At 39.5% G+C, this 144179-nt stretch overlaps 1 long non-coding RNA gene across 1 annotated transcript; it reads right to left on the reverse strand.

The window, feature by feature from the left end:
• Positions 1–50950: 50950 nt before the first annotated feature.
• Positions 50951–119794, reverse strand: LOC142361069 (uncharacterized). The gene is made up of 3 exons (XR_012763603.1): positions 119388–119794; positions 55981–56041; positions 50951–52819 (listed from the first exon to the last, which is right to left on the reverse strand). It is a non-coding gene; the product is annotated as an uncharacterized LOC142361069 (long non-coding RNA).
• Positions 119795–144179: the final 24385 nt, after the last annotated feature.

Below are 144179 nucleotides of genomic sequence, written 5' to 3' on the forward strand. Positions count from 1 at the left end.
ATTCAACAGATGCAGTGCATTCAAATTAGTTTACTCAAACTGTATGTGATTTCTGTTTTCCTGATTCTTTTGATGTCAGCCATAATAGGGTGTAGAAAAAAATATCATGTGTTTGGTTTTGAACATTCTATTATCAAGTGCATAATGACTTTGGAGGAGGTGAATTATACTAGAGAGTAAGTGACAGAGTTTCTGCTTTATAATTTTTGCTGTGCATATTATGCTGCTTTAAAATGAACTGAATAGCACTTGGGTTTCAGCAGACATAATAACACCTCCAGGCGAGTGAGTTCTTTTTTCTATCAAAAATACTTCCTTCTCAAGTAAAATGTAATTCATTGCCTTCTTTACATTCCCAGAATAACAGTACCTCACATTATATTCAAGTGAAAAATAACATAAAATGGATTTCTGATTCAAGAAGTCTGAATAGTACAGATTCACCAAAGAGATCTGAGCTTTAGTAGGGCAAAAATGGTCGCTATGTTTTAAAATGAAGGTGGAAGTGGCTGTGTTTTGACCAAGCTCTTTGTAAATATAAAAAGTGAATTTTGCCTAATAAAAGATTCATTCACTTCACAATTTGAAGATGTGTAGCATCTGCAACCTGATACACAGGGTAACTAGCAGAAAGATCTGCCTTTATTTTGGATGCTTTCTCTGTAATTTCCACCAGCACTAGTGAGAACCAGCTCATGCACTGTTAGGATTCCCCGTGCAAAGTTAAACTGAGTCTGCAGATTGCCAAAACTGTTTGTGCCACCATACCAGTCCCTTTGGGCAGCTAAGTCAAGAAGTTGTCTATGCTTTTTCTGCAGTTCTGCTACAGGCTCTCAAAAGCAATATCTATAAAGAAAAACAGTGAGAAATTAGTCTCCGGGCATTTCTCTGTGTGTCTGAAACTGCAGGAGGGGTTGGGACAGGTGCTGACCTAGGGAAATCAGTGTCAAATCTGCCATCAATGGAAATTTGTACTGAAATAAGATTTGCCATTGTGCCCTCCTTGGCAAACATGGACTAGATGCCAGGCATTCAGGATGTTCAAAACAGCCAGCACAAGCCTGGTCTCTCTACCTTATTGAAAGCACAGGAAAATCAGTATTCAAATGGCATTTGTTCTATATAAGGTTAAAAACAGAGAAAAAGGTGCAGCAAAAACTTAGTAAATCCACTTCTGTGGGCCTCAAGTCACTGCACAGTAATAGCTATGAGAAAATTTCTGGATCCTTCTAAGTGGAGTTCGAAAAGAAAAAAAATTTAAATGGCACCTTGAATTTCAGAGTTACTTGTATTTCAACAACTATAAGATAAAACAAAATAAACCAAAATAAAATAACAAACAGAGGATCAAAGGCATTGATGCTGGAAAAGCAGTAATTCCTCTGAAAATCCAATACATCAGGAAATGTACTAAGTTTTTTTGAAAGTTCTCTAATCAGAGTGGAAAAACTAGAATGAATAAAAACTAAAGGAAAGCAGAAAAAGTTTGTTTTTTTCTTCCATCAGGTCTTTCTGAGGATGAAAAATAAAATGGATTAATTTTTGTATAGCAATAACAGAGAACTGAATGTTCTTTCATGGTCTCTTTTTTTAAGTAGAAAGGTTTTTATCTTACTGAAAATTTCACCAATCTGCTTTTTCCTCTGATTCTCAGACTGCAATCAAGCAAATTAGAGAGCTGTATGTTGTTACTATAGTAATAAATGTTGCAGTGCACAAAAAGAAATTGGGCAGTCTGAGATACATATCTCCCAGGGAAAATGGAATACAATTTTTCACAATTTTGACCAGTCAGTGCTTTTGTAGCTGTGGGTTCTAAGAAATGAATGTCTCCATGTCAGCGCAAATGTTTTCCTACTCACTTGTCATTTTCAAAAAGAACAGACATTTGAATCAAAGCTAGAAGTATATTCCAAGTTGGTGGTGTAAGCAAGGAGATAGGGCTTACAGTACAGTTTACACCGACATGTTGCTAGGCGTAACTATTACATTTGATGTCTTTTATACCAGCTTAATTTTCAAGCTTTGAATTGAACAAATTGATAGAAATCAGAATTAAATTTATGATTTAGGTGTTAATCTATATTTCTTTACATATACACAAATGGATTTTATCTACATTAATACATAAAAAAGAACTGTGCTTCTGAATCTTCATGCATGGGTGTGTGTATTTAGAAAGGTGTGTGTATGTACAAAGGTGGGTACACATACATAGCAGTTGGATTACAAGAATAAATTGGTCTGGGTTTAATTGATATTAAAAATTATTACCATACCAAATAAAATTAAAACATAATATGGCAATCCTCGTTAAAAAAATGAAACAAATAAGGATTAGTTAAAAAAAAAAAATTACTACACAATTCAAATGACAAGTAACAGATTAATTGCAAGTAAAGCACAAGAGGACCTAGAAGTGACAGTGAACTCCAGTCTGCATATGAACTCAAAACATGATGTTTTTCCTGTTAAAAAAAAATCTCATTTTTGAGATAAATTTTAGGTAAGTAGTAACACACAGGTACCATGAACCCCTTTGGATTAGAGTTTCTGGTTTTGGGAGATGTAGAATATATACTGAGCAGACGTTTAGCTCTGTGGATGGTGAAGGTGGCAGTCAACTAACAGATACACTTGTCTCCATTTTAGCTGGTCTCCTTAAAACATCTAGTCAATAGGAAGATGCAGAATGAATATGATTATTCCCACGCCAGAGCAGATGTCTGAAGCAAGTTAGATGAATCATGCCCTCCAAATCTCTGTTCCTCTCACTGGCTATATAAAGAACCCAGAAGGACTGGCTGAGCTGTGAATGCCTGTGCTATGTATAATGTTATGTGAAATGAGCCTGATCCTTAATGCTTGGGGCAGCTACCTAGAACGATGGATGAATGCCTATTAAGGGAGATTTTTAAGAATATGTCAGACACATATCTGTCAAGAATAATGTCAGAGTGTTTGATCCTATTCAGCATTTGGAGATAAGCTAGATGATCCTCCCAGCTCTACATGTGTCTGATTATAAAACGCTGGTAAAAGTCCTTGTTTGGGGTGTATATAGTGGTAGAGACATTAAAGACAGGCAAAAGACATGAAGCAGATATCATTTTAGTATCCTGAAGCACGGGATAGTGAGCTTCTCTTATACACTCTTCGTTCATCACACTTGTGAAAAGTAGATATCTGTTTCTGCATTTACTTTTGTTATATGGTGCAGATTATGACCTGACTAGTACATTGAAACTGTTTGAGGATCCACTCATTTTAACCAGCTGTCCCTCTCTCTGATCCCCTTCCTGCGTTTTAGAGCAAGGGCACAGTTCTGGCTTCTGCAGCAGAGCCAATGAAGATCAAGGAATAAAAATTCCAGTTCGCTTACAGACTTTTGCAATGCTCATTTCCTAGGTTTGTTCCACAAAGCTGAAGAGACTCATGGTTTAACTCAGACTGATATATGTGCTACCATAAATTCCCCATCCACACCAACATCATGCCTGTTAGACCTCCACCTGTTTTTATTCCAAGGCTTGAGGAGCACCCTGTGGAGTCGATTCTACAACACTTCTCCACACTGTCTCCAACTGGATAGTGTGTCTCGGTCATTGACATCTCCTCTGACAGAAATCTTGCCTTTAAATCCAACGTTGAGTGTTAAAGCAAGGAGGAGATTCATAACACTTTCTTCTGCGGCCTGTTCAAGCAAAGACACAAAAGGCTGTTCTACAATACTTTATCTATGGTGCGTATGGAAAAGAGAATGCAGGATTTGAATGGACTCAGCAGTATAGAATATGGCCTAGAGTATTTATTAGGGAAGGTATTTGCACTTGCCAGAGCTCCCTTGAGAAGAAGACATCTTTATACAGAAATTATATGATCTCACACACCGTTTCTGGCAAAAGAGGCTACGTGTTTGCCAGGTTGCAAGTACAAAGCAGCATATTGCTGACAGAGCAGCTGTCAGTTACATAAAGCTGTTGGCAGAAAAAAGTGCTTGCATGTGTACGAAGCTAGTGAACACATGGCACACTTCTTATGAGTGATTACATCCGTCATGCTGGCTCTCCTAAACAACTGTTCACTTAGAGATACTCAGCTCTGAAGTTGTCTAAAGTGGGGCCTTAGTGTTTTTTCTTTACCTAGTGGTGAAAAATGTTCCTCAAAATTCAGACCCTGTGATATTTAAAAAAAGTCTTTGGTTTTTGGTTGTTTGATTTCTTTTTTTTTCATTTCTCTGATGGGACTTAGCTGGTATTTTCAAAAATGATATTAGCCTAGAAGTCCAGGGACCTTGATTAATTCTCTAATCTGCCACAAACTTCTTGTATAACCTTGGTCATGACATAACTTTTTTTTGCCTTCTAGTATCTTTACAGTATGAAAACTTATATCGAAGTGGAGGTTAAATAGATTAGTGGCTGTAGGGGGTTTAGAAAGTGTCTAGATCAATAACTTAGTGAGACATCTTTTCAGTTTCAGGTCCGGGGTTTTTTCTTTGTTTGTTTTGCATAAAAATGCTGTCTTGCTTATCTTTATTATTACTTGCCAGTGATTTGAGGGAAAGTATCTGTTGTCAGTCCTTCATAAGTTTTCTTTCTTGTTAGTCTGAAGAAATTTCTGAGCTTTGCTGATGACATAGTTTGGCAAAAATTTTTCTTACCCCCCTCTACTTCTTTACATATTCTGTCAGTCTAACTGGCTGTCAAGGCATCTTTATACTAAAAAGATGACTAACGTGAAAGTTTCAGTCAAAGCACAGTCTCAGCAGAAGAACAGAAAAATTATCTAGTAGCTGGTGGACTGGACTGTAAAATCAATGGCCAAACTCCTACTCTTGTGATGGGCTGTTTTACAAGGACTGTGTGAAATCAGTGACTGTGTCACTGAACTTCTTCCATTATGTCAGTCATTGAACATAACTAGGCCTTAGGCAATAAAGTAGTTTCACATTAAAACCACTTTTCATTTAGTGACAAAGCTACCGCCTTTGTACGTTAGCAGTAAAAAATCATGTCAGCTAATATCACCCTACGGACAATAATATCAGTCACGTCTTTTTGCAGAACACTTTAAGATGTGTATATTAAGGAATATGAACCTCTGATGTTTCCCATTTTAAACAGGGCCTGCATTAGTTTCAGCATTGTGTTGAGTCAAAAATGTTAAACATAGCTTTGGCATACACATGCTTGATGGCAGACTTGTAGGGTTTACTAAAATACTTAACCAAGTTAGGTAACAAGGGCTGGCAGAAATAAGATGATCTCTAAGATCAGTTTCCCACAGCTGAAAGGAACCATGGAACTGGTATGGAAAATGGGATTAATCCCACCTGATTTTAGCCATTGAAAATTAGGCCGATGTCACGGAGGATGAACCGGACTCGACACGACGATCAATGTGATCAGGTACAAGCCATTTATTAGCCCCAGATAGCTCACATTTATATTCCCCATTACATATGCGGCGATCTCCCATTGGCAATAATCAAATTAAATCACATAACAACCCGATTATGATTGGTGTACGTTACTTGTTCATGCGCTGTGCTCGTGGCCTTCCTGCAGGTGGCAAGTTTCGCTTCAGTATCGTGCACTGATTTCCTTTGCATTCATTTCCTTGTTTATACCACTGTTTGTCCTCTAGATGCCCTTGTGGCCTTATGCTAAGGCTCTGCGGCCTTATGCTAAGGCTTCATGGCCTCATAGAGAAAATGCTGGATTGCTCACATGTCCCCAGTCCTTTAATGCTTCATCCTCCACAGGCCAGTCATGTAAATTCCCTTTGAAGTCCAAGGGAGAGACAGATTTCTTCAGTCAGTCCATAACAAAATAACAGTCTAAAGGGCAATGAGTCAATTTTTAAAGATGTCTGTGTATTTCCACCTTTTATGAAGGAGCTTGATGACTAGGTTAGGCTACATGACTAACTTTTACATGACTGAAGTTCGATAAATTAAATTCTGACCTGCTAACAGAAAAGTTCACAAAGCATCCACTCCACCCACCCCAAGCTCCAAAACACTTCTCAGGTAAAACTAACATATGCTTCAGAAAAGGAGCTTAAGTATTTAACTGACATTTAACTGGTTTTGAAAATCCTAGGAAGGCATCTGTTTCCATCCATAACTCTGAAATTTTTTTTTGAAAACCCAAACTATAATCCTAAATAGTGGAATTACCATGAACTCTACATGTATTTACCATGTCTTCTTCCTAACTGTGTTGACTCCCTTTCTGCCATGACACTTCCTATAAAAATATGCGTGAACAGAGAAGACAACATGTAATACCATGGAGCAGGCAATGTTCTAGAGCCCACAGAGGAATAAGGATCATAGGCTAGAGGCATTGAAAATGAGCAGAAACTAGGATTTGTTGGGGGAAAAGTTGTGTGTGGCGAGGAACATGTGCATTCGTGGTGTTTGGAAAGGGATTACTGTGAAGAAAAATCATTAATTCCACCATCAGAACAGGGCTGCAGAGCAGAAAACTGCCAATGGCAACGGCACAATGTGTGGATCAAATGCATCCAGATCAGAGTGAAGAAAAATTCATGGGTGATCTTTCATATTAGGAAAAATGACATGGGCAGATTGTCACCGAAACAGAGCAGGAACAGTTGTTGTTTCAGTGAATTACAGGCAGCCAATGAACAAATTAAAAGGATGATCAAAATTGGTTATTCTGAAAGGACGGTTAGCAAAAGGAGTCATGCTACTAGCAGATCAGCCTTGGTGCAATCAGTAATTAACATTTTCACTACATGTTTTGCCACACAAAATAGATGTGCACAAAGGACAGATACAGAAAATGCATTTTTCAGAGGCATGCTCAATAAGGCGTAGAACTGGAGAGTTGCCCTAGATGGTTTGAATACCTTGAAGAAGGGTTAACAGATAGTGGAACAGCAATGAATGGTACCAGAGACGAAGATCATGGACTTGGGGACTAGCACAAAAAATTTTGCTTTAAGTGGAAATTTGTCATATGACAAATTACAAAGGGCCATTACAGAGAACAAACAGTAGAGCTACATCTATATTAGCAAATTAAAGACAGCATGACAAGGATCCAAGCACTTCAACACAGGATGAACACTGGTAAATTGCTGTAACTGCCTTTGGTACCCTTTTGGCCAGGGAAATTATTGACTCCCTGGCACTGTTTCGTCATTAGGCTAGACCAGGGACTCTACCCAACATACAGTTTGAGTACAGTCACTCTACCTGAAGGCCTAGAGAGTTTAATAGTGCAGTCACGGTGAGAGCATGTCATTTACCTTGAGGTCAGGTAATGGTTAATGGCACTGTTTAATGTATTGATATAGATAGCTGTTAACTCCTGGCTAAGTTAATATGAACACAGAATATACAAAATAGGTCCCTCTAGTAAATGTATTTCATATAATAATTTGATGACAATCCTCCCCCATCCTAGGAACGATGTGCGTTTTCCTGGCTTGTCACAGACAACATTTACTGGCCAAGATATGAGTGTGTTCTGAAGAAGGTCCAGTAGTGACAGACAGTTTTATCTCCATGTGCTCAACTTGTTGATGCAGAAGACCCTGTTCTTTCAGAAAGCAGACTGCCTTGGCATAGCTCCATCCCTTACACTTTAAGATCTGTATGCTGACAAAGCTTTTTTCACTATTAAGCAATGCCCAAAAATAGTAAAAAAAGATGGTACTTCCAAACTCTCCGTTAGAAACAAACAGCAAAACAGGAGCATTCTGGCAGTTTTCACTTTTCACTGCAGCACTGGCATGACTGCAAAAACCTGACTGAGCCTCCTTAGAGATTTAATACAAGTAAACTTGAAATTAAACCAGATTTCAGACAAGCTCACCCATCTCACTGCGAGGGAAGGCATACAGTTAAATACACACACACAACCTCTCCAGCTTATTTTCATTTCCATTTTCCTTTCTAGAGATATCGAGACTGTGTTGATTTTATTGCATGAGTGTGTAAGGCTAGATCCAAAGATTAATTCAGTGGAGAAGTTCTCCTTCACTTTAAATGGGTCCTCTGCAGCAAGTGCAGCACTGTTTATGTCACATTCTGCCAGCGTTCGTGGCAATACACCGGTGTCCTGAGCAGTCCCACATCCCATCCTATGGCCATACTTTGATCCGTGCCCCAGCACAACACGGAAGTCTCCCCAAGTCTATTCCCTGCTGAAAACCCAGGAGCAGGTGAAGCCTTCACCATCAAGAGTTGAAAGGCTGCGATGAAACATTGATATAGGGCCTCAGAAATACAGCTGTCCTGTAAAGAAGAGGAAAAAACCTCCTTTCATCACTTTAATAGAAACTGAAGCAACTTTTATTTCTAATAAAACTGTTCTTGTGCATTACAAATATAGTCCATCATTCCACCAAATGTCATCAATTATCCATCCCTATTGCCCATTTTTTCCTTCTTCATTTAATGCCCCCCAGACATTGTCATTTCTCTTTTATTTATTTGAGAGGATTATTTCTGGGTTTTATGAGACAGTTTTATAAGGCATGACCAGAATTATGGAACTGTTCTCAAAACTGTTACATTATCTATCTCTGATGTGCTGTAATTAGATGACAACAAATGAAGCCTTTTATGTGTGTTAGCTAGCTTGTGAAGGAAAAAACAATGCTTATTTATAAAGGTTTTTTATAGCTTTTTCCTAAAGCAAAAGTAATACATAGCTTGAAACTCTTTGATTTATTTCAGAAGGCTTCAACCAACATAAAAATTCTCAAAACAATGGGCATATTTCCATTTCACAGACTATGTCATTGTGTAGTTCCAGTAACTCATTTGCCACGTATTTAAATCTACGCAGTAGATTACAAAAGGTAGATCAACCCTTGCCTAGCTCAGATCTGTGTGACTAAGTCTTTCAAACAGTGCACTACCAGCTCAGGATCTAACCTTCATCTGGGGAAATACATATTTAAAAATCTGGTGGTATACATTTTATGGACCTGAAAACATAGGTTACCTTTAAAAATAAAAAACGACCTACAATGACTGGTTTTCTTTTTGACTTTGGAAAAAAAGAAGTGAGAAAGGGTAGAAGACATCTGTTTACAGTAAGACAAAAGGATATATACAGACTTAGAGCAAAAATGAATAAAAAAATACAAATAAAAGGTTTTTTCTGATTAAATCTTTCTGGCTTGGGAGAATTCTCCCTGGAAAAAAAAAAATTCTTAATTCTTAATCAGTAGTGACTTTTGTCAGTAGTGACATTTGCCTGTGAAGTTAAGCATGAGTGCATTGGTCCCAGGCATGAAGAAATGGTCGGGGTGTTGTGCCCAGGCTGTGCAGCTCCTGGAAAAGGGGTAACAGGGGGAAACTTGACCAAAGATTGGCTGTGCTTTCGACAGTTGTCATAATACAGCCTTGAAGTTCCTTCATTTTCTTTTCCCATGGAAAGACAACTCCAGAGTAATGAGAAAAGCTTAAGAAAAGTGCAGAAGCTGAGGCTTCAGAGGAATAATACTGATTCTGGGGAATAATACTGACACCCCCACCACTCCCCAAATAAAACAAATGCTGCTTGAATGTAGTATGGAACTGCCTGAGTCAGAGCCTTTGTATTTCTCAGTTTGAAGCATGCTATTATTAGTGCTTCTTCTGTTCCAGATAAGAAAATGAAACCTACTGTCTCTACATATTTAAGGAAGTGAGATTTTGTTTTTGATTTTTCTCCAGATAATTTGTCTCATGGAAGAATGAGAAGCAGGAGAAGGGGCAGTGCTTTTTTTGGTTATTAATCCAGGTTTTAATAGCTTAGTGCCTCATATATTAATAAAAAGATAAATTATTTCACATACTTTCAACTTTGTGAGCCTAATTATCTTTTCCCTTTAAGGGCACTTATACTCCAAAGCTTGTGCCAGTTACTCCAGTAACTGCATATATTTATTTTCAAGATATCTTTGCCTTTTTTTGTGCTCTTCATGACACATGAAAACCAATTTGCTTCTTTTCTCCTAGATGTTAACAACATCCTTCCCATCTGCCTCTATAACTGGTGATAAAAAATAGTTAGACCAGCACTCCAGCATTTTATACAGAAATTTTAACTGAGAGTGAATTTGTTGCTTCTGAAAATGGGATGAACAATAGCTGTGACTGTAGCTGAATGACATCTCTGGCAGTGCTGTGCTTTCCTTGTACAGCTCATCCTGTCAGGTGTCTTCCATGTGAATGGTCATTTGAATTCTCTAGGTAGGTATTGAACTTCTGTTATTTCCTTTCATTTTCTTCCATTGGTTTTCCCTCTGTCTAACTGGACGTCTAACAGATAACATGCACCAAACATTGATATTCTCCACAGCATAGTAGTTTCAGGAGTCCTCCTGGAGATTCGGAAGCACTTGCTGGCAATTCAAACAGGCTGGAAAAGTTAGTCCCCTGGGCTCGTTCTGGTGGTTGATGTACGTATATGCCCCCAAATTAGACTTTTTTCATCATTGTAACACGACAAATTACTAAAATCAGAACTTTTAAAATTACATCTAGACTTCTGGAAACCTTAATTCAGTGAAGAAGCTAAAGGTAGATGAGAAGTTCTGTCTACTGAACTACTACCATTTACTGAACTAACTGGAGCAGCAGAAATGTAGGCTCCTGAAAATCACTCTTTGCTGATTTTCTTCAAAGGCAAGGAGAAAATATGCACAAACAGCAGTCCTTAAAGTAATTAAAGCTTAGCTTTTATCTGCTTTTCTCACTTCATCTCACCACTTCAGCAGGCGGTGCCCACTTCCTGGTGAAATTCTGGCAGTCACTGTTTGGATACAATCTTGAATCACTAAAATACTTTCAAAGTTGTCTTGTACACATCAACTTCTTTATGAACCACACAAATGAGAACTGAGGTTTTGGGCAACGGAGAGAATAAACGTGAAAAATTCACCTTCACCTTAATTGAAATTAATTTGGGGTTATACCACTAGAAATAAGTGCTTTCTGCATTCTTCTGCATCAATTTCATGGACTATTTCATTGCCATGTGAATAAGCTCTGCATGTGTAACTATGCATTATATGAGAAATAAAAAAGTACCTTCTTTTTCTATTAGGATCTATCTTTTTAGACTATACTGATGTTTGTATGTCTTGGCCAAATGACAGCCCCATTACGCAAAACATTATCCAACCATGTTTAAAGAAGTTCTTGAGCTTCAGAGATTAAATTTAAGAACACTTTTATACTTGCATAGAGATTAATGAGAAAAAATCCAGTGGAAGTTGGAGCCCTTTTCTTCATTGAACTAAACATATAGAAATGCAAATATTCAGTTACTGAATACTAGTGAATAAAGACAAAGAAGTAAAATCTTATCTGTGGGGTTTTTCTGTGCTGACATAGTTGATTTCTCAATCTTTAAAGATCTAGTGTGAGCTTCTGTTTTCTCATTAAATGATTGCCTGAACAATTTTATATTTAAGTGTTCCTTGTGCAAATCTCTGTTGAAGATATTTCACCAAAGTCAGAGCCACTTCCTTCTATCGAAGTACAGCGATGCCCCACAAGTTTGGCAGCATCAAGGAATGGTTTGGAAGGTGCAAAAAGACTTTATCTTTCCATTGCCTTTCTACTCTGCTGCCCATGACCACTGATACTTTCAGAAGACATCATCAGATGTGTTGTGTCTCACAGGTTTGCCGGTCAGGAAACCTAGATTGGCTGAATGAAATAATTTTGTGGGGCTGTCAACACTGACTAAGGCATTTGGGAGGAGAGTGCAACTTTACTGAAAACTAATCACTTTCCTCTCTCAAATTTCCACATTGTTTGAGGAAAATATACTTTTAGGATCAGAAATATATGTTTTGAGATTAAGGATTTCTTAGGATTTTCTCAGAGACTGCCATTCCTGTGCTTTTTATTGGGACAAGAATCAACAACTCGTGAGTACTCACAAGGGAATCCTCTAAAAGAAAGACTTTGATACTGTTTAACCATTTAAAGGTTTTTGCCCACTTTTCACTATGAGATCTACATCTTCAAGGGTAAACTACCCTCTATTTCCTGACCAGATCTGGTAGTGAGCTGAAAATCAAAGAGGGATTTCAGGTCAGTCCTACTACCTGGTGGGAAGTAGGGAGTAACCCAAAACTCGCTATGTTTCAGAAGAAGACTCTGACTGACACTGTTTTGCAAATAAGTACATTTTGGTTTACATTTGTACATTTCCAAGAATGAAATTAAAACTGCTTTTTGTTATAGTCAGATGTTTTACATTTGTTATATTTCCGACAACATTTAGAAGCTGGCTGATTTATGTCTTTTCTTCTGTTATTGTTACCTTCTCCAAAAGCTTATACTGCCCCTGGGAACAAAGCAAAAAGTTTTCGTGTTTTGCAGATGTGAATAGTGCCAATAAATAAACCTGCTTTTTCTGTTTGGCTTTAAACTCATGCATAGCAATGATATTCAGGATGAGCAGCTTGTAAAAGCTAAGATTAAAATAAACAGCAGCAAAGAGGAATTTCAAGAAAACAAATGGAATTTAGAGAGTAAAACCATACTGCTGAAAACTTCAATATGACAAAAGATAAAATGAACAGCATTTAAAGAGCTTTCTCTGTGAAACCTCTGAAGGATAGGCATTTAACGGCAATGCCACCGTCATTGTGCAGATTGACAAAACTGATAGTTCACCATCTGGTGACCACAAATTAATGGGAAACGAAACTTGTGTGTTCCAGAGCTAATGTTTGCAACACACTGACACAGAGCTTCATCTGGTCCCTTGCTGTTGCTAGCAGAGTGTGCACTACTTGTCTGGAACAGACTTGCATTGAATAATAAAACAGGCAGCTTTGCACAGGCAAGAGGCTCATGTAAACACAGTTTCTATGCCACTGGGGAGAAATAGATAGTAGCAATGCAGCATGACTTCCCGCCAACAGCTGCATTGGACATGATGACCTGCAGGTTTTTTCATGGAGCACTGATACTCTGTAACTGGGTAGATTCCTAATAATTCTTGCTGCTTGGAAGCAACTGAGTAAAGAAAATCATCTTCTATTCCTGCATCGTCTGACTCACAGTACCAGATCTAGTTTTATTCAGCATCTATACATCTTTGTCTCTGCATTTTTAGCACATTTATTATAGAAGAAGTTTGGCCGATAGTGAAATAAGGGTCTGATCCAAATCCCACTATAGTATTTATGCTGATTTCTGTCAGCTTTGGGTCAATATTTTCACAAGGGCTTTAAATCACTTCAGTAGTATTGAGCGGGGAAGAATTTGTGGTGAGCGGTAAATAACCTTTTTATTAAAGGATTCTTAAAAATAATAATAAAAGGAAAAAACAGGGCATGTTTTCAAGCACATTATTCATATTATCTTTATCGTAGAGTCACCAGTGGTCCTTTAGACTTGCGAACTGATCCAGCCAGATTTTCAAACAGTGGCTAACATGTTACTGGTGTACTGATGTCACAAAATTGCAATGGAATGCAATGGTTTCAAATGTCTGACAGTAAGAAAACTTTAAGTTATTGCAATAAAGTGTCACAAATGTTAGAATATTTGATTAGCCCCTGTGATCTAGGGCCTCTACAACCCAGGATTTTCTAACTCAAAAAAGGATCCAGATGATAAAGTTTTTGATAGCTACAATTTAGCAAATATGCCTCTTGGGGGTAGGTGAGGGACGAAAAAAGAAATATCTGTAATATCAGTGCTTGGACAGAGAGGCAAGGAAACAAGTATGCAGATAAAAGGACATTTCAGTGGGCATCTAACCTGTTTTTCGCTATTCAGTAACTGTGAATACTTGAGCAATCATGAGGTATCTAGGAAGCATTACTGATACATCAGTACAGGAGAAACAGACATTTAGTAACTGAGCAATATCTCATTAACAAAGCTGTAGCAAAGAAGAAGCCATGACATTGCTAACAGGCCAAACTAGAAAGTTAAATTTAAAAATTGCAGAGTAATTTTAGGAGAAAACAATGGCTTTGACACTTTCTGGAAGCTCCAGAATCACTGAAGAGCTTCAAAGGTAGAGTTGTTTTTTCCTTCTCTGGCAATCCAGGTGACATGTGAAAAATTAAGGAACAGATTTTCCTCTGAAATACAGATTTTGACAGTGAAATGATAAATGGGTTGACATGGCCTCCCCTATTCATATCCCTAGACGTACCCTCACTCCACAGGAGTGTGGCAAGCATTTCTATATACATTGCTCAGAGTAAGACTGAGAAGTGAAATGAAATGAAAGGAAATAGGTAAAGCTTCATTTCTACAGCACACTGAAAGTACAATCTCATCTTATTCTGGAAGAATGGATGAAGCACCATTATTTTCTACAATCTGCACAAAATTCATTACTCTTTTTTCTGTTTTTTTGTTAGTGGAAAAAGAAAAGCAAAGTTTTTACACACTTCTGTTTGATTCTGTGTTACTAGACAAGCAGCAAAAGGTCAGTTATCCATATGATTTTTGTGATTTTGCTGAATCCTGTGGCATACTGGAGAAATACAGGGAACTCTAAATTAGAAAATAAAGGAGAAAATATCTCTTACTGAAGGAAACTTCAGATGTAAGACATGAAAATAAATCTGGATGTAGATGGACAGAGAGTAGAAGGAATCAATGATGTAAAACTGGTCACTACAACAGTCAGCGTTATGATCATAGAACCCTTAAAAGCAAGCGCAGGGTCCTGTACCTGGGGAGGGACAACCCCATGCACCAGTACAGGCTTGGGGCTGACCTGTTGGAGAGCAGCTCTGCGGAGAGGGACCTGGGAGTGCTGGGGAACAACAAGTTAACCATGAACCAGCAGTGTGCCCTGATTGCCAAGAAGGCAAATGGTGTCCCGGGGTGCATTAAGAAGAGTGTGGCCAGCAGGTCGAGGGAGGTTCTCCTCCCCCTCTACTCTGCCCTAGTGAGGCCCCATCTGGAGTACTCTGTCCAGTTCTGGCTCCCCAGTTCAAGAAAGATGAGAAGCTACTGGAGAGAGTCTAGCGGAGGGCTACGAGGATGATGAGGGGACTGGAGCATCTCTCCTGTGAGGAAAGGCTGAGAGGACTGGGTTTCTTCAGCCTGGAGAAGAGAAGGCTGAGAGGGGACCTTAGAAATGCCTATAAATATCTGCAGGGTGAGTGTCAGGAGGATGGGGCCAGACACATTTCAGTGGTGCCCAGCGACAGGACAAGGGGCAATGGGCACAAACTGAAGCAGAGGATGTTCCATCTGAACATGAGGAAGAACTTCTTCACTCTGAGGGTGACGGAGCACTGGAACAGGATGCCAAGAGAGCTTGTGGATCTTCTCTGGAGATATTCAAGACCCGCCTGGATGCGGTCCTGTGCAGCCTGCTCTAGATGACCCTGCTTTGGCAGGAGGCTTGAACTAGATGATCCCCAGAGGTCCCTTCCAACCCCGACCATTCTGTGATTCTCTGAACCCCCTGTCTGGCTGAGGTGTGTGGTAAAGAGATGTAAAAAAAAATGTGAAGTTAACCAACAAGATAACATTGCTTTTATTAATCGGAAGCCCAGCTCTGTTGAGACAGGAAGAAGAGCCAAAGTAAATAAGCCTTTGGGAATTAAATAGGGTCATTGAGGGTGACCTAGCTAATTTAGGTTAGAGTTAACAGCTTGTGGGTAAATGGAAGAGGATGGGTAAGCTTGATAAATAGCATTAGAAACAAACCTCAAATGCCAGGAAATGGGAGGCAGTGAGGTGATGTAGTGGAGTGAGGGAGAAAGAAGCCTCTGCTGGGGTTTAGAGCAATATCAACAACAGAGAAAAAGATACAGTGGAAATGAGGCTGTGAGCGGTTGAGAACTGGGGTAAGAATTTCTTGTATACATAGAAGAAAGCACCTTCAAAGATGATCAGAAAGATTTAGGTATGAAGTTTCCCTGTGTTAATGTCAACTCCTAGTTCAACAGATTGATATATCAGTGTAATAATTACTTTTATTTAGTGGTTGACAAAGAAAATACTGTGATGAATCAGTGAAAAGACTAAGAACTCTGCTACAACCCTTTTGGGTTTGAAGCACCAGTCAAGATCTCCTTCAAAAACAGGAAACATAGAAAGGATTTGATTAATCTGACTGCATTGACATCTAGAATATAGGTATCCAGACTGCAGAGTTCAGGAACCTACCTTATTGCCCTGAGCGACTTGGTAAAATGATGATATAATCATCATAAAAGGGTAGAGAAAGAATGAATGAAGATACTCTGAAAGATATGAGAAGCAATTATAGAAGTTACAGGAGGATGGGAAAAGAAAAAGTCATGAATCTGAGGGAGGGGAAACTTGAAAAAAAAGCAGCTCTGGAGCAGATGGGTAACAAGCCAAGAGAGAGGCGAGAATATGCATGTTCTGATTTTTGGTCAGGGAGACACGAATGATGGTGGTGAGAGTGGTGTAAGAAGTGAGCATGGAAGAAAAAAAACAGAGTTGAGAGAAGCCAAAATGGAATTGTGGGAGAAGAATTCCAGGGGGTAGCTGCAGACAATGAAAAGGGGATACAATAGTAGTTGGACATGAAACTGGATACTATGTTTGTTTTTTTTTAAATACTTTTAAACAAAAAATCATTTAATAAAGGAGAAAAATCTTGCACTATTGAAGAGAAAACAAGTACAGCTGCAGCTTACACTCAAAGCTTGGGTCATAGATTAAACAGAAAAAGACTAGTAGGAAAAACAAGAATGACTGATTTGCTTTTTGGATGAAGAGAGAAGAAGGAAGGAAAAGTTTTGATGGAGGGAGTTTAGAAAGTGAGAGGTGAAAAATTAAACACTTGTTTCGTAGAAAAGTGCAAAAGCAGGTGAAAGGAGGGGTTGAGGTCCACAGGTAAAACCTATGTGAAATCAATTAAACATGAAAACTAAAAAAATTCTCTACATTTTCTCATTCTTCGGGATTTTTTTACTTGGAATAGGTTCCTCAGTTCTGTAACTATGCTGGTTGTACTGAATGAAATTTCCTGTATCGTAAGTGACAAATTCACTGATGTGAAGGAGACTTTATATCAAGCACTTGATAGCTACTGGAGACTTCATCAGCTATGAAAAGACATAACCACCCATTGTATGTGGTGCAGGAAATAGGCTGGGAAGGGTATTATCTTGAAGATATCAGGTCAGAAATAATATGTATACATCTTAAGGGACAGTCACATAACATATGCTCTGCAGGGAATAAGGGAAGAGGGAAAAGAAGCCAAAAGTGAGTAGTCATTTTTAAAACAACTTGTTCTTCTGCAGCACCTACCATTTAATCTCATTTGCAGATATTAAACCCTGAGATGTAACAGCATTTCTCCAAAACAGACAAATGCAATTCTCAAGCTGTAGATATACAGCCACTCCAATCCAGCACAAGCTGGTGCTCTGCACGGAGTTTTTGTGCTATAGCATCATTCACGTGGTTGCACAAAGAAACAGATTAGAGATTTTAGCAGCTGGAAACAGGTTAACTTTGTATGTTTCTTTCAGCTGAATCAATTCCTCTGTCTGGCTGCAGAAACACCTGTGCTAGTAAAGGGGAGGTGAGGAAGCGGCCATGGATAGCTTTCTCCTGTCAGTCCACTAACATGTCAAAATGATGTCCAAACTTGCGGCAAACATGGGATTTGAGTTTATATTTCTTGAATTTATCTAGTTGCAAGTGAGCTGTAACTTGTGGGGATGGAAGATAGTGGAAGGTTTGGGAGTCAGTTTTCTCTTGAGTACTACAAAAGCCCTTAAATGCTCGTCTGCTTTTTCCTTGGTTGGTGAGAAAAACTTCGCTTTATTCTTGTTTTGCATCAGGTTCTTTTTCAAATCTTTTTAATCTTGTTTCATTTTACTACCCTCTTTAGCATTTGTTTTTCCCTTCAGATTTTTGCTCCCTTTTACTGGTTTAAGCTGCAAATGCAATTGCAAAAGACCAAATTAATAAAAAGTTATAAAGTGAGAACCTATAGGTCTGTTTATTTTGGTTTCAGTCATATTTTAACGAAGAATGAAGCAATAAATATGTCCAGGCTGGAAAGAAAAAAACACCTTCACTGAATTTACACAAATAGGGTCAAATACTGGTACAAAGAATAATTCTGGAAACTGGATTGTGTTTTTTTTCCTTTTCTTCACTCTGAATGATTGTTATTCTAGAATATTTTTGTGTTCATCACTATTATGTTCCAAGAAAATTGGAGCCAAGAGGAGAAACACTGAACTAGTATGGGCTGTTTAGGTCTTTTCCCTCTAACTTCTCCAGGGAGCACGTAATAGTTGTTCTGTAAGTGTGGGGGACATGAACAATAGTGAGTAAAGATAATCAGAATTTCAAAATTACTGTATAAGAGACATTATTTTTTAGTAAATTAACAGCAGGGATTTGTTGCTTAAATGTGATTTCAAGTGGAGCAGATGTATGAAGAGGAGGATTTTGTGTGAATTTCATGTTGCTTTTTTAGTGCATTCAAATCCAAAAAAATCCCAACCTTAATGGAATTAAAGCTGTTTTAAAATGGGAAAGAGGAAAACATCTGTCTGCAGCATACCAAAATTATTGTTATTTTTTCCTTTCACATAGTAAGTAAGGCTAGGAGGACCACAAGAAGTTGCCGTCTTTGTCCCTTCTCATCAGGCAGGAACAGCTACTGAAGCCATTCCCGGCATTGCGTAACCTGCTTTCAAAATCCTAACGTCGCTAGCTGGATTAATTCACTGCCGTGCTGCAAACTGTTGGATGACCCAGGCTCTGAATCCCAAATCATGCTTTGTCAATAAACTACTGTAGCACTATTGACAAAAGCTTAAATGGATGACTGCATGATCCTGCTTATAAAAGCTTGTAGAGCAAAAGGCATTAAATGCTGATGAACTGAAGATTGAGTTCACAGAAGGCCAACAGTTAAACACAGCATTCAGAGGCGGAATGGTCTGTTAGGATGTATCTATCCACATCCCTGACAACACAGTATTTTTATCTTACTTAGTCACAATTTGCTGCAGAATTCGAAAATCTTCAAATATTAGACTGTTTCCTCACATTCCTTTTAATATGTTGTTTAGATAAGCAGGATGTTTTTCCTTGTCAGTCACTCCTTTGTATACCGTATTTGTTTTTTCCTTTCACCTATTCCTTCCTATATTTTCTACATTTTGTCAATATCATTCAATGAAACATTTCAGATGCTTCACAGGTAATGATAAATATGGTTATATCTTTTACTCTTGGCAGTGTAGTACGATCCAATATATATATAACACATACTGCCTGTTCCAGAGAAAATTGTTTTGTCATTTCCATTTTTGTACTTGGCAGGTTCATTCATGTTGTCAAGCTAGGAGAACATTTAGATAGAGGTCTAGACACAGTAATAATCCAGGAATGTTTAAAGGATGTTGGTGACAAGGAAATAAATGAATTAGTGCTATCATTATTTTTGGGTTCTGTATAATCAGATTTAAAAATCTGCTGAGAAGAAGATCTCAAAACACTAGTTCCCACACATACATAGTATAGGAATCTGTTCATGTCCTGAAGAGCTTCTCTGGTATTGTTAATGGATTTACTGTATTAATTGTTAGATCTAATTATCTAGAGTGATGCTCTTTACTTGTCTTTCCCAGGACCTCAAGAGAGGTTCTGAACTCACAAGTCTGGGCCCTGCAAATTTAAAATTTTTAGGGTCCAATTAGTTAAGTTGACTAAATCTCCTTTGAATAAATCTCCTTTGAATAGGCACCTAATGCACAGAGAGGCACCTGCATTCAGGTTCATTAATCTTCAGTCTTCAATATAGCTATCTTGAACATCAAGGGGAGTCATACCCTGAATTGCCAGTTGTTTCTCTGCTTAAAAAAACATGTTTTAACACTTTAAGCTAAGTTACAGAGGCAGTCTCTTTCTGGTCTTTTTTATACACTACTATGAAGTTCCCAGCCATGAACAGGAGAGGTGCACTGTTCGATTTTAAAGGTACCTTGGAAGTTAGAGGCTGTAGCTGCTTACTGGAAGTTCACCTGTACCTGAATACACTGAGAAATTCCCTTGCCCTTCTTTCTTCTAGATGGGATCCTGGGCTGACTCACAACTATCAAGTGTTGATGCTGTCAACTATAAAGGTGATTGTAGTGCTTCAAGATCAATCAAAAGTAGAAACTCACATTAATATGTGTTCTTAGTGGAACCGCAATGCCTTCTTTCAGCACTGCTTTCTACCTTCAAGAATCATTTACATCTATGCCAACCAGTACTGGGGTATTTTGCTCCAACTCTGGATTCAACTATCACAGAATTTCTGTGATAAGCCCAAAAGGTTAAATTCACGGGAGAATTAGCTCCTTCTTTTTTTTTTTTTCTCGTCAATTGTGGGCCAAAATATGCCTCTGTGAAATAAATTTTTAATAAGTCTACATAAGAGGATAAAGCTTTGCTAAATATTCAGCCTTCCGTATTTACATATAGGAGCAAGGGCAAAAGGATCTGCAGATATATAAAGGTCTCAGCAACTTTGGCAGCTTTTCTTAAAAGGAAATTTCAGAGGGTGGCAGAAAGAAACAATACACTGACTTCTCCATTTGCACCTTTCTCCCTGTGGATTTCGATCCCCAGGGCTGAGGTTTAGTGGGAAAAGGAGAAACAACACAGCTAACGCTTCATAATGTTTTGTTGGATAGCTGGCCTTGTGGTAGATTTTACCCAGGTGAAAGATGGATCAGTTTCTTTTCTGTGGACCTTGCCTGTTTTCAGTGGAAGCTGCAAGCATTCAGCTCCTCACAATATTTCTTCATATTTGCCTCTGACACTTGTACATTTACTGATGAAATTCAGACTGGTATTTCTGGTGAATCACCTAGAAATTATTTCTCATTTACTAGAGAGATGAAGTGCCTAATGTTGTGAGATACACCAAGCTGGCAGAATGTGGGGGACTTTTTGACCCAGTGTGTATTGCCTGAAAGTCTTAAGCTTTTGACAGACATCTTGCTTTTTGTACATTCAACTAGGAGGAGTTTGCTGAAAGCACAGCTGGAGAGATAATCTTTTATAGCTGTTTACTTCTAGAGTAGGAGATTAAAACAGCCCCACAACTGCATAAATATGAGTATTAATCTGTCTCCTGTTCTGCAAGAAAGGTCTTGTTCCACAGGAGGATTTTTACTGAATAAGATTAAATTCCATCAGAAATGAAGTCTTACAGCTTACAGTGCATGTTGCAATTTCAAGAGTGTACCTCATCACTGCAAATCTCAAGGTCCATTTCCAAAATTATTTCAACTGATTGGAGTTATGCAATGACTCCTCTTACATTTACAGTTTGTGTCATCTTTTAAATTTCCTGAGGTCTTTAGGGTGCTCAAAGAGTGAGTAGGCAATTTTCTGCGTGTATATTTTCAGTCCTGTATTACTCCATTCTGACCACGTTCAAAGCTGCTTCCATAGCAACACCTAAAAATATTATTCATTTCTAAAAATAAGGAAGTCCTTTAGTTGCTTAACACGTGTAATTCTCTGTTTGTGACACACAATGTAGTCACCTCTGTTATAAGAGCTAAGCTTTGGAAATGTGGTCTTTAGTTTTAAAAAGATTCAAGTAACTTCCCAGGTAGTTTCACCGACAAACCTGTCCTTGAGCAATGACAAGAATCTTTTATTTTTGGCAAAATATTCTCCCTCTAGTAACATGAGAAACCCTGGAAAACTTTGCAAAGATGAGTTCATGTAAATTGAGATGAATTGTCTTCCTATTGAAGTTAGTGATCGGTCTCCACACCCAAAACCAAATGGAGCAGGAAGAGGTGGGGCATGAAACACATGTAAATAACAGTCCACTTGTTTGCGGTGGAAGGTTTATATGGACCAGACCAATTGGATTAAAAGTTTTAACTGTTTTACGAAACCCACAGAGGACTAGAAGACCTATGGGTTGGAAGCAGAGAGAAGCATAGTCCATGCAAGTATCAGTTATAGGATCTCAACTCAGGGATTCCTGTCAATTTTCTGCATTCTAATTATTAACTACATTGTTTTTTCTTTAGCAAATTTAATTTGGAGTTGACATGCAGTCCTACAACAGGTCACTGGGAGAAGACCATTGCTTTTTAACTTATGCTCTCACTTCAAAACTTCGATGCCCTTGGAGTGGGAGGTAGGACCAATTGACTTCCAGAGGGACATTTCAATCTAAACTATTCCTTTTTTCAGAATTTATCACACGTCCAAAGCCCAGAGGTGAATGGCATTGTGGAAATAAGCGTCATAGTTTGGAGGTTTTCAGGAAGGAGCTCCTGAAATGGAATCCAGTAGAGTCCTGTTTTGCTTAAACCTGATGGATCCTCCAAAGGTTTTGGAAGGGAAAAGAATATGGGCATGCTCTGGGGAATACAATCATAGCTCAGAAGGACCAGCCTTTGAATGCATGCAAGTTAGCTGAAAACAGTCATGTTATAAATGTTCTTCAGATCTGCAGTCCAGAGATATCTAACTCACCTTTTTCTGAAGAGACATTACAGCTGGTCTTGCACACCTCTGTGGAGCTATCTGTAGATTTGTTCTATTCTGCTCACAAAGCATTTTGGTTTAATGGTCTTGATTTGGGAGGGTGGTGGTGGATCTGGTGATCTCTTAAAATTCCTAATTCTCTTAAGCAGAAAATTTCTTAAAGGGTACTAAGCACATTAATGACAACCAAATATTTCACAGCTGCCTTCTCTCCTGACTGTTAGGACAATTCACTCATTTAGAAGGACAAGCTGTTAGAATGAATATAAAAATATAATGTAAGGTGAAGAAATGCTTCCTGAAAGAAAGATCTGCTATACTACTGAACAGTCTTTAACAGGAAATTTATGAGTCTAACAGTTTTGAGAAGCTGAAGCCTAGCTGAAGCCTCCTAACCTTGGAAAATTGCTCTTGGAACTTGTGATGTTGACACCATGCCTTGGCAATATTTCCTGTAGAGATCTCCATTTTATGCTGTGGCAGACTAATAGGAATGCTTTTTCTGAACATGAGATGCTGATGTATAGTGGCACTTAGTGACCAAGAAATGTGTGACTTTGGAATAAAGTGGACTTAGGACAGGAACAATGTGTTTGATTATTCCCTCTCTTCAATCAAAGGAAGAAGTTTTTAAGGCAACTCAGATTTGAAACACAGATGGATCCATTTTCTGTTAGGAATTTTAGAAAGGTAAAAAAATTCATGTTATCATTGAAACTGTGAAGCAGTGTGAGACATTTTGTCTCCCATGGTAGTGCATGTTGAAATGTAGCACTCAGGTTCCCCGAAATTCACTCTAAATCGATCACTATAGTATTACTAAATTCCTCTTAAGAGTCCTCTCTACCTTTTCACATGTACTAAAATACCCTGTTTCTCTTGTCCCTCGTCTCTAGAGCAACACTCTTCCATGTCTTCTGCCTTCCCAAGCTCCCTTGCTCGGTTCATCAATGTTCAATGACATCATTGTCTCTCAAACGTCACCTACCAACATATTTGAGCAGAAGGGTGAGAGAGGACAGTGCAAATTGGCCAGCTGGCCAGGGACCCACAGAGTTTGTCTCAACTCTTCACCACTGACATGAAAGAAATGACACTGAGGCTATCTGCAATTCTGGCACGGCGTGCATGCTGATCTTTTTCATGTCAGCATGTAATGTCTTTGAGATTCTGGTACTTTGCTAAATTTGTCTGAAATTGGCCATTATTAGGTGAAAATGAATTAAAATATGCACAGATGAACAACGTGATTGCATATCCCATATTTCGTCATAAAACTAAGCCATCCCCTGCCCTCACACAAATACGCACACAGAGATTTCTTTTTCAGTAAGATTTCTCCTTCACACAGCTGTCTAGTAATAAGTAGGTTAATGGTAAGTTGTGATTACCTTTTCAAGCTGGTTTTAAAAACGTTTGTCTTCCTCTTCTGGGCTCAAATATCCCATTAATTTTGTAATCTTACTCTCTCTACTCTTTTCTCCCAGTGCCTTCTCCAGCTTCCCTTTATTTCACCATCTGTTACATCTTAAAATGTCTTTATGGTAAGGGCAGTTATTCTTTACATCTCTATACAGCATCTGTCACAGCTGGTCTCCGAAGTGGAAAATGCCTCAGGCTGCTATCTCAGTATTACAAGAAGATCCTGAGTATGATTTCTAATAGTACAAAATTTCTTTAAGTACATATCAGAACCCTGACCTCTCAGAATTTGTCAGGGGTGGTTCATGCAGCAGTTAATATAAAGGCAGTGTGATGGTTGTTTTTCTTTCAATCTTCCTTCTTTTTTTTTCTTTTTTTTCCCACCAGAGCCAAGTAAACCTATCCTGGCACCTCTGAGTGTAAAGCAGTTTTACTTTACAGCACGGAGCACAGTGCTACTGTGCTCAATAGGTGCTCTCTTACATTGATCACGAGCCAGGCTAGGAAGCAGGGAGTAAACATTTCCATGATGCCTGGAGACATGATGTTCAGAAAGCTTTGTTTGGCCTGTTTTTTATAGATTTGTGGAACAGTCAGTCCTACTGCAGTGCTGTTGTCAGTTATTGATATTACCATTTAATACACTTCACTAATGAGTGGAACTGCAACCTTAATCACCACTAGACAAACAAGCGACCGAAAATGTAGAGAGGAAAACAGCTGACTGGAATGTGATTTCTCTTAAATGGGCTCACCATTCATCTCATGGGGTAGCTAATATTCAAAGGTGTATAGCAGTGTGTGAATAAAATTATCATATTAGAAAGGTGAGCCGATGAATCAAAGTTAGGTAGATAAACCTGCAGGGTAATATATACATACTACATGTAGAAGTATTATGCAGATTTTTAAATAGTAGATTTGATAGGTTAACCATTAGCCGTGCTGCATGGAAAGAAAGCAGGGTTATCAGTTTATTAGACTGAGAATTTAAACACATTTGCATTTGCAATGTATTTTTTATGTGCTGTTGCACTCATGTAAAGTGATGTTCAACTGTGTGTGGCTGCATTTCATCACAGGATGCAGCGGTGCTCATTTGTAAGAAGGATTACTCTGTCATGTGTTACCAATGGTGCAGTGGTGAATGGGGCTTGCCAGACAATTTCAGCTGGAACCACTCTTGATAAAGACTGCTTTCAGTGGACAATGGGGATTTTTTTAACCAACCATCCAAGTAGGTGTCAATCAAAGTAATTTATCTAAATAGTTTGTTTCATTCCAGATGTGTATATTTCAACTTTACTCACATCTCCATTTTCTCTATAGAAAATTCTTGTGTGACAAACTGCATAGACCAAGCTATAAATTACAGGAGACTCCTATGAATCATATTCCGTCTTATCATGTGTCTGAAAGCAAATTTTGGCCAATGAAGATTTATGATTCTTTAAGTTCCAGGTTTAGTGAGAACTCCTCTGGTTTTCAAATAACATAGTCTCAAAAAAGATGCCAGTGCATATTTTATGGGAGTTAGAGTGCAGTGGATGAGTTGTTTCACCCATTGGGTGGGACTTCACATCAATTTTCTTAACATGGGGAAGGCTGAATCTTAGTCTATGCAGGGAAATTGAGAGAAATGAAAGCTCAGGGCATCAAGTCCAGACAAATTCTTAACAAATACCTTAAACACGGCCACATATTTCAGTGTATGAAAGTGAAATGCTGGCTAGTTCATGACAGAAGGGATGGTCCTAGGTTGGGTGGCTGATAACACCAGCATGATCTGAGGACCAGTTCTAATTGCTTCCACAGACTCCCTCTACAATCTTTAGAATGCGAATTGACCTAGGAGGAATGACTGACTTTTGGAAGACCCTTGTCTTATCTCCTAAAGTCCATTTGATGCTTCTGGGTAGGGGTCACAACCACGACACTACTGTTTTTCTCAAATGGATCTTTTCCTTTTGCTTTTAATGAAAAACTTTTGAAAAGTCTTGATTTTACCCAGCTGCAAACTGGAAACTCTTTCATAATCCTGAAATGTTTCCTGGGATGTTGACTGTCATTATTTTCCATCATGTAGTCAAGGCTTCTTGGTGATTTATGCGCTTATAAAAGGTGATCAGTTGGATAAACAACAATGATTCTGAAGGAATTGCACCAGTTTTACATGAGAATAATTGTAAATAGGACTTGTTGCCTGTAAGTTTCCAAGTTATTTAATTTTTTCATTTGTAAACATAAACTAAGTAGTTCTCTGTAACCATGTTGTGCTTCGACTAGTGGCCCTCCAAATGAAGGACTCCTCCTCCAAGAGGGATCACAAAGCTCGGAAATACAGTGAAAATCTTGTCAGTCATTTATATTGACTTCAAACCACCAGGCTGGTATTCTGAGCTGCCAGCTCAACAGTAATGGAGGTTTAGAATGACAAACGGGCTCACGTCTGCGAAGGATGGAAACTGCTAGGATGCTTACTTCTGATAATAACTTTGCTTTCATAAATGGTTCACTCTAAAGGTACCTGCCTTTTATTTGGGGTAAATAGCTGGATCTGTATTTGAAAATTTCTTTTGAAATGAAACCAAAAGAGGTGGTGCTAAGGTACAGATATACAAAACTGTTTGGTATTCGTACTACAAATCTGCTACTTTTTCCTTTCCGTCTGAAAGACATGACAAATTCATAAGAATCCTGACCAATACATTCAAAAGTAGTATAGACATTTCAGTCTTTGGCTGTAGAATTTGCACTCACTTATAAAGACCAGATTTTAAAAGGTTGAATGCTTTTAAACACTTGAAAGCATCTCCAGATATGCATAGTACAAGGCAGGTTTCCAAAACCAGTGTCTACTTTTTAAAACCCTGTCCAATAAGAAGACGGTGGGAGTCAAGAAAGCACCTCAAGGTACAGCTTCCTACCATCTCTCGTTTCTCTCTTTTATGTGTTTAACCCTAATCACATGAAAATATTTTATGGAAACATTATTAATGGATCATTGTTCAAATATGACAAAGTGCAAGTATTTGTGAGTGGGCTTTTTCTGGCACATTTAACAAGTCACTACAACAATTCTACAAAACCTTGCAGTAATTTTACAGCATATCATTTCCCAAATCATTCATGTCTGACACTTAAAACACTCTGGTACTGTACAATATCATAATCTGTTTAATGCAGTGCACTGGGAAATATCTTTTATATTTAGCAGCATTACAATGTTCAGTTTGAAAAAAAAAAGAACCTTGCCTTTCCTTCCTGCAAATGAGCTTTTAAAGAAAACAAAAAAGATACTTACAAATTCAGGAAATAAACAGTGATTGTATTTATTGTCATAGTATTACTAATATAATTTTTGACGCTATGATGCATTCTCATTTGCCAGAAAATTTTCATATTTTTGGATAGAGAAAGGTTGATGGAATCATTTTCACTCCAAATGAGAGAAATGGATTAGTATTTCTTTTGGTTCAGAAGACCTACAGGGTAATGCTCAAAAAAAGATGAAGCTAGAATTTCATTTCTGGAAGTAATCACTTACGCCTTACAGAGAAAATCCTGTCTATGCTTGTAAATCAACTAGCATTGTCATAGAGTTGTTTCTGTCCATAAACAACACTGCTACCAATCAAAAGTTTTCCTCTGCATTGTTAGAACCAATTTACAGATAGCTTTATCAAGACATGGAATGTGTCAGATTGAAACATAGCAGCTGTGAGGACAACCTTATAGTTAAAAATGGGTTGTGCATCCTTCTAATCTTCTCGCTCCTAGAGCACATCATTTTGATGCCTTAATAATTTTATGAATATACCTGCTGGCCTTCTGTGGCTCCAGATTTATCTTTATTAAACAGAGCAGAATCACAGCATAGTTGAGGTTGGAAAACATCTCTGGAGGTCTGTATTCCAACCACATCAATCAAAGCAGAATCAACTAGGTCAGGTTGCCCAGGGTCGCTCCTAACATGGTTTTGCATATCTCTAAGGATGAAAACTCCACAATCTCCCTGGGCAACCTGTTCCAGCATTTGATCACCCTCACAGTACAAAAGGGGTTTCTATACCTACATTGAGTTTTCTGTAATTCAATTTGTGCCCATTGCCTTCTAGCCTGAAGTACATCCTGCCCACTTTAGTTGTTGAACGTTCACATTGTTGAACGTGACAGTTCTCTCAGTCTTACTGTTCTTACTTGCAGTTCATCTGCCTTGCTGCTGAAGGCACGCTTGCCTGCAAGCAGAATTGAAGCATACCTTTCCAGTTCGTTCACCGCCTTTCAGAAGAGAGAATTTTTCATCCATGCCAGAGGGTAGCACTGCATTTATCAGACTGTGTTCACTATCTGCTCACTAGTGAGTCTCCGATGCTGCCACCCACATTCCTGCTCACAGTCACTAAATCTTCCCCTCAAAGAAAAAGAAGGCATCCTGTTTGCAATTTCACCAAAATCTGGGAGCAATTTATGTTCATGCACTGAGGGAAAAATAACATATTATCCCTATTTTCATGGAGATGACAATTTTCTGGGATTTTTCCATTCTTTTGTTGTTGTTTGTTTCCCACAAAACAGCTGAAAAAGATCACAGCAAGCACAGACTGGAGTGTTTATATTGACCAGTTGGCCAAGCCTTATTACAGCAAAAGAGATGAAATGATAATTTCAAAGCCAAGTTTTCCATGGGTCTGAAACAGGAAACAACAATTGAAGGAAAGAATCAAGGACTCTGAAGCATGAGAAAAAAAGGAGAAGACCAGAAAAATGGCTGGGACCTTGGAGCCACAGCTCCTGGGGATAATGGAGAGGAAGGAGGTAAATGTCTGGGCAAAGACAGTGTCAAAGGGCTGCTGCACTACCTGAGTACTGAGAAGTTCCTCTGAGTAAATATATCCATTTTCATTTCAAAAACACTTGAATTCCTGCTGTCCTTTGCCTAAACCTGCCGGGCAGATTCCTTCTTGGACAATGGTCTATCTCTGGGAAAGAAAACCAATTCAGATGAAAGGATTATTTGGTTAAAATCAGTGCTTGCCTGGTATTCTGGGATATAGCCTTCACCACAACAGCTCCATTGCAGGTTTCTCTCTTTCAACAAAACATGGACTTTTTTTTCCATTCCTTTGCTTTGTCATGTTGACTTGGAGAAGGGGTGGGTGGGTGAATGCTCACAGTTCCCTTGAATTTAACCCACTATTAAGTTCACTGAAATGTTTTTAGGTTCATGGTTTTCTGACTTAAACCATTTGAATGTATTCCCACCCTGTTGTAAAATCAAAATCTAAATGAAAGTTATTTATAAAGTCTTGCTTAAACTGCACACAGAAATTCTTGCAAAAAATACTAAAATCTCTGCATGAAACACAACGGAATTATTGACTCACTATCATATATACTTTATGGTAGGTTCTGTAATCACGATCCAGGCTTAGCACATGTTCAATCACCCTGTTCACAAATGGAATCCACTTCATTACAGGAGCATAGTACGTTTCTGGGTAGTTGCAGGCTTTTTGCAGAGGCCATTTTTATACCTTCTCACAATTTTCAACAAGTCTGCCCACATGCACCTCTAGCATCCACCTCCTTCCCATCTGTAAGGCTCTCTCCATTTCTCCCAAGATGTTCATATAAAGTAACAGCAATGGAAAACACTGGAATAAAATACTTCTGAGCAGCCTCCACCGCTGACATCAAAGTCCTCAGTCTGCTCTTCAGCCTTCTGCAGTCTTGAGTTTCTGTAATTGTTTGGCAACTCAGGGTACAGCCAAGCAACTAATGTCATCTCTCCAAAAGCAGTACTGACTAAATGTAGACATTTACATTCCCCAGTCAACCTACACTCTTACAGTTGATGCACATCAAGTCCACAGAGTTAATATTCATGGCATGATTCATTTTCTTCTAAAGTAAACCTGCTGTAACTGCTATGTGCCACAGAAAACAATGTGCCTAGCTGAAATGAGAAGCAGGAACTTGACATATGGCTGTGAAGGGAGCTTACCTCTAATGCAACAACATGGCTGGTGCACGCTCCTCAAGCAGCAAGCATTATGGTTGACTCCATGAGAGCAAAAGGAACACAAACATTTAAAATGCAGGCCTTTCCAAGAAACCTGCTTTTTCTACTTAATTATTCTTTGTCTTGGTATTTCCTTCACTGGCTGAGATTAGGGTAGGGCAGATATAAAACATTTCCCTTATGGAACAGCTGCTTTATATTTTCAGGGAATTTCAACCTGCTGGTAGGCTGATTTCTGCCAAGATGTGTTTGTAGGTTGTTGTCATTTCATCAGCTTGCTGGAATGAAATCAGACATAACACACTGATGTGGTATATCTGAGGATGATCTTTCAAACAGGTCCAACTGCAATCTTTCTAATCACTGCTGTGTATTTCTCTGTTTAACATAGGAAAAAAGCCAAAGACAGAAATTTTTGGACTCTAACACTGGCTTTTACAAAGGCGTCCTCTATACTTAAGGTAATCTGATGACCGTTTGCTTTTTCTTCCTTGAGGAACAAAGAAGAATCTGGGGAAGTCTGTTACTGACTTACTCAAAAATCTAAAAAAACCTAACCACAGATAAACAGCATTTGCAAGAACTAGTATTCTTTTCTGCTAAGAACTTATTTACAATACAATGACTTAAGTTTATTGCTATTGATCATCTGGTTTAAATTTATCATTAAAAAAGCCCTGAGTATGTTTCTCTAAGATCAAAAAATGAACTGAGACCCAGAGTTCTTCCAACAAACTTCAGATGATGTCAGTGACCTGATACGAGCAGCTGATTTGGCAGCCAAGTTGACTCATGAGCTCTCACAACTTTTATTCTGTATTTGACCATTTTCTATTTATGACTATAAAAGTGCGGTCAAGCTTGCAGGGAAGGGTCTTGTTTTTTTGTGATATCAATTAATATAGCAGTGGATGTTGTCTACCTCGATTTCAATAAGGCTTTTGACAGGGTCTCCCATAACATCCTCCTAGGGAAGCTCAGGAAGTGTGGGATGGATGAGTGGTCAGTGAGGTGGACGGAGAACTGGCTGAATGGCAGAGCTCAGAGGATTGGCTTCAGCAGCACTGAGTCTAGCTGGAGGCCTGTAATTGGTGGTGTCCGCTGGGGTCAGTACTTGGCCCAGTCTTGTTCAACTTCTTCATCAATGACCTGGATGAAGAGTTAGAATGTACCCTCAGCAAGTTTGCTGATGACACAAAACTGGGAGGAGTGGTGGGTACACCAGCAGGCTGTGCTGCCATTCAGCGAGACCTGGACAGGCTGGAGAGTTGGGCACAGGGGAACCTGATGAAGTTCAACAAGGGCAAGGGCAGGGTCCTATACCTGGGGAGGGACAACCCAATGCACCAGTATAGACTCAGGGCTCACCTGCTGGAGATCGGGTCTTTGGAGAGGAACCTGGGAGGGCTAGGGAACAACAAGTTGACAGTGAGCCAGCAGTGTGCCCTTGTTACCAAGAAGGCAAATGGTGTCCTGGGGTGCATTAGGAGGAGTGTGGCCAGCAGGTCGAGGGAGGTTCTCCTTCCCCTCTACTGTGCCCTAGTGAGGCCCCATCTGGAGTACTGCATCCAGTTCAGGGCTCCCCAGTTCAAGAAAGATGAGGAGCTACTGGAGAGAGTCCAGCAGAGGGCTACAAAGATGATGAGGAGACTGGAGCATCTCTCCTGTGAGGAAAGGCTGAGAGGACTGGGCTTCTTTAGCCTGGAGAAGAGAAGGCTGAGAGGGGACCTTAGAAATGCCTATAAATATCTGCAGGGTGGGGGTCAGGAGGATGGGGCCAAACTCTTTTCAGTGGTGCCCAGCGACAGGACAAGGGGCAACGGGCACAAACTGAAGCAGAGGAAGTTCCATCTGAACATGAGGAAGAACTTCTTCCCTCTGAGGGTGATGGAGCCCTGGAATAGGTTGCCCAGGGAGGTTGTGGAGTCTCCTTCTCTGGAGATATTCAAGACCTGCCTGGACAAGGTCCTGTGCAGCCTGCTGTAGGTGACCCTGCTTTGGCAGGGGGGTTGGACCAGATGATCCCCAGAGGTCCCTTCCAACCCCTACCATTCTGTGATTCCGTGATAAGAAACAGGTATGCTTTAAGAATTAAATGTGTATTTTGATTTCTCCTGAACCTGTGTGGAGGTGCGAGCAGTAAGAATCTATGAGAAGAAAAGTTTTTGTCAACTATAAATCACAGAAAATTATTCTTACCTGCCTCAGACGACAGAGCCAGGTTAAGCAGCTAATTGCTAGTTTATAGTTAGAGCACTGGACTTGAGCTTGCTAGAGCCATGTAGTCTTGGACGGTGGATCGCATCTCAGAGAAGAGCACTTTGAAACACTCAATTTTAGAACACACATCTTTGTTTCAGCAGCCTGTGGAGGATGTAACCACCGTGGTCCACATCATATTCTCTTTCCCGAACTTTGGGCTGCCAATGAGGATCTGTGCTTCAATTTGAGCCATCTTGGGTTTCTTTCCTTCCCTTTCAGACAAGTGAGGGGAAGATGCATAACAGAACAACAATGGGGCCGTTATGTTTGTACATGGAGGTGACAAGCTTGGAAGGTGCTTGCATGAATCCTCTCCCTACACATGCACAGAATCACAGAATGGTTTGGGTTGGAAGGGACCTTATAGATCATCTAGTTCCAACCCCCCTGCCATGGGCAGGGACACCTTCCACTAGACCAGGTTGCTCAAAGCCCCATCCAGCCTGGCTTTGAACATCTCCAGGGAGCAGCCAGCCACAACTTCTCTGGGCAACTTGTGCCAGTGCCTCACCACCCTCACAGTGAAGGATTTCTTCCTTAGATCTAAATCTACCCTCTTTCAGCCTGAAGCCATTACCCTTGTCATCTCACTACATGCCCTCGACAAAAGACCCTCTCCAGCTTTCTTGTAGGGCCCTTCAGGTACTGGCAGGCTGAAACATCTACACACATTCTGAAAAACTATGATATCAGCAACACTGTGACTTGAATTTCTACCCTGGAGATGTTTTTAGTAATAGACAAAATCATTCCAGTTATTCTGCATTTTTGTTTGTTTATTTGTTTCTTGCTTGTTTATTTTCTGTCTCACAGGCACATTTGCTAAGCAGTGGCATTTCCCAGTGCTCGGTTGTGAATCTTATATTTCAAAATTAGAAATTTTCTAAAGAATTTAGAAGTGCGGGGATAGGAAAGCCTAATAAATGGAAATGGAAGAGCAAAACAAAATGAATCAAAAAACCTTTACAGTAGTAATGTCAGAAAAATAGACTTCTTGATCCCACTCCTCAGCAGAAATAAATCTGGCAAATGCCATTGAATGCAGATGAAATCTGTGGGGCTATTTGCATCACCCGTGAATCTCACCCACAGACTCGACCAGCAAATTTTAATCCCTTTAGGTTTAAAATAATCTCCTCTTTTCTGAACAGTATAAAAAATTGTATCATATGTTTCAGTATAAGTTACTCTGGGTTTGACATTATTAGCAAAGAAATGTCCATGCCAAGTAATTCTGAGGATATGAGTAAGTATATGTGTCAAAATAGCACTAAAAATAAAAAGTGATTATACCATATAAATATTCCAAGACATCACCTCGCAGGGACAAGAGGAAAGACTAAATATATTTTTGTTATTGATCAGTCATCTATAACATTAGTAACAATTACTATTTTTGTCTATAATCTACTAAATCTGACAGCTACCTGATCTTAATATTTGGAAAAAACTATAAACCTGGATCTTGTGGCTGCACAGAACCACTGTGACTAACTGATCAGTACAGGAATGCTGACTCTAGTACTTACAACGAGTTTGGAATCCATCTTTTAGATGTCCAGAGTGAGTTTCAGTTGCTAAATGATGTGCCTGGTACCACAGCCCACACATCTGTACTGAGCTTGTAGATGTGTCACAGGACCTACAGCTGGCCTGCTCCTTGCTGGTGGGGCAACCGGAAGTCCAAGTGAGATCGCTCAAGACATTTCATATGGCATTGGCACCTCTGTTTAGATAAAGGAGTTCCCACTCCTGGTCGTGTTTTAAGTATTCTACAGGTGGACAATTTCACTGTCTCACTGTAATCTCCTCCTCTGTTTTATTAGCGCTTAAAAATATTTCTTCTGTTAATGTTGATAGGGATAATAACAAATTATGAAGTGGTTTGTTGTTGGTTTTTTTTACTGTGACTAAGGTCAGTCTTAAATATTATATATACAGCAGAGAAGAGAGAAAGGAAATTATGTGTCTGTGTCCTGGGGCTGGGATTTTCTTGTTTAAGCTGGACTCTAATATGATCTTTCTAGATAAATAATCTACAGTGAACTCCCAAATATCAAGGTTAGCTGTTTGCTAGCTCGTTATTAGATAATGGGGGCAAGAAGAGACATGACTTGATATTACAACAAAGGCATCAATAGCAAACCTGATACTCTGACAGCATGGATAATGAAGTTAGAGGGAGAAGTATTTACTAGTGCAGGAAACAAAGCAGTGAACTGTGTTTCAGTCTATTCTTAATCCTCATTTTGTCGCTTACTGTGAGCGAAGCAAAGACTATGCAAAAAGGAAGCTCTCTGAATATGAGGTACCGCAGCAGCTCCAGAACCAGTGAGGACTCAGCAATAGCTGGGATTGCTGTTGTTCTGTGTGTTAGGTCTCCCTCCAAACTGCCTCTGTTAAACATTATTTTTAAGTGCTATGTCTTGTAAAATAGAAAGGCATTTAATGGCAGCTCACATCCTTTTTTTGTTTATATTTATCGCTCTCTTCCCTTCTCCCTCCCCCATATCCCTCTGCCCCATCTGTAAAAACAACTATACTAGGGATCAATTATCTTAAACCGTTAAAGCATCAGCAACTCTCACAGCTGTAGAAACATCTGCAATATAGGCTCTGTTTCTTCCTATGAGACAGAGGTGCAATTTGTTCTCTCATTCTGGCATGATTGTACAGCTTCTGGTCTGTGTTATGTTGGGGAAATGGGCGGGGAGGTAGGAGGGAGGCATCTTGCCGTGCTTTAAGCTGCTTCATGTTCATCTAGTCATGAAACACATGCCTAGACTGAGAAACAGATCACAGATCGTACTGCAGCAAGTAGTTTCACCTCCTTTACATCCCACAGCCCTTGTTTTCTCTCTTAATATTGCAGGGGTAAATGACATACAATTTCACATACACATTTCACATGCAATAAACCAGGCATTCGTGTGCCCCAGGGAAAGGAAGGATTTGTGTGTTAGAGAATTTGCTGCATAGCTGCCATAAGAGGGTTGCTCTGTAAAACCCGTTCTTTCTCCATCCCTGCCAGCAGTTGCCTTAATGACAAAACTAATAGCCACTGGTGCCCCTGCTCCAGTGCATAGGAGAAAAACAAAGCCATTTGTATTGTCATTCAAGCAGTCTTCTGCAAGACTACCTGCAAGATTAAATGTGCTGATTAAAAAGGTATGTTACAGGTCTTCGAGTATCACAATGAAAAGATGGACTGAGGTACATGATTATCCTCTCTCGGCTAAGTATTTTGAACAGCTTCTTGAAGTCAGTGGTTAAATCTGTTACAAGCCCACACAGATGGAAAATTATCCATCTCTTTCACAGCAAACATAGAAAGACTGCGAAGTTTCATCAACTACATCAACAGCAAAAGGAAGGCTAGGGATAATGTGGGGCCGCTGCTGAATGAGACGGGTGTCCTGGTGACAGAGGATGCAGAAAAGGCAGAGCTACTGAATGCCTTCTTTGCTTCAGTCTTCAGTGCCAAGGCAGGGCCTCAGAAATCCCAGGCCCTGGAGGTAAGAGAAGAAGCCTACAGAGAGGATGACTTTCCCTTGGTCGAGGAGGACTGTGTGAGGGATCACTTAAGCGATCTGGATGTCCACAAATCCATGGGCCCCGATGGAATGCACCCACGAGTGCTGAGGGAGCTGGTGGATGTCATTGCTGAGCCACTCTCCATCATCTTTGAGAGGTCCTGGAGGACAGGAGAGGTGCCCGAGGACTGGAGAAAGGCCAATGTCACTCCAATCTTCAAAAATGGCAAGAAAGAGGGCCCAGGGAACAACAGGCCGGTCAGCCTCACCTCCTTCTCTGGAGATATTCAAGACCTGCCTGGACAAGGTTCTGTGCAGCCTGCTGTAGGTGACCCTGCTTCGGCAGGAGGGATGGACTAGATGACCCACAGAGGTCCCTTCCAACCCCTACCATTCTGTGATTCTGTGTGATTCTGTTTGATGTCTACAAGTTTTGCTGTCATCTTCACTTACATCGAAAGGGTAGTTTCTGCACATAAATTACCAACCCTTTTTTTTTTTTCCTTTGCAACATCTATGAACTGTAGACTGCTTGGTAAGAGCAAATATGATCAGAATTGTTTCCTTTTGTGGTGGACTTCACTGTAAAACTTGGTAGTGCACAATTACTTGCCTATTTTCTCTCCCACTTTTGAGATTCCTCGTTTGAAGAAGCAATTTCCAGGAAAAGGAAAGGTTCCTCAAGCTGGTTTAACTTACCTGGGGAAATAATGCCTGTGAAGACACACAGTGGTATCATGTAGAACAGATATCTGATTTGGAAAGTAATTTTTAATGGATTTTCTCGTTAAGGACCAAATTCAGTCCTACAGAGTCACAGATATCAGAATAACACCTGACCTTAGTTCAGTAAGAGGGTGTAGAACCATCGCACATATGTATACTCTACAGATGTTCAGTGGGAGACTCAGAAGACAAAACACCTGGGGAAGCTTAAATATAAATATGGAACATGTTTCTGTACTAATTAAGAGTACCTTACCTGAAGATGCACTCATAAAAGTGCTTTTCCAAAGGTGTCTAATTTTAAAGAATATTCTTACAGACTAGGTTGTTTCATGGATTTAGAGTGCAGCTACAGAAGCAACAAAGTAAGACATCATGTATCTGCTCCAGTAGGAGGAAAGAATTTTAAAGTCATTATTTTAAAAAGCTCTGTTTTCTGTGTCAAGAATGCTGACATCTGTGTTCTCTCCTGAAGTGAAGTTATGAAACAAAAGATAATGTAATGTAATCAGTAAGAATTTTCACAAAAGTCAAGCCAAAGCTTGGTAAAGATTTGACTGCATTGGATTTACCTCACAAAACAAGCAAAATACTGTTATGGATCTTTTTTAATAAGGCAGAAAAAAAAGTTAAAAAGTGAAATATGCATATTTTATTAACAAAGGTGAATCCAAGACTCTTTGGGAATCTACGCCCCATGGACATGGACCAGTTAATTTGGAGTTCCAGTTCCAAAATAGAGCTTTATTTGAACAGCACAGGGCTCAGCCCAAAAGAAATATTTCTTTATGTTTTAAAATCTTGGCAGGAATAGTTTAAAATGTCAAAATTGTGGAAGTTAAGAGGTTGCATTACTAAGAGCTGTTTTTTTCATCTGCCCTAAGAGGCAATACTGCATGCAGAAGCAAGATTTTTTTTCACCCTAATATCTAACCATTTTTTGAAACATCATTCTCCTGGAAAATAGCTTATATCCATTGATTTTTTTCTGCTTTGTTTAGTTCCCCTCAGATGACAGTTCTCCTTCCTGCTAGCAATGTCTGGATGTGCTTTTCATGCTCCATCAACATTAACAGCTTCCTGTCCCAGGCTAACATCTTTATTCATCCTTGATCTTCCTGGCTGGGATATTCAGACATTAAACTGTGTCCAAACATAGTTTAGGGGGAGGCAGGGAATCACCAAAAGAACAGGTAAGTTATGTTACTGTGGTGAAAAACCAAAGCAAATCAATGACATTTTAAATCCAGTGGAAATTACTTTGAGAGATTTTGCAAGCCTCTCTCTTAAAATTATTTGCTATTTATTCCATGCTTCCCACCTGACACATTGTTGAATTCATGCCTGAATGAACTAGAGGGCAGTAGGAAGTCATCCAGTGAGTTTTTCACCTGGGATCAAGGCTCCACTGCTCAGACAGTAGGTTGGTTCCACCATGATCAAGGGACTACACTATCTACAAAGGCTCTGGATCCTAATGTACACATTGAACACTGGTCTCTAGGGTGGAAAAGCTAATGCACTAATTGCTCTGTGTCAGCCACTTCTTCTAGAAGACAGTGAAACACCTTACACTGTCGATTGTCGTCCAGTCAAGACTCACATCTAGCCATACGGACACGAGTGATTCAGCCGAGACAAAACAAAACCATTTCAGAGTTATAATTCATGCTGCGGCTACGTTCTTGTTTCCCTCTGGCAAGCAGTACAAAAGTCCTATTTAATATTTCCTAGAATTATAGAACCAGAGAATCATTTATGTTGGAAAAGACCCTTAAGATCTTTGGGACCAACAGTAAACCTAACATTGCCAAGTTCACCACTAAACCATGTCCCTGAGCACCACGTTTACACATGTTAATATCTGCAGGAATGGTGACTCAACCACTTCCCTGGGCAGCCTATTCCAAAGTTTGACAAACCTTTCGGAGAAGAAATTGTTCCTAACATCCAACTTAAACCTCCCCTGGGACAAACTGAGGGTGTTTCCTCTCATGCTATCACTTGTTATTCCGGAAAGAGACTGACAGCCATCTTGCTAGAGCCTCCTTTCAGGTAGTTGTAAGGAGCAACAAGGTCCCCCCTCATCCTCCTTTTCTCCAAACCAAACAAAAACAGTTCCCTCTGTCGCTCCTCGTCAGACTTCTTCTCTGGACCCTTCTTGAGCTTCACTGTCATTCTCTGGACATGGTCCAGCACCTCAATGTCGTTCTTCTAGTGAGCATCCCAAAACTGAACACAGTGTTCGAGGTGCAGCCTCACCAGTGCTGAGTACAGGGGCACAATCACTTCTCTACTCCTGCTGGCCACACTATTCCTGCTACAAGTCAGGATGCTGTTGGCCTTCTGGGCCACCTGAGCACACTGCTGGCTCATATTCAGCCAGCTGTCGACCAGAATCCTCAGGTCATTTTCCACATTCCAGATACTGCTTGCCAAGCCTGCAGCATTGCATGGGGTTGTTGTGACTGAAGTGCAGGACCCAGCACTTAGACTTGTTGAACCTTATATAATTGGCCTCGGCCCATCGATCCAGCTGGTCCAGCCTTTCTACCGACAAGCAGAACTTGGTGTCATCTGCAAATTTACTGAAGTAGTCGATCCTCTATTCTAGATTGTTGATAAAGACATTAGACAGCGTCGGCCCCAGTACTGAGCCCTGGAGAACACCAGTTGTGACCAGACACCAACTGGATTTAACACCATTCACCACAACTCTTTGGGCCTGGCTATCCAGCCAATTTGTCACCCAGTGAACAGTACAGAGTACATAGATGTCTTGGTGCTGTCACAGCAAGTAGAACATTCGCAGTGGCAGCTGGTGACACCACCAGTCCAGAATGTGTATAAAAAGTGCTGTGCCAGCCCAGGCTGGCAGTTGAGCAGCCAGGTGAACAAGGACAAGAAGGGGACGGCACAGAGGCAGAGGCTACAAATTGTGATGGAGGGTGGCAGCTTTGTACTACTGTTGGATGTCAGGATAGGGATGTGGCCAGATCACAGCACATTCCTGTCTTCTCTCTCCTCTACCACTGAGCTGGAGAGATTCCAAGAGTCTTCAGGACAGATAAGACAGCACCAACCCCTACCCACTGATGGTCTTACAGGGAATTGGAAGCTCCCCAAAGCCATGGGTAAAGGGCTCTCTGTGCCCTTTTTCACTGGATATCCTGGGACTGAGCTCCTGTTACTAGCCCTAGTGATGCAGTGGCCATACCACAGTAGGCAGAATGCCAGTGGCCAGTGTGGTTGACTCAGGATGGTGTCTCCTGGCCATCAGGGAGGCATGGAATGGACAAGACTTGGGGTGAGGCTGGGAGAGCTTCAGGCAGGGAGGCAGGTCCTGCCTGTGACCACAGATCTTGGCTGCTTCCATTGGCAGTTTTTCTTTCTTTGACTGCTGCAGCTCTGGACAGGTATATGAGCAGATCACGGCGCACTTCTATCCTCTTCCTCGTCCACCACTCAGCCAGGGAAATTAACCCAAGGATAAAGAAATGCCTTATCCTGTACCTCTACACCTTATCTCGTATTATGTGATAGATAGTGTCATGGTCTTACAGGCAGCTAGTAGGTGCCCACCACCACGGACAGAAGGAGCTCTGCAGCACCCACCGTCTTTGTATGAAATTGATCACAGAATGAAAAAAGGTTATAAATAAACATTTTCTGATTCATGAACCCATTGGCTGGTTGTTCTTTTTTGTGCTGTCTCTTTTGGGAAACCTTTTGAGATTTTCCTTACTGTACTTTTATCTTTATTTTGTTTAAATGATAGATCTTTATATGTGTGTGTGTATAATTGCAGAATATATACATATTTAAATATATATATATAAAGTATATCTCTGTGTAAATCAGAGAGCTGCACAGACACCCTCATGTAGGCAGAAGACACCAAGGACCTGCAGGGTTCCCCAAGAGGCAGCTGCACAGGCCAACAGACAAACCACGTTTTGTATGGGCCCAACTGCTATTTTTCCTGTTAGCTGCAGGATTTGTAGCTCACAGCACTTGTAAAACAGTAGAATATAAAAAAAACCTGTAATGTTTACCTGGTTGTTAGACCATCTGAATCTTGGTCTCTGTAACACCTCACCCTTTCTATAGTGAGAGCACTCTGCGTATGTCCTGAACAACTGTCCAACTTTTGTGATATATGTGCAAGTCCCAAGGGAAAAATCTAGGACTACTTTGACAACTAGAAAAGATTAATAATATCTCACACATTGACATGTGAAATTAATTGAAATACACTTGCAGATCATCCTAGTAGAGAGAGACAGAGAGAGAAATTGAAGTTCATCTTTTTCTTTACAGATAGTTAGTAATGCCACCATAATAAAGACTGTTTTGTAAAGATTAAAGAGGTGATGAAGATATCACAAGTGATTAGAACAAGAAATAGAATATAAATTGCTAGCAAAGGAGCAGCCAGTAAAGAACAAAAATGCACAGCAGCACACAACGGATGGCAACGTTCTACAATCACTGAATAAATATTTTTGTATTCTGATAAAGAAAGAATCATAGAATCATAGAATCATAGAATCATAGAATCATAGAATCATAGAATCATAGAAAGTTTTGGGTCAGAAGGGACCCCTAGAGGTCATCTAGTCCAACCCCCCTGCAGCGAGCAGGGACACCGCTAACTAGATCAGGTTGCTCAGAGTCCTGTCCAACCTGGTCTTGAATGTTTCCAGGGATGGAGCCTCCACCACCTCTCTAGGCAATCTGAAAGAAAGTTCAGTAGTAGTGGAAGACTGAAAACAAAAGGATCTATTAGTTCTAATTTAACACGGTTTCACAGCAAATTTCATTTAAATTTTAAAAAATTTAATTATAGTTACAAACATACTGTAAGTTGAACAGTTCCAAACTTGAATGCTATGTTGCTTGGTGCTGCAATGTCACTTCCATCAATAAACTAAAATGATAAAATTAAGAATAACATGTATTTCTGAAATTATTGACAGTTTTTCCTCTTAAACTGGCTGCATAACTCAAGATGCCTGGGTGAGAGAAGAGGTAGATTTGAATCTGCTTAGCTTGAGTATCAAATTGAGCTCACATCAGCCACTTCCTTCTGTGTACCCATGCAGCAAAGGACTTAGGCAAGGGACAAGTTAGAGTCACAGAATCACAGAGTCATGGAATGGTAGGGGTTGGAAGGGACCTCTGGGGATCATCTGGTCCAACCCCCCTGCCAAAGCAGGGTCACCTACAGCAGGCTGCACAGGACCTTGTCCAGGCAGGTCTTGAATATCTCCAGAGAAGGAGACTCCACAACCTCCCTGGGCAACCTATTCCAGGGCTCCATTACCCTCAGAGGGAAGAAGTTCTTCCTCATGTTCAGATGGAACTTCCTCTGCTTCAGTTTGTGCCCGTTGCCCCTTGTCCTGTCGCTGGGCACCACTGAAAACTGTCTGGCCCCATCCTCTTGACCCCCACCCTGCAGTAATTTATAGGCATTTCTAAGGTCCCCTCTCAGCCTTCTCCAGGCTAAACAAGCCCAGCTCCCTCAGCTTTTCCACATAGGAGAGATGCTTCAGTCCCCTCATCATCCTCAATAAAATCAGACGACTTAGATACCTCATCTAAGCACGTGCATAAATTTTACTTAAGGAATAAGACTTCCGATGGTAAACTTTTGATAAGTCATTAGCTTTTTATTTGTACAATAGCTAGTACAATGATTTTAAACTGAGAAATGCTGTACACTCACAATGACTAGGCTAGCAGAAAGATGAAAATTCCTAGTGAAAAAGGTGTTTCTGGGTATCTTCATAAATCCAACATTAATCTTCACATATATTAAGCATCTTCTAAACACTCTATCATTTTACAAAAAGTAGATATGAAAAGAGCTAAAAAAAATTGCAGAATTTTTCTGAAGTCTGGTAAAGCTGTTTTGCTCCAACCAATAGAGTAAAATAATACGTGCCTACGGGATTCTGCATTCAGAAAGGACTCAAACCACTATGTAAACAGTTCATACATTCAAGACCAGTCTAGGTGTGTACATATACCTTATTTCACTATGTAAGCACTGCTGAATAGTGCTTAGAACAGGTAAACTTTTGGACACAAAACCAGATTTTGATCAAGCCATGATGCTAAACTCCTTAATTGTGCAATAATTATACTAAATACAGGATCTAAAAATATAACCCGAAATGAAAAATCTCAGTTTATTACAGTATATGACAGCCAAGTGTTTTCTAGCTAATGTTAAGCTTCAAGTACGGAGAAGAAATAAAAATAAGTATAAATTAAACTTGAATTTCTTATTCATGAGTCAAGCAAATTCAGCAAAACAGAGTCTCTTCAAAGCTCATTTGTAGTGTAATGCAGACATGCAGTTGGAAGACATCTGACAAGGAACAGGCAAATTAATGTAATATAACCAGGGCTTGGATGATCTCCAATGACCTATTCTGTAATCCAGTTTCTACTTGCCAGCTTGGAACCATGGGGGGAAAAAGGTATTGTTAAGCAGTTCAACAAGAATATTCAGAAATATATTCATGAACTTAATTATTTCACTTAAAGAAATTCGAAGCAAGCAAATAGCCGTTGTATATTTGTTATGGTTGTTGTTACTCTTTCATGACATAAGTGGCAGTACTTCTGACAACTCCCAAGACAGAAATCTCTTTTGCTGGAAAAAAAAAAAAGTTTATATATTGAAAATCAGTGCACTGCAAGTGAGTGAAAAAATCCGTCTTTCGTTACTTTTCTCTTTTGCTTCGTCCCACATTCTACTCTTTATACCTGCTGTTTTCACTTGTAGTGCAAGGACTATTTGTAGGTTGAATGTGTTGTCAGAAATTCGATTATAAGAATTTGAGAGGATATAATGTTGTAAACTGTTTATTACGCCCTTAAGCTTTTCGAATGGTGTTAAAAAATTAAATCCTGGAAACACAGAACAAGAAAGGGAAATGAAATAGTTTGGTTCATATCCAAGAAGTAAATGAATATACAAACGCTAATGTTTTTGCACTAGAGTGAACTTTTCATGCTGCATGTTTATGTGGAAAGTTTCAGGATTTAAGAATTTATGCATTTTTTGACAAAGACTTCAGTGCTATCTGCAAGTCAAATATTGAACTATTCCTTGGTGGAATGTATAAGACAAATTTGCACAGAGTACAAAAGAGTTCTAAAATCATTTATAAATTTATACAAATATTAAATATTAGATTTTCTGGTGATTTAAAAGGAAAACTAGTTTACAACATATGTTTAATATAAAAATAATGAAAAAGATAAAATAAAATGAAAAAGACTCAAAAGCAAGACTTCTTTTATTATTTACATCCACAGAGACGTAACTGGGCTACTTGCAAGGAATTACCTCTAAGATGCAGGTTTTTGGACACTCAGGTATGTTTCCATCACCAAGTGCTTATATCTCTGATGCAGATCACAAAGTGGCATATCCCCAGGGTGCATCACGGTGTCCAGAGAGTAGCGTGGGTCCAAATATAGATTTAGCACAGTAAGCATAAAACTAATGTTATTTTGTGTTTGATATATTATACTCTAGTTTTATAATTTCATTTATATTTTCCAATTCTGGAGTCAGTGAGCTGTCCATTTGCTGTAGTGCTTTGTATGTCGTGATGCACAGGACGTAGCAAGAAAATATGTTAATACATGTGAGCTCAGTAGTACAGATGGGTGCAGGACTATATGTCAGCTTTAAAGCCATCTCTGTGCACCATATTGAGAGCAACACCTCCTGGCTGGACCAAACCTATAAGCAGAACAGGCACATCTCCAAACCCCACTTCTTCTACCTGATGGGGCAGCAATAGCTTTCTGCTGACAGAGCCATTTACAGAGGAGAGAAAATAAAACGCATATTTGAGCAATATTTACTGACCAAGAACTTTTCCCCAGCTCCTTGAGTGAAAAGATAGGGTATCAAATATTTCACCATCTGGACCAGGTGGCCAAGAGACAGGTTGGACCTGACATTTATTTAGGGCAGGACAGAGTTGCTGGGGCAGGACAGAGTTCCTTAGGCAAGACATCTAGTGATATTTTAGGCAGTGTACCTTTTCCCACTTGGCCTTCAGCAGCTGGTCCAGAAGATCACGGCTCTCCTGTGGACCCGGTCCTACCGGTTACTAGCAGATTTATAATGTGCAGCAAGATGCACCAGGAGGCTGTTGTTGGGCCACTGAAGCAGCCCTGGAGAATGTTCAGCCCCAGTTTAAGAATGTTAAATTCATCTGTCTAACAGAAGTGTCTAGATACAACCCAGGTGTTTAAACTCTTGCTATTGGCAGTGAGGATCTAGCCAATGTCATCAGTAAAACAGCATGATCCTGCTGATCAGCCAGCAGATTCACCTCTATCCAGTCAGCTGTGCTAAGCCTCTGATCTTTGTTGACTGCACAGAGAATTTATTCACACAGATGACAATAGGTTGACGCCTTAATTTAGACAAAGTTGAATCTCACCCTCAGGGAAACACAAACAAAATATTTATTGTCATCTAAATTCCAAGAGGTTTCCACTGTCTAACTATTTAAAACCAAAAATGTGAGAAATCAATCATAAATTATAGTCCTATTGGGGTACCTAGATGACAGATACTGTTACAGAATGTTCTTCATAAATTTTTGAATGAAAATTTGTTGGAGAATCAGTTAGAGAAATCTCTGGACTTTCTCCTGCAGGAAAAAAAATCTAAATGATCTAAAAAGCTTTCTGGTCTTTAGATTTCTGAGTGGGAAGCTAGTGGTGACATCAGTGACTTCAGTGGTAATGGAATTAGGACAATAATGACAACTCTGGAAAATCACCATCTAGGAATAAATAAACCCTTCATTTTTGACCACACCGATGAATCACCAGATTGCACTGGAGGTACTGTGCTATTGAAAAGTCTCCTATTTTTGAATGTGATACATAACAAATTGTGAACCTTTATTCTCCTTAACAATTCTGTGACTTTTTTTTGTATGTGACAGCTGCAGTAGTGACTAATGCATCAGCTCTTCAGAACTGACACCATTAGTCTCTGGGAGTTGAATTAAATAGTCAGGTTTCGCAAGCCATGCCTGGAACACGCTCTTGTTGTCTGCAGAAGAGCATCAGGGCATCCTGTGACTTCTGAGAGCTGGACAGAGAGGGTCATTCATCCCCAGACTACTGTAATTTCCAAAGTCATCTGTCTGGGATCATGTCTACTCTCTTTCAGTACCCAAAACCAGGTCTTCTCTAGGAGTCTTTTTCATACATTCGTATGAGGCACGTTTTTTAACATACCTTTAATCATCCATAGTTTTCCAAACATGAACTCATCCCCATTAGCCTACAAAAGATACAGAATTCATATGGGTACATGATTTGTATAGCTAAAGCTAGAACTCTGCCAATTGCTATGCTTGGCAGTAACAATCTTTTTTACTGCCTCCCCTTTTGATGGCTCCATCCAGACCACTCATAAGACATCAACATTTCGGAGGCTCCACAGTAAGGCTAACACTACATTAATAATTGAAATAAGCTGGAGACCATTTGCTAGCTCTGACTCTAACTGACACCTCAGCTAAAAGTCTTATAGCTTTCAAAATGACATCAAGTACCTATACTGTTTACTGGGAATGCTCCCTCGCTTGTAGTACCTTCTGTGTCATGCCTGGGAATTGTTTGGGAGGGGTGCTGGTTGACTGCCAGCTGAACATGAGCCAGCAGTATGCCCAGGTGGCCAAGAAGGCCAACTGCATCCTGGCTTGGATCAGGAATAGTGCGGCCAGCAGGAGCAGGGCGGGGATTGTGCCCCTGTACTTGGCACTGGTGAGGCCGCAGCTCGAGTGCTGTGTTCAGTTTTGGGCCCCTCACTACAAGAACGACACAGAGCTGCTGGATTGTGTCCAGAGAAGAGCAATGAGACTGGTGAAGGATCTGGAGAACAAGTCTTATGAGGAGCGGCTGAGGGAACTGGAGTTATTCAGTCTGGAGAAGAGGAGGCTGAGGGGAGACCTTATTGCTCTCTACAACTACCTGAAAAGAGGTTGTAGTGAGGCAGGTGTTGGCCTCTTCTCCCAAGTAGCAAGTGATAGGATGAGAGGCAATGAGTGGTCAGGCTTTGGAATAGGCTGTCCAGGGAAGTGGTGGAATCACCATCCCTGGTGATGTTCAAAAAATGTGTAGATGTGGCACCTTGGGACACTGTTTAATAGGCATGGTGGTGTTGGGTTGATGGTTGGACTTGATGATCTTAGAGGTCTTTTCTGACCTTAATGTTTCTATGTTTCTATAAGCTGAAAGAGGGTAGATTTAGACTAGATATAAGAACGAAATTTACTCTGTGGGTCGTGAGGCACTGGCACCGGTTGCCCAGAGAAGTTGTGGCTTCCCCCTCCCTGGAAGTTTTCCAGGTGAGGTTGGATGGGGCTTTGAGCAACCTGGTCTAGTGGAAGATGTCCCTGCTCATGGCAGGAGCGTTGGAAAAAGTGATGATGTTTAAGGTCACTTCCAACCCAAACCATTCTATGATTTTATGATTCTATGATTCTATGATAGATGTTGATTTGGGCCAGAACTTTGCCAGGGACAGGGGTTACTCTTAGCACTTATTGCAAGGTAGTGCCTTGGTCGCTGCCCTGGCTGTTTGTGTTGCTGTTACAGGTGTGGTCTAACAGTCTGTATTCCTCTCGGAGACATTTAAAGTATGATAAACAGAACAAACCTAGGACATTTGCCAGAGGTTTGCAATATGACCAGGAATGCTGGGGATATTGGATATTTGTACAAATGGATGTCTGAGGACAGTCATGCCCTTAGACCATGATTTATTCAATGGAGGCAGTAGCAAGGATGAGGATATTGCTTGAAGACCTGATGTCAACTGGGAGAGTTTAATAAACTTTCTGACAGCTTTTTTCTCCTCTGGATGAAAAAAAGAGACACATCCTCTGGGATAAAAAGAAGGCCTTGTTTAGTTTATGAATATTTATTTAAGCAGTTTTTATAAGTTTTAATAATCTTTTATTTATTCTTCTCTGCCTCTAAAGTGTTTCCTGAAGCTTTGCATTCCGAAGTGAAATAATCTCATTTTTCTCTTGTCTAAAAGACTGATTGTAAGAATTGTTTCAGGGTGCCTGGAGACACATGAGCATTCCATTCTCAAGACAATAATGGCATAAGATTGTGGCAGTATGCAGCACCCCATACATGACCACGGTAGCAAAAAACTGTCAGGTGCTCATTTATCCTGATTTTCAAGGGCTGCCTTGGTAGCTATTAATGCGGGCTACTGACTGAAGGGGAAAAGAGAGTTGTAAATAAGAGTGTTCATTGACATATTCTTGGTGTGCAACTGTATAGTCAGGAGAGTAGCTGAACTCTGAAGACTTCTGGAAATTGTGGTATCTGGGCCAAGGAAGACATAATATAATACATCATGGTCCTGAATAGAGGCCAAGGGATATAACCAGTGGAGATGCACAAGAAGGCACATAAGAAACAATTAATAAACCTTCTAGCTCTTGCTTTGGTTAGAGTAATACAGCATATCTGAATTACAGGAAGTTCATTAAGAAGAATAAACATTTCCTGGATTTGGGAGCCTCTGTTCTCATTTCATAACCGCCTACTTGCAAGACGTTTAGCAGATGTGCACCTTTAGCAGATGTTTACATCTGTCTGTAAATATTTTCCATGTTCTATGGCTCCTGAATACGAGTATGTCTTAATGTCAGTGATTTATTCAGACAGTTGGCCACTTTGCCAAATTCCAATATTCTTATTTTTTCAACTGTGATAAAGGTCTTGTATTCCCATCATATATATCTGATTTCTTCTGTTTGGTGGGATGTCTTCACCGAATTCATAGAGTCAGTCACCACCCTTCTATTTTATTCCATATTGTCTGTTTATGCATCTGTAATACAGAAGGTTGGCTGTTTCTGAATTCCCATTTTCCTTTAAGGTGGCAAAGTAAATTGTAACTCTCCCTTGATTCATTGATTACAATTTTTAACACCATCTTCACTTCTTCACTAAAGTTGCTAACAAGAGTTATGAGTTAAGAGAAAAGCTTTCTCTTCTGAAATGTATGATCAGATTTGTAAAAGCTATTACTGTGAGATATATTCATATGCTTGCAGTTGTGCCAAACAGCTAATGATGTTTTGAGGAAAAAAAAAATCAAGACAAGAAATTTTTTTCTTTTGAGTTTGTCAACATTTTAATTTTAGAACAGAAGAAAATCTTTTTTCCCCACTGTTTCGCTACAGGTAGATATAATGAAATCGTTTATTTTCAGCATAGTCAAGGAATTAACTTCTGAGAAGTGGACTATTTTTTGTTGTCACAATACTCAGAATGTAATGGTTTCCAAATCCATTGCTGGTGACACTGTAAAATCTTCTAACAGTGTTGCTTCTGCAAAGCGTTAAGAATGGTCTCTTATAATCACGTTGTTTCCTGTTTTCAGCCTACACAGATCAGCTCTATTTTCCTTGGTACTTCAGTTCTTCTCTGGTCATTTCAGAGATCCCTGCTTGTTTTAAATTAATGAATAAAAACTCATTGGAAAAAATGACCAAGCAAAATAAATAAAATCTGTTTAGACCTTCAAAATTGTTTTCTTTCCATTGGAACAATATCCATACGGGAAATCTTAGAATTCCAAGCCAATCTATCACTTCCTTAAATGTCTTCTTTACTGCTACTCCAGATTTCTGGCAGATTAAGAATGTCTGCTGATGAGTACATACCTGGCTATAGACACAACTGAGCAGTGAAATGCTCATTTTTTATGTTTCCGCTCATTAGCTATCATGACACCACTCTTTTTTGCACGGAAAAGCATTCCTTAGCCTTAAAGAAATCTAGATCAGTGCAGCTCTTAGTACCTCCTCTTATTATTTAAAAATGTGAAAGGTAGATAATGGGTGTACCCATTCCTGGTTAAGTTTCCTGATCACCAAGTAGTAGAAATTATTTTTAATATAACTCTTGTAGTCATGGGCCTAAATGCTTTACAGGAATCTCATGAAGTTGCGGGATTTGCATTATACCTAAAATTCAAGAATTGTAACATGAAAAAAACCTTTGTGGATTTCTCTCTCCATAATTCCAGAATGTCAATTTTTCCTTTCTTTTCTGTACAAAAAGTGTGTTCCGGGCTGTGGTAACAGTCACTAAGTTCTAGAAATACAGTGTGCTTTGGTAAACAATAGGTAAGAAACATTATTTGTTTTATTTCTTTGCTTACAGCTTTCATCTCTACCTGCCAGCCAATTGGCAGGAAAAATCGTTTTCTCTATTTTTTGCTTACTGCTTTTATCCTTACTTGTTGTAATTTAGCTGTAGCTCTCCAGGGCATCCTAGTGAGACTGCATGCTGCTCTGACCGTGTTCACACACAGCGTTGCTGTTTGCTCAGCAGTCTGCTTTTGGGCAGGGCACACACTAATGGCAGAACACTTTCAATTACTGCAGGAAGACTTCACTAAAATCCAGGGGTCAGATACTTTATGTTTTCAGAAACATTGTCTATAAGCTTCAGAGGGCCCACTTAAGTTTTGTCACGTGTACAGTGTTCAGCAAATGATGGTGCATGGACAACCATAGAGGAAGACTGAATAATTATTCAGTTCTGTTGCTGTACACATGCTCAAATATTAGGGCAACTATACCACTACATCTTGCAGGCTAGAACCGGCCTGTATGTGGTCAATGATGTGCTCAGAAGTATGAGCTATCTCCTGCTCTGATAAATACTCCCACTATTGTTCTTGCTGAGTGGACAGTCACATCTGGTCCTAATTTCTAGCATTGACATTGAACTTTCTGCCATTATTTCTAAAGTGTTTTTTTGGAGCTGGCCTAGACCACAGGCTATGAACATAAACATCCCTTCCCTCCTGCAAGGTTTCCAAGCTGTTTTACATGAAGATTCTTCTAAAGCAGGATAGAAGTTAAAAGGTAATGTAAAAGAGCTGTGTAGAAAACAGAAGACAAGGCAAGGCAAGGAAAGGCAAGGGGTAGGCAAGGGGAAGGGAAAGGTAAACTACATATGTAGATCGTGGAGTAGTCCATGGCCAGAAAGGAATGTGCTTAAAGCATGCCAACATGTCTCTTATCCTGCAGAGTCTGGCCCTTGTTCCTCTGCCTACAGACGGATCCCCATCACCATGAGTGTGGTGAAACACTGGCACAGGTTGCCCAGAGAAGCTGTGGATGCTGCCTCCCTGGAAGTGTTCAAGGCCAGGTTGGATGCAGCTCTGAGAAGGCAGATTTTTGTGTGAAAGTGTGGAAGCCTGTCTAAAATAACACCAGTGTATAATTTTTCAGACACAGGTTGTTTCGCAAATCTGTACTCTGACAACAAAAACATCAGAAAGTTGTAGATGCAATGGTACTGTGAATGACAATAACATGGCACAAGGAAAGTTCTGATACGTGTTTTCATACTTTTTATTCATTTCAAGAAATGAGAAAATAAAATTACAACTGTCACAGATACTATTACTCCCTTTTCAAACTCACATTTCTCTTGAAAATGGAAAGAAAGGACAAAGGGAAGGTTGAGCAAAACATGAAATGAAAACACTTTCTTAAAGTAGGGAGACTATGAATAGTATGTCTCTTTTGTAAAGGTAGAACTTGAAAGATTTGAAAAAAACACATCCTGCAGGTTGTTGATATCTATATATATATATATATGTTATGGAGAGATACCGAAAATGCCCTGATCATTTATTTCCTACAAGCAGACGTGCCAGTGATGTAGGAAGCAGAAATCATCCCCCTGAAGTTGCTCTGAAGCTGGCTGGGTAGGTGTCAGTGGATCCTGCAATACTTAACTCTTCCCATTAAGGTTTTAGGTTTTCCTGATTTGTCTGGAGCAAAATTCGGCCAGCACCAAGGTGAAACTTGTGGCAATAAATGAGGCTGCAGTCTTACTGCTTGGAAAGAAAATAAATTACATGGAGGAGAAATTGGTTGGTTTGTCCTTACAGGAATGTTGTATTTTTGAGAGAGATCGGGGGGGGGGGGGGGGGATCGTTTTTCACCTACCAGAACACCTTTTTAGAACTGCAAAAAAATACACTCTTCTCGTGTGTGTGTGTGTGTTCCTCATTTGTCAGCCCAGGGTGACAATGGGGCTGAGGAGAGTCTTTTTACTTACTTTCTTTCAAAGGTCTACAGCTTACCAGCTATTGTACTTGGTTTGAGCTGGAGGATGAAAGCTTAGCTTACAATATAACTTTTGGTATCTAGCTGAGGTGAAGAACTGTTACAATATCAATATGAAATATTAATAAAAATAAACTCTTTCCCCAGCAGGAAGCGAAAGCTCACAATGCAGCTGGAATGCGATGATCTTCACAAAGGATGTGAGCCCAGGACCTGGCTGTTAAACACCATTGAACCTTCAGAACACATTTTCTGTTACCACTCCGTGTTATTTAGCCATGATTTGCATTTTTAGTCTCCGTGGTATCTTAATATGGGGTAATTAACCTAATTTTCTGGCTAAATTCAGTGGAGGTAATTAAATTTTACATAACAAATTTTTCCACATACCATTAATTACAGAGAAGTTTTGTTTTTGTTGCCTGTGCTACTGAAGGAGTGTAAAGAGTATGTTGTAAAAGTCTTGTGGTGATTTACCATTGAAGTATTGTTTTTAATACAGCTTCTGAACAAACTGAGTTCAGCTAATCTATATCAACTGATGTTCTCACATTAACCTTATGAAGCAATAAAGATACACTGAATAATTTATACACAGATGAAGATAGCACAGCTCTATTTGAGCCAAGCGTGATGAACATGGGAATAACTATAGCCAGGTCATTCGATGATGCTCAAAGGAGTTCTGAAAAACCAATAACATCTCTCTTAGGAGCTGGCATAGTTCCTCAGATAAAATAGCAAAATAATGAGGGGGGTGAGGGAGAAATCATTTATGCATACGTGGCAGTCTGCTAGTAAGTGGTTGTCAGTAGCTGAGCGTACACTGAGCCATACAGACACGAGGAGCTTCTTAGTCAAAGAAAAAGACCTAGATATTTGCTGTCAAATTTCAATCAGCATTCTTTAAGGACATTTCTTTGTGTAAATCTCATTTTAAAGTAACTTGCCACGAGCAAACTAAGAATACAGATATGTTAGCACAGAATTACTGTAACTTTCAAAAAGTAGTGGAAGACTTTATTTGCTGTTTTTCATGGTAGTGGAGAGCACCAGGGTGTCATGACATTGGCTTAGTGTCTGATCAGGGAAAAAAAGACTGTACAATGTTCTTCATCATCCCATGAGTTGAACAGATTTTTCTTTTCTTTGCAGATTCCTTTGGCCTTCTCAGAGGTGGTGAATATAAAATCTAGAAGAAAAGAATATTTCATTCCAAACCAACATTATTATCGACAGAAAAAAAGACCCAAGTAATGAATTAAAAAACTGTAGAAAATAAAGTTGGTTGTGGATCTTGGGGATAATCAGCCAGTCCTAGCATTTTGGTCTTGTTTGATGGTGTTTAGGGAACTCCTTAAAGTCTTTTGTTGCTTTGTTTTTCTTGCTCATTTGTAAAGACAGAAATGTTAAAACTGTTATTGCCCAGGGAGGTGGTGGAGTCTCCTTCTCTGGAGATATTCAAGACCCTCCTGGACGGGGTCCTGTGCGGCCTGCTGTAGGTGACCCTGCTTCGGCAGGGGGGTTGGACTAGATGACCCACAGAGGTCCCTTCCAACCCCTACTATTCTGTGATTCTGTGATTCTGTGATTCTGTTATGTCTATTAGATCTTTTTTCCCCCAGCTGAAAAATAAAAAAAAAAAGGTCTTAAGAGACCATCTGTTATAACTGAATCCAAGAAAGACAATTTCATCAAGCTTCTGGTCATCATGAATTCTTTCAAGTTAGATAACATCATCTGCACGTGAGGGCACATCCTTTGTGTCCCTTCAGTGAAATTATGCCAGGAGTTAATGAAGTCCACTGAACAAAAGACTGACGTCTCAAGCTGCACAATATGACTATGTTTGTGCAACTGAATCAAGCCTTAAGACCCAAAATTTTAGAAGTATTCAGAATCTTAACCCTTATGTGTCAACTTAAGATATGATTTAGATGCTTAAATGTAAACATATAGTGCAATTTTATATGCCCTATCATATCCAGGCTGGCTTTCAGTTGCCTCTGCAGAAGGGTAAAGGTCTTCTGTACCATATCGATCAGCTCTGGGATATCTTAGTGTCTCTAGGGGTCAGACCTGACAGTAGATATCAATGCTCACGCAGCTAAATCTACCTCCTAGGACTGAAATCTTATATAAGTTTAAGTTTCTGTATTGTTTATTGTCTATGTAAGTTCTTATATGCGAGCTGGGTGCACCTGTGTAGCTCCCATTGCTGTTTGTGAACACATGGAGCTAAACTCAGTTACTCGGGTATACAGCTATTTGAGTTGGCGTGGCTCAACCTGCTAGGTGCTGGTTTATCACAGGTATTCTGCGGGTCCAGTTCCCTGTCTAGAAGGTGCCCCAGATAGCTCAGGATATCTTCAGCGACACTAGATGGTTACAGTAGAGAAAACTTGAACGGAGCTGCTAAATTGTGTTGTCTTTATATGGAAGCTGACTATCAGCCTTTCATTTACATGCCTGCGTTTGGATCTGAATCCTACCCCTGTCCTGCAAACATTTAAACTGATTTAAAGTGAATCCTGCTCAAACAGGTTGGCTCGGAGTTCTGCACATAAATGCCTTGTAGTAGCTGAGCCTAAGTGGGAGACTTTCAATTCAACGTAAGCGCCTGTCACAGAGCAGGGAATACATCTAAATGCAGTAGCTAATACTAAGTGTTGGATTAGATTTTTTTTTCAAATAAATCCCTTGTTACTGATTACTTTCTGCTATAACAGACTACTCACAGTATCAGGTACAGATGACAGAGGTCAGTTTTTGTCGTTTAATCCTTGCGTTGACGAGTTGCTTAGATGCATACAAGTTTTAATGAGAAAGTTGCCATATCAGGCCTAAAAATGTCCTCCTAAATTAATTTTACACCCTTTTTTACTAGGCCTTGCAAAATAACACTTGTTTGAAGAATCTGTTTTCCAGCATTTTCAGAAGTGGCCTGAAAGAGGTCCTACTTTCTCTTATTCCTGTCTATTCTACATTCAGATTAAGTCATCAGCTGTGGCTAAAACTACTTTAAAGTAGATGTTAGAGCAAAAACTGGGAAACTATTACACTATTTTGTGCTATTATTCAGCAATATAATGATGTAAATCATGGACTTTTTCCTCTCTATTACATGAACAGATTCTTACATTTTTTATTTTCTTTTCTGATTTGCGTCAGCCAGTAAAAAACTGCCTTCATCAAATAAGCTATTTAAACTGCTTTTACCAGAAATGTCTGAAGCTTGTTCATCTCGGCAATAAACATGCAGTACATATGGTTGAAAAAGTACATATATAATATATTCTTTTGGCAACTGCTTGATAAAAATAGCCTTTTCTCTTAAATTGTTCAGGCAGCTAATGCCATAAAATTGCAGATTGTGAAAGGTCAAACACTTGGGCCTCCTTTCAGAGCCTGCAAAGATTAAAAAATAAAAGGGTTTTTTTTCCAAAATCATGTAAAGATTTCTTCATGGATATTCTATTAGAAAACTATGAAGATGCTTTTTTTGACCCAACATGCTCAGTGTTCTCCCAAATCTTTGGCTACTTGCCATCCTTCTGTAGTATGGTTATTTTTAGGCTACTGTGCTTGATTTTGCGGGGTAGGTGACCATGAGATCAGTTAAAAGTGTGAAACATCTAGTGCCTCCTTTGCATCTGCCCTGTGTGGGTTGGGGGAGGAGGATCTCAGACTCCTAGAAGAAATTGAATTGATTCATCAGATGTATTTTGAGAGGTTAAACTACAGTTCATAGGGCAGGTGCCCTGGAATGAAGAAAGATACAACATGAACAAATATTTGCGTGCTGTTTGTTTTCCCTACACACTTTATTCACCCTTTTATTAAAACCAGGGAATATAATGTCTGTGTTGTAAGTTCTTACCACTGTAGCATCAGTCACAAGTTTCTAAGGCATAATTCTCTGGTGCTGCATTGCCCTGAGGAGTGGCAAGGAATTACTGTGCTGTCCTGAGAAAATCTACTCTCACACTGAACTCAAAGTAGGTGCACTCAGAGGACGGGAGCCATCTCGCATAGCTTAAAATGTCTACTCTTTGGCATGGTATTTCTAGGGAGTGATCCATCTGTTTTAGTTTGATCTCAGTTACACCCTACACACTGATTATATTGATTTAATCACTCCTGATTTTGCAGACAGCCTGGGGGGACTGGTTTTGATACACATTTAAACAGTGAAATCCAACTCCTAGAGGAATCTGTGGAGGTTTATTCACTCCAGAAAAGAGACAGAAATACAGACAGTGAGTGTTGTGTTAGAGCAATTACTTCAAAGCACCACAAGCCAGAAGGAACCAGATATTAGACTACAAAGAAGACAAATGGGAGTTCTCTTACCTGACTGGAGGTTGTGCCTATTTTGTTCCTGGCATTAGGGTCCAGTCTTACTTTGTTGCACCTTAGAAACAGAGAATATATGCAGCAGTACGTATGTATAGAGGTACTAGACCAAGTTACAGCCAAACCTTTTGGTCTTCTCCACATGAAAATTTTTCTGAAGTGTTATGTCAGGATTAGACTAGGACTACATGTTCTGTATTTATATAGAGCCCTTATAAAAATCCTTTTCTGGTGAACCACTTTCATTCTTCTGCATCAGCTTTTTCTAAAGAGGAAGAAAATTCACTTGGAAAATTTCCAGTCGGCTCTAATCAAATACTCTTCACTAGAAGAACAGCTTGAAAGGTTTCTGAGCCCTCAAATCACAGCCCTGCTCAGGCTCAAAGATAAACTTCAAACATCATTTATAATCTAATGATAGCTATCCAAAATTTAAATATGTAGTCTCACCTAGTTGATAAGGTTTCTTTTACAATCAATGGAGAGAGAAAGTGCTTTTAGGTACATCTAGCAAGGAATTTTTTGCAGATATCTTAAACAACTATTTTAAGATGGAATGAATCATTTTCTGTAAGTATCTGTCTGTCTTCACAGATAACTGAGGGTACCTAAGAGCATAATTTAGACTAGTCACCTTCGTTTTGGATAGAAAAAGGCAGCATCCTTCTTCCCAGTGTATTTGCCTATTATTCCTTTTCTACCTTCTTCTGTTTTCACCGAGTCCTATTAGAGAAAGCCTCTATTAAATGTAACCACCAACACAGGGTTATGCCTAAAATCCCACTATTGTTGACAACAGCATTATACTTTTTTCACCATGAAACATGATTTAATTACCTACTTAAACAGATGGTTTATTTTTTGGTAATCTGTTAAAAAAATCATTCAACAACTTTGCCTAAAGTATCACCATATTTCTACAGTTCTTCCATTGCTATTTCACTGCAGACTCTGTTAAAACATCCCCCAATTCAGACCTTCTGAAAGCTCCATCTTAAAGTACAGTCCTCATTAAATAGATCACTTTTCTTCTGATTCATTAGCATAATTGAGTAGCAATGCCTAATGAGTCCTTTTTAGGAATTTCCTATGTATATCTTGCTGCTATTTTTGCATATATCAAGGAGGCAGATATCCAGCATACGTCAACAGACTGTGTATAAATGTCAGAAATGCAAAGCTCTCACAAAACTGACCTAATTATAGGTAACTATGTACAAAGGTTTCTTCTCATTATTTCTGTTTTTTCCTACTGAACTGTTTTGTTCTGTAGGAAATTGTTTTTCAAACAAAACATTCAATGATTATTAAAATATGCCTGAGTGATACAGACACCTCTAAAATTTTCCATATATAGATGACAACAGGTATGGCAAACAAATGAGTAGGATGTGACTCAATTTAACTGCTTATGCAGAAAAGTAGATCTTTCTTGTACCTCACTCAAGTAATCAAAAACTTGTAGTCGAATGAAGACAGATTTCAGAGGAACACAGATATGATTTATTCAATGTCATGTAGGGGTTTTTTTTTCCAGCAGAGGTAGTTCCTGCCCTTTCGTGTCAAGGAGTTGAGATCTAGTTTCTAATTACTGATCTAAACTCAAAGTATTTGCACAAAATGTGTTATGTGAATCACATCCTATAATAATTTTTTATCACTGACCGTCTAAGTAAAAGGTAGTGTGAGTCCCACCCTCCTTAATCAGGGTAGATGGAGCTGTAGTATAGCCTGAAGGAAATAAAACCAAAGCAAAAGCTGATAGTCTTCATCTATATGAAAGCTGAGGAACTAAATACTAGGAGTTCCTGGGATCCTTTCCTTCACAGGGTGGCCATAGTGATGGACTCTTCCCAGCCCTGTTAAGCATAATAACTTGTCTGTCTTTCATCTCTCTTAAACATGTCGTATTAACACCGATAATTCATAGGGCACCAGCCACTCCAAATAAGTAGAAGGGCCAACCAACTAATTCTTTCCCTAGTTACCAGAATGTTCCAGGTGTAGAGGAGGAATGGATTGCTCAGGGTTGAGATTCACTTAGAAATTACTCTCCAGCTTTTCCACCTACAGAAGGGGACATTACCTGAAAGCATGTCCTGCCCTAATTCTTCCCTGCCCTTCCCTTTAAACTGATTGCAAACCACTATGTTTTGTTATGCTTCATAACAGTGGGTAAAAGAATTATGTTTGTAACGAGGTTTTAGCATGTTGCCTCCTACTGCCTCATTTGAGTTTATCACTGCCTTGTTTCCTGCCAGATGTGAGTCATTCCAGCAAGTGATTGAGCAAATCATCCCAAATTCCTCTCCAAACATCAATTTAAAGATGTCTTGCCATCCGAATCTGCCCCACAGACCATTCATTAAGAAATAAACTATTATACAGACATGATATCTCCAACTAGTTCAAGTATTTTGTGCTTTACTTCTATGAGAGTTGTGTTTTTATCCAAGTGCAAAGTGCTGCAAGGAAACCATGACCTTGTGAATCCAAGCCTTATCAGGGGACTTCTTCAAATCCAGTGTGAGTATGACCTTGGCAGCTTCTCAAAACCAAACCTATCCATGGCAGATCATTACCATTTGCCAGACAAATATACCCCTCAATAGAATCCTGAGCCTTGAAAGCAGCTGAAAAGTATGTAGCACTGGAATTGTGAAACTGAATTTCTGCAGCTGTCAAAGACGCTGGCACTTCTGAGTAATAGGTGAATGTCAGGTGGTTTGCAAGGTTTCTTTGGACAAATAAGTCATCCCTTCAGATCACCTGAAGTTCTGAAGCTTGCAATGTCATTTGCTGGTATTTTGGATTCTTGGAGAACTGGTGTCTTCCACACAGGCAAAGATTCTTTTACCAAATGCTCTTTTCTTTTCCTGTCATTTAATAGCCTCTTATCAAGTCTTCTCCTAGGTGAGTCTGGGTTTAGAGGCAAGGTTCAGAGGCTTCCGTAGTGCCTTAAGGCAATCTACACGCCTTCCTCCTTGAGCTGGGAACAAGCTGCACTCGTACACCAACAGATGACTATGTTGTATAATGTCAGGACTGTGAAGCTGGTAAGTCCAAGTCCCATGACATTAGCATGGTACTCCTGAACTTACCACCCTTAGCCTGCTGGGGCCTTGGGCAGTGATGCAGTGGGCAAGATTCCTCTTCCCATTGGGATCTGTATGAGATATCTTCATACCATGTTGTTTTAGCAGGAAGGATATTTAGTACAGAGATTTTTGGGTTCTTCAGCTTCATAGGGTAGTCAGCAAAGAAAGACGGGCTCTCCGGAGCCTGATTCAAAGCAGGAGTTTATTTCAGCTGTTTCAGTTTTCTTTGGGGGGGGGGGGGGGAATTGCTCTCTCTCTTGACTGTAGAAGATACCAAGAAAGATTTGTTGCCTGAAGTAAAAGTCAGCCCTTGAGAATCTCCTTCCCCTTCTTCTTATGCTGACCAGCAAGGAAAGAAAATCCTGCAGCAGTATGATGCTATCACCTCTCCGGTGGTGTTCCTAAAACTCCTCTCCCACTCTTCTGTTTTTCTAGTGAGTGAGTGTAGAGAACTGAGGAAACCACATCCAGCCAACTGCTAGTGATGGTCTTCAGGCAATTTTCCATGACTGGAATTAATGATCCAAATGCAAAACTGATGTGGAGAGTCTTACTCTCTAGAATTTCTGCCAGCTCTTTTCTTGCTTGTTACATGACTTGTTTTTCTGATAGAGTCTTGTTTTGTCACTGGTTTGGACATGGGAGTTTGGTTAACATTTCTAGGATCTTGACATGGAAAAGTTTGCCTGTGCATTTAGAAAGAGTGAGTGAGCAGTCCCTGATGCGCTGATTAATGGCCATGGCTGATGTCATTTTCAACACCTATCCAGGATCTTTTGTTGTGGGGTAGTCTTCATGTTTAGGTGTGTGTGTACCTCATGGATGAAAGAAATGTATAGAGACTGCTAAACTGGAGGAAAACAAGATAGAGCCAGAACCATATATATGATAGCTCTGCCAACACAGCACCCAAGATAATTAGCTCCACAGAGAAACAGGGTTAATTAGCCCAGATGCAACATCACATCTGTTAAGTTTTAAATTTTGGGCAGCTGAGCTAATAACTCCAAATATCAATGTGAAAAGACACTCAGTATGGATAACACCTTCTGCTACACTCCATCAATATGGTATGCATGCATAAGGCCATCTCCTTACTTATGAAATCAGAGGGTAATTTGCATAACTGATTTCAGAGCAGACCCAGCAGTCTAGCTAGTCAGAACGCCAAACAAAACAGAGTGGGCTGGTAGCATTTATTAATGAGTGTTCTGAATTAACTGAAAGATTGTTGTGGATGAGTATGGCATAAAATGATAATGAAAAGAACCAGTAGTCTACACCATAAAATTTTATACATTAATAACTTTTTAAAACACTAAAAGGAAAGGAACTAAATAATGAACCATGTTTATCCCTTTATGTCCAGTATCTAAGTACCTATATAAGACATGATTTCTGATTCTGGCACCCTTACAGTTTGGCAAAGAATGGGAAAACAGAACACATGAAGAGGAAATTAAAGCTCCACGAATCATACTAGAAATAAGAACCTACTGCAAAGCCGGCTGACAGGGATCATTAGTAAAATCTTCATTGTGAGTGTCTTCGAATCAAGATCAGTTTGAGACAAATTACTGGATGGGAAAAACGAGTCACTGAATGTATTATGTGCTGTTACAGAGGTTGGCCTGGAGGAGCAGCATGTCTCCTTTTAGCTCTCAAAGTAAACAGAGTGGTGGCAGCTGGCTGGAATCAAGCATCCGACATGAGCTGAAGCAAACAGTACTTAAGTGACTAGAGAAAAGAAGTTCCTGTGTTGCACCAAATTAACAGGAAAAGAAATTTTCCCTTCTGTACTCACAAGGTATGTTTCTTTCACTTTAGGAAGGCAATGCACCTGAGACAGGCAAGTAAAATTTGACTTACAATGTACCAGCTGAAGGTTCAAATTAATGACCCAGTTAAAATTAGTGTATCCTCAGCTGAGGATCGGTTACTGATCAGACACACTCTGTCAGCCCGGTGGCGTATGTAATGAACTGTATCATAACCTAAACTCACTGAAATAATTTTAAGTTCCTTTACTTAGCACTTACGAAAAAACCAGATATCCCTATAAAAGAGTTCAGTTATCATGCATTAATGTTTCATACAGGCTTATGTTGTGCATATGGGCCATTACAACAACTTAGTTGACTTGCCAAATTGTGATAATTAGAACCCGAAACTGCATCCTTCAAAGAAAACAATTCCTTTGCTCTTTAAAATTTTGTTTTATAATGGCAGCCTCTGGATGGAATGTTATTCTCTGCTTCACAGCAGGACTGAGCAACACAGGGAATTTCGCATCTTCCTATCAAGTAGGGATGCATAAGAGAGAATAATTGGCATGTACTCAGTCACATACCTTTCTTTAAAACACCATGTTCTGCTTTGCACATTTATCTGTCCCAAGTATGTTCCATTTTGAATGAATCATGTTAAAAATGAATGGAAACTACACAAAAATGAAAGGAGTCCACAATGCAATACATCAAAATGGGAATATTTTGATGTACATCTATCTCTACAAAGGTTAGACACAGTGCTAGCCCTAATGTAACACTTCAGAATACTGTGGGGTGGGAGGAAATATAAAATGATGGGTCAAATATCCCACAGGAGAAAATTAACCCAATGCCACTGATTTCCGTGAGGAAATGCCCGTTCATACCATGTGAGGATCCGTTGCTTTTCACAGGGCTGGTATTAATGATTAATAAGATACCAGATCAGTATTTGTTGTTCTTTGAAGTAATCCTGCTATCCCTGCATTATTATTTAATTCCAGTATCAACAAGATTATCACTGAAATTGGACAAGTGTGTGTGCATAAAAATGATGCCTCACAGAGCCTGTTTACGATAATCCTATCAGCTGGCAGCCAAGAATTGACTTAGCTGTTTGTTACCCACTATGAAACTAGAATTACTGAGGAACAGAAATCTCTCTATCATTTTCTCTGCCTGCCTTCATAGGGACATGCTGCATTATTACAGCAGCTCTTTTGTCCTTCACTGGAACTAAAGAGCATCTCAGAAAAGATAATTAACTGCACAGAATGAACAGGGTTAGGAAAGGATGAAGGAAGGTCTGCAGGAAAGGACAGACAATGTGCTTTCTTCCCTGTCAAGTGCATAGAACATATAGCTAGGTGTTATTTTAACTTGCTTTCACTGCTTAAAGCAGAAAAGCTAGTTGGGGTAGCAGGGCATCGAAAAAGAGGTGTTTGAGATGAAGGTTTAGAAGATGTTGCTGCAGTTTTGCCAAACTGGCTTTAGATGCTGTGGGAAAATTCTCAGGATTTTTTGAGTCCTCAAGCTCTTTGTCTTACTCCTTTCGTAAGAAATAACAAAAAAAGATGCTGCCAATCTGTATGCAAAGAATGAAATGCTGGTACTGGTCTTCACTGGTTTTGGCCCTTGAACTTGAAAGTCAATATAATCAAGCGGCCAGGTAGAAGAAAGCACAATCACTGCTTCTGAGGAGTGCAAAGTGTCTGGTGTGCCGAGCCATTTCACACTGCTTCCCTCAACCTCTCTGCTTTTACATCACCTTCCAAGGCAGGACTGTAAGTACTACCATGCTCTGGTCAATGCCAAGGGAAAGTTAGGTGAGCGGCATCTACCACTGGCTCTTGCAACTTTCTCTTTCAAAGTAAAAGCAAGAGCTCCCTGCTTGCTAGTGGAATGAGGGCAGTAGCAGTCAGGAACCGTGGGGTGGATAAAGAATCAATGAATGCTGCATAGGTGGTCACATAACTCTTTCTGCAAGTGCCTTGTGGATAGGAGGTCCTGAATATGAAATATTAAAGCATACAGAGCATGGAGAGAGGTATTCGGGAGGAAAGGTGCTATTCCTGTCAACTCCTGTTCTCTCTGCTATGCACTCTGCTTACTCCTCAGGTTTTACAGAGACAGGACAGACAAAGAAAGCCACACAAAATGCTGCCTCTAATTACAGCTAAGGAGATCTACAGGTCTGTAGTAACAACCATGTAAAAAAAAAAAGAAGGAAAAGCGAAACCACAACAAAAAACCACACAACTTTTTCTACTTTTAGCACTCCGTTACACAACATCTCTGAATCCTAAGAATAAAGCATCTTCCTGAAACCAAGAGTCTAGTCTTTTAAAATCTTTTTTTTAATAACCTGTCTTTCCTGTAACAAGTCTAGAAGATATAATGATTTTTGACAGTATGCTTAAAGCTTAAGGATTGTGAGCTCCTCTTTATAGTTGAGCAGTGCAAAGGGCAGGGATCTGCAGTGAGCACATGAACAAGAAGGAAAGAAAATATAATTTACTCTCGTCTGAATTTTCAACACCTAGCAAAGAGAGATGAAAACCAGGATAACTCATCAGGAACCATAAAAAATATTGAACTTGGGGGTTTCTAATGGGATTTGGATGCCAGCATATAGCTACAGATGAACTGTGTATAAGCTGCATGCAGCTCAAAGTGAATTCTGCACAATTCATTCCTCTCCAGCCAGCATCCATATCTGTAGAAATCCAGTGAAAATGAAACTTTGTCCCACAAAGACATGAAGATTTCTTTTGACAGCAAAGCTACTGCTCACTGAAAAAATAATAATTTATAGGGTGATTTTCATGGTTAGCACAGATGGGTGAAACTCTGACTTGGCAAACAATTTTCTGACTCACTTTCATTGTGTGCTTGATTACTATGTCCATTCGCATCACCCATAAAAACTTTGAAGAAGAGGGAATAATGCTAGTGAACAGCAATACAGCACATGTGAGTAACAGCATTTAAAGAGTAGAAATCTTACATCAAAATATAAAATTATTTTTCCCTTTGTAGAAGTATAACCTTACAGTCTAGCCCCATGATTATCTATCTTGCTTAAAGTGAGGAATCTGCATTGTTGATGAATATAGCTCAGCTGTAGCATAGCTGTAGCTGAAACTCTTGCTTTGGGCAGTACAGAGAAACAAACTATTAGGCATATGATTCCTTTGACTTATTTCAGACACTTATTTCAGCATGAGATTAATCACACCCAGCAAATCCTTACTTCTCTCCAGTGATTCTGATAGAGGTGAAAGAAACAACCAAGATGCAGACATCTACACTGTGCTCACATCCAGATAAATCTTCTCCTTTCAGACATTTCTTAGTTCTTTTCAGACAGTTCTTAGTTCTCTAAAATCAGTTGATATTCTGGGTCATAGTAACATTATTATAATAAAAATTATTATTCTTCAAAATTTAAATGAATAAATAATTAAATACCTAACAAATTTCTATAAGCCTGTGCAGAAGTCCCCTTTAGGGCTTGGTAGACCCATACCTTTTGCTGAAGTCAAAGAAAAAATATGTGTTATTATGATGGTTTCTTGAAAACCCTTTCTTTATATCTTAAGATATTTGGTGCTATTGTATGGCCCTGTGTAAAAGGGAACTTGTATAACATTTTCCCCCCCCTCCAATGTGACTCAGGATTGGGGGGGGTTCGTCATGCTGATTTACCCTTGTATAACTGGAAGTAGAATCAGGTCCACAGCAGGTCAGCCATTTAAGGCATGAGATGTTAAATTGAATTGGAAGAACACAGTAGTATTTTAAACTCTGTGTCTTCTGTGTTTGGAAAGAAGTCAACATAAACTAGAAGATACGAAGTCTGCTGAGAATGGTGAATCCACATTGCTTCGAAGTACATATACTTCTTACACAGATTGTGAACTTCCCATCAAAGTGCAGCCTTTTTGTACAAATAACAGGCCTTCATGCTTGGCACCTGAATGATTCTTTGTTTCCAGCAGAGAAACTGGGGGTTTATGGCCTGAGAATGACAATAGGAATGCGTCTATTGCTAGGGTCACAGCTGGAGATGATTATTACTCTTTTATTTGTCAAAAGGAAATGCTACGGGCAGCTAAATGTGTTTTCAGGCTGATCTTAGGGAGTATTCCTGGAAAAAAGTCCTTTCTCTCTGCTTCAGTTTTCCTTTTTCAGACCTAGGTTTACTTCACCACCGGAAGGCTGGAGGTCCATAATAGTTTTGTTCTGACAGGAAATCATGAAAAATTTACTTTATTCATGTTATTGAGGAGACTGGGGAGAAATCACAGTTAAGGATTCTCAGCATTAGGGATTCTCCTTCCTCTGCAAATTTACCCCTGTGCCCATGTGTAACACAGGGCAGTCAGAGAGTCTGTTTGTGATGCATATCACAGCTTCTCTCTTGGTATGCTGAAAATTCTAGAAAGGGATGGAAAGGTCTATCAGCACTGAACTCCAGTGATAGCTCATGTGAAACCAGCTTGGCATGGTGTTGACATGCTCTAAACTCCCAGTCCAAACCTGACTGTATTTAATGCATTGAAGGTGCTCTAAAGAAGACATTCCAATACAGAAATACTATGGCAGCAGTTCCTCTTTGCAAACCAAGTCCAAAGGATAGCATTATTAACCTTTCAAATACATACTTTGCCTTCCAGCCTCAGTAGTCAGCTCAGTCACTGGTAACCTCAGCAACTGGCTGGTATCAATTAGCCTTTTTATGGACAAGAATGCATGTCTGAACATCATCTTTTGTAATTAATACTGCTCATTCCTCCATTCTCCCATCGACTTTGGTAGCTGAGATGTAATTCTGATTTAGTTTCTGATGTAATCTTGTTTGTTTTAATAATACTTCCCCCTGCTAATATTAAAATCCTATTCATTTAGTTGTATGCTCTGTTAGATAGACGTGCATCTGTGGGTGGATTGTAAACATGGAAGAGCTGATATATGAAGAAATGTTTTCAGTGGGCTGAAATTACTTAGGGATGAAAAAATATCCAGAAAGCTGAGTGTCTGATAATCTTTTCCCCTTCAGAGAAGTAGGAATTCATAAGACAAATGTAGCAGTGGTTCTCCATAAGCACATGTTGTTTTGTTCAAAGTCTTTACAAACTGAAAGTGTATCTTTAAGAATTTCCTTTGTCTGACTAAAAACAATACGGCTTACATTTTATTCTCATTTCATAGGATAAACTGTAAGCATCAGGAAGTTTCATGTTTCAGACTGAGTCAGCTGGGCAACATTAGAATTGTAAATCCAGATTGGTGCTTGACCAATCATAGACATCTACAATGCACGCATCTTCAGCTGAGATTCTCCTTAGTGTCAGAAGAGAGAAATTAGATATTTTGGGGAGTAGAACATCTTATCAGAAAAATAGACATTAAAAATACATCAGAGAAACCACACTTAGAAGGGTCCATTTTTTCCCCATTGCAATTATTTCATAGATATCTGCATCATAGATGCATCATAGATGCAGATAGCTGCTGAAATCAATTACACATAGAGAACACCCCACGGACATGATGGTAAAGGTGGATTTTGATGCCCAGCAGGACTTCAAATGGCTTCAATCTGAAGCTTCACCATGGCTGAGAGAGTTAGAAGCAGTTGTGCCTCATCGTTGATCACATAGAGAGGTGTAGTCTGCAAGCCTTAGACATTATTTGAGACCAAAACCACCTGAAGTGTCCTAGAAGAAAACCAATTACAACCTTAATTTCCTACAAGGATGAGTTTCTTTTTGGAATTAATGGATCCTAAGTACTTGTATCGGAAGTTCATACGAATTCCCTGCCCATGGCAGGGAGGTTGAAATTAGATGATCTGTAAGGTCCCTTCTAACCCAAACCATTCCATGATTCCGTGATTTATATCTAAATACATGTGAGAACTAGACAGTTAAGTTGAAAGACCCCTGTCATGGTATGTAATCACAACCTAGTATTTATATATCAGTACCATATAGATATGCTAACTGAGATGGAAAACACATTATTTTGAGGACTATTTAAAATTACAGTGAAAGATAGCTTTTGTTTTTAGCACTAAAATATCTGAAATGAGATGACAAGATAAAGGATGTCAGAAGTAAAGATAGTAGCCTTGTGTTATAAAGCAAGGGCAAAAGCAACACAGACATCGGATGTCTGGAGCTTTCCTCTTCTGTGAGGTCGTATTGCCTTCCTACTCTATGTAGGCTCTAAGTAAATAGAGGCCAGCTAAGGATAATGAACTCCATTACTCTAATTATAAACAGAGCTTGCTCCCACTGCCTGCCCCTTGAGGAAATGCCTGGACTTTACTCCCACAAAATTGTTTGAATGTATTAAAATAGCATGGTATTTATGCTGTGAAGCTCCTGATTAACCGAGAGACAGAGGGAGAGAGATACACACAGAGGCTGGGGATGTTACGCTGTGTCTGAGCGGAACCACAGATTCAAGTCATTGTACATCTCCTGTTTCTAGTGTAAAAGCTTTAAATCTGATTTTACACACAGATTATCTCAGGGCCTGAAACGTGCTGATCCTTTGAAAGTCAATGGGGTGAGGACGGTTCAGCCTTGGGACTGTATGCAACGTAAACACAGGTATAGAAATGATCCAATCATTAGTTTGCATAAATGTCTTAGTTCTTGCCTTTTCAAAGCTAGGCAAAAGATAAAAAGAACTAATAATTTAGTTCGTATCAAAGACTGGCAATAATGGTTGGTAACTCCTCACTTTCCCTCCTTATAAGCACGCTCTGACTGAAATCACTTACTTTGGGTTAATCAGCTTCCTCTGGGTTAATATAATCCAGAAAGAGACCCAAACCAAAACCACCACCACACCCCCCCACTGATTAGGCGCATACATGAGAGATGCTGCCTGATTTCCAAAAAGAATTTTGTCTTAGATGGGGTTCTAAAAACTAAAATAGTCAATAAAAGCTTTTTCCCTGAACTAAACATGCCTTAGCTGTTCTCTGTACTACTGCACTGAAAAATAAGCATAAATGCAGCTGTTAAATCAGTTGCAAATCAGCCTGGCAGGCCTAAGTATTGCTAGTTCTGCTTGTCTTGCGATTGATGTCAAGTAAAAGTAGGTGACAGTAATTGGTGTTGTTGGGAAATGAGTTCTCCTAAGAAGAAAGCAGTTCTGAGAATGCAGAGGAATGCAACTTAGAGTGGATTGAGAGCTTATTCTCTCAAGGCAAATTCCCAAATTCAGAACTAGGGACTGAAATTATGCAGCTAATGAAACATACATCTGAGGAATCCCTTTAATATATTCAGCTAGAGTCATCCCTAGCTTACTTCTGGGAAGGCAAAGAACCGTGCCTGGTAGTAAGCCCATTATGTCTATGGGTGGCATTCCATATTTTTTGATTATGTGATTTTATCTGGAATTAAGACTCCATAAAATGAGACCGTCAATAAAAATGATCCAGATAAATAACTGCTACTGAACTTAATGACATAATCTTAAAGTTCTGAGTCATATTCACTACCTCCTGCCTTTGTCTCTCTGGATGAAAGTCATTTTGCAGAGTAAGACGTCAATATGTGGGCATCCTCATCCAGGTCTGTAAGCAAGCCAGGCCGTTATGCTTTTATTACAGTCCGTGGAGAGTTACTCCTTTCTGTCTGGAATTCAGAGAGTGATTCAGCTCATCAAGTATAAGTGTATTGAGGTGACCACAGGACTTCTTACGAGGGACTTCATTCAGTTGTGCTCGGATAGTCCTCTAGTGTCACTAAAGATGCTCAGAGGTGTCCAGATCATAGAATCATAGAATCATAGAATGGTAAGGTCTGGAAGGGACCTTAAAGATCATCTGGTTCCAACCCCCCTGCCATGGGCAGGGGCATCTTCCACCAGATCAGGTTGCTCAAAGCTCCAGCTGACAGATGACACAAGGTTTAGGAGTGATCCATGCATTTTTGGAGAGAAGATGGAGGCCATACAGTACTCTCAAATGGCAATAGAGAAATATATACTACATACTACCTGAAGTATATATAGTATCATAGTACTTATTACATATCTGTACTACATACTGTAGAAAACTGAAATGAGTCTTCAATACCTAGCTCATGTGTGTCCACCTTCTTATAGGTATCCAGCGAGTGATTCAGCTGCCATGTGCAGCTATACAGTGCCTCTCTGAGATGTGCCACGTCTGCCAGATCACGCTGCTGCCTCTGACGCTGCAGGGATGGTCAGGAGGTGGGAATGTATGACAGAAGGATGAGAAAAATGCAGTAGATCACTGGGTTCTTGATCTGGGGATCACAGGGTCCCAGTGGCAAATGGGAGTGTGGGAGACTGCAAATGATAAGAGGCTGCTAAACAGGGCTACGGGTTGTATCCTTGGAAGTAAAACCACCTGATCTGCTTTTTCAGAATACTTGAAGGCTGTGCTTCAAAATTTTTTGGGGGAGAGGATGTGTGGCCTGCCCTTGTCCTCTGAAAAATAAAAGAGGAGTACAGTATAAATTAAGGCATAATAAATGAGCTGTTACTGTTTTATAGTTCAGATCCATTTCCTTTGCCTCTGTCAAGGCTGAAGATATGTAATGTGGCAATGGCTGTACAGTTTGGCAACATTTAAAGGCACAAAAAACCCAAGAGGTTTGTCTGCTGCACATAGTCCTTATAAAACCCACAGCAGGAGACAGAAAATTTTAGCTTTGTTTTGAGAACAGAAGACAAATCTCAGATTTGTTAATGGGTCTGGTAGGTGGAGGTTTGTGGGGATCACCTGCCAGTACTGGGGACATACCGTGAAATAGGGAAAGAGCTACAGAGTAGTCTTGTTCAGGTAAACTGTCTCACAGTGGAAGCCTCAGATCTGTGCTGCATCTCACAATTGGGTAAGAGGCCGTCAAGATCATGAAAAGCACAAATCTGAGGAAGAAATCATGGGACTTTGCTATAAATACGAGAGACGACAGAGAGGCTGGGAGGACCTTTATTAGCACAAGCTATATTTAAAATCAGCATTTGTAAAGTTTTTAAGGTCACTATGTTCATAACAAATGCCCAGACAGTGATGTTACATAGAAATGAACTGATAATTAGTGGCAGAAGGCATCACTGATATGTTCTGAAATGTATGTAAATTAATACATAAACAAGAAGGCCTGGCTTAAAAACAGTTAGGTATTGTTTGAGAAGTGTTTCTGTAGGATTTTTTTGAGAAGACAATTTTCAAACCTGTTGGTCAAATATCCTGTCAGGCCAAGCAAGGTATATAAAAAAGGAGACAAACTTCTAAATATTTTTTTCATTTCTTTCTAAAAAGAATTTGTGGTTTTAGTCATAAAGACAGCAACAGCTACTTCTTGATTTCTGCCAAAATAAGTCTATGGCTCTCTGCAGTTATTTTAATGTGACTGCTGAGAGTTGGAGGCGGAAGCATTATCATATGTTAACTGAGATTTTTCTAATTTTAAATTAATCATACATAGAATGTATTTGATAGGACTGAATAAAGCCAGTTATTATTTGAGCTTTATTCATATATTCTATTAACAGAAAATACCGCTTCTATCCAATGTTCTAGTGATCAAGATAGATTTTAAACAGTGTACAAGCATGTACAGATGTGGATACAGATGGTGTATGAAGCAATTTGAAGTGCATCAGTCAATTGCTTCAAGTGTGTGTCATACACAAGAAAATACATACTGTTAAGAATGTCTTGCTCTGTATTATCACTATTCTGCAGAAAAGTGCCAGATTCCCAGTACAACTCCTGGTATATAAAGACTAAGTCAATCAGGTAGCACTGTTTCCCACCTCATTTAGGATTGCTATGAAATTCTCAGTCTGGACCAAACAGAGGAAAAAGTCAAACAGGAAAAAATGATGACATCTCCTTTCTTCCCCAAGTGCTTCCTTTGTATCTTGGAGTGGAATAGAAAAATGAAAGGTGAAATATCTACATATGAAGTAAGGAAGGAATGACAATAAAGCTGCATTTACAAATGCAAGGAGAGGATGAAAATTAATAATGAAGGTCAGAAATCCCTCTGTATTCATCCATAAATTCTACATATTTTTAGGCAAGGCAGTCATCACTCCTAGTAATATTAGTATAGGTGTATAAGAGCATAGCACTACTGATAATTTTTCCATCCTCTACCTCATATGTCAGGATGGTAAGAAGATTCTGATGTGACAGAGCTCCATGCAGAATCCACTTATTATCAGGGTTCTGCTGGAGCTACGCTGAAGAATTTCTAAGGCGGATGATAGTGTAAACTGTATCTGCACATAAGAACACAATCAAGTGCAATGAACTTACTATTCTTACAGACACAGCTGTTCAGCATTTATTCTGCTTCTTGCACTTGGGATAAATACTGCATCCCTGAGCAGGCAACGGCCAGCTCAGCCTCACTATGCAAAGGAATTATGCTCTTTCCAGGGACATGCACGATGGGTATTAGTAATTCTGGAAGAGCTGCTGCTGCTAACATCTCCAGCACTACGTCTGAAGTGGATGTATCATCCTGAAGGGAATCTTCATCAGAGCAGACTGCTTTCTGAGGAGGAGTCTGCATCTCAGAAGCACTCACCCGACCTTTATTTCATGCTGCTGTTTTCTCACAAGAAGCTTAGCTCAGGAACTGCAAAGACAGAGATCCTCAGTGTCAGATCAAAAAGGTTAAAGTGGAAGAATGGACCTAGAAACCTGCCTGTGGAAGTAAAATATAAAATCTGAAAAGGAAACAGATATATTTAGATCTTGATGCAAAAAGAAGAAAATGTTGTTAGACTTGAAAGAGACACAGGGTAGAACTAAATTGGGAAATGCAGTATAATGAAAGCCAGCACTAAAATAACAAAATTCAGAAGCAAACATAACATAGCCATACCAGCATTACAACTGAATTGTGGAGTAGTTTGCAGTATGGATATTCACTTTTGCCTGAATTTTATCCACAGCTGTTAATCTCTGAATTCAACGTCTGCTTGTCAGCTTGAAAATGTTTACCTAGTGAGTCTACTAGCAAGTGTTTAGAAGGCATGTATAAATTGCTAATGATTCATTTTAAATCTGCACAACTTTTTTATCACTTTCACTTTTCCAGAATGAAACCAAACATTGACTGAGTATCAAGCCTCTCTCTGTTTTTCCAAAGAGATTTAGCTCTAAGGTTTTGTTTCATATCACTGACTTTATGTATTAGCAAGTGTTCTTTTTCTTCTGAAACACTGCTTTAGGCTTACAGAACCTCCAGGAGGTTGGTGTCTGAGACTCTTGAGAGAATAACAAAAGAACTATCAAGGGAGAGAAGTGGCAGATGATGAAGCGACATAGTGGGAGGATGAATATATGTGAACTTCACATACGAATGTCTGATGCACTGAAAAAAGAGTGCAGATTTCAGCAAATATTTGAGCTACCTACACCAAGCTCTTTTATCCTGGGACTCAAAAGTGATGTGAGTTTTGAAATTTGGAGTGCCTCCAGAACTTTGTTCCAGTCATTCTAGGAATATTTAGATTAGGCAAGATATTGTCATTCACAATCACCATCTCCAACAAGCACCTTCCCAAATTTCTCGGAAGTAGGATAAATTCTGGCCTTCTTGGAGACTGGATTGAATGAAATGACATATGCATGAGAACTATGCAGATTCTCTATCTGTGTATATGCTTTTAAGGCTGCTGGCACCAAAGCAGAAGGATCTTGAGGCAAAACACATTTTTGTGTGTTGGGTGCTCCACAGGAGGCCATAGGAGGGAGTGAGACACTCACTGGGGAAGAATCTTTTTTGAAATCAGTTAATCACAACAAAGGCTTTGCCTTTGGTGTGGATTCACCCACTGACTCCATACTCAGAACTCAGACACCTATATGAAGAGGTTAGGGTTACATCTATATTAATATGTAAAATGCACTAGGCATTGTTTTCTGTCCCTCAGACACACATCACACATGCCCATACTCCTAAACTCTCTAGACTCCCCAGCAATAAATCCCCAAAGGTAACAGGAATGTTTCTGGTTTGGCTTGTTTTTCTTTACCTGATACTTCTGAGAGAATGCTGAAAATCGCCATCAATAGATTAGCTGTTATACATCTGTAGCTAAACAACACAGCTTGAGTCGAGATATTGTTCTCACTGATGCACAAAGCTTCCATTCATCAACTGAGTACACAAACATCAGGGAACTGTGCACAGCTGCCTGTGAGTATGCCTCTTCATCAGGGCAACTACTTGAGATTCATTATTCCTCTGATAGCCTGGGAAAACCGCTTTACTTGGCTATTCAGAAGTCCCGTCATGCTGTACTACTCAATCAGGACATTAAGGCTGAGATTCATCTCCTCTAATTTTAGATGTCCACAGACTAGAGGCTTCCAACTGCAGTGTAGCCATCCGGGCTCCTGTTGTTCCTTTAGCAGAAACAGCCACTTCAGATTGTGACTAACTTGATGTTAGATGCATACTGTAAAATGGGAGGACTGGTACCATAAATATCACAGACTAGATCACTACTAACTGTATATACATGTCCAGGTGAAAAGGCCACATGGAGACCTCTCCCAGTGTGATATGGCCACATTTATTCAAGTAAATACCACGTTTTGTCATTTGCTGCTTTCCCAGTATTGAACTGGTTTAAAATACTAGGAAAGTGCTTGTCCCCATCTTTTTCCTGTATGTTTCTGTCTCTACAACATGCTTATCAGAAGACAGCATACCGCTCTAGTCCAAGAATCAGTCAGCCATGAATTAATTCCTGATGAGGTAGGCTTGAGCTAAGACACTAAAATTTACACTGGAGCAACTGAGAAGCTGTTATCTCTGCTGCTTCTTTTATGGATAAGCAACTTCTGGCAGAAAAATTACAGTAACAGCATCCAAGGTGGAAGCATTTTCTGCGCTGCTGCCTATAGGAAGGAGCACCAGACTGAACTCCCTGTGAAATCCAGCCAGTGGAGTCACAACGGTTTAAAACAACTGAGAATACGACCTTTTTTTTCACCTTTTAAAAATTGCTTTCTTGTTTAGGTTCTTTGTAATTTCTTTCATATTTCTAATTTTTTTCCATGTTCACAGAAGAGGATTATTCTCTATCCATTAATTAAAGAAATTAATATCTAACTACACTGAGACACTCTGTGTAGGCATAGAATATTTAGTATAATGTATAAATTACTTCAAAAAAAATAAACGAAGAAGGCATGTATTAGTCATGAAAGAATAGCAGAATGACTGCTATGCTTCACAGGGGTCCCTAAACACAACTAGCAGACGTAGTTGTCTTTTAACAGGATTAATTTAGTGTTTGTGATCCTTGCTTTTGAAAGTCCTCAGACATTCTCCTTTGATTTGGTAGTTTTTTAGAGAGTTTCATCTGGAGTCTGAGTTTTTGGGGAGTAAGATTTTACAGAAGCATATGTGGACTTCAGTACTAAAATGCCTTCTTTTTAACACATTAATGAGTTTATCAAAAGTTACCATACAAGAAAAGACAGATAATCCTGAATATGGATTAAAAACTTTTGAAGTACTGCAAGTTTATTTATATCTTTCAAAGTCTACCCAACTTATTTAATCCCTCCTAGTGGCAAATCATTCTATGTGACTGAATTTGTAGTTGGGGCATAATTATTAGCATAATTTTGATATCATTGTGATGATCAATGCAATCTAGAATACTATTTTGCAGTCAGTGACTATGCATATTTTTTCAGTCTAAACATAATCAAAGTTGTTTCAAAGTCCACCCCAAAATAATTCCACAAAAGGCCTGAGTAGGCCATGTTCTCTCTGCAAACCAGTGATGAAGAGCTAAAGTTGGCAAAGCCTGATATTTTGAAGAGTTAACCACTCAGAAGTGCTCTTCTGAATTTCTAGCTGTCACAAGACACAAATAGCTGTGCAGCTGCAATCAGGCTGCCACCAAAAAGCATGTTTTGCCTACTCTGATAAGACTGGACAGCTCTTCCTCTGCGTTCATGCACTCAATGCATTGTATGGAGCTTTCTTTCCTATCTGTTTTCATGTTGGTTTCCTTGCAATTTATCCTGCTCTCTGACAGCATTTCATTTTTATTTTTTATGAGATGTAGGGTAGAAGAAATAAGTTCTCTGTTTCTTGCTTTGATCCAATTAATTTCTTGCAATATTTTTTCCCATGCTCCAAGCTGTTATGGATTTTGGTCTTCTCAATTCAGCATCTGTAGCTAACAGAAATGGCAATTTCCAGATAGAAAGCGTTTTGTTGTGTGGGTTTTTAACCCTCCAGTAAGAGTTTTAGGCATAGGATCTTGATTTTTGGAAGACAAACATTACTGCAAAACTGAACTAGACTCTCACCTTTGGAAGGCCTATTGAGAATAGTCAGAGAGACTCACTGGTGCTGTAACTGACAGGGAGAAAAGTGAACGTACAGAAATAAAGGAGAAGAATGATTTTACACTTTGGACAGAGATTCAAAGAAATCTGGGCTCATATGTTAAAATGCCACAATGTTTCTCTGCAATGCACAGTGATTTTTGAGCTAGAGAGTTCCGAAATCAGAAGCAGTCAGGACATGTGAACTTGCTGCTCAGGTAACTAACCCTCCTGTAAACTTGAGATAGTCAGTCTGGTGAGCTGTTACACAAACATCTATGTACACCCTGCTTCCTCTGTTCCTGTTCTAATAGATTCAAATTCTGTGATTTGACCTGGATTTTTGTGTTTGACTTGTTTCCAGGTTGAAAGTGGATCCCAGCCATTCCACTGATTTATCCATCTTCACTCCAGCTGGTATCAGCCCACTCTGATTTGTAAGGAGTTTCTCCTGTTCCTCAATTGCTGCACTGAATAGTTCATACTAAGCAGATATCAGAAGCTCTACATATTTTGGGCCTCAGGTTGGGTGTTATCAATCATTTTTAGACATCTATGAGCGATTTATGCCACCAAATCTGTATTTATGTGTAAGCACATTCCCATTAGAAATTATAAGTCTCTATTCATTGTTTAACTAATACATAGTACTGGGATATTCTTCTTGCAGTCACCTGCATTGATGTAATTTTTCAGATTCGGTGGAGAGTGAACTGGCCTATTGAGAATTACTAATAACCCTTCTTGTTCTACCTTTTTTTGGTTGTTTTATTTTGGTTTGTAGTTCTTGGAAGATAATCAAGATTCCTTCCTTGTTTTAAAATGTGAATTCTTCTGATAAACTATTTATGACTAATATTAATCTCCTAAAGTCCATTTCACATAGATTCTGATAATTCAGAAATTGTAGGGTTTGATGAAAAACAGTCAGCATCTATCTTCTTCCGATATGTAGCAATTACTGAAACTTATTTTCTCAGTGGAAGAGGAATCAGCTGTGTCAAGTCTAGATATACTCTCCATATCACTTCTCTTCTAAAAGCCTTGGAAACCACAGCCCATGGTTTCCTCTGTGTGATTCCACGCCCAGTTTGGTACACCACAGCTGTGGGATTTTGGCTCAGTTTTGCTGGGAAAATAATTTTCAGCTGTGAGGAAGATTTTGTGCTAACACTATGAAAGAAAAGTAAAAATGCAGACACCAGTGAAATTACTGAGACAGTGATAAGTAGGCATTTAACAGTTGAAAAGTATTGACATGAGAAGATGTTAAAATGCTTAGGAAAAAAACAGACAACTGAAAGATGGCCACTCTACAAGACAGAGAAGCAGCCTGCACTAAGGAGCAAAGCAGGCTTGGCCAGCAGAGCTGCCCTGCATGTCACATTTAGGGTCATACCCATACTTATCTTTCACTTCGTAGTCTGTAGATCCTTGTTCTCCACAGTGTGTGTCAGCCAATAAATATTTGCTCTGTGCTTTTAACTTCAGAGTGCTCTACTCACACAGTGTATTTGTGCATGGTAGAAAACACCTAAACAAGCATGGTCTACTGAGCTAGGATCTGGGTGCATGATTGCAGTCTCATGCCAAGCATCGGTGTCAAATACATCAACTGAGTTGGAAAGGTCAGAGCAAAGAATGAGTACTTTTGCTCTTCATAATAACTCTACTTTTCCTTCAGCCCAGGTGCCTCTGAACTGGAGATTATACAGCATTGCTCCATGCCGTACCACTCTTACTTGCTAGGAATCCAGCTGTGCACTGTTACCTGCTACAGTGCTACCAGATGACTTCTGCTGGTGTGTACCAGTGTAAAGGAAATGTCCTTTTACCTTCAAATTAACAATTTATACATTTGTTTGAAAGTGATTTGCACATCTTCTCCCAACCCACCATTTACAGTGATTTGTTGTTGTTGTTATTGTACTGAATACGTAGCTCTTGCAAGAATATTTTACAAAACTTTTCAGAACATCTACCTGGAGGCCAGAACACTGGTGAAGAGACATAGCAACAGGTAAGATAAATGGAAGAGGAAAGTCTGGCAGTACTGAAGTTCAAACAACTTAATACCTTTTACCAGATGGGAAGATATCTTTCCCATTCTGTCTAAAACTGGAACAAACTCAAATTCTTTGATATTCCACTTCACTTCTCAGTCCTGCCTTTTTTATCTTTCTAAAAAAAAAAAAAGGTAATACTTGCAGGAATGATTGAATTAGTCAGATGGTTTTCTCTTGCATGAAAGTTCCTTGAAATGAAAACTTTGATTTACACTTCATAATCTTCAATAACACTCATCAACCCTGTAAATCTGTGCACTTCTTGTAAAAGATGTTAATTTTGCAGAACGGCTCACGCTTTTCATGCACATGATGAGTCACATGTGAGGTCCAAAGAAAGTAGTATTTTGTGTTGTGCTTTTGATCAAAAAGTCTTGCTGTGCTGTGACTTTTCAGAGCACACCTGATACAATCCATTATACATTATTTCTGCTTCTCTGGTCATAAAAAGCTTCTGATGATTGACAATAGTAAGGCCACCTGTCACTTTGAAAACCTATATTTTTGGTGAAATGAACAGAATCAACCTCCTTTACCCCAGTAAGGAAGAAAAAACCCAGACAAATCTTTTCATACATAAAACATAAAGATACGAATACCACACGGGCATTTCACCATGCTTCTCCTCAGGAGATCCCAAAGCACAGTAGATACTCTCTATCATTCACATTGTTACAACTGGGACACTGAAGTGCATGGAGGTGAAGTAACTGATGAGCATCAAGCAACAGCCTTTGACCTGTGCAAGGGAAAGAACCTCTGTCTCTTAAAGTCAGTCTATTGTGCAACGACAAGGGTTGACAGCATTACAAGTAACAAACTGATCTAAGCGATTAAAACTTTTTTTGCATTTCTGGAAGGAAGATGTTCATCAGGTTTCTAGTTAGTATTCATCTTTCATTATTGGAACTAAAAAATGGGACTGAATCAGGCGGAAACTTCAAATGCTCTCAAATTGCTGCAAACGTAGGAAACTTTGATTCCTGTCCATTAGAGGAAAGAAAGGTGGAAATGAAAAAATTAAAATAAAAATAACATTAGTCTTGGATCTCTCTGGGGTTTCCACTGGACAGCTTATATTTGATCTGGTGCATCTGGGTAAACATAAATGTAAAAGTCTAAGATAATCACACTGTGATGATCTAGTCATAAAATCAACAAAGTCTGAAGACTAAAGTGCACATCTAAAATAGGTCAGGTCATGAAACCTCAATAGTGTTGACTGTGAAGAGACATCATCATGACTAGCTCAGCTACAGACATGCACTAGGGATGTCCAAAAGATGAAAAGTACCCCCTCACTTATGAATTGAGATGCAATTTTGATGTAGTAAAGGACCAGAGCACCAGTAAAACAGTCTGACTAAAGCTCTTCCTAACGTTGACACGCAGTAAAAACACCAGTGATAAATTGGATTGAACCTGGAACAAGATGAAGACATTATGCTGGAGTATACGACCTTTATGTGAAGAGAGCAACTTCAATGGGAATGTGTGTTCAGTTCTGATGGTTCAAAGACAGAAGTGTGCTTCCAGAACTGGACAAATTCCACTGAAGGGCCATGAGATAAGAGGAGGCACAGAAAATCCGTCATATAAAGAGTTCAAAGAAACTGGGATTGTTCACCTCTCTGAGAAGGGAGTATAATAATAAAAGCCATGTTCACTGTGGTTGAGTTCTTGCTTTGTCACACCTATTCACAGTAGCAGCTACTGATACCTAGGCATCTCTAAGTGGTCAGATCTGAGATAGTCATCCTGGCTCCATCTAGACTTGATGAATAGACACAGAAAACTCCGGAGAGTCAGTAATTCGAATTCTTAGCGGTATTAAGAGTAAGGCAGACAAACCACACACTTTCTCTTCATTGGTGATAAAAGCTGGATAAATAAAATTTTGGTATCTGACTCTGAGGTGTTTGAAACTAGGGGAGATAAAGACTTTCTTGTTTTAAAATTAACAAAAATGACAAAATGAAAAGTGGTATGTGGATCTACTTCTCCTCTGATTGCAAAAATCAGCTGTGGATCTTACTGTTGTATGATGTGGACAATACCACTAAAATCTGAGTAAGATTCCAGGAGAAACATGGTCATTAGAAGGTTAAAAAGAATATTTGAATATAAAACAAATTGAAAACTTATACAGAAAGGCTGTAAAAGCCTCAGATTCAAAATGATTAAGCTAATTTTTAACTTTCCTTGCTCAGAAGAGATAATTTGGATTACAAACTGTAAATCTGCTTAATTTGAAGTTTTACGCTTTTCTTCTGTTGATACTAACACTCAGAAATAAATTCATTAGGTTATTTCTGTGATCCATTATACACATTTTTATGCAGACTGAGAAGATGGAAGTTCCTATTTCTGTCTAATACGGGATTTCTTCTTTTAGGAAAGATTTTCTAGGTGGAAATTACCCAGTCTCACTGATCAAGTGCAATTTCCATAAACTTCACTACGGCTTTGCAGGATTTAATGATTTCATCCTGCGCAGCAATATTGTCTGCATTTGATTTACTATGCACATGACTTTTAAAGCCTGTCTCAAAGAACCTTCACTGATTTCTTCATTACATACACAAATGTGAGGATGGCCCGAACAAGGAGCTACTGGCAAGAGTCCAGTGGAGGGCTACGAGGATGACGAGGGGACTGGAGCATCTATCCTAGGAGGAGAGGCTGAGGGAGCTGGACTTTTCAACCTGAAGAAGACAAGGCTAAGAGGGGACCTAATAAATGCTTATAAATGTCTGAAGGGTGAGTGTCAGAAGGATGGGGCCAAACTCTTTTCAGTGGTGCCCAGCGACAGGACAAGGGGCAATGGGCACAAACTGAAACAGAGGAAGTTCCGTCTGAACACGAGGAAGAACTTCTTCCCTCTGAGGGTGACGGAACACTGGAACAGGCCTCCCAGGGAGGTTGTGGAGTCTCCTTCTCTGGACATATTCAAGACCCGCCTGGACGCGGTCCTGTGCGGCCTGCTGTAGGTGACCCTGCTTCGGCAGGGGGGTTGGACTAGATGACCCCCAGAGATCCCTTCCAACCCCGACCATTTTGTGATTCTGTGAACAAGTCAATAGAAAGTTCATCTAGTTCAGTATCCCACTTTCACTGATTCTTGTTCATGGAAGAGATTAGAAGAAGGTCAGCCCTGTAGTGATATTACCCTGCCATATTCTCCCAGCCTCCAGGGATTTGTAGTTTAGAGACTTCCTGAAAGAAAATGATGTCTTTGTATTAATAACCCTCAACGGACATTGCCATCTTAATTTTCTTCAGAGTTTTCTGTACCAGAATATATTTAGCCTCTGAAGAATGCTTTGGTGAAGAGTGATAGCTTAAATATAAGTTATATGAAGAAATATACCCTTTTGCTTTTTCTATATGCATCACAAAACCCATCACTTCTGTGTTGCTTATTAGAACTAATAGTTTTTCGGAATTTATCCTCGCAGTTCAGGTCAATTTCCTACCACTGCACCTGCAGAAACTCACATGAATTTTTTTAAGACCAAATCTATATAAAGAATGATGAAATGTTTTTCATCTCCAAATCAAAATGAATTTCAAAAAGTTAAGCCAAGTCTGCTAAACATGTTCTTTTGGCTTTTTCATCATTTACTTGGTTTTTATTTATAAATTTCCCTCTCTTCCTCTGATCTTCTCTGTCATTCCTGCCCTTTCCTGTACACTGCCTTTCACTGTTCGAATGCCGGACTACACCATACAGAAGTGGCAGTGGGGATCCTCCACCTCTAGCAACTCATATCCAAACAGGGAAACGTGGTTTTGCCTTAGTGCCCAACTGGGATTCAAGAGACTTTACTGCCCTTAATGGAGCTACCTCCATTTACGTCAGCCAAGAATCTCAGCTACTAAGTATAATGCAAGCATTGAGTGAATCACTTCCTGATGCGAAGCATTGTTTAAACCAGGAAAGCCCATTTTGTGTTGTTCCTAGCAGCTTCTTTCTGATGCAGCTGACACAGTTCTCAGCTTCCTCACAGACAAGCAAAGAGGCTCCTCGAGAACAAAGTACAAGATGAATAAAATAGACCTTACGCCTGTGACGTTACCATAGCAATCAAAGTTCATCCCTGATGCCAGAATGATACAATTATAAACACTGATCAAAGAAAAGTGTCCAGTTGTCATGGTAACTCTGAAAGGCTTGTACTTCAATTTGGGTATCTCCACAATTCAAAACAAACAAATAAGTAAATAAATTGGACTGCTAGTGATCTAAATAATTACAGCTTATGTATTTTTATTATTACCCTATGACCATGACATTTTGAAGCCAAACAACTGGCTAAACCCCATCAATAAATCCCACAGCTTTGTCAGTAACCCTTGCATACACCGTAGCTACATTGGGTGCCATTAATTTCTTTTTTCCCGACATGTGAAAAGTGTTCCATGGCCTGATGCCTGCTGGAACATGTGTTAAGGCATCCTGCTACGTGGCGTGGGGGTGTCTTTGATGCTAGACAGCAAAGTCAGGGAATATGCTGCCCAAGGACTTGTTCATCTGAGATTTCAGTAATGGTGAAAAGAATCAAGTGAAAAAAGACTTTGTAACACAAACAAATCTTGGTGGAAGTCACTTCAAAACTACTGTGCTCTTTTCCTTAATGTAGAAGCATGATTTCTGCTTATGCTGTGTATGTATGCATATGAAGTGCAGCCTGAATGATTGTTCACTAGGAGTTAAAAATATCTCAAGTCCACTGAGGAGAAGAACAAAATATTTTAATATAAAGTACACATAATTGGCAGAATGTTATCGAGGAGCTGGATTCTTGCCTAGATGTAAGTCAATCTTTATCCCCTGTCATATGCACAAGTGATTATGTTTCTGCCCTTAGCATTTCAAGGAGTGAGAGAGCAGAAAACCAAAGTGAAGAAAGTTGTAATTGCAATTTTTTTTGGTGGGCGGGGGGGAATCTTATAATCTCTCCCCTTCCTCTCCTCTGTTTCTTTACTAGGAGAAAATAAATGGCAGTGTTCATTTTCACTTCTGTCGAGCCAAACTGGAATTCAATAGCATGTGTCACGACGTATCTTCAAACAACTTCAAAAGGTTTTGCCTGCACATTTTCCTCCTAAAATGACAAGATGTTAAAGTACGTCTAGGGACAAGAGTTTTTTGATGTATCTTGCAAATACTAAATAATGTAGAAACCACACGTGCTCTAATAAAGTACGACACAGAAAATACTGGTAAATAGCTTATGAGGGACTGTTCTTTTTCTTCCTGTCTGGAATAGAATGCACTTGTGTTTTCAATGTAAAGATGCTCAATGTTTGAACCACCCATGATAAGTTAGCTTAGACTTAATTCTACTTTCAGTACTGATAAACCACCTAGAACAGGCAATTGTTCATAAAGGGAGGGAAATACTTGGAGACTTCTGCATTCTCCACCTATAACAGCAACCACTTATTTACCATTGCCTAGTATTTTTCAGAACCTTTGTAACACCAGATTTTTTTTTCTTGTTGGCTAAAGCAGTTGAGTTTATTGCTTATGAGAGAAAACTTGGTAGAACTCCAGGCAATCATTTGTGGATATTATATTCAGGTACTTCCAATCCTCTATTTTTTTTGCTGGGAATGTTGCCAAAAATGCAACAGATAGCAATGTTTGGAAAAGATAATTTGGGTGTTAGGCTTTTTTCTCTCTAAGTAGTTTACAGTTAAGTGCAAGATGACATATGTATTTTTTTTTACAAAACTGTGGTGATAAAATTACTTGTAATTTTTTCCTTATCAATTCTGAAGGAAATGGCAAGTTATTTAATAAATACACATTGATTAAAACTTAACTTTTTCACAAAATTATGCATGGAAATATAAATACATAATTTTACGTATTTTTCTCTTACAAGGAAGAAAACTGTAAATCATTTTCTTTCTTTGCAAAGTTAATCAAGCATTTGCATGATAACCTGTATACTTTCTTTTCATAAACCGTCAACTATTAAGAAGCACAATAACAATTTTTGTCACTCTTCTCAGTTAAGATGCCATCACACATCTATTAAATAAATGACATCTTTAATTCATTTCTATTTCATCTTGGACGGGGCTGAAAAATATTAGGAACATCTAAACAGATGCAGTGGATGACACCAGAAGGTCAGTCCACCCGCATAACTTCTTTCCATTGGTGGCCAAAGGTGGATGTCTGCACAAGAGTACTAGAACAGAGCAGGCATATGGGCATTGCATACCTTAGCCGTACTGCTCTCAACTACTCTCACAGACTCTTACTCTTTTATGATCAGGAATTGTTAGTGTGAAAAGCGAATCTTCCTGAAATATCCTTTGGTGAGGAGTTCCATAACTGGTGATATTTTGCATTAAGAATTGTCTTGTTTGTTCTTTTTTCTTTTTGTTTCTCAAAAATCTCTTCTGAAGATATTTCATCCTATCTTCAGTTAATGCCTCAATCCATCTCCCTAGGCTTCTTATGGCTTCATGGACTTCTACCACACCCTTCATCAGCCATCTTATATTCTGAACTGAAGAATCGTAGCATACCTAGTCTTTGCTTACACAAATGCAGCGCAGCACCCCTGAATACCCTTTCCTTCGTTCCCTGTAAATTTTAGGGGTGGAAAATTAGAGCTTGACATTGAGAGGTCTGTAGATTTATACAGCACCTTGTTGATACTTTCAGTATTGTTCTCTATTATTTTCATAATAATTCTGAAGATCAGATTTGTAGGTTATTATTTGTGCTATATTTTTGTAAACTTCTACTGAAACAAAAATGAATCTTTACCAAAATATTCTCCTATAATTTCTCAGAGTAGTCCTTTTTCCTCACTATTCCAAATACCGTCGCCAGCAAAATCTAACATCACCATTCTTCCTTTTCTTTTTTAAATCAGTTACAAATATTATGACCTTTCTAAGTTATAGCATAGCATTCAGAGGGAACCTGTTGCCAGCCTCATCCATTGTGAGAAATAATTGATTATTCCTATCTTCAATTTCTAACTTTTTATACAACTGTTTAGCCATATGATGTCCTTCTCTTTTATTCTGCAGCTATTCGTTTCTCTAACAGCCTGTTTAACAGTTGTTCGGCCCAAGTTGTCTGTACGTAAGAATACTTACTGAACAGAACATGAAGGATAATAGTTACCATAATATGGGAGTGGATCTTCACTGTGCAAGGAAAATATGACAGTTTTCCTGTGAAAGAGTCTTGCAAACAAATGTTTTGATCTCATTCACATCGCTCTCAGATGAAACCTTTACAATGATATAAACTGTAGTTTGAGAAAGCTCTTAACTGATAGTCCAGAATTTTACACAGATATTCACATTCCCTTGAAAAGCTTTGTAGAAGGAAGAGCTTTCCCTCAGGTCTTTTATCAAAGTCTCCGCATCCGCTGTGAAGAAAGACCTTATTTCCTTTCTGTGGAGGTACAGATTCATCACTGCTCCTACTTTTACAGGTAATGTCAGGTGTTTTATTACTGACAACATTCAATTTCTGTGTATTATAATTATTATTATTATTATTATATTTTTCAATTACCTTCATGTAGCTATTTTATGTTAAAATACTTAAATATTTGACATATTATACTATATGTATAAGACTTGTAATACAAATGGTACTATATTGTCTACACCCTTATGCCATGGTTCTGTTTAACAAGGAGTCTGATGAGAGGTAACTTAACAGGAGATCAAAATATCCATACCTTCACAAAGCAAAAACACTCAGCTCATGCAGACTCACTTCGAATTTGTTCCAAAAACAGAAATAGGAAAATGACAGGGCAATATGTCCTGACAGTGATGAGATCAAATCAAGTATCATTTGTGCTGTCCAGCAGATGCAATTTGGTTAAGACAGTATTTGCTATAAATACTAAATCGTAGGATGGTTTTCTGATTAATTTGAAAGAAAAGTAAGTGTGTACTCACATTTGGATCATATTAAGTGTGTTTTGATGGGCAATCTGCTAGTGCACAGATCTTGCATGAAGGGCATCATAACCACAGCCTGACTTACAGACTACTCCAAAAGCAGCCTCTTTGACTTCAGTCTGGCTGCAATGAAGCCAAGACTTCTCTGTGTTGACCGTTCATTTACATCTCATTTTCATTTGTGAGAGACGGATAACTTGCCATAAAGTACTTGGAAATTGTTTCTTTTATCATGGTAGATGTGGAAGCGGTAATTGTCACCTTTTGGTGTGTCTGGCCCTCCAAAGCAGAATGACATAGCTGGTCTGTATCGATCACAGGCACAAACCTCTTCCTTCAATAATGCAATACTTTTTCCCTCATTTTCCATTTCACTGGCCCTGATGACACCTACACTGAGTCACATGCTGAAGTAGCACAAGAGATGAGTAATTAAAGCTTTGTTGAGTGCTGAAAGATTCTCTGCAGTGGAAACAAGATGTCTTTGCATATGTATAATGGCTCAAATGCATCATTCATTGAAGGGTATAACTTGCATTCAGTAATAACAACTTCGAAAAAAGATTTCAGCTGGCACTGCATTTTAGTGGAGCTTTGTGTGTGATTCATGTACGAATCAAATGTGCACACACATATATTTATATATATATGTACGTATGGCAGATGATTCAGGCTTTCATTTCCCAGATGGCTGCTGCAATCTAACTTTTCTGAAGCAATTATAAGATCAGTTGTATAATTTTTTACAAAAGAAGTTTTTCCTGCAATTACTTCATTAAAACATTTGTTAAGTGAGTGAGAATGAGCTGAAGTGAATGAATCCCACCTCAGGGTGAGAACTTGCGAAAAGACAATGTTACAATTTTGCAGTTTCAGGGTTAAATCTCCCCCAGTGAAGTAACTAAATCTGATCATTTCAAAATCAAAAAAAGACTACAACAAACAACAAACGCAAACACTGAGAAGAGTTCAGCAAATGAAGGAGTCTCTTGCACTTTCAGAACGTTTGCTGTCTTCCCAGTATCCTGTGTCTGCCCTTTATATCCCTTTTATAAACTTATCGGACTAGAAGTCGTAAATTAAAGTACAAACAATTGAAATGCTAAGTGATTTAGGCAGCATTTACCAACTCACAAAGTAGTTTCAGATGGTTAGGAACATGTATCTCACTCTTACCTCTGTCCTGGTGAGTACTCTGTTTGTAAAACTGAAGCCCTGAATGGGCTGAGTCCTCTAGACTGTATGGACAACATGCATTAAAGCCCAAGCTGACAGGGAAGGAAATGACATCAGAACAAGATCCGCCGCTATATTTTCTTACCTGCTTCTGGTAAGAAAGTACAAGGCAAAAAGGAAATGCAAGGAGGAGAAATAAGACTGTCTTAGTCTTTCTAAGTGATGAATAAAATGTGCTGAAAAGGGACTCATGGAGTCATGTAGGGCCGGATTCTATAGGAAAGAGAGAAAGCATTTTGAAAAACTCCCATTTCTTTGTTCTGCTTGAAGTCTAGTAAACAATTTCACAGTTTATTTAAAGCAGTAGAACTGTTAACAGCTCCTGAAGTAAGTGTTCTACGTGCCTGGTGTTTATGTGGTGTAGATCAGTGTATGTCCAGCTTATTTACTGCATCATGGTAATTGTACATTATATGCAGACACAAAATAAGATTCTTATAGTCTTCACCACTGAGCTATAGTGAGGGCTGTCATGAGCAGCTGAACAGGGGTGGCTGTTAGGTGGTTATATATAACAATATTTATTCAATTTGAGAGGAAAATTGGAATTCAGTCCTCAACAAATCTATGTGAAGATTCAGAAAGGGCAAAGAGTAGGTAAAATGATTGGAAGGTAAAAGCAGCAACCCCTTCCTAACAAACAGAAAATGCATGTGCCCTCACCTTACTTATCTTTTGCTGCAGAAACAGCCTGACCTCAGCTGCTAAGCTGAGCCTGGTGAACAGAGACAACCGGAGAAGTGAGGATCCCCATGAATTCAGGAGCAATTACTCGGCTTGGCTGAAAACGTCAATAGTGTGTGTTAGAATGGAAACCTGGAGCCACGGATAATAGAAAACATCTACCCTTCGGCTTTGTGCTGAATTAAAGGTCTGTTGGGAGATTTCTGCTGTTGTATAGCCAGGGCTGTTGTTAGCTTTTCAGTGAGAAGGCTGCACCTGAATGGGAGGAGCAATTTTAAAGCACTTGTCAACGTTGATTTTAGCAAAACCAAGTACCTCTCTGATACCTTGCTGGCAATTTGACTTTTTTAGTAAACATTGCCTAAACTCCACCTTAGACTATATATAACTGGAGTGTTTGAAAAGATTATTGCTGAAAGTGAAAGCTTCCTTCTGAGGCAGCATTTACCCAGGAGAATTAAAAAGAACAAATTTCTCATTACTTTGATCAATATGGAGGGAAAATCTGCAACTGAAACCGAAGTTTGAGGAGAGTTATGGCTCAGACTAATTCCCAGAGTAGACCTAAGACCTTAAGGTAAACTGAAGCACCTCTTCAGGTGTCTTTCCCTCTCTGTGGACTGTAAAATTACGAGTATGCTACCGATAGCTGCTTCAGCTGAGTGTCCGCTCAGTTACAAGGTAAACCTGTGCCTTTTGACTACTTACAGTGCTGTGTAAAATTCATATAGATATTACCACGGCATCATAATTAATTAATAATCATACTAGTCAGTGACAGACAATTTGAATCCCTCGAATCCAGAGAAACCAAGTCCTACCTCCCTATGTACTCAGTGACACATTGGATGATCTGGACAGCAGACGTTTGATCTACCCAGTTGTGCTGGAGGCAGATGTAGTCTCGGATGTTCTGACTTCCCTGGCCCTTAGCTGGGAGTCAGAATACAGTAGTATTGTACACATATGTACCTGAGCAGTGGGGATGATTCAAAGTTGCATGAGACGTGAGCTCTGCAAGGACTACCTCAGCGATGGCACGTTTCACCAGGTGACTTTACCAGTCACCAACAGTAACTGTCACTTGTTAAAGCCACATGAACAGCAAGGTGTCTTGCTGGGTAGAGACTCTGCGAAAGTTTTAGCCCAAGGCTGTGTTCTGACTGGAGAGGAAAGTTTCATGACCTCATTCCCTTTTTCTTTCATTTCTTTAGTTCTCCACATAGCGACAATTTGAGAGAAGTTCCCCTCTTCTCCATAAATACATACCTGTAGAAATTAGTTGGGGGTTTTTTGGCTTGTACTAGTTGTGCCTCCAGGCAATGTTGTTTGAAATTTCCAAGTACCCAACACCATTTGTTGCTGAAAATGTATATCACAGTACAGAAAAAGAATGCTCTTATACTTCAGAGCTGATTCAGGGTTGGATAGGCTAGGAACATCAAGTGTTTGGTAATTAGAGAGCAGCCTCTAATACATGGCCTCAACACCTCCTGTCTTGAAGGGGTTAGAATTGCCCATTGCTATTTCTTCTGGAATATCTATTTCCTGATTTCTCTCCACTGCTGTTCTTTCCCATATTCCTTTTCTGGAAGAACATAAACAGCTGCTATTACTGATGAACACTAAGAAATGTGCTGTTACCTCTGCTCAGTTTGAGAAGATTTGTCTTGAAAAAATAGAGTTCTTGAGATTGTCTGAGTGAGTTTTCTACCACTGTATCAAAGGAATTCAATGGAAATAAATAGAAAGAATATCGGGCATCTTAGCAGCATGTAAAAACTCTGACTTACAATAGCAGTTCAAGATTCATCTCTTTTTCGCTTTTTACAGACTAAAAATTGAGTTGCCTAGTCAATTTTAAACTTTAGACTGCTGCCTAGATTTAGGATGCTAAATAAAATGTTCTATTCCTTTTTTCTTTTTACTTTGTTTCCTGTATCTTTCCCTTTGGAATGTATCTCGAATAAACATTTTTTTCAAGCAAACAAGTGCCCATCTTGCCTAGTTATCATCTACTTACTGGTGTTACTGATGCTACACCATATTCTTCTGCTTATCTCAGACTGCACTTAAATGAGAGTGCTGTGGAAAAATAGTGTGAAATAAGCTGTTACTACTCTATTTTTGGCTGGAAATCCAAACCAAATGCATGTGGATGCATTTAGAAAAGAAAACATTGCTTCCAGAAAGATGGCTCATTTGAGAGTCTGAAATCATGAGGAAATGTGAAGGATTATTTCAGTGAGAGCAATTTCTAAAAGTTGCAGCCAGCTTTAGAGCTTCTCAGAAAAGGTCATAACCTAGACATATGCTGTGAGACAGCATAGCCTCTGAAAAACGTACTGGAGTTTTACTGGGAAACGAAAGATGTAAGTTCTTTATCTTGGTCCAGGAGGGTAGATTCAAGAGAGAGCATCAGAGGCCCGAAGTCAACGATCTATTAGTGGACAAGCAAGAACCAAAATAGCAGGTACATATCTAAGCTTTTTTAGGACAGTGATTTAAAAAAAATATTCAACTCTGATTCGGAGAAGTTGGGATATAAACCCACATGAATGCAACACATTGCAAGACTGAAGTCCACCTTGTCTATTTTTAAAATGTTCCTTAAAACTGTGAAAGTTATCTTTTCTGCATCTATACTAGCTGGTTCATCAAAGTGTTTGCTTTTGGCGATTATACTACCCACTGGGAGTTTTCACTCTGGCATTCTTATTCCCTGATTGTCCTTACTACCTGCGTGGTGGTGTATGCCCGCACTCCCATGCCTACTGGTTATATTAATGTAAAAAAAACCCTGCAAGGCTGAGGGGCTGCTGTGTACAGAAGATGTACAACAACTGTTAAGGTAAATTGTTGCAGGTATTCTATAAGATGCAGGGTGATACCTTCTCTCACAGAGAAATACATTTAAGAACACAGTTTAATAAGGAGACAGAATGGGTTGTGGTGATCAGGGATAGTGCATGGCCAGACAAGTGTACTGACCAGCAACTGACTCCTTGTATCCACACACCACCGTTTTCCCATTCTCATTTCTCTGTGATTGAGCTCGACGCCCTTCCTTTCCCGGCTTTTGGCCTTTCATGTGAACAAGCTGCAAGTTTTGCGCATGCTTGCATAGTAGGTTTTACACAATCCCACAAACACCCTCAAATACCACATAGTAACTTTGCTCTTTCCCATGAGACCCATGACAGTCTTGTTTCCCTGGTCTTATCAGTTACTAAGTTCTGCTGAGCTTCTCCAAAGTAATGTGTAAGTGGTTCCCTCAACGACTCATCGATCAGTGAATTCATCTTTCCGGTCTTTCTTACTGTCTCTGCTGTCTACTAATTAAAGTTTGTGTATCTGTGTGCTTATTTTACTACTTTTTCTGTCTCTTCCCTTCTTCTCTTAAGCTGAATAGCTACTAACCAGATCTCTTTTACAAATTAGCTATACTTACACTAAACACCTCAGGGATGTGACGATGGGGAGGTAAAACCTTCACTGTATGGGTAAGACAACACACCAAACCAAGCTGAGCGTGCTACCAAGGCAGGCTCATTAAAACCCATTACTAAGGTAGAGGGTCTAAGACAGTGTTGTCTTACCTGTGCTAGACCAAAGGCATGTTTAAAATGGGTCTTGACATAATGTTCTTATCATGTTGATGTTCTGTGCTTCCTAAAAATGGTAGTTTACCATGTTTTAGAACAGCTCCAAGCATTGATCCTCAGACCCCTGTTAGCAAAATCTCACTCTCAAAGAACAGCTCAAACCTTTTAGGTTTTTACCAACAATGCAAGCACTGTCAGTTACCAAAAGTTAGTCCTTCCGTGTCTTCATAAACAATGACAAAATGAAAAATAACCCATGTAAACATATTTTCACTTCTAAGAGCTCATAATCACTGATATACTCCATTATATATCTGTCAGATTTTCAACAGTAGGATACTCTCCATGCAAGCACTATGTGATCCCTGCTATGTCTGCCTCTCATCTTGTCTTTGGCTCTATGCAGTCTCACACATAGTCTCTTACACATGCCTGAAATTCTCTGTGGGGACGTTTTTGTCCCTTCTTAAAATACGCTTCTCCCATGAAGCATGACACAAATGTCTTGCCAAAACAGCCACTCATTTTGTTCTCCATCTGTTGTGTCTTTTTCCCTATTTGGACATAAGTACCTAATTTTAGATATATCCTATCAAACTCTAGACATTCAGCTGAAGCTTAAGTTAGAATCCTCATTATCAAATTGCCCTTCTATTATAAGCAAAGGGGAAAAAAACATGCCGATCTCTGTCTTTCTTTCTCTCTTTCTCCTTTACACTGGTTTCAGAGGTTTTCTGCTGTGCTTGCCTTGCTACCAGCTGGTTCTTTCAGAGAGATGAGATGAACAGAATCTCAGCTCTTTTACTTTTCAGTTTGCTTTTCACAGTGCACTTACATTTATACTGAACGGTTAACAGGAAAGTATTTTTATTAATATATAAATAATACTGAAATCTGTAGATTTTTTTCAAACAATTTTTGAAAACATGGTGATTGTTGTCAGAGCTTGGATTTCAGAGAGGAGTCATGTTTTAAGTGAAGTTATGTGTGTATTTTACATGAGATAAACCACATATTAAATAAAAAAAATCAATAACTCTACTTATGTCATAGCTTGATACTATGAAAAATTCCCTTGGTGAATTTTCCCTTGGTGAATTTTCAGCTTATGTTATATTTTTGTGCAGAACCACAAAATTATTCTTTTGCTCAAAGACCATCCCACTCTAAATTTGTGTTTCTTAAATCACCCTTAATTTCGTATTCTTGTCACTTTCCAAGAAAAGAACACCACTGTGGGGTGTCTCTGCTTCCTACGTGAAGTGGTAATATACAATTTCTAACCCTTCTCATTTTAAAGAATCTTTCCTGCTTTGGCTAAAACTGCTATAATCTAAGCAAGTATCTGCAGTTAAGACTTTCTCTTGGATAAATCATAGCATTCACTAGAACATATATATGTATTAACTGGTATATGACAGAAACTAACTCCTACTAGTTCACTTCCCTCCGCTTCACAAATTACTATTTATATAGATCACCGTAGAACCAATTCCAGTGCTTTTATGCCACATTTTATCTTAATTCTAGTGCTTCTGTTGTCTTAAGGTATGGATTGGTTTGAGCCTGCAATCAGATGAAATCAAGGTAGAACTACTTCAGTCAACAATGATAGCGTAACTGAAGATCACCCCGTTTGTGGGTTTGTTGGGGTTTTTTTTGCGGTGTTGTGTTTGTCTTTTTGGGGGGTTTTTGGTGTTTTTTTTTATTACCATGTATATTTTTTTTACCACATGCTACAAAAAACGTCTGTTAAAATACCCATCATGTCAAATGTGTTCTCTGCATGTGAACTATGCCTGAGCTTAAAGGAAAATGCTTTAAAGCTGTCAGGAAACTGTTTTCCAGATGGCTAATCAAACGGAGGACACAGACACATAGGCTCTGTCTCCAAAGAGATGTATTAATAATGGATGTTACTCACTTGTGGTGGAATGGAACAGAGACAAAGCAAACAGAATAAAGCTGATACTGAACACACTGTAAAAAAGGTTTCTTAAAGCTTCCTGTTCCTTTTTTAAAAGCTTATCATTAATTCTAAATGTGCAACTATCTTGATAGATTATTTAAGGGATACTTGGTTACAACAGCAAATAAAATTACTATCACGTTCTGAAGTCATGGATTTAAAAACAAAAAGTGAAAATCTGGTCTTGAATAGGTAGTAATTTTGCTATGAGAAAAAATTCATAAATTAAGGATTATTCTCCACTCAATCTCCTTCAGTCAAGCTCTGTAAAACCTTTCTAATAAAACCTTCATTGGAAGAAGATTCACCTTGTATCTGCCTCATTCAAACGATGCTTGTTTCTGTATTGCTTTGTAGAACAGCACTTCAAAGCACTGCATAAAGATAAGCCGCTTCTTGCCAGGTGCTTGGGACCCACTAGAGGCCTCCACGGTCATGAAGTCCCACTGAAGCCACTCTCAAATCCAAAGCCACAAGGCTCCTGGAAAACAGGGATGTGTAATAAACCTCAAGACAATGTTGGATGGCCTAAAGCGTTGGTTGAAGCACCCTGCGGACTTAGCTGCAACAGGTAATCTGAGCTGTCTTCAGATACCTGCTCAGATCATCTCTAGATACGACCATCCCTTTCACAAAGACACCAGATAGGAAACCACGCTTGCATTTCTGTTAACTGCCTATCACTTTATAGTTTAAAGCATCACAAAAAAAATTGGTTTGGAGCTTACTTGCCTGACAGTAAGTTAGAGGTATTTTTCTGCTTTCTCCTCTATAGGCTTAGTAAACTGGAGTATAGATAGAAAAATCAGCCATCGTCTAGTACAGTTTAGGAAGTAGAACTTTGATGTGTGTAAAGTTTCCAATACACATCCACAATTCCATGGCAGGAAAAGAAACAGATGCCTTAGGCTTATTGTAAAGTTTGTATGTGTTGCATTTTATAACTGGAAATCAGAAGCCACATCTCTGCTAATCTGGTTATCTCAGCTACCAAGCCTGGCAACATAAGAGTGAATTGAACTGTGTAAGCTCAATGGGGAACTTGATAATTATTTGGATTTCTAACTTATAAGCTGCATTTTCCCCACTATTACTGCCTTTCATAGCTGTGACTTTCACACATCTCAGTCACACTTCCTGATAACCTCAGAGACAGAACCTTAACTGCAGGCTTTCCTTCCTCACTTGAAGTTAGAAACTGAGATTCAGCATGAAGTTTGCTGCTGAGCTGTGACTGAGTTTTGAAGAGTCCTGGCTTGTTATATATTTTTTTCACTTGGTGCAGACATAGCTGTATCTTCAGCGGAGCTCTGGCTTGAGTGTCTCTGTTCTTTGACGCCAGAAATTCTAAGTGAAATACAGGATGATGCAGAAATAAATATTACAAATAGGAACAGTGGTGCTGGTTGGAGGATGAGATAAAGCTGACAAGAGCTAAAGCAAGAAATATTCTGACTGAGTATAAAGAGAAACATTTTACCCAAGAGGACAGTCAAGCAGAAAAAAAAGCTGCCAAGAGAGGCTGTGCATCCTCAGGATGTGAAGCCTCCATCCTTGGAGATTTTCAAGACCCAGCTGGATAAGAAAAGCTGTGAGCAACTGGTTTTGACCTCTGGGCTGACCTTGCTTAGAGCAAGAGGTTGGAATGAAGCCCTACTAACATCGCCTTCCAATCTGAACTATCCTGTGATCCTGTAAGAATAATACTAAGCAAACTGGGGACTGTCAAAAATTTACTGGCAAGGTTTGAGATAGGGTGCCTGGATATTATGTCAGTTCTGTTGAGTTGTTCAGATACAAGCTACATTTGGACTATGAGTAAGCCTAGAAGATCAGATCCTGATGTCTCCATTCAGCACAGACACAAAGCTCAGCTTTAGCTCTTCTCTGATTTACATGGAATCAGACTGAAGAAGGACCTTGAACAGATGGAAAAAGAGGAAAAGATGAAGGAAAAGAGCAATAGGAGGAGACAAGGCAATTTGCTTTCGGGCTTTTCAGATGCTAGGTAATGTGTTACTCCTCTGTAGTTTACAAGAGTTACCCTGATGTGATACTATCATAAATGAGATTCCCATAAAATCCATGGGACATTGAGAAGTTTAGTATGAGATTCATGGCAACTACTGCCAGTCATGTGAAAACTGAATGTCTGATTTAAGCTAGCTCTCCAGATGCCCCATAATGTAGAGTGAGACCTGTTTTTTTAGAAGGAGGCTTATGTCTTAACATATCTGTCTTAAACAGGCTGGGAAAATCACACGTCTTTGTCCAGTGAATACACAGAACACTCCATGACTAACTTAGATCAGATTTCTAACCTTGACAAGGTCAAATCTAGGTAAGATAAATCCATCTTTGCTATAAATATGCCTCTTAGACCTCTATACAAGGTGATTTCATTGGCTACTGCAGTAATAATTGTTTTCATTGACTGCAGTAGACTTCTCACGAAATCCTTAATTCTAAGTTCCTTTTAAGGCCTTCTTTCTACAGTAAATTCTCACTGAGTTTGTAGATATGCAGGATCAGTCCCCTTGATAAAAGCACATCATTCCCACGTTTGTATCTTTGTCATTGTCTTCAGCTCTTAGTCAAGCAAGCAACAGCTGTAAACTACCTCAGTTTCACAGAACTGTTCGCATTGAATATGAAATCTCGTGACTTAAAATACAAAGATACAAAAATATTTTAATCAAAATAATTGGATGGTATAAATCATTTATTACTTTTATTGTATTGTTGAAAGACCTTGAAAAACCTGAAAGTGCTTGAAACGGAAATGATCTGCTGCACTGAACTTAAATCAGAAGGTTTTCTGCTTTGAGGTGGTTTTATTTTATTTTTTCTTATTTGAATTAGCCAAAATGGGGTAAAAATTTGATTTTGTGTTTGAGATTTTGCAAAGCTCTGTGCACACAAATAATTTTCTTTTTCTGTTTCTTTTCACATGAATCTCCTTGTAAGCACGAAATTCCCCAGTAAATCTGTGTAGGTCTGTGTTTTTTCTCTCGCTTGGTTAATCACTTGTTTTCCTGTAATCACCTTGCCCAATCTCTGACACCCAACAGGGAGAGGGGGATGCATCATCCCCAGGGGCCAAAGACTGACACTGCATTGGCAAAGAAAAGGGAGTAGTGGAAAAAGATTGTGTTGCTTTGGTCTTTTGTGCTTTCTCTTGCGATGCTGATCATTTTTGATTAGCCTGGTTAACGAAGAACATCTTGTTAAAATTAAAGTTCTGTAGTATTTAGCATATTCGTGCCAATTGTTAATTAGCTTATTGACAGAGGAATGTTTTGGATTTCGTTTTTCAGCAACATCCTCTCCCCTCCTCTGGTCCAACATGTCAAAACAATGATTTTTCCAGTCACAACATGTTTGAGAGCCATATGACACGTCTGTGAAGGCTGCCTTAGAGCACTGGTGCACGGGAAAGATACATATGTTATTAGCCCAAGCTAATGCGAAACCTGAAAACACAGGAGATGCAGGGCTAGGGAATCCTTTGTGTTACTAATTTATCATGTAGATACAGATTTCATGTCTTTTAGTGCTACTTGCCCTATTTGGGGCAGATTCTGATATTTATTCATGTTTTTGAACCAGAGCCCATTGGCACAGCAGCTGCATATATAATCTCTATTTCAGGAGCAAGTGTTGTGTTTGCCTTCTTTGTGCTGAATGAGGTACTTGTAATCTGACCTTTAGCCTCCCCTGTGGCAGCTTTGGGACTTTTATGGGTTTTCATTCATTCATATCTTTGCACACATGCTTTTCAATGAAGAGCAGGAGGTGTGATTCGTAGCAGCATTGACCTAAATTGCTGAGAGCTATGCACTACACCACTGTCACTGTAACATAGGATGTGTGGGTAGGTGTCAAAGGATATTAGAGCCCTCTTAAGTCCTCCTCAGCCCTCTTCAGCCACCAGTAATTCTGTTCTGCATTCAGACAGCACGGTGTAGCTGCCATAATAGCTCAAGCCTTCATCTGCTGGATGGATGTTTAATGGAATTTTATAAAACTAGCATGGGGGGGTGGGAAAAAGAAAAAAGGACACAGTAAAACTTCAAGCCGAAAAGTCTGTCTCTGGGAAATATGAGATCTTGGAGGACAAGAACCAATAGCATATAAGGTCTGGATATCCAGGCTGTTGAACACTGGATTTTTGTGGGTGTTTTCTACTGGACTGAGTAGCAGGTAGCTAGACAGACATGTCAGGTTATTTAGAAAACTACATTCCTGAGTGTTTCAAGACATGATAAGGGATCAGGAATTCTATAGAAGAGTGATATTGCACTGCAATGTTCAGTGCCTCCTGGGCCATCAAGAAGTGATTCCATTTGTGGGCAAACTCATCTTTCAGACTCCTTCTTTTCTTCTTCCAAACCTGCAAGCTGCTAAACAGGTAACACCCAGAGATCAAAGTGTGTGGTCACAGAATCACAGAAACAGAGACTGGCAGGTGTTAGAAGGGACCTCTGTGGATCACCTAGTCCAACCTCCCTGCCAAAGCAGGTTCACCTAGAGCAGGCTGCACAGGCCCTGGTCCTTCTCACTGAAGTCAAGATGTGCTCCCTCGTCTTCCATCTCCTTGGGGCCCTAGGTGAAATTATGCCATAGAGTGTGCAGAAAATGATAATCAAGTGCAAAACCACTTCTAGTGCCTCTGTCTCCATGTGGCAATATGCCTTCTGGGTTGCCAAGAAAGTTACTAATGGATCCCAAGGGTAAATGTTCTGTGATTCCTCATGGATGAAACAAGGGAGATTTTATGTCCTTTATACTGCATTCATCTCAAAGAAGGAACGCAAAAATAACACAAGAAATGTTATCCCTACATGAAAAAATATTAAAAAATTCAGAGTAAGTAAGAGAAAATAAGCTGCTTGTAATCTCTATGAAAAATAAAACCAATCACTGAACAAAACTGAGAAATTGAGCTCCTGTAGAGCTAAAAGAATTCCTTTGCAGGCTTTTTGGTATTCTTCTGCAGTAAGAATGTAATTCTTTAACAAGAATATTTAAACAAAGAAAACTGAAACAGCCAAACCAATTTTAGAAAGACCCTTGTTTTCTGCACTGCACAGGACTCAGCAAAAAGCCAATAAACATGTGCATGATGTGTGTTCTGTTCCCTCAAAAATTTGCTTTGGATAGAAGCTGTTAAGCACTGTGGCCTGATCCAAAATTGCAGCCAAATATATCACAACATCTGGTTCTTACAATCTTTTCTTTTAACTCCATTGAGGTGTGGACATTTCTGGCTCTCTGAGCAGCAATAAAAACAAGGGGGAAGAGTTCAGTCCCTTTGTTCCTGGTTTCAACCAAAACAAAAACTTTTGATCTTGATTTGCGCAGCTTTTATTGATGAGCTTGACTGATAGCTTTGACTTTGCTTCATCACCTCTCCTTCCTGTTCTGTCCCTGCACTAGAGGGAACATGGAAAGGCAGCTAAGGGCAAGTCCATCCAGCTTTGGCTGGAGGAGAAAATCAGATATATGAAAATGGGAGTGGGGCGTTACTTTCTGGACCCCATTCAGTGCCTGTCTATGAAAAGCTTTGTCATCAGCACTTGCTTGTAACTTTGACGCACGGCAAATTGCCTTATGCAGACACATGGGGTGCCTGGGAGGAAAGGAAGAGAGGAATTTAAAGTTCTGTTGGTAATGTATGACATTTACTCTGGACCTGTCATCATCTTTCCTTAGGTGGCTTGTTTTTATCCTCTTATGAGGAAAAAAAATCTTTTACCTTCCATGCTGTTATAATTCTGCCTTCTGAACTTGAACGTCCTTATTTTTGTCAAAGAATCACAGAATCACAGAATCACAGAATCACAGAATAGTAGGGGTTGGAAGGGATCTCTGGGGGTCATCTAGTCCAACCCTCCTGCCGAAGCAGGGTCACCTACAGCAGGCTGCACAGGACCTTGTCCAGGCGGGTCTTGAATATCTCCAGAGAAGGAGACTCCACAACCTCCCTGGGCAGCCTGTGCCAGGGCTCCGTCACCCTCAGAGGGAAGAAGTTCTTCCTCATGTTCAGACCGAACTTCCTGTGCCTCAGTTTGTGCCCATTGCCCCTTGTCCTGTCACTGGGCACCACTGAAAAGAGCTTGGCCCCATCCTCCTGACACCCACCCTTCAGATATTATAAGCATGTCAAGCTGAATTGCTGTGTTTTGGGTGTTTTTTGGAGTTACAACTGCTCTTTGAAGGTGCACAAACTGAGGCACAGGAAGTTCCGTCTGAACATGAGGAAGAACTTCTTCCCTCTGAGGGTGACGGAGCACGGGAACAGGCTGCCCAGGGAGGTTGTGGAGTCTCCTTCTCTGGAGATATTCAAGACCCACCTGGACGTGTTCCTGTGCAGCCTGCTGTAGGTGACCCTGCTTCGGCAGGAGGGTTGGACTAGATGACCCACAGAGGTCCCTTCCAACCCCTACTATTCTGTAATTCTGTGATTCTGTGATTCTGTGATTCTGTGTATTCGATGCTACAGTGTGGACCTAGACTGGCTAGAGATCAAATTGTATCTATAATGTTTGTGTGAGTCTGTGTCCCCTTCCTCCATATTATTTTAAAAAGAGGCTCTTGGCATATAGTGTAAATTCCTGTTTGATAAAAGGGGCCTTTAGACATGAAGCTATTGTTATTAGATCTGAGAGCTGAGTGTTTTTAACTATGCCCCTAAATCTGGCAGCATTGGAAATGGAGTAGAAAAATGACACCTTAGAATGAAACTAGGAAGGAAAGGGTTCTTGACTAGAAGTTAGGACACCTGATAACAATGCTTTGTCATCACATAGTCTGCACAGCCTCTGACATCTTTTAGGAATGAATGAATCATTTGACAGTTTTGTACTTCAGCTCTCCACTCTCTGTTTACAAATGTGTTTGATGTTTGTGAAAAAATGCTGGGTGTAAACCTAAGAGTGAGAAGTGCAAAGAAGGGGAAAGAGGAAAGAGGTGCAGGGAAGCCTTTATACCAGTGCTCTGAGCTTAATGCTTTAAATTGCTTCTGAAAGCCATCAGCCATGACACATTATACTGATCATACATAATAACACAGTACTGTGTTTACATGAAGTCAGCCTCAAAAGAAATAGCTGCTACCTGTGGGTTTAAATGCTTATTCTTTATCAGGAGATTACCTGCTGACCTCAGGCTCTGTCTGCAGAGGTGGGCACCATTTACTCTGAAACCTCCTTTTCTGTTACCATGTATTACTCAGTGATTCTTCTGTGAAAGGTTTAAAAGTTTTGTACTGACTAGGAACCCAGCTCTTTCCTTCCCCTGGATACAAGCAAGTGGAAATTTTCTGCACTGAGGTTTGTGGTGAGTGCGTCTAGCATTAGATTTTCTAGGGACATATAGAGTGTGGGGAAAAGACATCAGCTGGATTTTGTTATAGATGTGTAATATTTAGAGCAAGAAGGAAAGAACAGATCATTTAGTCTGTATCCTTACACAAGCTTGCCATAAGAATTATTTATTCTGGCTGCACCACATAGTCCAGCTCTTCTTCACAAATTCCAGGCTGGGAATTGAGATTTCATGCTCTAAAGGGCATGTCACTTGCAAGGGGAGGATCTGAAAAACACCTGCTTGCAGTGTATGTTGCAGACTTGTTGAAGTCATATAGTTTTCCCTTTCTCTAAAATATCTTTTCTGCATTTGTATAAATGGATCACAGTCTACAGATGAAAAGCACAAATTACACAAAGAAAAAGATCACACAGCTCATTTTGTAAAACCGAGCAAAGGGGTTCCTGGTATTTAAGGTCTTGTCCAAATTGCTCTGAGTGGATGGATGCAGTGCAAATCGTTCCCTGGGCTTTACACAAACACTATAAATGCCATGTCTCATTGATATTTGTGAGTGACACACTGAGAGCTGATGGAGGCTTTTTTTGCAGCTTAGCAACAAGCAATGACTGGCAAATTCCTCTGCACTTCAAAATCAATGCCACTTTTCTGGATCATTTCCTCATCTTCACAATCATCTGTCAGAACAGCAAATTGACAATGTGTTCCTGGGGACAGTGTGGGGTCTGCTGCGAGCTTTGATGATTAGAGGACAAACCTAGCCTTTCCAAAGTCAAACATATTATGATTTTCGATCCTATATAAGAATTAGCTTGCTTTTGACACTGTTAATCTGATGTCTTTTGTACTCCAATAAGCTTTTACACTTGCATGCAAAATATCATTGTGAGAACACTCAGAGATTCATTCATACACAAATAATACTTGCTTGTTACTATTGCTATCTACTATTATAACACCTGTGAACCTTAAGCAGGGATTGTGATCCTGCTGTGTGAGCCCAGAGCAAAAAAAATAGATTTTGTCCTGTGGAAATGTGTGTGTGATGACAAAAAAGCATATCAGACAAAGAATGGACACTGGTGAGTGGGTGAGCACAAGGAAAATGAGGAAAATAACTGGTTGTCAGTTCAGATAGGATACTATTGATAATAGCTACACGAGATTAGCATTGTGGAGCTTTTTAGTGGGAAGTGGAAGGAAAAGAGATACTTCTACAGGTGATTATGAGCAACTTCTGGAGAGCCAAAATTGCCAGGGTACTTGCTTGGGACCATCCCAGGCAACGGGGATGCAGGAGTCTGCTGGAACTTAAAGCTGAAACTTGAACACCCCAGTGAAATGTGTCAGCTGATACTCAAGCATTTGGCAAATTCATTAAACATAATCAGAGGAAGGATGCTTAAGGAGGTTCACCTTCCTACAGAGAAGTCAAACGCAAGAATCGCATCAACCCTTCTTCTGAGCTTCTACTACTCAAGTGCCTTGCTTTTGTTTAGCTGCCTCTGAGGAATGAGTTCAGATTTTTTACCATTTTTTTTTTTTTTTATATCTTATTCCTACCAGACCCTACGCACTACTTCCCACTTAAACTACTTTTGCTTGCTGTACAATTTCCTCTGCCTTTTGATGGTGAAAGAGACAAGACAAACAACTGGAGTTTGAGAGAATGAAAAGGATCTTGCAAAAAGATGAGAATATGGTGTCAGTCTGGATAATGCAGTAGGCTTACAAAAAGTTATAATGACATTTCTGATCACTGTGAGTGAAGCAAGGTTTGGCCTAGCCAGGAAGGAGGCTTTTGGAGTTACTGATATACAAGAAGAAGGAAGCTGAATTACAGCTTTTGCTCTGTGCACATTAAAAAGAAGGTGGAGGTGTCAGAAATATTATGCAGAAAAGGATAACAAAACTGAAACAAGCTGGAAGTGAAAAAGTAGCCATGTCTGAAATAGAAAGGTAGCGCTGTCCAAAATCACCTAGAAAAAGCAAATCTGAAGGATGGAACTAAAGGAATTTTAAGTTTATTAGGCTTCACATCAAGACCAGGCAACCTTGTAAAGAAGAAAAGAGTTCTATGGATACTTCTTAGATAGTCTTTGTGAGCAGGTCTCAACAAACTTAATGAGCCAGTAAATTGTTTTCTGGATCAAAAGGTGGGGCATAGAGAATGATTCAGTACGGGTTTGGGTCAAACACATGTAATCCTTCCATTTAGGTTCAGATCCTGTTTGACTCAGAACAGTAATGGTTTGTTTCCAGAATTAGAAACGAATAATGTTTTTGTTTCAGCTTATTTCAGCTTCATATATCTATATTACTACTGCTTAGGAGATTTTCTGCACTCACTGCTGAGTTTGATAACAGTGGTATCTGGTCTTGCAAATCATGGTTGACAGCCCTCTGTCCTGCTGGGTAGATTCGTCACCAGTCATGTCTGATCGTTAGACTTCTTGCCAGTCATGCCTGTTGTCTGTCTGCTGCTTTGCTTTTTCAGTCTGACTCTGTTTTTTCAGTCTGCCTCTGCTTTGGATGGATGGTGTCCTGGGTTCAGCTGGGACAGAGTTAATTTTCATAAGAAGCTGGTTGGGTTGAACCAAACAGCCAATCAAATGGGATATTGTATACCATGTGATGACATGCTCAGTATTTAAGTGGAGAGCTGGCTGAAGGGGAAGCTTTTGCTACTCAAGAGCAAGATGAGCATCAGGTGGTGAGAACACTGCATGTTGTATATGCTTTTTATCAGCACTATTGATTGCTGTTTTCTTCTCCCTTTGCCATGCTGTTAAACTGTTCTCATCCCAACCCACGAGGTTTCGCCTTTTTCCTTCTGATTCTCCTCCCCATCCCACTGGGGAGGGGAAAGAAGTGAGAGAGTAACAGCATGGTTCTTTGCTGCAAATTGAGGCAAAACCACAACAATGGGCTGCTTTCTACAGAAGGGCTTGACAAGAAACAGAATGCTGTTGAACAGGTACAGAGTCCTTCCCAGAAAAGGGGGGCTTCCTGACAAAGTCTCGTCCTTTTCTGGAAAACTGTCCTAGAACTACCTTTGCTTAAAATATACTGGCTACCTAGACTGGAGGTTGCAATATTTGGGTAGTGCGACTTTCTTATGATAGACACAGATGAATTTAGCCAGTACAGTTTGGAAATATAGAATCATAGAATGCTTTGCGTTGGAAGAGACCTGTAGAGGTCATCTAGCCCAATCTCCAATCTAACCTGTACTCACATTGTTGCAATGAGAGTCTCTGCATGCTCTCAGATATTTCTGGAGGGACACATACATTTCTAGTTGTGTAGAAAGAGTTGCAAGGAGGCTGTGGAGAAAGTCTGTCTTCCTAGACTGTGTAGGTGTTGGCCATGTGAGCTTCTGCGGCATGTGACTTTGGCCTACTTTGATATAGATGCTATAACCAGTGAGGCCAACAGTAGCATTCAGGTACTGAGCGTTGCTGGGATCCTCATAATCTTGTCAGTTCTCCTGGCTCTTGAATGACTCGAGGCTGGGAATCCCAAGACAAACTCATCCATCCAAAGGAAGAAGAGGGATAATTAAAAATGTTGGTGACGCTGTGCTATCACTCTCTAGGGAAGTGTTCAAGGAAAACTTGTAGGGGCCATATTAGCTCTTAGAAGTTCAACTGGTAATCAGTGTAGGCTGGTCTTCTTTTAAGGGTCAAAGCATATTTCATAAATGCAGTTTTACAAATTAAATATGCCATTAGTATGGAGCTGAACAGTCAAACAGTGGAATATATCTCAGAAACCATAATCATTGCACCTTTTAACTGCAGCGACAAAAAAAGACCCACATTTCGGTCACAGAAAAGCAACAGTTTTGCAAAATTGCACATGAGAAAATTCTGGCCTTCACTTGGAAGTTGTGCTGATTTCTTTGAACTGAGGAACATGACAATAATTGATGGAAAAATTTAATCTTGCAGCAGGTTTCCAGTCAGAGAATGAAACAGCGATCATACTGTTCTTTGTTTTCTCTTTCCGTTTATTGAGGACTGATGTCCTCTGCTTGTTTTCAGACTCATCTTATCTGCTGTTGGATAGCAGAAATCTTTTGGACTGAGTTGCCTTTTTGATGCAAAGTTGGTCAAGATGATCTTGTATCATCTGGATCTGAATGTTGTTTGGGGAAGACAATTTCATTTTAAAAACTGACAGATTTTAGCTGCCTGCATCTACACAAGCATTTTGTTACGGATTAGAAGTGCACTTTGAAAGTGAATCTCTCGATTCTCCAGTTACCATGCTGTGATTCACATCATGGAGCAATGTCAGAGTAAATCAGCTGAATACCTTTAGGATGCAAATTAACTGGAAGATACTCTTCTGAAAAACATCTGAAAATCCAGTGGACAGTGGGCTAGGATAGTTCAAAATAAAACATTGTGAAAAGTGCATAGTGTCGACACTAACTCTTCAACACTAATTATTTTGCTCTACAAGCTGCTCCCCACAGGGCTGCAGAACTTGTTGAAGCAGACATAGGCTAGAGAGCCAACATGTCAAGAGAAAAGCAAAAGGTTATGTTTTCCCCTTGGAAAAGGGAAAACATAACCCTCATTTTTAAAAAGGGTAAAAAGGAAAAACTGGGGAGCTACAGGCCTGTGAGTCTCACCGCTGTACCTGGCAAGGTCATGGAGCAGATCCTTTTGGAAACTATGTTAATGTAAATGGAAAATAAGGAGGTGATTGGTGACAGCCAACATGGTTTCACTAAGGGCAAATCATGCCTGACAAATTTGGTGGCCTTCTATGATTCGGTTACTGCATAGGTGGATAAGGGAAGAGCAACTGATGTGATCTACCTGGACTTGAGAAAAGCATTTGACGCTGTCCCGCATGACATCCTTGTCTCTAAACTGGAGAGACATGGATTTGAAGGATGGTCCACTCAATGAATAAAGAATTGGCTGGATGGTCGCATTCAGAGTTGTGGTCAATGGCTCGATGTCCAAGTGGAGACCAGTGATGAGTGGTGTTGCTTGGGGGTCAGTTCTGGGACCAGTGTTTAACATCTTTGTCAGTAACAAGAACAGTGGGATAGAGTGAACCTGCAGCAAGTTTGCCAATGACACCAAGCTGTGTGGTGTGGTTGACATGCTGGAGGGACAGGATGTCATTCAGAGGGACCTGGATAGGCTTGAGAGGTGGGCCTGTGTGAACCTCATGAGGTTCAGCAAGTCCAGGGGCGAGGTCCTGCACCTTGGTCAGTGAAATCTCAAGCACAAATAGAGGCTGGTTAGAAAATGGGTTTAGAACAGAGCTGACGAGAAGGACTTGGGGGTGCTGGTTGATGAGAAACTCAGCATGGACCAGCAGTGTGTGCTCGCAGCCCAGAAGTCCAACTGTATTCTGAACTGTATCAAAAGAAGCGTGGCCAGAATGTTGAGGGAGGACGTAATGACTTTAAGCTGAAAGAAAGTAGATTTAGATTAAATATAAGACAGATATTCTTTATTCTGAGGGTGGTGAGGCACTGGTACAGGTTGCCTAGAGAATTTGTGGATGCCCCCTCCCTGGAAGTGTTCAAGACCAGGTTGGATGGGGCTTTGAGCAACCTGGTCGAGTGCAGGGTTAGAATTAGAGGAACTTTAAGGCCCTTTCCAATCCAAACCATTCTATGATTCTAAATACTAGCAATTAAGTTAGAAGCAAAGCAGTAAAGTGCAGTACCATCGTGATAAAAGAAGACCTGGATTAAAAACTCTCCAGCTCTTCAGACAATGAGTATGTGATTATCCACTGGTACAATCAGAAGAATAGATTATAAATTTTTCACTCAACTTTTTATGTTGTCTTTGAAGACCTGGACTAGACTGTTCTTTTACTGAACTGAATCCCTGTCACCAGTCCAGAGGAAAAAATAGTTGCTTAAAGCTTTCACTGAAGATAAAAGCACCTAGAAGTATCTCTATTCTTCTGCTTTCAAAGTGTGTGTTTCAGAAGAACTAGGCTGATTTCTTGCTCACAGCTAAGTGAGCACATTTCAGTAACAAATGGGGAGTGTCTCGCTTGGAGGTCATGAGTTACTTCTGAGTAAATTAAGTAAATTATACATCTGTAACTTTTTACACCTCTCAAGCCTGATAGTACCCCTCATGCCTATTGTGGCATCTGACAGCACAAGTCCACCGCACTTCTCCATGAACAAACCAGAAACTTCCGTTCTTTCAGCTTGTGTCCTGCCCTTTGGGAGCCATAAGGACAGAGTGCCACTTGTAAGTGATAGTACTTTAAATAGTACAGGCACCTAATCTCATTTATATTGAGAAGTGGGAGAAGGCTTGCTCAGAAAGGTTCAGCTGTTCAAATACCTTTCAGAAGTTCTCATATGCCACATGGTTGATGAATATGAGGTGTGCCTTTTACGGTCTGGATATAGGCCAGAGAACAGAGGCAGAAATCCTTGCCATACCTAGTGTAAAAGCATCTTTGCAAGAAATTGCACAGCACTTACCAGCCTGAAAAACTAACACTGTGCTGTGGCTTGTCTCCTTAAGAAAGCAATTATTGATTAGATATGGCCTTACTAATTAGTATATTTCTTACTAGAGGAGTTTAGACTGCTTAAATTATCTTTTTCGCGTTTATCATCACTTGTATCATTGATAAAAATCATGAGGCTAATTGAAGCTCAAACTTCTATTTCCATAAAAATCAGGAAAATTACTTTTGAAACTGATAGCTACAGGATATGGCGTCTCTGATTTTGTAAGAAAGTCATAGTCAAGCAGTTTGTGAGTCTTCAGCAACTCAGTGTTTGCAACTTATTTTACTCTAGCCCTATCCATGGTCCTGTTACTCTTTTTACGGTATTGTGGATATCAGCAAGTCAAAGGGCACTTTTGAACAGCCAAAAACCTGATCTAGCTGTATTTACCACTTCAATTTCAAGCTAAGGACAAAGTAGGAAGAGAAGTCTGCTTCAGAAAATGAAAAGCATTCTGATTTTAACAGTCTAATTAAGAGAGGAATGTTGTGAACTACTGAGATTTGGCAGAACTGTCATTAGAAATTGAGTGGAAGCACGTGAAGCTCAAAAGTTTTGTTTCCTGGTTTCATGTGGAATATTCACTGTTATGATATCTGTGCTATGGGACACTTGATAAGCAAGAGTCACTGCTAAGCAGGTAATTGATGTGTTGTACACTTTTCAGTGCTTGTAATTATTCAAACTGTATGGCAATTAAATTTAAACTGTCAGTTTAAAAAACTGACTTAATTTGACTTAGTAAACAGTATTTCACTAGAGGAGGGAGGAGAAGAGGAATGTGAAAGGAACAGAATAATATTTGTGTCTGTAACAAAACAAACAAAAAATGCTTTTCTGCAAATAAATGATCATTTGGGCCTTTTTTTCCTGATGAAGGGCTGTTTGGGTACCAGACAGTTTTACAGTCCTAGATTTCAGGCCATCAGTCTTAGGGTATGTTTGCTTTCTTGATGTAAATCTACCTGTGAATATTTTCATGAGTATTTTCAAAGCTTTTACTCTCCAGTTAAGAGATCTGAATTGCAAAAACTAGTTGGATGTTCAGTGTATCTTGAACATCTATTTTCTATTAGTCAGCTCGTCCTTTTCTGCCATAAATGTTGCAATACATTCCACTAGTGATTGTGGCATCTGTTAGCATCAATACAGATAATCTTTGCTATCTGTACTTATATTATTGTGCTGAACACAACCTGGGGCAAGGATTCTGTTGAACACAAGAAACTATGTTAACCTTGAAGTTAAGAGCCTGAAGGAGGCTGGTTTTCTTGCTAGGTTCCATCTGTAATTAAAATCTTACTGAGTAAATAGTCAGAAAGAGTATTTATTTGTTAGCCTTCCTCATTTTCTGTTCAGATAAGTAGGAACAGTGTCCTGAGTTGAGGTCGACTCGTCAGTGGTTATCCGTAAGTTCTTAATTTGTTATTAACTTCTTAATTTTTTTTTTCTTTAAATTAGTTTTAACACTCTGGGCTGAAGTTACTATACCTGCTTAGACACCTTTTTTGTCTGCAGGACTTTTTTTTTTCCCCAGGCCAGGTTTTTGTGAATCTACAGTATATGTTTGGGACTTACTATGCAAATACTTGTCAGGTTCAGTAAGCTCCTGCTAATGGTAGTCAGGATCTTCAAAGACGGTGTGAGATCAAAGGGTGGTAAAGTCTGTCCCTGTCAGGCACATGTCTCTCATCCTCTTTGATAAGTACTGCTGCCCAAGAGTAACAACATCCTTCAGATACTGTCCCGAAGCTGACAGCCATGTCCTTTATTCTGTTAGAGGTCGTGGAGGGCAATACCTCTTCTATAGAGCAGTAATCTCAAGAGAAACTGGTGCTTGTGTGTTCTTCACTCACAGAAAGCCTGATCTGATACACAACAAACTGTATCCAGCCTAGAAGTTTTGATTTTAATATGGTTCGGGTATTTTTTTTACAACAATCTTGTTATTCATCGCCTTGACTTCTGGAATCTTTGAAAAAGGTTGTAGGAGATCTTTTAAGGACTTTGATAGTATTGTAAATAAATCATGTTCAGCTATTAATAAGTGGAGAAGTGCTTAACAAGGACGATGTTGGAGAAAGAGGGAACCTGATCTTCAGGTAGGATGGCTGTCAGTGAGACACATCTGTCAATGTGGTAATAAGTAGGCATAGGGCTTGAAGGAGCCCTTGGCTTTGTTCACATTTGGTAACTTACTCAGATTGAGTTTTGATTCCAACTAGAGTGAAAGGCTTCAATTTTTTCTACTGTTAGCCTGCAGGAAAGCCAAATGGGTATGATTTCTTCTGCATATTTAACTATATATATATGTATATACTGTATACATATAAATATATAAATATATAAATATATAAATATATAAATATATAAATATATAAATAAAGGTATCTAACTTACCACTGTGTATCCAGTAGACTTTCAATGACCTTAAGGCTTCAGTTTCCAAAGCAGGAGCAATTTTGGGTCTTTATCTTTCCTGTCCCACACAACATTTAAAAGTAGTTCTGGGGACAAAAAACACCCCAGAGACACAATTTTTGGACATGCTTCTTAGTTATTTGAGTTGTTTTTTATCCAGAGATTATAAAAATGGTGAAATTTGTGGCTTCATTTATAATAAAAAATATTTCTCCATAGATATTTTAAAACAAGACTTCACTACAATGAAAGTTTTTTCCCCAAATTCCAATTTTAATTTCCTTGTAGGCAATTTTCAACTATGCTTAACTGTATTGTAAGAACCTGTAATGGTGTGTGTTAATGTACATGTTGAAGGCTGACACATTGTTACTCTTCATGTCAGTAAAGCAGATCACTCCCGGGCCTTGCGTTATTGTTATGTGAGGGTGCTTGTGCACAGTAGTTTCTTTGTATTTTGTGCTGAGTCTTCAACACTCTGGAGATGACTGACCATATGGCTCACCTCAGCAGGGATTCTTTTGGAGGCAGATGTGTAGTGTTACTTGGGCTACCATGAGAGGCATCATGTTATCTGAAGCGTAAAGCTGCTGTTTGCTCTTGCAACGGTGCCAGAGTTCAGCATCATCCTTAGTGCAAATATATGGCCTAAGGGCTATTCTGCTGCTGCTGCTTTGAGGCTATGCTAGGATGATTCTCCACCCATTCCCCAAACCCTGAAGGGCACTGCTGAGCATTGTGTCTGCTGGGGATTTGTGCATGAGTAGAAGAATCATCTTTCTAATTCCTCTGATGATTGCAGTAGCAGATGCAGCATTTGGGGTGTAATATAAAATATGTGTGATGTAAGCTCCTCTGGAATGGTCTGACAGTATGAAAAGCACGCTGACAGTCTGGATGTTATCCTACATCTCCTATGGTGAAGTAAGTCAGCAGCCAATGTAAACAAAAGTACTGGAGTGAACAAAAGTTTTCAAATATATGACTTAGTATTTTCAAAGAAAGTGAGTGTCATAAAGTTTGGCGTGTCCAGGTGTTTGGCTTTGTTGTGTTTTTTTTTTTTAATTGAAAAGGAGAAGGTGAAAGAGTTTCAGGTAAATTTATCTGTATTTGCTGTCATTATTAACCTTTGTGAAGCTATGCAATCAGTATTCCCTTTTTCTGTAGTATAAGCGTGGTATTGTACAGGCACAGAAACACTAAGAAGAACCTTGTGTTCGACATAAATGATGAAATTAGCTCAAATGGAGCAAATGTCCAAATATTTTATCATATTTCTCTTGTCCTATGATATTTTCTGCCATTTGTTTTCTGCAGCAGTATGTGGACAAGAGGCCAAGTCTAACTAAGTGTACAACACACCATGGCAGTGCTCTGATGTCTTTCTAGTCTTCCAGAAAAATGATGCTAAGAAGTTGCAGCCACTAAATCTGAGTTTCTGAATAAGGGAAGGCCCATGTAGACTTCATTGCATAGGAGAGGAAACATGCTTTGCTTTGGTGCCTTGGTACCTTCTTCTGAAATTGGGAGAAAGGCTGCCTCTGTGTGGCACAACTGAGTTAGCAACCATCTGTGTTAAGAGTATGCCACAGTAGCTGGTGTTAGGATCTTGGGTATTGTCACTGCCCCATAGGAAACCTTAATTCCAAATATATCTTGGACACAAAGTACAGGGCAGAAAGATTACCTTCTCTTTAACTTAAGCAGTACTTGTTGCAGGGTTTGGAGAAAAGATCTACTGCATTCCTGAACAAAGATGCAAACAAAGTACAAGGACTTTGTGTCACTGATCAGTTCTGAAACCAACATTCAGCTGCTCTTGTTTGTGTTAAAAACTGAGCTTCTGGACACCGATGTGAACTTTCCAGTCATGGTGTAGGTGAAAGAAGTGGTCTAGATCATGCTTTGAAGTATTCAGAGTGGCTGGGAAATGAACAGTGAGTGTGACAAATATGGTGTCAGAACCAATAATTTTCAGTTCCTTATGGTGGGAATGTTTTAGCTACCTATCTGCCTTACTGACCATGTGAAAATGAACAGAGAAAAGATAACTTTATTAAATCAAAGTCAATCAAAGTAAATGTACTCTTGCTCCTGAACATCGGGAAAAAATGTGACACAGTGCAATTTTAATATGTTACAATGTCTGTTTTCGTAATATCTCTCTTTTTCCCAAAAAAGGTAATTGAAATAAAATTGACAAGAGTATGATAAGGAACATATGCTAGAAAGACTTTCTCAGTCCTTGGTTTGGGAGCTCTGTGTTTGCTCTTTTCCCTGAAAATGATTTAGATTCATCCCTTAGCAACCTTTTAGGCATCTAGTGGATGTGAGAGAAACATAAGATTGGTTCTGAATTCATTGATGGGATCCCTTTACAGCACTGCTGAGAAAATGTTTGGTTGATGTAACAAACACTGCACAGTACAGAGTTCTCCTTTTCGTTGTTTATGATTTTATCACAGGAAATATTATGTTCTTGACCCACTTTTCTTCTAATGGGAGGGACAAATAGGAGAAGGCCTTTTTTGGTTTAAAGTTCTGAGGCAGTTGCAGCTGACTGGTGATGACGGGGATTTTAGTAACAGAACTGTAAAATTTACTAGTGACTCCCATCATGACTGCCCATGTCAGTCAATGTATCTTGAAAGAAGTGACCAGTTTCTCTTCAGATGGTCAGAGATCATGGGTGATGCTGCATGTTTCTTTCCAGTGCTAGCAAATCCAAACCTGTTAACTTCCACCTTTCTGTTATACTTCTTCACTTAAAGGATATATGCAGTATATTGTTGAGAGTAATTCCTCAAGACACCACATCACCTCAGCTGCTTCAACACTTCCCTTGTTCACCTTTTGCACATAGCTGCAATTAAACCACAGTTTTACCCCTGAACTTACTTCACACCTTTTTCTACTCTGACAATTTTTGTACCTGAAGACTGTGTTAGTGCACAGAGAAGTGGCCCCTGTTAGATTTAGACACTGCCTGTCTTGTTCAGGTTAGAGTGTTCCACTACTTACAGTGGTAAACACACACATCTGCATAATTGTAGTTTCCCTTCCACATTCTTACAAGATGCTTCTCATCTGCTTGCAGAAATATTGGTTTAAGCTTGGTCTGCAATATCTGCACATTCAATCCCTTAAGTTCCATCCCTCTCCAGCCCATAGTGGGATGGATGTAAATTTGTTTTGTGTCAAGAAATAACATAGAAATGATGGTCTTGTGCTTCCCTACTGTTCCCTACCTTTTCCTACTAGGGAAAAAGAAGCTTCCTGTTATAGAGGTGTTACTTCTGTGTGGATAAACACCCAAAGCAAAATACAATATGACAACAGAGGGTGTCCACAGATTGAATCTTTTTCCAGAATAATTATAATTTCTGTCTAATTCTTCATCTCTGAAAAGGAACATAATTTTTTTTTTTTAAACTCTATATTTGTACTCCATTTTCTTAATATTATGTTGCTAATATTGCATTTAAACAATTAAAATATAATCAAAATCCCTCTAAATTGTGAAATACAGAAGAACCGCGTGAGGTAGGTGTTACTACAGCTTTCTGAAGAAATAATATCCAGTGGGTTGTTATCAGCCAGTATGTGGAAAATGAAGCATTACATCCAAGTCTCTAAACAGATTATACACAGACAAAGATCAGAGATAGGATGAACTGAATGTTTAATCAGAAAAATGAATCGGAGAGACATTTAGGAGTAATCTGGAGTCACAACAGGGTTTGAAGACAGTATCTGAAACAACAGAGAATTTGGAAGACAGTATCTGAAACATTAGATTTTGTAGATCTTGGAAATGCAACAGCCAGTTTTCACAAGCCTATTTATTTTGAGCTTCTCATTTGAGAGTTTTTCAACCTTTTAGTATAACCACTGTTTATGGAAAATGAAGTCCTTGCCTCCACTGCTGCTCCAGTACAACGCATGCCTTTTAACCCACTTGAATTGCATATGCGTATAAACCCCACTTAACCCTCTCAGAATTGCTAACACTTCTTGTTAATTGTTTTTCTCTGACTGATTATATATCTGAAGATGGACCATTATTCATATATCTAGAAATAGTGCTTTCAAGCAAGGTATAGTACAAAAGCAGTGTTGCCATCTGAATGAACGCTTGCTTATGTTCATTTCCTGATTACTCTGTTTTCCTTTGTATCTGAGACTAATGAAATTGGCCAGGGGTTTCATGGCTGAGACAGTCATTGACATCCACAGTGATCACTACTGCTTGTCTGATCTGAGGAAGTTCCCTTAATGATTAAGGAAATTCTAGGATCTTTATGGAAAACAAGCATTTGCCTCCTGAGCTTAACACCAAAGCAAATTTTGCTCCCACAATGGCATCTGTAGAAATTCCCTGTCTTTTTAGACAAGTAAATTTCTTTGTGTCCAAAGGATGTAATAACTTCTGCATAGAGCTTTTATGTATGTGAAAACATCACGTCTGTATGTGCGTGCGTACGCATTAATAAAATAGTATGAAATTAGTCCCTACATTCCTCCCACATTATTTATAGTTTTCAGGGAAAAAATCCCCTACTGATCTTTGATTATATACCTTCTAGGTATTCATCTAGTGAAACTGCTATTGCTTTTGCTAACATCTTTAATGTTAATTAACAGACTCATATTCAGTGCATTGTTTCCATGAGTATTACAATTATAATTTTTTTCTTTCTAGAGGAAGGAACATGTTTACTTTCCACAAAGAAGTTAAGCCTAAGGGTACAAAATTTCACACTGCTTTTAAGAGCTTCATAGAATTAGATCATAAACTGGACTTTGTCACTAAATTTTAAAATATACTCTCTTTTACAATGAGAAAACGGACACAATGCAAGATTTTTCTAATTTTTTAACTAAGGCAAGAGTAGATGTTTATGAACTGATTGGTTTATTTTACTTTTTGCATTAGTTAAACGTAGAAAATCTGTAATATGTCCAAAAATGTCTTTTGTCTCTTTTGAAAGAACTACTACTTGTTCCTTATGATCCCATAAAGTTGTCGTTGGTGTTCTAACACTTTTTTCCCTATTATTTTTGGAAGACTTTGGCCATCCATTCTAAGCTAATTTTTAATACGTATTGCAACTCTATCCTTTACTGACTTCTGTGAAATTCACCAGCTTTCTATTCAACCTAGTAATCCTAACTATTATATCGCTGCTTTGAATTTTTTGTAATTTCTTGATATTTACTGCTGGTGGTTAAATATTCTCACCTTCAAGGTATAGTGAGTTCTGTAAAACTATGATAATATATCATATTCTAGATATTGGTAGCAAGGGGAAACGTTGGTATTTCAGGCTTCTATCAGTCAGTTCCTGAATTAGGACAATGCGCCTCCATCAAATGCCACCATTTCCTCCTATCCTATCCTACTGGTCTTAATTTTTACCTTTTCTTTTCCATTTTCCTCTTTATTTATTTCGCACTATTACTGTTTTTTTTTCTGTGATTCTTTTTCCATCCTTCCTCTCCTTTTGTTTTTATTTTCCTGGCCCACTTCTAATAGCCAGCTCTAATCCATGTCTGCCCTTATCGAAGTCTCTTTAGATGACTCTGTAGCAGTTGAGCATCATTCCCACCCTCTCTCAGGAGAGACCTGATGTGAGGTTGACATGCCACATTCTTCTAAAGGCAACAGGTTGTTAATCTTTCTTCCCTGTTGTGGAATATTCTCAGGTTCCTTCCGTGTAGTAACTGTTTCTGGGTGTGCTATGTTGAATTGTGTTTTCTTATAATTGCTCAACTCCTGGTTGAAGTATTTTGGACTAGAGAGTGTCTGATTCAATATTCAATTTAAAAAGTCACTCTAAACTCTATCTTTAATGGCAGAACTTCAGATAATCTTCTGAAGGATAAGGGAATATTCTTGTGTATTTTTCTGCTACTGCTTGGAACAAGACTTTCCATTCTGTGAAATTATTTATTTGGATTCCCTAGTTATTTAATAAATGCATATCTGTACTTTTCAGTAGAATATTTTATTGTGGTCTTAACCATTTTCTACTTTAATCCTTTTCTCCATAAAATATCTACATAACATAAAAAAAATGATAGTTTTTCTCAGATAGTAATTTTTAAGGAGAAATGAAAAAAAAGAAGTCTGTTCAAAACACAGAAACTGTTTGAAAGTTAAAGATAATTCAAAATGGAGACTCCTTAGAAAGCAGCCAGGAGTTCAGACACAAGCACAGGGAAATTTTTAAGTAGTCATGCTGGGAAGAAGGAAATGCAAAATGAAGTAATAAACAGAGTTATTGTGCTCTTGAGTTAGAGCCTCTGTGTATGAACATCCTGGCCACAAGGAAAATGTTAGTTTTATGTTTTAAATACTTACAATTTTCTTCAACATAGTGAACGTAAAACACCAACAGCTTTCTATCGCCAACATTTCAGCCTTCACACTGAACTCCTGAGTATTTTTCTTGATGTTCACGATGTACCCTGGAGGACATCTGTAATCTCTGGAATCACCAGATGTTATGCACTTCCTGATTCAAAGTGTCATTTTGGAATTTTATCTCAACTTCAGTAATTTCTGACAAGTAGATTCTGAGATTACCCATAGCGTATTGTTTTGTTTGGTACATGGAGTTGCCTTCTTTCTTTGTCAGTGTGGAAGTTCTTGTTTTCCAACAACAAACATGCTCATTTCTGATGAAACCACTCATCTGTTTTTCTCCTTGATTAAGCTTCTTATTGCATTTTTGGGCCTCATTATGTTCTTTTCTCTTCTGTCTTTTTTCTTTTTCCCTACCTGTGTGTTTGAAGAGCTCAGGAAAAAGTGACTTTCCATCCTGTGCCTCGTCAAGTAGAGCTTCTATCATCCATTCTGCTGAAAAATGATCTTTGAAGTCCTAAGACTACTTCCTTTCATTTGCAATAAATACTCCTTATTAAAGTCCATCTTTTTCTGTTGCTCACAGCAACATTGCCAGCTAGGGTACAAATTGTACAGAACACGGAAAACAGGATTTGCTTTTGTTCCATGTATAGAATTTGTTTCACAGGGATTTGCTGAAGATAGTGGAGGTGGGGGGAATATTTTCTTGGTGCTGTGGTACCCATTAAAAGCAATTAACCTTACTGGCCATGGTTATATTGCGTCTCTGAGGGATGAAAATAGATTTTTAGTTCAAGAAAAATCTGAGGGAATCAGAAGCTGTGGATGGAGAGCCCATGGGTTTGTCTGAAAATAAAGTACCACATGCAAGGTCAAGTAAAACCAAATGGAAAGAAAGAGTCAAGGAGGTCATTGAGTCCAAAGTCTGGACAAACTGTGGCATTTCACCTACCTCTACAGGTGTTTTTGAATGAATAAACACTGAAAAGACATCACATAATTTCAGTCGTCACTGAAATATCAGAAACGTCTGTGATCATTAGCTTTTGCACCAGAATGCTCAGACTAATAGGGAATATCCAGCAAGGACTCCTGGGCATGGGTTTTCCTTCCACTTAAGTACTGGTGCACCTTCACCTTTTTACATTCTGAGAGACCTTTCTGTGTTGCCATCATGACAGTGTTCATTGCTGTGTGTCATTCAGATTATGCAGCCCCTGCGCCTTTTCACCACTTTACTATGGGGATCCCATGCTTTTAGAAAGAGGCCTTCTTTGCACAGTTTCTTTACCATAGGCAAATGGCATGTAAGCACAGTAAGGTGACACATTCATGGACACAGGTCAGAGGTTACTCGTCCCATCACACGGGAAGTAGATTAGGGTGCATCTCATGGGAGGTTTAGACACACCCTTTACAGACTACAGACAGGAGTAAGAATGAGATGCAGTCTCTAAGCAGCATTTCACTGAAGCTAAAGCAGAGGTTTAAGCATCTGGAGTGGGCTCCTGCACAAATGTGTAAACTCTTCTGTGAGTCTTGAGCAGGAACATTCAACAGTGACCACATCCACTGCTTACCTGCTGGGGTGATATGATTTACAGCGGGGATACAGTTCCCTATGCTCTACAGTTCATTTTATCGCTCCCAAATTCAGTGTTTGTTTCATCACTGTCAAATTCAGTGTCAGACTTCTCCCATGGGGAAGATCACAACAGTCAGGTGTTTTCACATATGACATGTCTGTTGTTCTCTTTATACAAATATGGAAAAATATGCGTATGTGCTAAAGTTTATGTTATCTGATGCTGTTCTCACTGTTCCTGATTCATCTACGAAACTCATGAAATTACAGAACAGTTTTAGGTATTGGACTCATTCCCTTGGTTCCTGCAGTCAGGGTAGACTGCTGCCTATAGAATTTATAAACATTTTAAGAAAAAATAGACAGAAGATTGAGCGATGCTCTCATTTATCAATTTTGCTTTCCTTTTAAATTTTTATCATTCTTCCGATATTCCTAAGGTTTATTAAAGTTATTGCTTATTTTCAAGGCATATTAAACACACATTAAATGAATATCATCTTGATTTTTCTTTTAATTTCAGCTACATGTTGTTTCTTTGCATGGCCTAGAAAATATTGTTGCGTTTATTTTTCCTTCCGCCTACTCTTGTTATGCATTCTGATCAGGTAGTGCAACAAAAGGATTTTCAAGCTTTCTTTAGCATAACTATATCCCTCAGATGAAAAATCCTAAAAGCAAATGTTTTTATTGGTATTTCTTTTGGCACTTCATCTTTCTAAAATGCTTCTTGCACTAGCAAAAGCGAGCTTTACATTGGTCCTCCAGTTTCTAGTGTTGAGAAGTCAATGAAGAGAAAGTAGGAATAGCCCATGATCTAATGAGTAATTGCCAATATTTCAAAATGTCAGTTAGTTCAGCTGACCTTTTTATATTTTTCAAGGGTGACAACAGTACCAGTAACAGAATCTGTCTGGTGTGAAACATATCCGTTTGAGTACGAATGGCTGAAAGACAGATGCCATTTAAACAAAACAATCATGTACATGAAAAGACACTTTGAATTCTTATCAACACTGAGAATACAACCTAGCTGATTAAATTTTGATTATGTTTTGTGCAATATGTAAATGCACCATGTCAGTTTTTATTGTTAACAGATGTCTGCATCTGGGTCCTGTTTTTTCTGAAGTTGTAGTAATTATATGGAACTGCTGTTGCCCATCTCTTGGGTGGTTCTCTATATAGATCTTAAGACTGTTAAGATCTTAGATGTCTAAGACTAAGTATTCATGTGCACAGTTGTCTGCTTTTCCTGTGATAATTGGCTTGTGGTGAGTCTTGTACTAAATCAGCCTATCACAGAGGTGGTTTATATTGCCCATGGAATAAGAGTTCGTTTACACTGATGACACAATCCCATTTTTCCTTGGGAAGTATCCTTCAAAAAGCTGTAGGTAATACAAAAGTCATGACATCATCTCAAGAATGAAGAAGCTACCTGAAGGGAAAACAAACAGGCACAAATAATGATGGACAGAAGTTTCCTGATCTGTTAATTTATGCGATTGGCAGTGGATCTTTACTGGTGAGACAGGCTCTACAGAGCAGGAATGGAGGAGACGGGACAGTGATTGGTCTGTTTCTACTGTGTGGTGGCTTTGAGCTGGAAGCGCCATTGGACTTCATGAGATGTTGCTATGCTCCTCTGAATCAAGAGTAACAGCTACTGTTTATATTGACATTATTACCTGTGTCTGATGTTGTCAAAAAAACTGTTAAGAACCTGTGGTCTCATCCAGTATGCTCGCTAAGAAACCTAGTAAGTTACTCATTACTTGTCTTTGTTTCCCCATCAAAGGCAGACTGTAATGGTAAGAAAGTACTAACATGTTTGTTCAATCTCCTCCTAATAGTTTAACCAAATGAAATAAAATCAGAAAAAAGTGTTTGTTTTGCTTGCTTGCCTCAGTTGCTGGTGTCTACTCACAAAGTTCTCTTTGACAAGACACTGACCAGCTGCTTTTGTTGGGTTGCAATACACAGGCCAAACATGTTTTAAAACTTTCATGCTCAAAGTACTCACTAGTGTTGACTCTTGATTCCTGTGCTGCACTGCTTGAGCCTAACCTTTCTGCTGTCTTTTTATAGAAATGGGATGTTTTTATCCTGCTGTTTTCAACAGTGAGAGGTCAAGCCTCCTTTGAACCAAGGTTTCTTAAAACCAGGTCATTTCCAAGGCTTCAACTGTGTTGGGGGCTGTCTAGCTACAATTTGACTCCAGTGGGACATGAGTCTTCCCAGAGAAACACTGCTCATAGCCAGTTACCAGTTAGACTTTGAACTATTGATGGCTGCCTTTTTAGCCTGCTGCTTTGGCCTTTTTTTCAGCCACCTAGAATTCCATCCAGTCCGTGGCTCCCAATGTGGTTAGCAGGACACTGTTGAAAAAAAAATTAAAAAAAGAGAGATCACTTACCTCATGCATACAAACAGACCTCTGTGCTGGCGCTTCTTTAGGCTAGCAGTTCTTTCCCAAGTACTTTAAGCTGGAGAAGTACAGAAAAGCAAAGGGGTGAATATTCTTCAGCCTTGTGCACTTTATTCTTAAAAGACGATGTTCTATCACCAGAAATTTTCTGGAAGGGCTTTTGGGGAGTTTCTGTCTTCATTCTGGAGTTTCCAGCAACAGAGATACTGCTCCAACGGCAAAGAGTTGTTAGCAAAAAAGTCCTCTTCCATGTCTTTATGCCAGCAGTGCAGCATGCAGTGATGATTAATAAACCTCCTTCCAGCTTTGTGGGAGGCTGTTCTCCTGCTTCATGGACTTAGGCTATAAAAGATGTTATCAAAACTAATTTACAGAAAAACTTAGCTGACACCAACCACACACTTCCCCCCGGTGTCTGACTTGCTATATTAACCAGCACGTCAGATAAAAGTCTTTTCAAGGTTGGGTTGCTGTTGTTGCTAGGTTACCAGCCTGATGCAGAAGTTTGCATTCATATTCACATTATTGCCTCAATAGCTTTCCCCCCCAAGAAACATAAAAATCTTATAAAACGTAAAGTCACACTGCAGACAGTGTGAGTGTATTTTCTTTTGACTGCAAAGGGAATCGTGTCATGAAAATCAGATAGCACAATCTGCAAGGTGTCTGAGCTGTTTTCCTTCACTCAAGTAGTGATGTAGGCTGCAATGTCTTGTGTCTGAAAAAAATAAGTACAACTGCCTTATATAGGAGCCAGGCTGTTGGTGGACAGTAGTCACAAAAGACAACAGTTCTCCTATGTTATCACTTGACAGGAAGACAGCTCTGGAAAGAAAAACATTTTTCTATTTGTTATTTGTCTTCCAGGGCTACATGCGCATTATCAAAACTAAACAGCAGTGAGAAACAGGATATGCAGGCACTGGTCCATACTATTAAATTTTTAGCATGATCACGGGCATGGTTTTGTCTATGCTGACTAGCTCTCCTCCTGACAATGATTAGGCACAATTCGGTGATAGCCCGTGCAACGTCTATTCTCAGTAGGCAAAATGCACATACGGTCACCTAGTTCCCAGGATAGGAAATGAGTTTAACACTGTAGAGCTGAGCTGAGCTGTTCCACTTGGCCAGAAAATAGTCCTTAAGGGAGTATAGGCACAGTAAAAGATTCTGTGCATCACAGCTGTTGGCTAACTTGTACCTATGTACCTCTCTGTCCTTTTAAAAATTATTACTGCTTCACTCATACACATTTCTATATAAATGGTTAAGAAATGGTATGGAGCTTTAAGACTTTATAGAAATTTAATACATTCATGATATAAAAGCAATTTCTCATAATGGTCCTTAGACTCCAAAGATCATCTTCTCCTTACAATGGTAAACCTATGAGAATCAAGGCACGTTCAAGGCATCTCAGCTTTCAGCAGAAGGAGGCTGGGGGTGCAATGGTGCAAGGCATGACAGTTCACACACCAGGTGATTATATTTCTGAAGACTGAAGAGTCATTTGGCCTAATAATATTTTTTGGGCACATTATTCTGACTCAAAGAGCTTTAAACTTCTCTGACACTGAGAGAGGTCTGGCTTTCTGTGGGTGTTTGCTATCAGATCTGCAAATCACAGACTTCAGTAACTGCTCTGTCCTTTTCTCATTATGTACAGGCTCACCATTTATTCAGGAGAGTGGCAATGAGTCAGATAAATGAAGGAAATCTCTCTTCAGTTCTTGGACTTCTTGGAAAGGTATCTCTTCTTTACTGCTGTACATATTCATATAATATTCAGAACCTTTGAAGATAATTCATGTATGCACGTTACTGTCGGTGTTTGATTTGTACTTGTTGCAAACCTGGTGTGAGTATCGGTTCCTGTATTTTTCACACCTGTTAATACACGACCTGTGTTTTAAGTACAGCTGTCACGTCAGCCATAATTTACAGTAAAATTTTCATTTTCTGCACTGCAGGGAATGAAACTGTGGCCCACATGAAAAATCTTTTCCATCCAAGAACTGACAAGCAGTGTCAGCTTTTTCCCATGGGCCAGACTCACAAGATCACATCTCCTGAGTCGAAGTAAATAGCAGACCACGGACACAAGGAAAGTTTCACACCAAAGACCAATTTTCTTATGAAATGCTGGCTACAGCCATTAAAACATCAAAGTCTGCAGCAGAAGTACCAAAATCATGTTACGTAGTTGGCTCAATAAGATTTGTGGGTCCATTCTAAATGGGATGATCTTAGCTAAAGATACATATTTTTAATAGAATCTATAAAAATTAAGTAATATTGCTGCAGGCTGAGATAGATTATCGCCTGCTGTACCCTACCATAACCACTAATCATTTGTCCTAATGCAGTTATTTAGGCAAAAAAAAGGATCCTCTTGTTCGTGTCATTTTGAACATTGAGTTCAAGTCTGAATTCACAAGGCCAAAGGTGAAACTGTGAAGTATGTAATGGCTGCTGTGCTTAAAATTATGTATTCTTTTCTCACTCTCAGCTTTCACCTCTTCCCCTGCTATTTGATATTCTTAACAGAAACATAGTGCCCATCGTCCTTCCAGAGTTTGTTGCACAGAATTGCCTGGATCTCCTCAGCAGGGTGCATGAATTAATAGGGCAAGATATTTTGTGCAAATGTCTGACACTCCTCATCCAGCAGAGATGGCAATTAAAGAAAGAGAAAAAACACCCATAGGTATTGATAGAAGAATGTAATTTATTCATAAGTATGAAAGTGTTGTCCTCTGTCAAGAATAAGTCTGACTCTTTTTCTTCACTCAGTATGATTTCTCCAGGTGTCACTGTTCAGTTATTGTACCTTCCACAGGAGGCATTTTCAGAATCTGAAATGCTTAACAGCTAGAATCCACAAGCAATATTTGGTATTTGCACCTGCAAGCCTGCATTACAACCCTGTAATACTGCCCTCGTGGTGAGCAAAGCCCTGGTGAATGTAAATTCGGTGGGAATCAGAAGAAGAAACTATAAAGGCTTATATATCTATTTATTTATTTATTTATTTACTTTTAAATTTTGCTCTGCTACAGAGGACAGCTAATAAGTAAAACAATTTACAACACGGGCACTTTCCATCAAAAATGTACTTGTCATTTAAGAAAATTGTTTCCTCATTATTATGTTGTATTGAATAAAAAATGAGACACAGAGTTACACATACATTAGCTCACTTTCATGGCAATGAGGAAGTTTGGGAAGGTATATTCAAGTGTGAACATTCTATTCTTCAAAACAGTGCAAAAGAAAGAGTGTTCTCCTCTTGATATATCTTATTTTTTAACTGAAATGATGTTTGCTGTGTTTGTGGAAAAGGTAAAAGGTTGGAGCTGTGGTTTCCTCCTGCCATGTCAGACCCTCTTCCTGCAGGCTCTTCCATATTTAACTTTGGTCTTTCACTTCTTTCCTCTTACAAGCTAAGATTAAAACAATGTCAATGAATGTTTGCCTAGATCTTGCAGTTCACTCTAACCCTGCATAGAGCCTGGAGCATCAGTGTTGCAACTAGTAACAAGACATAGAAGGAAGTGAGTCTGGACGATGAGTTACAGAAGGCTGCAGGTGCTGGGATGGGGCTATGCTTCATGTTCCTCCTTCAGAGGGGATGTCTGCCACTCTGCGAGTCCTTCACACTGTCTATGTGGGAGCCCCACTTTCACCGTGGCATGTCCCACAGAAGACAAAGATGCTTCTTCCCTATGTCAGCAGAGCCCAGCCCAAAAATCAGGGTTTTATTTGAAGTCACTGTGCGCTCTGGCATGGATGTACAACCTCACCATGGTAATAACTAGCCACTGATTTCCTTTCCTCATGCTTTAGTGGCTTCTTTTCTTGCCTCTGTGTCATGCATAATCCTCCTCTACACCTACTTTTTTATGAGCTGACTGCTGATCCTGTAAATAAATATATGAAATGAAATGGAAAACGCCACAGAAGCAAAGCTTCTGAGCCTTAACTCTCAGTTTCACTTTCACTGTCTTTTTGCCAGAGGATATGGGGAGAATTTTTCACTGACAACCCACCTTGCAGAGAAGATGGAGGATGCTAACAAAACTCCAGCCTTTGTGGTAATGACAGTTCTGAAGGGAGGGAACTAGGGACGCCATCTTTGTATCTCATGGGCACTTGTTAAGGGACCCCCTGTTACTTGTATCTGTTTCCTTGCACTTTCTTTTTTGAGGCAACTCTATATTTGCTTGATCCTTCCTGATTGCAGTGGTCAGAGCACGGAGAAGTCATCTCTGTGCCTTTTGCTTATGTCCTACCCGCTTTCTGACTGAGCCACCTCTGTGCTTGGCTGGTCTGGGTCAGGATGTGACTCACAGAGCCCAAGGCCACCCTGTGCTACCTTCAAACCCTTCTCTGGTGAAAAAGAAAAATAAAAAGAGAAAATAAAAGAAGCATTTTTATAAAAATAAAAATGCTTCTTTGTGCCTCCTATGATTACAGGCCTGTGCCCCTGTCCCAGTCCTTACCTTTCGCTGCTCTGCCTCCTTTCATTTCCTCATGTGGTGCCCCCGCATCTGCTCTTCCAGCTGATGAGGCACTTAGTGCCTCGCAGAAATCTTCTCCTAATTATCTCAGGATCTGAACGGATTCATAGCAAGTTGTGCTGCCTTTGTGAATGTGATTCTCCCTCCTGTTGCCAGAATAAATTGAGGGTCCCTGCAGAAGTTCATTTTATGTGAAAACCTCTACTTCTGCTATGGGTTGCACAAAGCCCTTCCCATTTCCCCCAAGGGTCCTCAGCCCGTTTCTCTCCCACCACACTGTATACCCCACACAGTGAACTGCTCCTCAGGGAACATTAAACTGCTTTTACTGGGACCAAATGCGTGCTCAGATGTAGCTTGTTATCCTGGCAGTGATCAGCTCACACATCTGTCAAAGGGCCAGAAGTTACACAGGCTGGATGCAGGGTCTTTGATAGAAGTGATTCCCTCTGATTCTCCAATATTTTTCAGGATGTGGACACTGATGTGCCTTCTCAAGAGAGGGCATTACTGGAGATGCGTGTACGATCTTGGGAGGAAAGTCATGTCATCTCTTATCTTCGAAGTATCAGCAAGGAACCTCTCACAAAGATGACATAATAGACTTTCGTTCTGCCTTACATCCAGATTGCCACTTGCTCTGGCTACCAGCCTGAAAGTAGAAAGCTTCTTCTTTTCTTTGAGAAGCTGTTTTTTTTCCCTTTTACCTGCTGAGAGCAGTTTCATTATCAGCCCAAAGGTACTTCAAAGGCAGAGATTCAGCCCTAGGAGTCAAAGCTGGCTCTCAATATGCACTTTCGATTTGACATTAGCATTTCTGGGTTCCAGAGTGAGTCAATTTGATTTATTTTTAATTTTGTTTTCTTTTACTATATTTTATTTTATTTTAATTATTTGATTTGTTTTAATTATTTTTTGTCTTTCAGAAAACGGCTTTTACACACGATCCTTTTCTTCTTTCTTCTTCTTCCTTTGGCTCACTGAACCAGTGGATCAATCTTATAGCTGGTACATCATAAATGCCATTCTTCCAGATCAGCCTTTGTCAAGTCTAGGTTATTTCTCTGACAACAATGACTGGGTGATTTGGGCAAGCCTGTAGATGTGTGGGATACAGCAGGAAAGCAAAAATGAGGGAGAACTGGGGGGGGGGGAGGGGGGAGTGAAAGCAAGGTGGGTAGTAAGGGCTAATTCTAATTTTGACAACAGCCATTTCTGTGCCCCAAGGAATTTTCCATAATGTCTTCCCTCATCTTTAAAGTGAGGACAGAAGACAAAACTTCATCTCAGAAACCTCCTCTTGAGCTGGCAGCCTCAACCACCAAAAAGCAGCATATGCAGAGTAAAATCTGGTGGCAGTGTCTGCAACACTTACTCTTTTCAGAGTCTTCTATCTATCAAGAATCATCTCAGATGTTTGTTATCGATCACTCTCTCCAAAGTCCAAACTCCATTGCCATGCAGTTCCCAGTGTAAGAGTTCATGGTTTTTTGGCTAGAGACTAAGCGAGCCTCTTTGCAATGTTTATTCCCATTCTCCTCCTCTAAAACTTTTTAAAATCTTTCCTATTTTCTTTTCAACTGACCTCATGGTCATTTTTCAGTGCTCTCATTCTGGAATACTCTTGCTCAGCTCCTGTTTGATTGTCATTCAGCTTCTCTTCTTCCTCGACAGTATATTTTACTTCCAATTTCCAGACTGACAGTCTCAAACTTTCCCTTTTACAGAAGCATGACAGAGCCTGTTCTAAGCTGAACCAGCGAGCTTTTTGCTTTGTCAGAATGCAGTGGCAAGGTTAACTTTTTCCCAAAGGCAATTCATTTTCTCATAACACTCGTGGGCTGTTGAATCAATATATGCAGTTAGAGATTTTCAGTTTTAAAGTGTGGCTGCCAACAGAGTGGTGCTAACAAGGTCAGTAAACTTCATGTGCTTTGAATTCACAGGGCAAAGGCAGGGTGCACAGTCTGTAAACTGAGCATGGAGTAAAAAAAACGTGCTGGTTTTACTATGGGTTTTTTGGTTGGGTTTTTTTGTAAGAAGCTTTGTACTACTGTCTAGGACTGTTATTAATTAGTGATCTAAAAAAGCTATCAGACATGACAGGGAGAACCAGTTACATTTTAAAAGTGCTGCGTGTTCTTGTTATTGGATTCAGTGTGCTGTACAACTGGATTGAACAATGAACTATGAAAGCCATTACAGCCCATTGGAAGGTTTCGAAAGGACCTGGTGAAAAATAAAAGTATTGGAAGAAAATCTGCAGTGTAATTTTACAGGAGATGACTTCTGGCTGTTTGCAAGGTTGTCCTTCAGGTTTTCTAACGTGATGAGAAGAGGATTCCATGAAGGAGACAAGGTTTTTACAGATTTGCCACCATGTCTAAACAGTGCCTGGCGACTTAGAGAACTCAAAATGCAAGTTCATGGGAGAATCATCCTCCCGCTTTTAAGAACCTAGTCTCTTTGGTTCAGTGTGTCCTATATATAAATGTGTATATTTATGTTTATATAGTGCCTTGGAAAAAAATAGATTTTTCTTTGACTGGTTACTTTGCTAGGAAGAGTAGACCTAGACAGCTGTAGCAATGCTTGTACTTGCTTTATTACCATGTGGAAGCTGACATTGCTTGTCCATCAAGATGTGAACTTCCACGGTTGAAGGCTGTGGATCAGTATACAAATCAAACTACTTTCCTGGCAAAGCTGAGAGCAGAACTGCAGCTTATAACTTGGTTTCAGTATCTCCTGAGAGATGTGAAGAATTGCACCCATCATTCCCATACATGGCTTCTGAAATAATAATTTTTCTGAGAGCCCAGAGAAACCACAGCTTCATTGATGGAGAACTGGTTGCACTTATGAGCTGTGTATAATTTGTAACTGAATTGTGCACTTATCCCTATATTCCAGTTTGGAAAAACGCTCACAGAAGAGAACCAGGATATACCTTTGAGGACAAAGCTGTTGAATAAGAGAGAGAACATGCTTACTCTTTATGCAAAAAGGGGGCAACTTGCCATATAGACTTGGTTATCCAAAGGGCTTGTGCACATGGACAGCTGCTGGAAGAACTATGGCACATGCAGTAACCAAAGAAAGCAAACCACAGCAGGAATCAGCAAGATGGTATGCATCCAGAGTGGCCTTTATTCTTACAGTTCTTATTTACCAAGAACTGAATGTACTTCATCTTTATAAATAACTGAAACAGTTTGTTACAAAAATGTTCTTGCAGTCTGTTCATTTCCCTTCAAAATAGTGGAAATGCCCTTGTTCTGCTGACTCTCCATTCCATAAAGAGTAGACCTAATGTACATTCAAGCTTAAATACGTGAATCATTTCTCAAAAAGCCAAAGATTAAATCGTTAGCCAGCTTCTGAGGCAGATTTAAAGGCTGCTCCTGGTATTCAACATTTTTCAGGCCTGCAGGGGGCCGTTAACAGCTGCTAGTCTGTCCCCTTGTACAAAGTGGGTCATGTCATTGCATCCAGCGCTAGGAATTTTTATAAGGCTTTGAAAAATGAAATAGAGTTTTCAAAATTATAAGGAAAAAATGCTTGTAAAAGCATCTATGATATTTCTGCCTATTACTTTAAGAAAATGAAAGTCTGCAAAAGGACCGAATATAGCAGAGGGCTTCTTGATGATAAGGGAACTGACAGGCTTGGAAAAGGAGCCTTTAGCTTTGAAAAACAAGAGAGTGGACTTAGGGGGATTTTGTTGTGTCACAGACTCCTGGTGTAATGACACACCAGACAGTCACAGAAGTAGGTGGAATCTACTTTTGTGAAGGGCATTGCTGTTACTGTACTTACCTTACTTTTCTATCTCTTTTCTTCTTTCCTTCTCAGTAATGCACAGGAAACAGATGAAGTAAGAGGTGCATTTTACATGAAATAATCTAGAGTAGTTAGTGTCATTATCCGACAGGATCTGGTTTCTCCTCATGAAATGCCTGTGTTGGTGTGATGTGCGGGCAGGGATGGCAGGTTCCCCATAAAAGTGACCAACAAATGGGAATGTTCTGGTAACCCTTGGTTGGGTCAAGGTGAAAAGGTCAAAAGGAGGAGAAAGGAAGAGGAGGGAGGAAGGAGAATAAGTATGTGTTGCTGGTGACAGTATAGTTCAGTGGTGTGTTTACGATCTGGGCACAAGCACACAGTTTCTGTGGGTGAAGGAGAAGGTAGCAATGATTTCATTTGGTAACGCACCTATTCCTGAGCTGATGACACCTGTCATTGCACCCATCTGCATGAAGATGTAAGTCTGGGCCAGCTGAAGAAATTGGTTTTGCCTAAGGTACAAGCTGTGCTGTGCAGTGCTTGTCAAGCTGTACTTGTCAAGAAAAGGCAAGATTCATAGATACTCTGTGCTGTGCTCAGCAGTGAAGTTGTCACAGAGTAATTCCCACGGCAGGCTGACATCCCCTTCTCCCTCACACCTTCCAGCCCTATTTCTCCATAAAGAACAAAAAGTGAAGACCACATAGGAAGCATTAGGTCTGGCATTATTAGAGAAGCATGACCATTAGACACATTCAAGTATGAAATAAACACCATTTTATGAACAATAGAAATAAAATTGGCTGAATGGCACTTAGAAGAGGTTAGGCTTAGGGAGCTGGTACTGAGCACGGCCTAGAGTGAGCCAGTGATATTTTGCACTGTCTTAGTGTGACCTGTGCACTTGCCTGAATGCCCTGTAGGTGGTAGGAACTAGCTTGAACATCACATAATATCAAGCTTTTAAACATTATATGAGACCTACAGCTCTTTCTTAATGTATCTATTCTCTCTCTCCTTTTGTCCCTCTTTACTCTGCTTGTCAGTGGCTTCAGTTCTGCAGTGACAGCATCTCGCTGTTTTGTTCATATTATGGCTGAATTCATATTCTGTAGAACATTTTCATCAGGTCTGGCTGGATCCTGTGGTGATCCACTGGCTGGCTCCCCATTCTCTGAAAAGCAAGTTTGTAAAAGACAGATAGGTGTTTTTATGAAGTAAGGCAAAATTGGATGATATGGAAGCTGCTACACCCGAGTATTACCAGTGCAAGCCACAGAGCAGCACAGTGAAGGATTGATGTGTTTTTTTCTGCTGTAAGTTAGAGGTGTTGAAGATAGGGTGATAGGAATTGTGGAATCCCTGACTGAAAAAGAAATGCCTTTGAAAGAAATAAATGAAATAATCCTGTAATCACTGAACAGTGATACTGTGTCCGGTCTCCTAGTTTTGATAATCCCGCATGTGTGATAGAAACATTAAGTGAATGTTTAGTATTCTTTCACATCTTGTGATATTTACATGCAGATTCACCTCTCTGGGATGCTGGACTTTCAGATCATTAACACAGACTCTCTAACCTAATTGAAATTTATCATGGTGCATTCAGGTGGACCAGCAGGATGAAATGCAATCTTCTTCCAGTTTTTGCAATGGTCTTTGTCATATGGCAAGTCAGAGATGAAAAGGTGATTGCCACGGGGACATAATCTACCAAGAGCTGCAATCCTGAGAGTTTACCCCGCCTACCGTGTTACACGGGGATGGAGTGCCTTGTTTTAAGAAGTGTCAGATCAGGCCACAGCTTCATAGATTTATGACTGAATTGCTGTACAATATGTAGGTGAAATGCTATTAGAAAGAGTTGGAAAATGCCTTTTCTAAACAAAGGGGTGCTTGCTCCCAAGTGTCCTTCAGGGGTTGAGGAGATGGATAAGGATCCATGCTCAGACCGTTAAGCGCTGGAGGTGTGCGAGCTGAACACGAAGTACTTGCTCCAGTAATACAAGCTTACTGAGTCTTGTGGAAAAATCTGACTAGAATGAGGCAGCGGTATTTATTAGGGTTGCAAGGTAAAAAAAGCTACAAAGTGGATTGGGTCATACAGAATCATAGAGCCACTCCTTTGATGGGACTCACCTTCCCAAGAGCTCCTCCCGTTGTTAGTGCTGTGATTATGGACTCTGCTGAGAGGAGGCAATTCAGCCCTTACTGATGGGCCATCTCTGGCAGTACGGAAGAGATGGGAGGAGCCTATGGGAAACATGTAAATCCCTGTGGATATTTGGGAAGTAACCCTTGTGGAATAAACTCTCATTGCAAATACAGAAAATAGAATGGAATATAGCAAAAAGATGGGATTAGATGGTAAACAATCCAATTCCTTCCTCCTCTTCTGCGTAAGTTACTGGTGTCTGGACAGAATGAGAGAAGCTTGTGGTGATCCTCCAATGGATCATAATCCTAGAAGTGAAGTTCTTCCAGCTTTCACTCTACTCTGCAGGACTGCAGCTATGTGGGCATTTGCTCATGGTTTTGGATGTTACCCTTAGTATAAAATGTTACCTGCACATGTTTTCCAAATGGATGAACTTACTGGAATAGGGTCTCTGCTTTATTTATAGTGTCATTAAATTTGAGTCATTTGACAACACAGCATCACGGTGAGCAATAAACTGTGCATCCTCTAGTGTCCAGACCTCATTTACTGGCAGAATTAATGGACTGTCAATTCTCTTGCCTCTGATTTGATAATAGCTTTACTATTTTGTAGTTGAATATTCTGCTGTTGAGAAAATGATACTGTACATGAAGTCCTTGATTGTTTTCTCTTGGTGATCCAAAAAGCGTTGGTTTGTTCAAGTTTTTAGGCAGGAGTCTTGCAAAGACACAGCCTTACTGGTTTTGACAACTGAAGGACATTATCTTCCATCTTGTTCCAAGACATTTGGTGTTCCAAGACAATTGGTCTTCTGTGATAATGAACTGAGTGAATGGCATTTCCCAGATTTCCTGGACAGCTTTAAATGTGTAGGAGACTTCTAATAGCATCAAGGTTTTGGTTAGGCTGGTAAGTCTGGAGGTATAGCTCTTGCATTTCTATCTAAACCTGCCTAGCTACAGAATTATATTAGCTTCATCTTGATGCATTGACATCCCAGGACTTTTATTTTTCAGTCTTTTGAGCAAGCCTGTTGACTGTTACTCTCCTGAGGATTTATATAGCAACATGAGAAATGAGGTACCATAGTAGTTATCACAGTATGAGCTGCCACCTTTCTGTTCATGGTCGTCTATGTTTGCATCCTGGAGTACCCGAGCAATGATCTTGTTATCCCATCTGATGGTAAACAACTGTGCCTCTTCTCTGTAAAACTAGACACATTCATACATGTTAGCAGGGTGCTGGTGACTCCTGCTCCTTCACCCTCCGACATTGATAGTTTAGTATTTCTGCTGCAGAAGTGGTAGTTCCCAGCTGCTTCTGGCTGGAAAACTGAAGTTTCAATTAGTGCATCAGTAGAAACAGCAGGAAGAGACACTAACCAGCTTCCAGAATGCCTGCAGAAGAAATAGATCCATATGACAACTTCCATTCTTTTCGCTCTCTTGCTTAAAAGTAGGAAAGTCTTTAGGACTGTTTTAGCAAGTTGGGGTTTTTACCTCAGTTTTTCCTGCTCACTTTCTTTCATGCCTGTTGTGGTTTAACCCAACAGCTGGAAAATATGACCAGACAGCTGCTTGCTCGCTGCTCCTTCTCCCTAGTGAGATGGGGAGGAGAATGGATAAAAAGTAAAACTCATGGGTTGAGCTAAATGCGGTTTAATAAAACAACAAAGGAAGGAATAAGTATAACGATAAATATGCAAACAAGTGATACACAAAACATTTTTTCTCAGCATTCGATGTGCAGCCAGTCCCCAAGCAGCAATTGCAAAACTCATGAAACTTGCAGATTTCACAGAGCTCATTGAACTCTCAGAACTCACCAAACTCATGGAAAAGTTTCGGTCCCCCAGCCAAGCCCCATGTATATACTGAGCATGACATCTACAATATGGAATATTTCCGTTGGCCAGCTTGGGTTAGTTGCCTGGCTAGTCTCCCTCCTAGCTCTCGTACACCTGCTCATTGGCTGAACATGGGAAACTAGAAAAAAGTCCTTGATTTCTTAGCAACAACTAAAAATATCAGTGTATTAGCAACTTTCTGCTCATAGTAAATCCAAACCACAGTAGCTACTGGGAAGAAAATTAACTCTGTCCCAGCCAAAATCAGGACAATGACATGTGCTACCTGCTTTAGTGTCTGCTAAACTGCTGCAATATTGCTGACTGCATGGCTGATTACGGCAGTGGAAAATACCTTACATTAAAGCCTACCATAGCAGGGAAGAGGCATCACAGCCTTTGCACTGTACTCACCCTGGACTCAGCTGCCATTTGTTTGAGGAAGAATAGTGCACAAGTTCTCACAATGCATCCACAAATTCTCATAGTTCATCCAACATAATGTGGTTCCTTTGTGGACTTACAGCCCTGTTTTCAGATCACCTAGCAGCTAGTACGAATGATGTTTTCTTTAAATTAGGAAACCAGACAAAATACTGAGAACTGAAATGAAGCACAGAGATAGCTATTGAACTCGAATGCACGTGCTTATAACCATACTCCATATTAAGGTGGTTTGCCATGAAAGACTATATTACAGCTCATAGGAATGAGCTAGAAAAGGTCTAAAAATCATAGAGGAGATGTTAGTGTGTAGCTAATAGGAAGTCTTTCAAATGGTCTGTCATCCGCGTGGTATAGAGCTGCATAATTAGTTCTGGGGCTACCATCTGACCTACTCTACACGTTGCACCCTTTACTTTTCTAAACATAAACTAGATTTTGTCCTGAACATCAGTGAAGTGCTTGATAAGTGCAAGTCATGGAAGTTTAGACATGGGTAAAAACAGTATAAAACTGACAGGATACACAGACTCTTGTGGTTTGAAAATTCTATAGCTGAAGTATGTTGCGTGTAGGTGCCTTGTGTTTTGGGATAGCTTGCACAGAAGCATGCAAAGGAATTGTTCTCTGAATGTTTCCCAAATTTATGAGGTTGTATTTACTTTTACACCCTGAGTGAAAGGAAACATCATTTTATCTTGGACTTCTATACGTGTGACTTCCTTGCTTGTGGAATTACCCTGTAAACAGGTGCATTAGTCCCCAAATGTCCTTGAAACGTATTTGCTCAGAATAGGGATTTTGCATACAAATAGCTATGCAAAAGCATCCTGAAATCTCTCGGTTTGTTTAAAACAAAGCTTACTGCTTGGGATATTTCACAGCTGCCTCCCTACTAGTTTTATAGGTCCACCGGAGAGCTGAGGAGCAAGAATCCAGGTTCTCAGTGCCACCAGAAGCAGCTTTATTCCTTGTCAGAGCCAGTTTCTCACCTCGTTCAAACAGAGCTTCTAACACCGTGTGTGTAGGAGGCACCATTAGCCACCAGAGCTGACACTAAGGTTCAATAAATGCCAGCAGGATAAGGCGAGGTGGGGGATTCTTTGGAGGAGGTATTGATGTTTCCTAGGTAATGCTGACAAAAGCATGCTGCCTCTAATTGGCTCCACTACAAATATTTACAGCTGTGAAAAGAAGTTTGCTGATCCCACGATGGTAGCCATGGTTGCCTATCTTTTTAGCTGCTGTTGTGCTGGTGAGAAACATGAATAGGTTGCAAGAATCCATCACTGGCTTTGTAGCAGGAACATTTGCTGACCCAAATGTAGAAGCCAACTAAGCTTTAAAGCTTCTGTGTGTTTTTCTAGTAAGCCTTGCCATTAGTCCTGTTCATTAGCAAAACAAAAAAGAAAAATACAACCAACAATCCCATGGTGAGGGCCTACAACAATTCCAGGGCTTGTTACCATTTATATTGGTGGTGTCAATAAAATGTTATGCTTCAATAAAATATCAATGTACTACTCTATGAATTCAAGTTCTCATTCTGGCGGTGTCAGTCTGCAGGCCTGTGTACTCTGTCAACCCCTTGAAGTAGAAATGTGGGTGCAATATGTTTTAATACTTGTTCTGAAATTACTTATCAGTTTGAATGTGTACTCACTGATGATGAGAGGAAGGGAAGAAGATGGAGCCAGGCTCTTCTCAGTTGTGCCCAGTGGCAGAACAAGATGCAATGGGCACAAACATAAATGCTGGAAATGTCTTTTAAATGCAAGAAAAGCTTTATTGCTGTGAGGGTGGTCTAAGACTGTAACAGGTGGCCCAGAGAGAATGTGAAGTCCCCATCCCTGGAGGTATTCAAAACCCTGCTGGACACAGTCCTGGGACACCCTGCTTGAGCAGGGTGGTTGGACTAGATGATTACTGGGGCACCCTGCCAACCTCAATGATACTGCGATTCTCTGAACATGCCATAAACTCTGCACTTCCTATTTTAGCATTGCCGTGTATTTTGTACGATGTGTATCTCATTTTACAGAATGGATCTGGAGTTCCACAGAAAGAACCTGCAGGCACAGAAGGTATGTTAATTACTTGGTGTTACAAACAGACATCTTGCACAGGTAATGGACTTTATAATCCCCAAGTTTGCATGCCCTCATGCACCAGACTGCACACTCATTTCATCAGTTGAATGGAAGTCAGAGTATGCCTGACAGATTTTGTTTTTCAGGAAGTGAAGCTGGTTACCCATGAAAATTTTAATCAGAACACTGCCTGTTGGTAGTTGTGTGCTTTAATGAGAGAAGATATGAAAATGACTTGATCTGCTTTCAAGACTCTGAAATAACGCCACATTTTTCAAGAAGTGAATGTCCCCAGAGGTTGATATTCCTTCCATGCTTCAGCAAAATACTGGTTTTTTTTCGGTGAAAATCGCAGTTGCAGAATTGCTTCACAAACTTAACAGCCTTGCTTGCTAGTCAAGGACCATTAGCCTGAATGTCTGCATGAGCTTGTCATAGGCACTATAATGGGCAAGATTCCACATTGACATTTAGTGCTGAGTGCATTTCTTTTCAAGCAGATAAAATGTGGGCTGCTGTATTGTGCTGATATTTGTTCTCTGTTTTGCAGCCAGTTCTTGAAAGTGGCTCACGAATGCATGGTAAATTTTTAACATCTGTTTACTTTCAATTTAGCTCAAGAAATTTCTCATGAGGTTTGTGCCTTCTTGTTAAATGTAGTGCTTGGATGGGCTTTACTTCTCGTAGTTACTGCTGTCAGTGCTGAGTATTGAACTGAGACTGATGCTGCCGACGACTTGAGATGTGACACAATGTGGCCACTCGTGTGAGAGCTTTCTGTAAATATGCAATGTAGTGTCAGATAGTAAATTAAGGATTAAGTTTATCTGTTGTTTTTTATGTCAGAAATTTTGTCAGGAGAGAATTCCATAGTGATTTTTTATGCATGTAATTTTGGAAATTGTGAATTAGGCTTTAACTAGTGATGAATTATCCAAAAGGTGCTTGTGTACACATACATGATTTTCGTGGTGACACAGAGCACAGACAAATGAAATCATAAAGATAGGTTTCTTACTGACAAAGTAACAAGTTTATACTCCATTTATATCTAAAGTTCTGTTAAGCTATTGGCATGTCTAATAGCAATGGGAGACGACTTGTGCATTTTCTCACCGAGCTCTGATTTTGCCTCGACTACGAGGCATTGCATTTAGTTGCAAGAGTTGATGCTTTCCTTTGTCTCTTGGGCCGTATAGTCTGTGGGTAGCAACGAGAGAACTTCAGGAACATATAAAACCTATTAGTTTGTTTCTTATTTAATTTCTTTCATTTTTCTTGTGATCTTTTTCCTAACTCTGTGCTATGTTCTAGACTCTTTGTTCCTTTGTCTTGAATTTATTCCATACCATTCCAAATCGAGGTTTACGTGACATTTTTGACTGAAGGATCTCCACATGACTCTCGCTGCTGGAAGCGCTAACCCTTCCTGTGTATTAAAAATGGAAACCGTTCACAGTTTGACTCAAGGGAGAGCATGTGTTGATATAGTCTTTGTTGGTCTGAAATTGGTTGTTGTACTTCCTGGTGCCAGGAGAATGAGATATCATCATTCCCAGGTGCATTTTGTTGCAAGTGCTTTGTCTGCAGAAAAGTGAAGACTATCCCACCTGTTTGCTAAAGGTGATCCCCTTTCTGTCTTATTTTATTTGCTCTGGCTGAGGTATTTAATTGCTATTCAGTAATTCCCAATTTTATTGAAATATTTGCCAACATGTTCAACAGGTTCCCTGACTTGATGGCTACAAGAAGATGCATATGGCTATATGAGCAGAATATATGAGCAAACAGTCTTCCATCACTAACTTTTTTTTATTTTCCTCTGACATTTGTCACAACTGCCCTGTGGTGCCGAGTGGTACTCTACAATCTGCTGCCTTTTTATAGCAATATCTGTTTTACAGACACACATGAGAGGTTTTAGCTTCAGTAATTGTCTTACTTTGCCTTTCCACCAGACCAAGTCATTATTCATTCACCTACTCCTTGACGTGCCACTTTGTCATGTTTTGGTGCCATTAGCTCATGTCCTACACACCCAGAAAAGATGTATCAGCTCTAATTTCCTTTGTTCCTTTTCATTCTAACTGATTAGCTACATCACTTCCTCCATAGTAGTTTCTTAGATCTGTTTCAATTCTGCACCAATTTCTTGCAAATACATATTCTGTGCATTGTGTAGTGTTTCACTGATCTCACTCTAATTTTAATGTATATTGTTAATGAACACTACCTCTTTTTTGTCAGTTAGCACTCCATTCCAGTGGGCCATCACTTTTCTCTTTCCTTCTTTTGAACTTTTAACTCTACTCTGCTGTTTGGGTTTTGGTTTTTTTTCTTCTACTCTGTAGCTACCTCAAGTGCAATACATAGCAACTTGCTGTTTGGGCCTTTTCCCATGCACGGCTACCATGTTTATATTTTCTTCACAATGAAGCCAGGTCACTAGGGTTTGTCTGGCAAGCCCAGATGGACTCCAAGTGTAAAGTAGTGCTGTGAGTGATGATAATTTCTTCCAGCTTCATGACCACAGCTGATAATTCAGCAGAGCTGCAATTCTCGCTGTGCTGAATGAGCATGATAAAAGCCTGATGGAATTCTCTAACGGATTTAGTCTGAAGGCAAGACCAGTTTTAGATTTCCTTTTAACAAACTGTAACAATCCACTAATAAATCCAATCTGATATGCTTCAGTATCCAATTTCCTTTCTCTTAAGTCACTTTCTCTAGGAAGATGAGATTTGTTTTTTGGAAAGAGGCAATCATGGGGTTACTAGAAAATAATACATATGCTTATGAGAAATCTCCCTTGGGATGTGTGGAAGCTGCATTTAAGGTCAGGCCCTTGTCCTGTGTCCTTGCCCAAGAAAAGTAAGCCTGTGCCCAGCCTTGTACCTTGCTGATCCTGACCTTGCCTGGCTGACATCCTCCTGTTTGTTCTTGGCTCTGCCACATCACTACAGATTTGCCTAGTCATCTAGGTTCTTGGATGATGATGGCTGCTGTTATTGGACCTGCTTTGCTCTCCTTGATTGGAAAATGAGGGACCATGTCTTTGTTGGTGAGGGCAATGCCTTGCCTGCCTTTCTGTCACCCTCATCTCCTGGCTCACCTTCCTTTGTAGGGCTCCCCCACTTCTGTTTCTCACTGACAATGGGATAGTGAATGGACTACTTTTACTTTCTACTTCGAAATTATTAATTGTTATAGGTAGATGCCATATTGTGAAATAATTCCACACGTGCTACTGTCATTTTTCCTGATAGGAGGCTTCTTACTATGGAAACAGTTCACACTGTCAACTTGCAAAGTACTGTGAGATTAAAAGGATGTTAATGGCTTTTTTCTTGATATGCATTTTTCCTGTACTAACTGTATAAATGACTAATGTTTTTTTCTACACATTATCTTGTATTGGTGTGGCTCCCAGTCCTGTTTACATTTCAAAAATCTGTACCATAGTAGCTGGGCTCTAAATAAGAAGTTAGAGTGTTTAGGAGTAGAGGCCTCTAGCTCCTTTAGCTTTGGTGACTGATAAGGGGACAAGATTTCTGTGTTCTGAGTAACATTTTCAGCAGTGTCTAGATCATCCTGAGATGGTAGTGACACCACAAAAGAGGGTAAGTTCAGTAAGTAACTGCAGCCCAGATGTCTGAGCATTTCGCTCTTCTTTATAGGGTGATTTCCAAGCAGTTGAACATGGTCTTAGCAAACTGAGTTGTTTATTTGTTTAGTTTCAGGGGGTTTTATGTTTATATGTGAGAACGTGATCCACACAGACTGTCTCGCTTATCCTTTCTGTGGATAAGATCTGCTGTTCTGGGCTCATCCGAATGGGAAAAAACAGAGATGTTAAATAACTGAACGTTAGCCAACAGTCACGATGCAGAAGTGTTGTCTCAAATCAGCTTGAAATATTTAGGATGGAGATGGCTTCATCTCGCAATTACAGCTGTCATACAGTGCTAAGAGACTATTCTGAGTGCTGTCTTAGGAACAACCTTACTCAATGCCAGTTAATTAAAGGCTGGCTAGCATACAATATCTGACTTGCTGTCAAACTATGAGATCTGTGTGTAGGGTTTACTTTAACTAAAATTCCTTCTTGTCCTATAGATTTAATTGTATAAGTGAAGATTTTCTTGGGTTAGTACTTCCCTCAAGATAAAGAGGACAAAGTGCCGAGTCTTCTGAATCTTCACATTCACAGACTTTCTGTATTTTAAGTGCTAAAATATGTATGATGATTTGCACTCTAAAATTGCCTCTCTCTTTTTTTTTTTTATTACAAAAGAAGTACAGAGAATTAGCTCAAACTGGACTTTTAAATGGCTAAAATGATAGGAGGGAAACTCTATATGCACCCAAACACCTATATTAACAATGAAAGACCCATAAAGTTTGATTCAGACAGACAGAGAGGACGTCTTGACTGTGGAAGGTATGGAGTACTCAGCCTCTGTCCTCCTGGCTCATATGGGTGCATGGTCATTTTGTTCTCATCCAGATTGTATTTACTACCTGCTATGCAACCTATTATCTTTGGCACTTTTCCTGTGGTATGTCCCTCTGTTCCTGGACAGTCTTGAAGAAGAATGAGATGGTAAATAAAGATATGAAGGTTTGTCATTGGCTTTTTTATTCTTGTGGCACATATTTTAAAAATGGAGAGTGGTATCTGCATCTGTCCAAATGATCTGATACGAATGTATACTTGGCCATTCACTGAACTATAGTGTGTTTGCAGTACCAGTGATGGATGGGAGAGGAAAGCAGCATGGTGATACAGATTGTCACATGTTGCAACTTAATATTTCTGCTATGGCTGAATCATGATTTTGTCTTGAGGAAGAATTATCATGAGGAGGAACTTCTTCCCTCTGAGGGTGACGGAGCACTGGAACAGGCTGCCCAAGGAGGTTTTGGAGTCTCCTTCTCTGGAGATATTCAAGACCCGCCTGGACAAGGTCCTCTACAGCCTACTGTAGGTGACCCTGCTTCGGCAGGAGGGTTGGACTAGATGACCCACAGAGGTCCCTTCCAACCCCGACCATTCTGTGATTCTGTGATTCTGTGATTCTGTCTTGAATTTAACCGTGCTAGAAATTTCTAAAAACTCACTAAGACCACATGGAGTGGTAGTGGAATTTAATAGTGCACAGAGGAATTTAATCACCTCTGATGGCAATTCTGAACGATTCTGAGTTTGATAAAATCACCTTATCTCACAACACCTGAGCTTCTCTGTCTTTATTTATAAGGCAGCCAAATAAATGCACTTCAGTACACACTTGGCTCTTACTAGCTCTTCAAGCAAGGTGATCTTGATCTTGTAAAATCATATTTTACTTTTTTATTTTTTTTTCTGTAAAAGAACTTTGTGAGTGTGTAATTGAAATTAAAACTCATTATTGAACTTCAGAAAGCAGAAAGAAAACATATTGAAAAGACAATGCCAAGTGGAGGCATTCCACAGCAACACAGAGAGGCCTTTGCAGTAAGGCATTGCTTCCTGCAGTGAAGTAATCCTGGGAAACGGGAAGAGGAGCATGTGTTACAAACCACAGGAGAGAAATCAATACAAGAGTCACTGCGCAAAACCACCAACAATTTTTTTCCGACTCAGCTATCTAAGCAAGGCCAGCAATAATATTATTTGAAAGACAGGATGTTGTATGAACAGTGCATGAAGAGATTGGATTTTCCACCTAATGAAACCAAATTGAGCTGTTGCTGCCTGCAGCTGAATTTCCGCAAACGCACAAGAAAAAGGCTTGCTGGTAGGAGAATGCAGAACTGAGTCCTGAGCTTTTTAGAAGATTATGTGCTTCGTTTTAGAACCTTAAAAACAGTAACCATAGAGTTTGAATGACTTATTTAGCATGCTAGGAGCAGTGGTGTGAAACAGATCTTCATCTTCTCTTTGGTTCTTCCCCTTCTGTGCCCAACAAGCACAGTGACTAGTGTTACGAGTTCAGCTGCAGAGCTCTGCACAGATGCAGTGTAATTATTTCATTTGTGAATCATTTCATCTCCTTGTTCAGACTAATCATCTTTCCAGCTATTTATAGGTTGCAGCTGCCAACTGGAAAACCAGCAAACATGGGAACAGCAGAAAATAACCAGAGTTTCTTAAGTGCCTGTAGGCTGCAACTGAATGTTTTAACTGTTGAGACAGAGGTAGTTATTCCTCCGAAGCATAGTTTCCTTGCCAAACAAGAGGATATGATAACATCACAATAACCCCCATCCCAAAATACAGTTGTCAGGGAGAAGTTTTTAAGTTATTGTTCGTTTGCTGCTATGTAATTCCTTACATTCTTCATGTAAATCTTCATTTATTGATAATTTTTACTGGTCTGAAATGAATCACCGAAGAGCAGTAATTAAAGAATTTTCCTCCCTCAGTGCAGTTGATGGGAAAATGAAAACATGAAGATGGCTTTTCCTTCCTTCTATTTCAAGACTGCTCGTTGTGTTCAGCAGGAAGGTAATGGGATTTATTCAGAAGCAGTACACCAAAATGCCTGGTATGCTAGATCATCCTAAAGAAATCGGAAGAGAATGCTTCTGCTCTTTGCCGTGGGAATCTAACTTCAGGACCACGGCCTGAAAAATAGAGTTTTTACACTTAATAAAGCACATAGTTGATTTTGAAAGTTACCTTTTTTGTTTTCTGAAGCATGAAGGTGCTGCACTGCTAGTCTCTGTGTTGATCTTCCTTGGTGAGTCTTAGAAGCTCTGCCCTATGCACTAAATGAGTACTAGAATTGCTTATTTTCAACCTTTGCTTCTACAACTGGGAGAGACAATCATTGACATTATTTCTATTGTTCATGTTCATGCTTGAACAACTCATAAAGGAATCAGATTCAATCTTCTTTCTTTGTCTGACTTTCCACTCCTTTCATTGCTGTGTGACAAGGCAAGAAATAACCACGTTTTCATATACTTACAGTTAGTAGACCAGTCCAAAAGTGTTGTAAGATCTGCTAGAATCTTATTTTTCTTATTGGAATGAGTGGTTGGCATTAGGGTTTAGATCCTTATTTGTTTGCCAGATGAGATGATAGATAAGATGGAGACTGACTCTGAGACAGGAATTTCTGTGATAAATCCTTATAAAGGTGGTCCCAGAGAGGACCTGCAAGAAATTCACTTTTTTTGAGGTGATACTCTAAGGAGAATTAAGGTTTCAGGCATCTGATGAATGGACACCTGTCTTCTACTTCTCCCAAAGTATTTGTCATGGTAGTAGGCAGAACTTATTACCAGTCAATGTGGGCAGCTTCGGGTCTCTGGTAACATCACCACCACTTCTATTTTTACCTTGAGATACTATCATTAGGCTAAGGAGTCAAACTTACAGAGAGGGGAACCATATTTATCTGAAATCTTGTGAAAGGCAAAATCTTGACCTCAGCCTTATAACCTGACCCTTCTCACTGTTGTTTTTTGCACTTGTGCCTTTACAAGGTGCCTGTTGATGTTGGGCTGAATTAGTCAACGTCTTTCTGGGCACTGACTAATGACTTCCTGACTGACTGCCGGGCAGAGAAAAGCTCATTACTTTGTTAAATGAAAATTCATTGCTGTCTTACAACACCTACTATGTTCTTCTTTCACTCAGCAGCTGTCTGGAAGTTATCACAACTCATGAGCTCAGTGTCCTGAATACAGAATATGTAGGGTGCAATCCACTTCTCCCGAATTTACAAAATTAAAAGATAAGTACCTATTTTTTAGCTCACTTTAGAGTCAGGGAAGCTAACAGGGTTTTTTTGAGAACACAGGTGATTTTGGGAAATCAAACAAATCAGCTCTAAAGGTTACTTTTTTTTCAGTGACTGTAAAAGAAGTCAGCAGTGAACAACTCAATAAAAATTAATAAATCAGCTAGGCTATTATTTTTCCTTGATGTTCAGGTCTGAATCCTGCAGGTAAGGCACATGAAAAAAAGAGCTGCCTGTGGATAAATAACTCTTTTTCTTAAACCCTACTTGGTTTGCAATGGAGATATGCATGCCTTTTGTTCACCCCCTTTTCCCAGACCAAGGGTGGGCAGACTTCTGCAGACTAAGACCCTGTCTCACCATCTATATAGCAAATAGCCCAGTAGGGGAAGGTAGTAGATTTGACCAATTTCTTTCCTCTGTGTGTATGAACATGGGATAAGATCTAGAAGCTCTAATGACGGTCTCAAAATTTTTCTGCCAGTAGTGATGCTCAGTAGCTTGCTGCTTCATTGCTTATTCACAGCAAGAAGCTGTTCAAGATGAAAGGTAAAAATGCATCAACAAAATTATAATTTCTAATTATAAATTAAAAATTAAAGAAAATTTTAAAATAAAACAACAAAAACCACACAAAACAATTAAAAAAACCCCAACAGTTGCAAAGTGTATATTTATTTTTAAAGGTACTGTGGATCAATAGCTTTAACATAGTCATGTTGCTGTGCCAATTTATCATGCTGTTGAAGATGCTGATATGTATGCTTTAAATATTACTCCTGAGTTACTATTAATAATTGTACTCATCAGAGATAACTAGCACAGACAAGCGTCGGTCAGTTATGCAATGAGACATGGGAATGGCACACACATTATTCCTAAGTTTATTAGAGAAAAAAGATTTATCGCTCTGCATGTGACACAAATGAGAAGATGAAGATGATGTCTAAATAAATGAAGCATCTGACTGAAAGGATTGCCCATCCAACATCGTACTAAACACTGCCATGCTCTTAAAGCTAGCAAGCTTGCCCAAAGATGTGCAAGTAAGACCAGGGAAAAGTATGACATCAAACTTGAGATTACAGCTCTCCATAACAATTTTTTTAAGCCTGTAGAAGGTTGCTTTTATTTTGCAAAGGTACTGAGAACACAGACATTCTTCACATCTTCACAAGGCTGAATATCATCCATGATATTCTGAACCATGTACCAGCTTCCTACCATGTGTCTTTTGAAAGCCTGGTCCAGGTGCCCGTACCAGTGTTTATTGCTGAAGATCCAGCGTATTCATTGCTTCTACAGGACCACCTGGGATTCACCTGACTGTATGCAGGTGTTCCTGTCCCAGATCTATATTTAGTGGTTTCCTTAACAGTCAGTAAAAGACTGATCAGCATAAGCAGTGGTTTCTAGGGTACGGTTATTTTTATCTTAGTGTAGATGTAGAAAACTGATCAACAGAATCACTCTCTAAATGTCTCACTGTAAACTCACTAGCTGCCCAGTTAGCTGCTCAACGTGCTGTGAAAAAAGAGCTAGCAGCATGCATGTTTACTGCAGAGAAGCAGGGATAAAGGGACATGCACATGTGTGCCTCAGCTGGACAGCAAGTAAGAAAGGTTAGGGATTAATTACACTCAGAGACAAAGGTTAATATATGAAAAATTCTAAAAATTACAGTTTAGCTCCTAATTTGAGTAATCAGTCCACCCATTCTGTGGTTGGTGTTTGGTGCAATGCTGGCTCTTTAACATAATGACTCTTACAAGTTAACAGTCTTCCTGTTTGCTTTCCAAAATTTGATTCTTACTAACATAGTTTTGAAGGGTTTCTGTGGCATTTTCTTGCTCAGATCTTGTCCTTTTAGGCTGATCTCTTTAGCAGCCAGCTGCATACCTGCCTCCAGGGATGCTGAGAAGCTGCAAGGAAAGGAAAAAGGTGGGAAGGAGCTGGACTGACAAAAGCTTTCTGGGAAATTAGATGCCAGGGTAGTTTCTGTTCTGTGTGGATCTTGCAGGAGGGTTTACAAACAGAAAGCAGGGATGGAGAACCTCAGCAGAACTTCTGTGAGGTACTCATATGTGTCCAAGCCTCAGTTTCCCCAGTGCAACTGTATGGTCACTCAGAGATTTATAAGGAGAAAAAATCTAGAGGAAAACAGTATACTTAAATATCAATATCCCCTAGCTAG

This window comes from Opisthocomus hoazin, chromosome 4 (genome assembly GCF_030867145.1).
Source record: "Opisthocomus hoazin isolate bOpiHoa1 chromosome 4, bOpiHoa1.hap1, whole genome shotgun sequence".
In the NCBI taxonomy this organism is placed as follows: Eukaryota; Metazoa; Chordata; class Aves; order Opisthocomiformes; family Opisthocomidae; genus Opisthocomus; species Opisthocomus hoazin.